Source organism: Callithrix jacchus, chromosome 22 (genome assembly GCF_049354715.1).
Source record: "Callithrix jacchus isolate 240 chromosome 22, calJac240_pri, whole genome shotgun sequence".
Classification (NCBI taxonomy): domain Eukaryota; kingdom Metazoa; phylum Chordata; class Mammalia; order Primates; family Cebidae; genus Callithrix; species Callithrix jacchus.
The window spans coordinates 1,271,917-1,404,888 of NC_133523.1; the positions used below are offsets into that span (position 1 = coordinate 1,271,917).

A 132,972-nucleotide genomic window follows, 5' to 3' on the forward strand; every position below is an offset into this window, starting at 1 on the left:
TGTTTTCGACCTCTGCTCTCAACACCGTCATCACGCCGCATATTTTCATTAAGGAATAAAAGGTGGATCGAAAATACCTAAGACAGGGATCGTTAGAAAGTGTGGATTTCTCGGCCGGGCGTGCTGGCTCACACCCGCAATCCCAGCGCTTTGGGAGGCCGAGGCGGGAGGATCACAAGGTCAGGAGTTTGAGACCAGCCTGGCCAATATCGTGAAACCCCATTTCTACTAAAAATAGAAAATCAGCTGGGCATGGTGGCGCGTGCCTGTAATCCCTAAAATCACCTGTAATCCCAGCTACTCTGAGGCTGAGGCAGGAGAATCTCTTGAACCCAGGAGGCAGAGGTTGCAGTGAGCCAAGATTGCGCCACTGCACTCCAGCCTGGGTGACAGAGCCAGTCTCTGTCTCAAAAATAAAATAAAATAAAACCAAACCATCAGATCTCGTGACACTTATTCGCTATCAAGAGAAAGACCAGCTCCCATGACTCCGTCGCCTCCCTTCCACCAGGTCCCTCCCACATCATGTGGGAATTATGGGAGCCACAAGAGGAGCTTTGGCTGCGGACACGGACACGGAGCCAGACCATGTTAATGTTAAGGGTCTTTTTTTTTTTTTGAGACGGAGTTTCGCTCTTGTCACCCAGGCTGGAGTGCAATGGCGCGATCTCGGCTCACCGCAACCTCCACCTCCTGGGTTCAGGCAATTCTCCTGCCTCAGCCTCCCGAGTAGCTGGGATTACAGGAACGCGCCACCATGCCCAGCTAATTTTTTGTATTTTTAGTAGACACGGGGTTTCACCATGTTGACCAGGATGGTCTCCATCTCTTGACCTCGTGATCCACCTGCCTCTGCCTCCCAAAGTGCTGGGCTTATAGGTGTGAGCCACCGCGCCTGGTCTTTTTTTTGGTTTTTTTTTTGAGACAGAGGTTTGCTCTTGTTGCCCAGGCTGGAGTGCAATGGTGGGATCTCGGCTCACTGCAACCTCCACCACCCAGGTTCAAAGATGATTCTTCTGCCTCAGCCTTCTGAGTTGCCCGCCATCAAGGGCAGCTGATTTTTGTATTTTTAGTAGTGATGGGGTTTCCCCATGTTGGCCAGGCCGGTCTCGAACTTCTGACCTCAGGCGATCACCCGCCGTGGCCTCCCAAAGTGCTGGGATTACATGCGTGAGCCACCGCACCTGGCCTCAATTTTCTTTGAGTCAGGGTCTCCCTCTGTCACCCAGGCTGGCGTGCGGTGGTGCAATCGTAGCTCACTGCAGCCTCGAACTCCCGGACTCAAATGATCCTCATGCCAGCCTCCTGAGTAGCCGGGACCACAGGCGCGTGCACCACCACACCTGGCTAATTTTGTTATTTCTTGCAGACGTGGGAGTCTCACCGTGTTGCCCAGGTTGCTTTCAAACTCCTGAGCTCAAGGGATCTGCCTGCCTCCGCCTGCTGAGTAGCTGGAGATGCATTTCCATCTTCTTCTGTTTTAGCTGGGAGAGGGCAGCTCACGAAATCGCTTGCCCTTCCCGCAATGCTGGGAGACACGCTGACCCCTCCATTTGTCCTTCCCGTGTCTCTCTGGTGGCCTCTCTGTGCCTTCACCTCTCTGGGTCCCCACCGCCCACAGGCCACCCCAGACTGCAGCTGTTTTCTCCCACAGAGGCGCTGGGGGGGGCCCCTTGGTGGTTCCTTTTCATCTCATGCCCTCAGGCCTCCCTCACGCGCCCCTGCCTCCTAATTAAGGTATTCTCCTAAACAAGCCTCGTTGTGTCTCTAAGATGAACTCTGGTGCCAGCTGGTAAAATTAATTTTTTTCTCATTCTCTACAATTCAGGACTGAATGACACACGGTCGCTTATCCGCAGGAGGCTGGCGTCCAGCGGAAGGACAGCGTGGAGACCAGTAATTACGTTACGGTGTGGAAAGTGCCCGCATCAGTGGGGCGGAGCAGTGAGCAGCATCCCCACGGTGCCCCCCCCCGCTGGCCCCACACGGCTACGGTTTCCTTCACACTCGCCCTCGCTGGACCGGACCGGGTGGGACAGTGTCACCCCAAAATATTCGTCTCCCCAGAACCTCAGAATGTGACCTTCCTTGGAAGTACGGTCTCCACAGACATAATTAGTTAAGATGAAGCTGTGGCTGGGCTCCGTGGCTCACGCCTGTAATCCCAACGCTTGTACTTTTACGAGAGACGGGGTTTCTCCCGCCTCAGCCTCCGGAGTAGCTGGGACTAGAGGCATGTACCACCACGCCCAGCTAATTTTGTATTTCTAGTAGAGATGGGATTTGACCATGTTGGTCAGGCTGGTCTTGAACTCCCAACCTCAGGTGATCCATCCACGTCTGCCTCCCAAAGAGCTGGAATCACAGATGTGGGCCACCTCGCCTGCCTTCTACATTTTTTTTTTTTTTTTCGAGATGGAGTTTTGTTCCTATGGCCCAGGCTGGAATGCGATGGCATGATCTCAGCTCACCCCAACCTCTGCCTCCTGGGTTCAAGCAATTCTCCTGCCTCAGCCTCTTGAGTAGCTGGGAGTACAGGCACCTGCCACCATGTCCAGCTAATGGTTTGTATTTTCAGTAGAAAAAGGGTTTCCCCATGTTAGCCAGGCTGGTCTCAAACTCCTGACCTCGGGTGATCTGCCCGCCTGAGCCTCACTGTGCCCGGACGATTTCTGCAATTTTTCTTTTCTTTCATTGAGACAGAGCCTCACTCTGTTGCCCAGGTTGGAGTGCAGTGGTCTGAACTCAGCTCACTGCAACCTCCGCCTCCTGGGTTCTAGCAATTCTCCTGTCTCAGCTTTCTGAATAGGACTACAGGTGCACACCACCATGCCTGGCGGGGTTTCACCATATTGGTGAGGGTTAGGGTCAAGGGTTTCACCATATTGGTGAGGGTTAAGATCAAGGGTTTCACCATATTGGTCAGGATGGCCTCGAACTCCTGACCTCAGGTGGTTCACCCACGTCAGCCTCCCAAAGTGCTAGGGTTACAGATATCAGCCACTGCACCCAGCCACGTTTCTTCCTTTTTTGAGCTGAGGTCTCACTCTGTTGCCAAGGCTGGAGTACAGTGGTGCAATCCTAGCTCACGGTAGCCTTGATCTCCTGGGCTCAAGTGATCCTCCTGCCTCAGCCTCCCAAGTAGCTGGGACTGCTGGTGTGTGCTACCACACCCTGATACATTTTTTTTTTTTTTGTAGAGACAGGGGTCTTGTTACGTTGCCCAGGCTGGTCTCGAACTCTTGTATCACTGAAGGGATCCTCCTGCCTCAGCCTCCATAAGTGCCGGGGTTACTGTTGTGAGCCACTGCGGCCGGACTACAGTTTGTCGGGTAAGACTCTCCAACTTCAGTGAACTGGAATGGTATGAAGCAAACCCTCGAACAAGGGGGGACTACTGTAAGCCAGTTGTCTGTAACTCAGAGAGGGTGTCGGCACCCGAGACGGGCGGACTGCAGGGCTGCGTGACCTGGGCCTTCACGCCCGTCTCGTGCTGTGGCAGGCGTCTCCTTGACGTTTGGACAGGGAGTCTGTTTTCGCTTTTTCCAAATTCCAAGAACCTGTGAAGGAGTCTGTTTTTCTTTTTGTCGTTTTTATTTTATGTATTTTTGTATGTATGTGTGTATTTATTCTGAGACAGAGTCTCGCTCTGATGCCCAGGCAGGAGTGCAGTGGCACCGTCTTGGCTCACTGCAGCCTCCACCTCTTGGATTTAAGCAATTCTCCTGCCTCAGCCTCCCAGGTAGCTGGGATTACAGGCATGCACCACCACGCCCGGCTAATTTTTGAATTTTTAGTAGAGACGGGGTTTTGCCATGTTGGCCAGGCTGGTCTTGAACTCCTGACCTCAGGTCTCCAAAAGTGGGATTGCAGGTTTGAGCCACCGCTCCTGGCCCCGTTTTCTTTTTAGCAGCAGGGTCTCCCTGTACCACCCGTGCTGGAGTGCAGCAATCTCAGCTCACCGTAGCCTTGACCTCCTGGGCTTAAGCCATCCTGGTCTCCCCGGGACACTCCTGACTTCCGGGAAGGCCCCGGGTCTCCAGAAATGCCAGTTTCTCTCTCGTGTTCCGTATTCCCTGTGTTACCCTGGCTTGTGTGAAGGGGGCTGGTAATGGGACATCTGCAAAGCTCCTTGGCGATGGGGCCCGGTCTAAGCTGGCGGTCGGGGCTCCGTGTTGCCAAGGTCAGGGTATGGTCAGGGTTTCCGGTGTGGTCCCCTTATGGCCTAATTAGGGACTTGAATGGGCGGGAACACTGGTCGAGTTTCAGTTCAGAGGCTATTTTGATGTCACGGATCAACCGCTTCAGAAAACATAGATCCAGTTCTGGCCCAGGCTGGCTCACTAGGTGTGCGTCTGCACGTTCTGATCTTTGATTCAGTTCATGGCTCCGTAACAAACTTCATACATTTTTCACCCATCATCAAATTAACGAAGATGAGAGGGATCAGCACGCCTGGCCCTCGAGAGGGGCGTCGGATGGGCCGTGGTAACGTGGGGCCGCCGCAGACGTGAATCGGTACCTTCTGAAAAGCAACGTGGCGGGACCTGCCAGATGCCTTGAGGACGTCCAGACCCCGGGACCCAGCAGTTGCCACCCCCAGGGATTTATCATAACGATATAGTCAGATGTGCACCAGGATTTACATAGGAGAGTTGCTTTCTGCGGCCCTTCTTTTACGTCATGGAAAAATCAGGACTGGCTGAAACGCCCCACAGCAGAGGTCTGGTGAAGGAAAATACGGTAGCGACCGTTGTTTTACGGTGTCTTGAGGCAGGAGAGGGAACCGTGTGTGATAGGTTTCCAGCAGAAGGGAAACGTTTTTAATTAGAGCCGTAACTGGCTCGGGAGCCGGAAGGAGCCTGTGAAAGGGGGTTCTGGCGGCGACCTGCCAGGCCTTTGTGCTGCCTTAGAGGCAGGCCCTTTACTGCAACCGCGAATCTCTCTGGTCTAGGATAGAAATTCATTCTTTAAATAAAATTTGAGTGAGTGCTCGGTGACAGGGGCTGGGCCTACGATGGGGAGGAAAATAGGACTCGGGGAAGCCACAGATGAATGGAGAAGACATTTAATAAAATAAGACCTAACATAGCAGTGGCACAAGAAATTTAAAAGCACTGATTTATTTTAATACAAGAGCCAGAGGCCGGGCGCGGCGGCTCACGCCTGTAATCCCAGCACTTTGGGAGGCCGAGGTGGGTGGATCACGAGGTCAAGAGATCGAGACCATCCTGGTCAACATGGTGAAACCCCGACTCTACTAAAAATACAAAAATTAGCTGGACACGGTGGCGCGTGCCTGTAATCCCAGCTACTCGGGAGGCTGAGGCAGGAGAATTGCCTGAACCCAGGAGGCGGAGGTTGCGGTGAGCCGAGATCGCGCCATTGCACTCTAGCCTGGGTAACAAGAGCAAAACTCCATCTCAATAACATAAATAAATAAATAAAATAAGACCTAACATAGCAGTGGCACAAGAAATTTAAAAGCATTAATTTATTTAATACAAGAGCCAGTAATCCCAGCTACTCTGGAGGCTGAGGTAGGAAAATCACTTGAACCCGGGAGGCGGAGCTTGCAGTGAGCTGAGATGGTGCCACTGACTCCAGCCTGGGTGACAGAGCAAGGCTCTGTCTCAAAAACAAACTCATTTGAGCTCATAGCAGCTTTTTTTTTTTTTTTTTTTTTTTTTGAGACAGAGTTTCGCTCTTGTTGCCCAGGCTGGAGTGCAATGGCGCAATCTCGGCTCACTGCAACCTCCGCCTCCTGGGTTCAGGCAATTCTCCTGCCTCAGCCTCCCGAGTAGCTGGGATTACAGGCACGTGCCACCACGCCCAGCTAATTTTTTTTTTTTTTTTTTTTTTGTATTTTTAGTAGAGACGGGGTTTCACCATGTTGACCAGGATGGTCTCGATCTCTTGACCTCGTGATCCACCCGCCTCGGCCTCCCTAAGTGTTGGGATTACAGGCGTGAGCCACCGCGCCCGGCCCAGTCTTTTGATCTTTTGAGACAGAGTCTCGATCTGTCACCCAGGCTGGAGAGCAGTGGTGCAACCACCCCTCACCGCAACCTCTGCCTCCCGGGATCAAGTGAATCTCCTGCCTCAGCCTCCCGATTAGCTGGGATTACAGGCGCCATTCACCACTTCCGGCTAATTTTGTGTTTTTAGTAGAGACGAGGTTTCACCATGTTGGCCAGGCCGGTCTCGAACTCCTGACCTCAGCTGATCCGCCCGCCTTGGCCTCCCAAAGTTCTGGGATTACAGACACGAGCCACCATCCCGGCCTTTTTTGTATTATGATTATTTTTTAATAGAGATGGTGGGGGCGGGCGCGGTGGCTCACGCCTGTAATCCAAGCACTTTGGAGGCCAAGGCAGGCAGCTCACCTGAGGTCGGGAGTTCAAGACCTGCCTGACCAACATGGTGAAACCCCGTCTTAAAAAAAAAAAAAAAAAAAAAAAAGAGAGAGATGGGGTCTCACTATGTTGCCCAGGCTAGTCTCAAATGCTTGATCCGCCTGCCTCAGCCTCCCTTTGCTTTTTAAACACCCTGTCGGGGTCTCCACCGTGGCTCACGCCTGGTGATCCCAGCACTTTGGGAGGCCGAGGAGGTTGGATCACCTGAGGTCGGGAGTTCGAGACCAGCCTGGCCAACATGGTGAAACCCCCCCATCTCTACTAAAAATACAAGAATTAGCCAGGAGTGGTGGCGTGTGCCTGAAATCCCAGCTACTCGGGAGGCGGAGGCCGCTGTGAGCCGACATCGCGCCATTGCACTCCAGCCTGGGCGACAGGGCAAGACTCCGTCTCAAAAAAAAAAAAAAAAACAAAACGAGAACAGCCCAGGGAGAGGCCTGACTCCCGCCATCGGCGGCTGCTTCCGGTGTCCCCTGGGCTCTCCGGACCCTCCCGAGGTGGGGTCTGCTCTAGTTCAGAAGCTCATGACGCCTTTGTGAGGTGCCCGGGCCCCCCGGCTTTGGGATCCGTCGGAATCGGGTCCGTGGCGCACAGCTCCCCGGGCCGGGAGGTGCCTCAGAACCTGGAAGGTTCTCGAAAGTTCTGGAAGGTTCTCTCAGGGGTCGTCGCGAGCGACGACGCCTGTTTTCCCACCGAGATCGGCATCTGGGGTCTGAATGGAGGACAAAAGACCGAGAGCGCGGGAGGACAGCGCCCGTGGAGGCCACACGCGCCCCGCCGCCCGCTCTCCTAAGTAGGGAACTCGCGGGAAAACGGCGGAGGCGGTCGGCGGAAGGGGCGGAGCCGACTCGCGGCCGTGGACGCTGGAGGGGGCGGGGCCTGCGCGCGTTGGGAGAGCGCGCGTTCCATTGGGCGGCGGGAGGCAGGGGGCGGAGCTTGGCGGCGCCGCGAGGCAAGCCCCGCCTCCGACCCCGCGGGGAGCGGCGGCGGCGGCGGCGGCGGCGGAGGCGGTGAGCGCGGGCGGCGCGGACGGCGGCGGTTGGCGGGCGGGTCCTCCGCAGTTGGGCCGCCGCGGCCTCCTTGCCCTGATTCGGGGTCCCGCTCTAGGGAACGCCTGGGGCCGGGTGAGCCCGGCGGGATGCGTTTCTCTCTTCCGCCGGGCGGGGGCTGAGGCGAGGAGGCCGGGCCTGGGGGGAGGGGCGGCGCCGGCCTAGAGACTCCTCGGGGGCGCCTGGTCCCCGCCGCCGCGCGTACCCCCAGTCTGCCCGGACCCCCTTTCCCGTCCCTGCCGCCGTGGGCCCCCCAGTCTTCCCGGACCCCGTTTCCCGTCCCTGCCGCCGTGGGCCCCCCAGTTTGCCTGAACCCCCTTTCCCGTCCCTGCCGCCGTGGGCCCCCCAGTTTGCCTGAACCCCCTTTCCCGTCCCTGCCGCCGTGGGCCCCCCAGTTTGCCTGAACCCCCTTTCCCGTCCCTGCCGCCGTGGGCCCCCCAGTTTGCCTGAACCCCCTTTCCCGTCCCTGCCGCCGTGGGCCCCCCAGTTTGCCTGAACCCCCTTTCCCGTCCCTGCCGCCGTGGGCCCCCCAGTTTGCCTGAACCCCCTTTCCCGTCCCTGCCGCCGTGGGCCCCCCAGTTTGCCTGAACCCCCTTTCCCGTCCCTGCCGCCGTGGGCTCCCCAGTCTGCCCGGACCCCCTTTCCCGTCCCTGCCGCCGTGGGCCCCCCAGTTTGCCCGAACCCCCTTTCCCGTCCCTGCCGCCGTGGGCCCCCCAGTTTGCCTGAACCCCCTTTCCCGTCCCTGCCGCCGTGGGCTCCCCAGTCTGCCCGGACCCCCTTTCCCGTCCCTGCCGCCGTGGGCCCCCCAGTTTGCCCGAACCCCCTTTCCCGTCCCTGCCGCCGTGGGCCCCCCAGTTTGCCTGAACCCCCTTTCCCGTCCCTGCCGCCGTGGGCCCCCCAGTCTGCCCGGACCCCCTTTCCCGTCCCTGCCGCCGTGGGCCCTCCCTTTACCTGAACCCCCTTTCCCGTCCCTGCCGCCGTGGGCCCCCTCCTGCCTTGGACCCCATCTCCGGGGACCCTCTGCCCCATACTTGTTGCCTGGACCCACGTCTCCTTCCCTGGATCCTCCGCCCCAACCGTGAAACCTCCCATCCCTGCCGCCTGGACCTTCCGCTGCAGCTCCTCCGTGAGCCCTCCTCCTTGCTCCCCGAGCCCCCCCACTTCTGCTGTGAACCCCCCTCCTCTGTTGCCCGACTCCCCGTTTCCTGCAGGCCGCAACCCTCCCTCCACCGTGAAATCCCTTTCCCCGCTGTCTGTCTGGACCCCGACTTCTGCTGCTGTGCCCGAAACGCCACCCCCACCTCTGCCGGGAACCCCCTCTTGCCTGCTGCGGGGACGCCCCCCTGCGTTGCTAATTCCACCCCCACCCCCAAACCTCCTTTTCATTTCTGTCAACAGCCAGGCCAGTCCTTCCCCCTGGCGCTCTGGACGGTCTGCAGCTGTCCTGCTCTTTTCAGGGACATGGCAGGCCCGAGAACAGTCGTTTTTCGGCTATTTGTGTGTGTGTGTGTGTGTGCGCGCGCGCGTGTGTGTGTGTGCGCGCGCGCCCGCCGTGGACCGCTGTTAACTCCCCAAATTGGGGAGGGTTGCGCGCTCTGATTGTGTAAAAGGCCTCTCCTGCCGAGTTGGGAGGCGGGCCTGGGCAAAATGATTTATTCAGGAGCGTTTTTTTTTTTTTTTTTTTTTTTGAGACGGAGTTTCGCTCTTGTTACCCAGGCTGGAGTGCAATGGCGCGATCTCGGCTCACCGCAACCTCCGCCTCCTGGGTTCAGGCAATTCTCCTGCCTCAGCCTCCCGAGTAGCTGGGATTACAGGCACGCGCCACCATGCCCAGCTAATTTTTGTATTTTTAGTAGAGACGGGGTTTCACCATGTTGACCAGGATGGTCTCGATCTCTTAACCTCGTGATCCACCCGCCTCGGCCTCCCAAAGTGCTGGGATGACAGGCTTGAGCCACCGCGCCCGGCCAGGAGCCTTTTAAAAATAAGCCAGAGAGAACCTTCGGGAGGAACTGTGCTCTATTTTATTTATGAAAACACGCAGGCGCCCTCCCTGGGTGCCCAGCCCCATCCGTTCTGTTTGTCCGTCTGCTTTTGGCATTGAGCGTCTCAGTGCGGGATTGTGGAATTGAACCTTCTGCTTGAGGCTGAGCCGAGCTCACCTCTGCGGCTGAGGGCTGTGTGTCTGGTTCACATCACAGGCAAACGGCCTGATAAACCTCCGTGCGTGTTCCGTTGCAGGGCACACGCCGTCAGACCTTGGAGTACTTTGTGCCAAAGCATTGCCGCGTGCCACACGCGTGTAAATGATGGCGGATGCCAAGTATGTCCTCTGCCGATGGGAAAAGCGATTATGGCCTGCAAAGGTGACAGCCATTATTCTGCAGTTTGAGGAATTAGAAGTGACTTTCGGGTGACAAGTAAAATCTTGATCAGAAGATACCTAGGAGCTGCTTCAGGGGAGTAATGGAGCCAAGACGGTTGGCACTGATCCTCGTTCCCCCTTTAATGGGGTTTTGGTCTAGTGCTTCCAAGGTTGCGCTTCCAGAAATGTCTTTTTTTCCACACTAAAAAAAAAAAAAAAAAAGAATCAGCTATAAAAAGGCACGTGAGTCTGTAACTCAAGGAAAGATCTGGCGGCGGCTGCGATAGTACACGGCGGTCTGCTCGTGTTCAGGGCTGCTTTCCAGCACTTCGGTAGACAGTGCTCGCGCCAGTGCGAAAGCCCGGGGCCTTTTTGTCTGCCACTGACCTCTTGAGCCTCAGTTTCCCCATCTGTGAAACAGTGGGGATGGGACCAAGCACCTGAAGTCCCGTGGTTGCAGACCTTCAGGATGACCTGCTGCGTTTGTACGAAATGTTGCCACTGTTTCTTACTAGGTCAGCTGTCTTAATAACGAGCATCTCCTTTTTTTTTAAATGTAGGTTTTGGCCCGAACCAAGACTTCAACAAAAAATAGGAGAAAAAAGGAATATTTTCTTGACGTTCAAATCCTCTCCCTAGAGGAAAAGTTAAGTGTCGTGTTTTTTCTCATGCTGCTTTTTCCTGTGCAGATTTCTGATATTTCCATTCCCTACCCCCACGGAGCAGTTGAAGTCCACTCTCAATGGGCTTGTTCACCATTTCCTTGTTGTAATTCATTAATGCTCGTAATAACCTCATGAGAAAGCAACTCGTTGGATTTAATGTCAGTTTGGAAGGTGTACACGAGGCGTCGGTCAGATCCGTGGGGAGACTGGTGCAAACACCGAACACTCGTAAATTATGTTCAGTTTCTGGTTAAAACAGGGTTTGTTTTTTTTGTGACTGTTTCTTAATCACTGCCATGCCGTAAAAATAGGGATATTTCCTTCCTAGAGATCTGTGTGTCTTTTCTTCAGAAACCTCCGTGACAGGCCCATCAGTTTTGAAATATTTGGTTTTTGAGCCTGTCACTCTAAACTAGTCTTCAGCATTCAAAAGGCAAATAGCAGAGCTGCACGTTGTTCCGCTCTGCGAGTGTCTGGCATTGGGGAGGTGTGGGTCGTCTGGAGCGATGGCAGTTCAGATGCCCAGTCCTGTGTGATTGTGGCGGGGGTGCTTCTGCCGGGAGAATTCCCAGTTCTAGAGAGAGCAAGGAGACTGATCCCTCGCAGTCACTGGCTCCCCTGTCGCTCTTCCTTGCGGAGCTCCCCTGCCCCACTCCTTCCTGCCTGCATCTTCAGAGAGGCCTTGGAAGGACGCTTGGTCCCCAGCTCACACTTTCCCTGCGGCTGGGAAGGTAATTGAATACTCCAGTTTAAAAGGAAAGCACATCCTTTTAAACTAAAGCACACCTGCTGGGCTGTAAACAGCTCTTAGTGACATTACCATCTATTCTGAAAATCTAACAAAGGCGTTATTTGTGCAGTTGAAAGTAGGATTTGCCTCATGAAAGTCACAATTTGAATTCACTTTTACTCTTAAATCCAGCCAACCTTTTCTATCTTAAAAGGGAAAAAAATATTCACCAGGGTTCTTGCTGCCTCTAACCTCAGGCAGATGAATTCCTCGTTGGCTGTGACTTTTGGTTTCAGTGGAAGGTTGAGGAGAAAAATGTAATGAATTCTTTTGTTATCTACAGGAAAACATGTTTGAAAATGTCTGGGTGGCGGTGGCTGGGGGTGTCTAATGTCGACTCTGTCTCTGCAGAATTCAGGTGAAAAGCACGGAAGTTGAGATCCTAGAGAAGTCTCACATCGAAGCCATTGCCTGCTCCTTAGGTAAGAGTATTTCTAAGTGGTCACTGGCTTTTAAGAAAATAAGAGATCGTTTGGGAGAACGTGAAGGCTCAGCTTTCTGGGTAAAAATTCAACCCTGTTCATCGTGTTTTTCTTGATACAAAGGCACGTGAATTCCCTGAGCTGCAGGAGAAGGGAGCATGGGTCTGCTTTCTTAAACCTTTCCAGGATGTGCCCTGGAATTACTCCCATTCTTGACGCCCAGAGTGGTCAGTGCTGAGCATCAGGGTTGTCTCGTTACTCCTGGCCTCCGGTATATAGGCCGTGGATGACTTTGCTTCCACGACGGGGCGGTTTTCCTTTCTCCTTTCTCTTCCTGCAGTAAGACGCCCTGTGCTTCTGTCTGCCTGGCCAGTCTGGTCCCAGTCCCAGGTTTGAGAAGCAGTTGCTTGTGTGTGTAAAATTCCAGAGCGGAGCCCAGTGGAGGGAACGGGTGGCCTGGCACTGGAGTTGGTGGCGCCCTGTTGTTTGAGGTGCTGTCATGGTGGGCATGAGGCAGGTTAGAAGTGGAGATGTCAGCTTCCTGTCCGCCCCGGTGCGCTTTCTCCCAGGCCCTCAGTTCGGCACCCACCTCCTTGGCAGGCAGTGGGTGAGAAAGGCTTTGCCTGAGCCCAGCCAGGGTCGTGTCACGCACACACACAAGTGAGGAGCATCATTGAGTGCGTGCTCCCTGGCCACATTTCTGAAACCCACACATGCTGTCTTTCTCCCCAAAGTGGCACTGTTTATCCTATTTGCAAAGAATTGTTTCTCTTGTGAAAACATGGACCAGAATTGTTTCCAGTGAGGTTTATAAAATCAAGTCTGTTTTCCTGTGTCTTCCAAAAAGTGGCTCTTGTTTAAAGCAGGGTCTCTCTCTTTTTTTTTTTTTTTTTTTTTTTAAGATGGGGTTTCACCATGTTGGCCAGCCTGGTCTTGAACTCCTGACCTCAGGTGATCCGCCCACCTCAGCCTCCCAAAGTGCTAGGATTACAGGCGTGAGCCACCGCGCCCGGCCCACCTCAGGGGTTTGATTCTCCTGCCTCAGCCTCCCAAGTAGCTGGGATTATAGGCACCCACTACCACCCCCAGCTAATTTTGTATTTTTAGTAGAGACAGGGTTTCTCCATGTTGGCCAGCCTGGTCTTGAACTCCTGACCTCAGGTGATCCACCCACCTCGGCCTCCCAAAGTGCTGGGATTACAGGCGTGAGCCACAGCGCCCGGCAGCAGGGTCTGTCTTTGTAACTTAGGGCTGACCGTCACCTCAGATGCTGGCGCAGGTTGTGTTGGGGGCCGGTTGTCTGTGGGGGCCTTAAATATTCAGCTGGGAAATACTGTCTGGATGGAGGCATTTTGCCCGCTGAGCTGTGCTGCATCATCATCTCGTTCAGAGAAACAGCGCCGTATCTCCCTGTGGGAATGAATAAATAAACGGCCTGCAGCAGGGAGGTTGGGCTGGAAACCAGAGGCCCGCGATGCTCTCTGCTGGCTTTGAAACGCCCTTGCAAAGAAGTATTGAAAACTTACCAGCCCACAATGAGCCTTTGAAATCTCCTGTTCCTTGCTGCCACCAACCCCGACCAGCGTGGCCAGCAGAGTTCTTTATGTCGTTGGCATTGGTTTTTATGGACCCGGATTGAATTTGAAATTGTAAGGCTGAGAGAGGATTTGCAAAACATTTGAATACATTTTGCTCACGGGATTGTTTTGTTACTCGGAGGAATTTATCTTTTTAGCCAATCAGGTTAAGGTCAGTAAATTTGGTTTTTAAAAACTTGAAGCCTGGAAGCCCGGAATGAATAGCCGTTGTGCGGGAGCCTCACCCCTCTTTGGGAAAACGTAGGTGAGAAATGTGGGTCCTCCCAGTCAGCGACTGAGGCATGCAGCTCGCCTTCAGAGTTAGACAAGTGTGCTTTGAAAGCGATGCCCGAGCGCCGCGCCCGGGCAGGCAGCGTGACCAGCATTGTGTGTGTTCCGTCCTTGCAGCCTCACAGAATGAGGTTCCCGCGGCACCCCTGGAAGAGCTGGCCTACAGACGGTCACTTCGCGTGGCTCTGGATGTTCTGAGCGAGGGGCTTGTGTGGAGTCGGGAAAGCTCCACAGACACGGGTAGAGCTGAGCGGTCTCCGAGAGCGAAGCCCATGGAACCCGCCTCCTCGCCTTGTGATTCCAGCTCCTCATCTCCTCCCGGCGGAGGTGCGCTGGGCAGTTCCGGACCTCACAGAAGGAGGGAATGTGTGCAGCAAAGCCTGTCAAGGACTTGTGAAAAGGACTCCAAGTGCAAAGTGGACCACAAGAAAGGACTCAGGAAAAGTGACAACCCTAGAGGCCCATCGGTCCTCTCAGCTGGAGGTGGTTCCCAGGATGGGAGCCAGTCCAGAATCCACCACAAAAGTTGGACTCTCACAAGTAAGAGGGGAAGAAACTCAGCACAGAAGTCCAGCTTGTGCCCCAGTGGATCTGCCCTTTCAGAGAGTGATGCGGAGGAAGACAGCGGGAGCAAGGCAGGCCTCTGGGCAGCTCCGTCCTCGCCCTCCTGGGTCAGGGGAGACGATCCCTGTGCCAGTGCCGACGGACGCAACCCGGTTCTGCCGTCGGGCAGCCTCACTGTGTCCCCTGCCTGCTTGGGGCCTGGCGGATGCCCTGCGAAGAAGAGGCTGCGCTTGGATGGCAGCCAGAAGCTGCCTGCCGTGCAGCTGGAGCCCAGGGCCGCGGGGGCTGCACCGTCCCCTGGGCCAGAGGTGGGGCCCAGGGAGTCCATGACCCTGCGAAGCACTGCCAGTCTACGCTCGCCTCCCTCCCACGCCCCTGTGGATGAAACCAGACGTCCTCGGCCGGATTCCCAGAAGCAGGAGGAAGGTAAAAGTTTCTCGTGGAGGAGGGCAGCATGGAGGGTGGAGTCCTGCTCCTCCGGCAGCCAGACTGGGGAGCCAGGCACGCACACGTTTTCAAGCTGATCTTAATGACATCGTTACTGAAACAGACTTAGAGCAGAGACCTCCTTCCTCTTTGTCTCTCCCCACTGGGCTATGGTTACTTCACCTTCTCCCAAATATTGGTATTCTTATTTTTGTTCAGAAGCGCAGGGAGTCAAGCGCGTGGGGAGCCCGTGGAGGGGCGGACGGGCCACGATTGTCTGCAGCGGGGCTGAGGCCGAGGCTGCGCCCGCGCCCCGAGGATTAACCGTTTGATTAACCGTTGCAGAAGCAGGAATCTCAGCAGCGGTGCGCTCACTCGGCCTCCTGACCTTCGGAATCACGTGCAGATGCATTTTGTGTGCTTGTCACTGGTGTCCTTTTAACCTTGTAGCACCCCTTAAGTTTGACATGCGAGTTCTGAAATCATCAAATGTCTGGAAATCTGCGTGCTGCTCACTGCGTAGATTTCAGGCTTGATTCCGAACTTCTCTGCTGAGGCCGTCATCTCCTCAGCATGGTGGAGCGGCCGGGAGCTGAGGTTGCCTGTCCGCCATGCTCCGGAAATGACAAAGTGTCTGAAGGCGATGTGGCCGCACCCTGCCCTTCTCCACAGTCAGCTCCTGTCCCAGCCATCCCTGCACACCCACTGAGCGCCTCAGGTGTGAATGGGTAGCCGGCCAGGACAAAAGGGGATTCCCACCCAGAGGGGGCACAGCTTCTGTGACTGAGGCAGCTGCTGCTTACCGCCCGCCTCCCTTCACCTTCGCCTCAGGCCCCCCTCCCTCCCTCCCTCTCCTGTTTTTCTTGGAGATGTAGTTTGCTGGAAGCGGACTATTTGGATCTGGCAGCGTGGACGTGTGTGTGGCACGGAGCCTTTTCCTGATGTGTCGATAGTCATGTGTCATGAAATGTTTTCTTGGGGTAAGTCATCAAGACAATGCAGTGACAATGAAAGTCTAATACCACGTTGTTGGCAGACTGCCAGTCTTCCGAAGAGTCGGTGAGGTCCAGTTCCATGCCCTGTATACTGGAGGAAGACGAGGAAGACGAGGAGCCGCCGAGAATCCTTTTATACCACGGTAAGCAGTGACCAGGGAGCAGGCCTGCATCCTGACGGTGCACTCAAAGGCAGTGGGGGCTGCGGTTCTGAGACCGCGCCGTCCTCCACCAAAGGGCCCCTGCTAGTTCATTTCTCTCCCACTGAACCGAGACCTGGCAGGGACCTTCAGAAGTGCCACGTTGTCAGTCCTCTACCGTAAGCATAGCCTCCACAAAGGGGAGAGGGACTCCTGGGAAGAGACGGCCCAGCCCTCCCTGTTAGAGCGCTACTCCTGCCACTTACCTCAAGCCCTCGTCCTCCTGTCCCTTTGCTGGGAACGAAGGACGCCCGGTGAGCCGAGGGGTGTCGCCATCGCTTGGGTGTGGCCATGGCGCTGTCTCGAGGCCTTCGTTGGTGATGGCATTTGGGGGGCCGTCCAGGGAGGCAGGTTCCTCAGCCCAAGGGAGAGGTGCTCCCGGCCTCTCCTATAAGTAGCTGCTTGCATGGGAGGGAAAGCTTCTACTGGGTGCCGCTGAGCAGTGACATGGAAGGGACTAGAAATGAGAGCCCCAAAGATCTGAACCAGCCGTGAACAGAAAGTCAGCTTTGCAAACAAAGTCAGGAGATCCAGCCCCGCTTCCAACCCGCCATGAAACATTCACCTCAACTAATCTTTTCTTTAACCTTCTAGTTTCAAAATAATTGTAGATTTGCGAAACAATTATGGATAGTACAGGGAGGTCTGCGGGCCCCTCACCTGGGCTCCCCAGCCGGCAACATCCCGGAAGACGTAGGATGCCTCCTGGCCAGGAAGCTGGTGTGGGTGCAGCCGCGGGCACCGGTTCCCCACACAGTGTGCCTGTGGTCTCGTTACATCGTTTCTTTTCTTTGTCCAGGCCATTGGAGTGCTTTTCCGGCATTTAATGAGCTTAACTAGAGTTTCACATGCTCCTTTTTTTTTGACTAATGCTAATGGTCAGACTTTTGAACAGTTTTTCACAAGCTCTTTGGATCCTGTTCCTTTGATGAGGAGTCGCCAGTCACCAAACCCTGCACCACCCATTGGGCACCTGCCTGGGTGCTGCGGGGCACTCACTGGGGCTTCCGGGAAACCATCTCTGCAGGATCCGTTCACACACGGGAGAGCACAGTGCCCTCGGGAAGGCCCTTTCCCACCACGCCACCCCGCAGAGCCCGGTGCTGGCTGGCTGGCTTCTGGCCGCGGCGGGAACGGGGCCTTCCTCCTGTTTGGTCTCGCTGCCTCGTGTTGGCCGCAGGCTCCCTCCCCAGTTGCCTCCCTTCCCCTGCGCTCACGTTGGTTTACCTGCGCCCGCGTCCGGCACTTCCCTCCCTCCGCTGTGCCGTTGGCCGCACACAGGCTTTGTGTGTCTAAGGAGAGCCACTTGCTGGTAGTTTTTGTAATACTTGAGTTTTAAAATTGTCAATCATTCCCTCAGTTTTTGGCATTGAAAATATTCATAACTAATTTTCCAGTTTTGATTTAAATAATTGTCTTATTTTCGACCCTAGTTTCTCGGAATCCCCTTTAGAAATTCAGTCCTTGTACTGGGCTCTTTTCCGCGCGCCGTTGCCTCACTTCTGATGCGTGCCACTCTGTTTAAAAGTTGTCCTCCTGCGGAGTGACTTTAGAGTTAGAGAAATCGCACACTCAGGACAGAGCCGCTGCCACCCCTCACGGCACCCTCAGCCCCAGGGTGCCTTTGTCACCGCTGAGGAGCCAGCGCAGCACGCTCGGAACTGCTGAGGTTTTGTTCTGCGGTCTCGTCGTTGGCAGTGAGACTCGGGTCCTGTGGGTTATGAATCTGCCTCCTTGTCAGTGAGTTACGTTCAAGTCAGGTTTAGACACTGTCTTGGTGACTGTTTTCTCGGCCCGTTATACTCTGTGTTTGATGTGGATTTGACTTGTCTCGTCTTTTTTTTTGTTTTTCTTTTTTCTTTCTTTAATTCTAGAACCACGGTCGTTTGAAGTGGGAATGCTAGTCTGGCTTAAGTATCAGAAATACCCCTTCTGGCCAGCAGTGGTAAGAGCAGCTTCCTCTGTCTTCTAAGATGCGGTCGGTCAGATTTCACGAGTTCTTACTCCACTCACACTTGGGTCTTGATGATTTGTCCTGAACAAATGTTTTCATTATTTTGTTTTTCCCGGGAGAAGTTGGTGGGTTTATACCAAAGACTTCTGGAGATGTTTGACCTAAATAAAGGCCAGTGGTGGTGTGTTTATAGGCCACGTTTTTAGCTAAGCCGGCTTAGAAAGACCTGCTCGAAAAAAATATTTGTGGCCGGGTACAGTGGCTCATGCCTGCGATGCCAGCACTTTGGGAGGCCGAGGCGGGTGGATCCCCAAGGTCAGGAGTTCGAGAGCAGCCTGGCCAACATGGTGAAACCCCATCTCTAACTAAAAATACAAAAAATTAGCCTGGCATGGTGGTGGGCGCCTGCAATCCCAGCCACTGGGGAGGCTGAGGCAGGAGAATTGCTTGAACCCGGGAGGTGGAGGTCGCAGTGAGCCAAGATCGCACTGCTGCACTTAGCTGGGCAATAGACCAAGACTGTTTGGGGATGGGGGAAGGAAAAAGATTATTTTCAGTACTGTGAGTTTCACCCAGTGCGACCCCATTAGAGATCATCCATTCGGACGTTGTGGGGTTGGCTGCATGCATCGGGGTAGGTGTGTGAAATCCTGCCCAGGTCCCCAGCGTGGGTAATGTGGGAGCAGGGGCGGATTCTCCACTCCCGTCTCGCAGGCCCGGAAGTTGTGGTCGTTGGTCTGAGTGCTGTCCTGGCCCTCACCTCCGCTTCCTGTTTGACCCTTTATTCTCCTGGGAGGCAATAATGTTGAACTCCAAAAGGCGTTTGCTCTGCAGTGATCCGGAGACGCTTTTGTTGCTCACCCAGGCTCCTTGCTTGTGACTGATTATGGTTTCGGACACGTTAGGGTTCAGTCTGTGCCGTGTTTGCTGGGGAGGTTAAGCACGTTTATGGCTGAGCTGGCCCCGTGTCGCCTGCTGGCTGGCGGTGCTGGAGGCCAGGCCTCGGGGCCCTCTGCCCTTCCTCGGCGCTGGCTTCCCCTCCCGCCCCTTGCTAATCTTCCCTTGTTTTCATCAGTCTCCGGGGTCCCTGCTGGTGAACAGGTCACTGGTGTGGCAGTTCCTGGGGCAGAAGTGCGGAGCGGAAGGGCCGTCTGAGGCGCTCATTGCCAGCGCTTCTTGCTGCCTTCTCGGTGCCCCCAGGAGGCCAGGACGGGGGAGGCTGGGGGGAGGCTGGGGGGAGGCGGCAGTGCCATCCAGTCCCCCACCCCTCCCCGTGTGGCCTGGACTTGTTCCTGAGCCTTTCTGCGCTCACTCCACTCACCCAGAGCTTGGAGGGTAAACCTGCCCTGCTGAGCCACTGGGGGAAGCGGTCGGGACGCTTATTTAGGGGCAGCTGGCAGTGGTCGTGTGGTTCTTTTTATTCAAAAACCCCAACAAAACTGGCTGGTTCCGCTCAGAAGGGAAAGCATTTAAGTGACGTGTGCGGCCGCGTCTCAGCGCCTCCTTTCGGGAGACTTCGCCAGGTTCTCCCCCAGAGCTGGGGCAACACCTGTTAACATGTAGCATGTCAGAAAAAGTGTTTAAGATCCACAATCTCTTTTCTGTTGTGACATTTTATTTTCTTGGATTTGCAAACAGGTCAAAAGCGTCCGGCGGAGAGATAAGAAAGCGAGCGTCCTGTTCATCGAAGGGGACATGAACCCGAAGGGGAAAGGGTAGCGCTGCTCCGGGTGTCTGAGAACGGGCCGGGTGGCAGGCTGGCTGCGCTTAGAGCGGGTGTGGGGACGGAGGGGCAGATGGGAGTCCCCAGCGTGAGTCCAGGCCCGGGCAGGCTGGCAGGGTGTCATTGGAGGTGCGCCCTTCCTGTGACCTCTCACCGGCTGGGAGGTGTGAGTCAAAGGCCGTGTGGGAAGCATGTGGTCAGACACTCCAGTTTTCACAGCGTGATTTGCTGGCTTTGAAAGAGCCCAACCAGATGCTCTCCGAGGCCCTGTTTCCCACCAGCTAGCAAAATGTGGTCCAGGCAGGTGTGCAGGCAGCCTCCCAGCCTCCACCTGAGTTTGCCCCAGGCTACCTAGTCGGCCTTCAGTCATGGGGTGAGAACACACGTAGCTGGACCAGCCGGCTAAACACAGCCTTCAGACCGTCTCAGTACATGCTCCAAATCTGAATGCGCAGAACCAGTGTCTTCTGACTCATGGTACTTCTGATCTGCCCCCGAGGGGTGGGAGGTGTGCCGTGGAGACCAGGCCTGCCTGACCGGCGGGGCCCGGTGAGTGTCACTGAAGTCACTGGACCCACCGTGATGCGTTCAGGACTCCAGGGGCCTCTTGGCAGCTGGGGAAGCGGTCGCCTCCCTTAAGTGAGCCGGGGCTGGCGGGGCCTGCGGCGGCCTCCGCTGATCTTTATCCGAGACCGGGAAAGACTTGGTTTATTCCAGGAAGTTCACTCGGGTTAACTTTTCTGTCTCTGCTTCAAGGATCACAGTGTCCCTTCGAAGATTAAAGCACTTTGACTGTAAAGACAAGCAGGCGCTTCTGGTAGGTGCTTCCGTGAATGTGTCCTGCGTGTAGCTCTGGAGATCATGGCTGTGGTGCGAGTGTGTGAGTGATGCTGGGAGTAGCAGAGCCAGGCTGTGCTCTGGCTGCTAGAGTTAGATTGTGGGCTCAGTCCCTGCCCTGAATTCCTCACAGCTGCCCTGGGAAGCGGCGGGGACAGTTTGTCCAGGGCCACCGGGCAAGGCTGCAGTGGAGAGCCCTGCACAAGGCCACCGCCGTCCCTGGATGACTGTTCTCAGTCCACCCCAGGGCACATGTGCCTGGCAGCCAGCCCCTTGAGGCTGGAGGCGTCCCTAGTTCAGCATGCCCTCAAGTGCCACGGTGAGCCTGGCCTATGCCCTCAAGAGACACGGTGAGCCTGGCCTATGCCCTCAAGAGACACGGTGAGCCTGGCCTATGCCCTCAAGAGACACGGTGAGCCTGGCCTATGCCCTCAAGAGACACGGTGAGCCTGGCCTATGCCCTCAAGTGCCACGGTGAGCCTGGCGTGTCAACTTGCTGCAGAGTGGCTTCTCGTGCCCTGGACCTGCAGCCAGCTTTCATCACGCGCTGTCCGTGAACTGCACGGGGTTAGTCTAACTCAAAAATGTCTTCCCCTCTGGAAATACCCATTTTGTTGTAGCGGCCTTGAACACCACTGTGTCAACTCAGTGCAATTATTTTTACTTCTCTGGAATCCGGTGTTCAGCCTTCCCTAGATTTTGCCGTTACAGCTGAGCCCAAAATGAACATCTTCCTGTCTGTTCCCACATTCTCTCCTGAGGCCACAGGCAGGGCCGAGGCCATCCAGGCGGGCTCTCTTGACGCTGTGCTGTTTTCTGGTGTCTTGACAGTGTGATGGCGAGCGCATGCTTTGTGCATGGATGGCTTTTTCTTTCCCTGACCTTGTGAGATTGGCAGTGTCTGTCCTGAGCTTTTCCTTGTACGTCAGTAACCTGCGTTTCTCTGAGGCAGTGACCCTCGCTCCCTGCCTGTCACCGATTTGGGTTTGTTCACTGCAGCCCGAAGGTGCTGGGGGAGGGCACAGAGCAAGCAGGAGCCGGGCCTCCCTGACCTGAGCCTGCTCCACGCTCCTTGCACCAGGTGCCGGCTCACACCTGTGATCTCAGCATTTTGGGAGGCCCAGACAGAAAGATCACTTGATCTCGGGAGCTCAGGACAAGCCTGGGCAACATACAGAGACCCTGTCTGCAAAAAATAACAGAAATCAGCAGGCTTGATGCTACTCAGGAGGCTGAGGTGGGAAGACGGTTTGAGCCGAGGAGCTGCCACTGCACTTCAGCCTGGGCGACAGCAAGACCCTTTCTCTAAAAATTAAACATGGCGTCTTTTCCACTCTCAAGGATCTGAATTACTTTCTAAAATGGAGGAAAGTGTGGGGTGAGGAGGACAGTAGGAAGCTCCGGGCCTTAGAAAGACTGCAGTTGATAACACAAAGCCTGTGTTCTGAGAGCACAGGGCGCCGGCTCCCTTCTCCTGAGCGCGCTCACGTCCGCCTGTGCGGTCAGCTGTGCTGGGCCTGAAGCCCACTTTATTCAGGGGTGGTCAGTGTGGCTTCTGAGGAAGGACGCTGGGGAAGCCGCGCGTTAGGAAGGTGCGGGGGCTGCTGGGGCGGCGGAGAGGGGCGTCCGCCGGCCTCGGGATACGATGGTGTGTTCCCAGCGGCCCTCAGCGCTGTTCCCTGGGTCATTGTGTGGTGGTCATGGCTTTGTGGCATCTGTGGGGCTGCTGTGTCCCTTTCTTAGGACCCACCCAGCTGCCAGCTCAGGTGCTGGCCTAGCCTGGCCACAGTCAGCTCCCAACAGAAACGTCTCAGAGCAGCTTATTTCCCAGACTTGACACCCTCTCGTGGCACAGTGGCCGCACAGGAGTGTTTCCGCCGGGTCCCCTGTGACCCGGATTTGAGCAGCTCTGGGCCCAGACCCGTGTCTGGCGTGTGTCCTGCTGACCAGGGTGTTCCTGCGCGAGGCATCTGCCAGCCCCTTTGTCAGGGAGGATCAGAGGTGTGGGCTGGAGGGTTGGGCGGCCTGGACACATGGCTGGTCCCTGGGCCTGCGTGGCTTCTGATCCCAGGTGCTGGGCGCTGCCTTCCACTGACGCCTGCTGCCCGGCTCTCCTTGTAGAACCAAGCCAGGGAGGACTTCGACCAGGCCATCGGCTGGTGCGTCTCCCTCATCACCGACTACAGGGTCCGCTTAGGTACGCGGGGCGCTGCAGGGCTGGAGCTGCCTGGGGGCGAAGCATGTCTCTCTGGCCCTGGGGCGTGCCCTGTGGGTGGGCTGGGGTTCTGGCCTGGCCTGATCATTTCCTAAACAGAGACGCCGGCGCGGCCCCTGGAACGTGCGTCCCGGGACTCCTCTTAGGTCTACACACTGCTGTCTCCCCTGCACTCCCTGCAGGCTGCGGGTCTTTTGCCGGCTCTTTCCTGGAATACTATGCAGCTGATATAAGTAAGTCTACAGGCACATCTTGGGAAGTGTGGTCTGCCTTTTAGCCCTTCAGAAAAGAGCAGTATTTTGTGTCTAAAGCTGTGGAAGGGGACGTTGGGGTCAAGGCACTGTCCACAGCCACCTGGCATTGTGCAACCCTACCAGGTTTTGATGTGACCCCTGAGGCTCCCTGGGACCTGGGGCTGCGGGTGTCCTGGGCGCAGCTTCTCAAGCCTGCCCTGGGGCCCTCATCCCATTGGCCACAGCCACCCTGTCCCGGCTGTGGCTGGTGGCTGTGTACCTCAGATACTGTTCAGAATGTAGGCCAGGTGTAGAGGCTTACACCTGTCATCCCAGCGCTTTGGGAGGCTGACGTAGAAGGATTGCTTGAGGCCAGGAGTTCCAGACTAGCCTGGGCAACACAGAGAGACCCCATGTCTACAAAATGTAATAGTAATATTAAAAATAGAAAAAAGTGATCTGGGCGGCGGCACGCACGCCTGTAGCCTCAGTTGCTTGGGAGGCAGAGGTGGGAGGATGGCCTCGTGACCTGTGTGACTGCCACTGCTCTCCAGCCTGGGGGACAGAGGGAGACCTTGTCTCAGAAAGAAAGAACGTGCCACGAACACCAGAACGTTTGGCCAGTGTGTCATTGTCGGTCCAGCATTTTCCGTTCTGGTCGGCAACAGGGTTTCTATTCCTCCCAGCTGGTGGAGGAGTGGACGTGGCTGAATTGCTTCTTCTTCAGCAGTGCTGCACGGGCAGGCGCTTCGCTCTGCTCTAAGGGCCCAGTGAGGGGACAAAGGCCAGGGGTCCCAGCAGAGCGAGGGTCTTGAGTCTGAACGCGCCTCTCCCGCGCTGACATGGAGCTTGAGCGCTGGGGTCTGCCCCCACCCCTGCCGTGTTGCAGCCTCGCTTCAGCCTTGACCCGCGACACGTGGGAAGGAGCCCGTGCGCTGGTCCCACCACGTGTGCTTCCTTTCCAGGCTATCCTGTCCGAAAATCCATCCAGCAGGACGTCCTAGGGACCAGGTTTCCTCAGCTGAGCAAGGGGAGCCCCGAGGAGCCGGTGCGGGGAAGCCCACTGGGGCAGAGGCAGCCCTGCCGGAAAGTGCTCCCTGACCGCTCTCGGGCTGCCCGGGACCGGGCCAACCAGAAGCTGGTGGAGTACATCGTGAAGGCCAAGGGCGCAGAGAGCCACCTGCGGGCCATCCTGAAGAGCAGGAAGCCATCGCGCTGGCTGCAGACCTTCCTGAGCTCCAGCCAGTACGTGACCTGCGTGGAGACCTACCTGGAGGACGAGGGACAGCTGGACCTGGTGGTGAAGTACCTGCAGGGCGTCTACCAGGAGGTGGGCGCCAAGGTGCTCCGGCGCAGCAACGGCGACCGGATCCGCTTCATTCTGGACGTGCTTCTGCCCGAGGTAAGCCACGGACCGGACCGCCATCGTGTGTGCACAAAGGGGCCTGTGCCAGGACCTTCCAAAACCATGCCCAAGGAGGCTGCCACGGTGCACGCCCCTGCCCCCTGGCTGTGCGGTGGCCGATGGAGTGTGGGGCCTTGTGTGTTTACATCCGGTTGGCGCTGGGAAGTGGGAGGCCTGTGCACACACGGAACTGCATAGACGCTGCTGGGGCCAGGGAGTGCGAAGCTTCCTCCCCACCATGGGCACACAGATGCCCTCCAGCCTCCCTGGGTCAGTCCTGGTGAACGCATGGGGAGTGGGAAATTCAGAATCGCATTTAGTCCCCAGGGAGACCCATCGTAATCTGAAGAATTGAATGTCTATAATACATTTAATACTCTGATAAACCCCGGTAATAAAAATATCAGGAATTGGATTGTCTGATCTTGAACTCCTGGGGATCTGGGGCTTGGTGTGGAGCAAATACACATTGTTTCTGAAGTTTGTATCTGAAGTTTCAGAAGACACTGCTGGGTATATGTGTACATTGTGGGAAACAATACTCAAAACTGTTTAATGTTTTAACTATGGGGATTTTCAAATAGAGAGAAAAAGAAAATAGCACACTGAGCTCTGGACGTTCCCTGACCTGCCTGGGTGAGGTTCTGGATCATTGAAGACCTCAAGCATTGTGAACCCATAAGTACTTCAGTGTGTGTCTCCAAAAAAGGGTGACTGCCCCCTGGGGACACCGGCAGCGTCTGGGCACATTCGTGCTTGTCACAGCCTGGGGTGCTTATGGCAGGGAGCGGGTCGGGCAGGGACCAGGACGGCCCAGCCCAGAGAACAACCCCGCCTCAGTGTCCACAGGGCCGAGCAGGAAGAGCCCTGCTCTCAGCCAGCCGGACTGTGTGGAAGTGGGTTTACCACAATCACAGTTCCAAAAAATAGGACTGACTCAACATCTGCTAGTGTGGACTTGGGATACTCCTTTTTTTTTCTTATACAATAACCTTAAAAGTTTTTAGAAATACACTTGTGGGTTTGGGTTTTACCTTTTATTCTCGGCATTCAGTGACCTGAGCTGCTGTTTCTAGTCCAAAAGGGACTACTGAGTTATTTAAGAGACAGCGTTACGGGCCGGGCACGGGGTCTCACCCTGTCATCCCAGCACTTCGGGAGGCCGAGGCCGAGAGATCGAGACCAGCCTGGCCAACATGGCGAAACCCTGTCTCTACTAAAAACACAAAGATTAGCTGGGCACGGTGGCGCGTGCCTGTAGTCCCAGCTACTAGGGAGGCTGAGGCAGGAGAATTGCCTGAACCCAGGAGGCGGAGGTTGTGGGGAGCCGAGATCGCGCCATTGCACTCCAGCCTGGGTAACAGAGCAAGACCCCGTCTCAAAAATAAACAAAATATCATTAGAAGCAGGTTCGTGGATGAGGTTCGCACCTTCTGAACCATGAGCTAGACCGTGTGTGGAGGCCAGAACCTGGTGGAAGGCTCACTGCAGCCTTCTTAGCCACGTGCTGACCCCCGTGCCCTCTCACAGGCCATCATCTGTGCGATCTCTGCGGTGGACGAGGTGGACTACAAGACGGCCGAGGAGAAGTACATCAAGGGGCCTTCCCTGAGCCACAGGTAGGCCGCTCCCGGCGCTGTCTGCAGCCGCTTGTCTCTGCCTGACAGGTTCTGCTTCCACATCCACGGGCAGCTTGACTCGAGGCTGCTGCAGCCCCTCCCGCGTGTGGTGGCCCAGGTGCTGGGTGGTGAGCTGATCACACACGCTGAACATGCCACGGCCCGGGTCTCCCAGCCAGTCGCTGCGGGCAGCACGGGGCCACAGGCGCGTGCCTCGGCCGTGTTCTTAATCTGTCTTTGCAGGGGGCTGATGTTTGCGTTTGGAACTTCCCTCCCCAGTGTCCGCAGCGCCGTGGTTGTGTGAGAAACAGGCGAGATTAAGCAGCAGCCAGAGGGACGCTGTGATCAAGATGTTTCTCTCACGTCCGTGTGCTCAGCCACCCTTGGGTATTTGGCCCTCAGAGAGCCTAATCCTGTCTCTGGGCACGCGGCCAGGCCTTGCTGGGAGCCAGGCGGGGCCCACGGGGCGGTGACAAGCTGAAGACTCAACTAGAGTCAAGGGTGGAGTGTCCAGCCAGGGCAGCTCGCCAGCCACCACCGTCTCCGGCCACGGTCACAGGGCACTCGTGGCGAAGACACTGAGCTCCCTCACCAGCCCCGTGTCCTCCCTAGGCAGGGCAGGAGGGGCCCCTGGGGAGGTCAGGGAGAAGGAGGCATGGGGCCTCGGTGGCGCTGGCAGGCACCCCTACAAAGCTCTCCATAGGTGGAATTTGGCTTCGTTTAGGGGGTGTTGGCCCAGCTGGCTTACCGAAACAGAAAAGGCCTTTGGAAACAAACAGGTGTTTGCCTGCTGGATCTCATGGTCCCACTGTCAGGCTTGAAGTGAGGTCCAGGACACCCGTACCCGGCCTGAGGGTTTGTCCTCCCTCCATTTCAGAAGCCTCGTAACCACTGCACTCCCGTCCGTGGCGATCCTCCTGCTTGCCACATCTTCCTGATTTTTTTTTTTCAGTCTGGGCTGGCAAAATCAAAATCCATTAGGAGTGAGTTCTTCATGGCTTACGGTTACCATAAAAACCTCAGCGAACTGGGAGAAATGGTGTTTGGTGCCGTGATGAAGTTAATTTGGTTGAATACACAGGCCATGATTTTTTTTTTTTTAATAGAGACGGGGTTTCACCATGTTGACCAGGATGGTCTCGATCTCTTGACCTGGTGATCCACCCAACTCGGCCTCCCAAAGTGCTGGGATTACAGGCGTGAGCCACCACGCCCCAGGCCATGATTTTATCATACCAGGGACGAGGTTGAAATAACAGGACCAGTGAGTGGTAACGCATCTGATTTTTGGCCTCAGTGACACCTCGGGTCACATGTCGGGTGTCCTGGGACCCAGTCCCCAGCCCCTGTGATGCCTGCCTGGCGTTTCCCAGGCCCTCCTGTTGTTCCTTGAGAGTTGCACCGTGAGCCAGTCTACTCCTCCCGAGGCCGTCCTCGGGGCTGCCCTTCTCTGCCGTTTCTGGCTCAGCTGGGGTTCACATCAGAGCCAGCAGCCCCCGTTTCTCTCTCTCCATCCAGGGCAGCCCTGTTCCTGAGGGGGTGCTAGCTAAGTAGTTGTTAATTTAATTTTCCTTTATAGGAGGTCACTTAATAAGGACAGTTTGGCCTCTCATACTCTTTCATAAAAGATGGTTTTTAAGGAGGCACAACGGCTCATGTGTGGAATCCCAGCACTTTAAGAGGCTAAGGTGGGAGGATTGCTTGAGCCCAGGAGTTTGAGGCTCCAGTGAACTGTCATTGCACCACTGCACCCTAGCCTGGGTGACAGAGCAACACCCTGTCTCTAAAAATATTATTTTAAAACATTGTTAAATAGGCGTATCATAAAAGTTACCATCTTAACCTTTTTAAGTGTATGCTTCCGTGGCGGTCAGCATACCTGTACAGCAGGCACGGTGGCCCATCTGTTTCTCATCTCCCCAAACTGAAGCTCCGGCCGCGTCAACTGCCCTCTCTCGTGTACACGTGCGTGCGTGCGTGCACACACACACTGGCCCCGTCAAACAGCTGCCCTCTCATGTACACACGCACATGCATGTGCACACACACACATTGGCCCCGTCAAACAGCTGCCCTCATCTACACACGCGTGCGTGCACACACACCCCAGCCCTGTCAAACAGCTGCCCTCATGTACACACGTGCATGCACACACACACCGGCCCCGTCAACTGCCTTCTCGTGTACACATGCATGCACACACACCCGCCCCGTCAAACAGCTGCCCTCTTGTGTACACACGTGCATGCACACACACCCACCCCGTCAAACAGCTGCTCTCGTACACACGTGCATGCACACACACACACCCGCCCCGTCAAACAGCTGCTCTCGTACACACGTGCATGCACACACACACCCCGGCCCCGTCAAACAGCTGCCCTCTTGTGTACACGTGCATGCACACACACACCCCGGCCCCGTCAAACAGCTGCCCTCATGTACACACGTGCATTCACACACATACACCGGCCCCGTCAAACTGCCCTCATGTACACATGCTCACACACACCGGCCCGTCAACTGCCTTCTCGTGTACACATGCATGCACACACCCCGGCCCCGTCAAACAGCTGCCCTCTTGTGTACACACGTGCATGCACATACACACACCCGCCCCGTCAAACAGCTGCTCTCGTACACACGTGCATGCACACACACACACACCCCGGCCCCGTCAAACAGCTGCCCTCTTGTGTACACGTGCATGCACACACACACACCCCGGCCCCGTCAAACAGCTGCCCTCTTGTGTACACACGTGCATGCACACACACACACACACACACCCCGGCCCCGTCAAACAGCTGCCCTCTTGTGCACACACGCACGCGCACACACACACCAGCCCGGTCAAACAGCTGTCCTCTTATGTACATGCACACGGACACACACATACACTCTGGCCCCGTCAACTGCCCTCTCTCTGTGTGTACACACAGAGAGAGAGAGAGAGAGAGATGGAGTCTTGCTCTGTTGCCCAGGCTGGAGTGCAGTGGCGTGATCTGTACTCACTGCAGCCTCTGTCTCCCGGGTTCAAATGGTTCTCCTGCTTCACCCTCCCCGAGTAGCTGGGACTGCAGGTGTGCACCACCACACCTAGGTAGTTTTTGTATTTGTAGAGATGGGGTCTTGCTGTGTTCAGGCCAGTCTCAAACTCAGGCCTCCAGCGATCCTCCTGCCTCAGCCTCTCAGGATTAAAGGTGTGAGCCACTGCACCTGCCCCTCATAGTTTTTTTTTTCTTTTGAGATGGAGTCTAGCTGTGTCACTAAGGCTGGAGTGCAGTGGCGCTATCTTGGCTCACTTCAGCCTCTGCCTCCTGGGTTCAAGTGAGGCTCCTGCCTCAGCCTCCTGAGTAGCTGGGATTATAGGCGCCCACCACCACGCTTGGCTAAGTTTTGTATTTTTAGTAGAGAAGAGGGTTCAATGTGTTGGGCAGGCTGGTCTCGAACTCTTGACCTTGTGACCCACCCGCCTTGGCCTCCCATAGAGCTAGGATTACAGGCGTGAGCCGTTGCAGCTGGCCTCTTTCTCATCATTAACACAATGATTAACTGCTAACATGAAGTATCTTGTTTTCTGAAGGGAAAAAGAAATATTTGACAACCAGCTCCTTGAACAGCGGAGCCGGCGATGATGGAGCAGCTGGCTGCGCGGCAGCGGGAGCCTGGTGGAGGGAGCGCCTCTGAAGATGGGGGACTCGGGGGGCATGTTCGCTTTTGGAGCCGTCCGTGTTCCTCTGCGAGGCAGGCCTGATTTCCACACTTCCAGAGACTCCGTTTCGTCAACATGGAAAGCTGGTTTTCTCTGGCAACTTTTTTCATTGTATTTTTGGCCTTTTTTTTCCAAGATACAGTTCCGGAAAGGTTTGGAGAGGACGGAAGCGTGTTCACTGTGCGTCAGTGCCTGTGGCTGTGCGGCAGGTCCCCTGACGTGCCTGTCTGTGTCTTGTGTGCTGTATCATATTAAACGGAAGGTTTTCAGCTGTGCCTGCTGTGAACACGGAGCTTCGCAGGCGGGAGTGGTTTCCCCGGGTTTGCCGCTGTGTCTGTCCCCCCCGAGTGGTTTCCCCGGGTTTGCCGCTGTGTCTGTCCCCCCGAGTGGTTTCCCCGGGTTTGCCGCTGTGTCTGTCCCCCCGAGTGGTTTCCCCGGGTTTGCCGCTGTGTCTGTCCCCCCGAGTGGTTTCCCCGGGTTTGCCGCTGTGTCTGTCCCCCCGAGTGGTTTCCCCGGGTTTGCCGCTGTGTCTGTCCCCCCGAGTGGTTTCCCCGGGTTTGCCGCTGTGTCTGTCCCCCCGTGTGGTTTCCCAGGGTTTGCCGCTGTGTCTGTCCCCCCGTGTGGTTTCCCCGGGTTTGCCGCTGTGTCTGTCCCCCCGAGTGGTTTCCCCGGGTTTGCCGCTGTGTCTGTCCCCCCGAGTGGTTTCCCCGGGTTTGCCGCTGTGTCTGTCCCCCCGTGTGGTTTCCCCGGGTTTGCCGCTGTGTCTGTCCCCCCGAGTGGTTTCCCCGGGTTTGCCGCTGTGTCTGTCCCCCCGTGTGGTTTTCCCGGGTTTGCTGCTGTGTCCCCCGTGTGGTTCCCACCTGCACCAGTTTTGAATTTGCTCTGCTGCTCAGCGTGCTCTGTGGCTCTGAGGAATTGGCCTTCGTTAGAGGTGGGAGTGCGGACGGGCCGCTGCTCTGTGTTGTGTCTGCTGTGGCCTTGGGAGGCGGAGCAGGACGCGCACCTTTGCAGGGGCCTCTGCACTCTGCACCGTGGGTGAGTGCACTGCAGCGTGCGGCCGTGTGTCCTGGCTGCGGAGGCTGACCACCTCCACCTCCCCTGCTTGCCTGGCCTCCTCTCGTGAGTGAATTTCCCCGCACTGTGTCGTCACCGTGTGGCCAGTCACCGAGGTCTTGCTCGTCGGCCTGGATGGTTGTGCTGGGATCCCAGGGTGGCCGGCATCAGGATCACCATGGGAGCCCTGCGTGGTCCTGTGACCGGCCATCACAGAAGCACAGCCTTTATAGGGAAGCCCGGCTGGGCTCCCGTCTGGAGAATGGCTTCCAGGATGTGGCTGCCGGGAGGGTTCTGCTCCACAGCACGGAGCCGGGGCTGCGGGTTGTTGCCATGACTTCGTGGGGATGAGCCAGGCTCCGGCAGGGTCAGAGATGCTGAATTTCGTTCTCAGCAGCTGCTCAAGGCTGCACCTGGACCACAGTGCTGGCGAAGCTTCCAGGGTGCCAGGGCCCGCAGCCTGGGGGCTGTTTCTCCCCGATCACTGGACTGCGCCTGACCCTGGCCGGAGGCCTGGCTTTGAGGGGCTGTGGGCCCTCCTCCCTCAGGCCCTGCCCAGCTCCTACAGCCACCAGCGAGCAGATGGGAACACAATTGTCTCTGGGACATGCAAGGCGCTGAGCAAGATGAAGCTGCAAGGACACTCATTTCGGGTCCTCGGAACTCGGGAGGTGGCAGAGACGGCCGCTGCTCGGGAAGCGTGTCCACTGCCTTCGTTTCGCTTGATTCTGCTCCGGTGCACGGGCAGGGAAGCTGGCCCTCACCTGACCGTCGTGCTCCACGTGCCTGCACGCGGGAATTCGTCTTTTCTTAAGCAGAGGGGCAGACCCCTGAGAAGGCAGGGGTCAGGGGCATCGGCCCTGGCCCTGTGCTGGTCACTCTTTCGGGGACACAGGGCAGCCGGTGCCACCGCCCGTAGAGGGGGCTCAGCAGCATTGCATGTACGGGCCTCGGGCCTCCTTGTGGAAAATCCCCACAGCCGCCCTCTGCGGTGGGTCCCCAGGGGAGGAGGCGTCCCACGGTTTTGTGGGAAGCCACGGTTTTGTGGGAAGTGTGGCCTGTGCTGAAGTACTTTGACGCATTTGTTTGCTCACCTTGCCCTGTTGTTTGAGGTGGAATTAAACACCTCCCAGACCTCTGGCTTGTCTTTTCTGAGCCCCAAACGCCCCACAGCGTGGGCTGTACAAGCTTGGAAAATGAGAGCGCGACTCTGCCGTCCCCAGGGACACGGCTTTGACCCCGAGGTGGATTCTCGCCTCACTAACGTTCCCAGGGGTGCTGCCGGGCGCGGTGGCTCACCCTGTAGTTCCCGCACTGGGAGGCCGGGGTGGGCGGATCACCTGAGGTCAAGTTGAGCAGCCCAGCCCACATTGTGAAACCCAGTCTACTAAAAATGCAAAAATTAGCCGGGCGTGGTGGCAAGCGCCAATAAGCCAGCTACTCGGGCGGCCGAGGCAGGAGGACCGCTTGAACCCGGAAGGCGGAGGTTGCGGTGAGCTGAGATGGCATTACTGCACTCCAGCCTGGGTAATAGAGTGAGGCTCCGTCTTAGGAAATTAAACGGCAGCCAAGGGCCTCACTGGGCTTCACACCTGTGGCTCCAGCTACTTGGGAGGATTAGGTAGGAGGGTCACTGACTCCTGACTCCGAGGTCAAGGCTGCAGTGAGCTGAGGTCACCCCACTGCACTCCTGCCTGGGTGACAGCACCTGTCGGGGAAGGGATCCTGGCAGCAAAGCCCCGCCCAGCGGGTGGGACCAGAACGTTGCCATCCCCGCCCACCCATGCGCTCTGCCCTTGCTGTCCTTTGGGATCTGAGGGTGACAAGGCCACTGGGGCAGGCCCTGCCTGGGCGCTTCCCTCAGTAATGAGTCGTGGGCGATCTGGGTTGTCACCCAGGCAGTCGGGTGGGAGTTGGGGGGGCTGACCTGACAAGCTTGGCCGGTGAGGAGCACTCCAGGGCCCTGAGGATGCTAGTGTGGGAGGTCCTTGGTGTCCTGGGGCTCTCAGGACGCCAGAGTCCCAGGAAGGCATGTGCACACGAGGGGAGACGCCAGGACCCCTGCTTGCAGGAGCCTGCACGTTCTGCCCTTCTGACAGCTCGCTGACCCTGTGGCCCCCACCTGGGCCTTTCCCCAGGCACGGAGGACACTGGACCTGGGTCCTGCTGGGTGCTGAGCAGTGTCCCTGGCCTCCCACTCCATGCTAGGAGCTCCCGCCTCGACCGTTGTGATGGCCTCAGATGTCCGCAGGCATGGCCTGGTGCCCCCTGGAAAACTGCTGCACACACCGTGGGGCCCTTCCCCTGACCCCCACCTCTTCCCTCTCTGGCTTGGTCTCAGAGTCATGGGCGCTTCTGCCAGATGCCTCCGTGCCCAGCCCACACTCCCCAACCTGCTTCACGGAGCTGCAGAGACCCCTGCGTCCCTGCCGATGCTTTTCCCGAAGCAGGTCTCGCTTGTCCCTGCCCCGGCAGTGTGAGGGAATCGGGGTCTCCCTTGCCACACCTGTCTGACCACTTCCAGCAAGGCCTTGGTGTCCCCGCGTGGTGCACCTAGTCTATGTGTCAGGAATTCCAAACCACAGAAACCTCACTCTCACGGCCCCAATGCCCGGCGCATTTTCTGTTTTGCTGTTTTTTTTTTTTTTTTTGAGACACGGTCTGGCCCTGTCGCCCAGGCTGGAGTGCCATGGTGTAAACGTGGCTCACTGCAGCCTTGACTTCCCAGCCTCAAGCAATCCTCCCACCTCAGCCTCCCAGAGAGCTGGGAGCACAGGTGTGCACCACCACACATGGCTAATTTTTCTGCTTTTTATAGAAATGGGGCCTTGCTGGCCGGGCGCGGTGGCTCACGCCTATAATCCCAGCACTTTGGGAGGCCGAGGCAGGTGGATCATGAGGTCAAGAGATCAAGACCATCCTGGCCAACATGGTGAAACCCCGTCTCTACTTTACAAAAATTAGTTCGGCATGGTTGCGCGTGCCTGTAATCTCAGCTACTCAGGAGGCTGAGGCAGAAGAATCGCTTGAACCCGGGAGGCGGAGGCTGAGATTGCACCATTGCATTCCACCCTGTGGGACAGAGGGAGACTCCGTCTCAAAAACACCACCACCCATAGGAAGGCAAGAGCCTGAACAGCAGAGACAAGCGTAGGGGCCCTGTCCTCCCAGCAGCCCCAGGAACATACCCCTCGGCCCCCACCGAGCTCAGCTGCAGTCCCCGTCCCATCCCCCACCACCAGCACTAAAGCAAACAGCCACCAGAATCCCTCCGGCTGGCTTCACTGTTCCTCCCGGGAGGAGTCCAGGGCAGCTAACACGTGACCCAGGCTGGCGCGTGGGACAAGAGGCATTCTGCTGTCCCTGACTCTATAAACCAATCCACAAGCGGCCGGGCACGGGGCTCACGCCTGTAATCCCAGCACTCTGGGAGGCCGAGGCCGGTGGATCACGAGGTCAAGAGATCGAGACCATCCTGGTGAACGTGGTGAAACCCCATCTCTACTAAAATACAAAAATTAGCTGGGCATGGTGGCGCACGCCTGTAATCCCAGCTACTCGGGAGGCTGAGGCAGGAGAATTGCCTGAACCCGGGAGGTGGAGGTTGCGGTGAGCCGAGATGGCGCCATTGCACTCCAGCCTGGGTGACAAGAGCGAGACCCCGTCTCAAAAAAAAAAACAAGAAAAACAATCGGCAAGCAAAACCCCTAATGCGCAATGTCCCACAGTAAGTCCTGCCTCAGAACTCAGGGCGTCAGAAACAGGACCACGTGAGAATCAGCCACAGTCCCAGGAGCCAAGGAAATGCCACGCCTGATGCCACACTCGTGGACTGGGCAATGGGGTTTTCAGACAATCTAAATTATTCTAAAAATATTTATATACATTTAAAATCCAAACCATGGCCAGGCGTGGTGCCTCACATCTGTACTCCCAGCACTTTGGGAGGCTGAGGCAGGCAGGTGGATCACCTGAGATCAGGAGTTCGAGACCAGCTTGGCTAACATGGTGAAACACCTCCTCTACTGAAAATGCAAAAATCGGCCGGGCGCGGTGGCTCACGCCTGTAATCCCAACACTTTGGGAGGCCGAGGCGGGTGGATCATGAGGTCAAGAGATCGAGACCATCCTGGTCAACATAGTGAAACCCCCTCGCTACTAAAAATTCAAAACATTAGCTGGGCACGGTGGCGCGTGCCTGTAATCCCAGCTACTGGGGAGGCTGAGGCAGGAGAATTGCCTGAATCCGGGAGGCGGAGGTTGCGGTGAGCCGAGATCACGCCATTGCACTCCAGCCTGGGTAACAAGAGCGAGACTCCGTCTCCAGTAAATAAGGCGGGGCTCAGTGGCTCACGCCTGTAATTCAAGCACTTAGGAGGCCAAGGTGGGTGGATCACCTGAGATTGGCAGTTCAAGGCCAGCCTGACCAACATGGTGAAACCCCGTCCTAAATTTAAAATAAATAACCAAAACCCTACAGCATTGGCAGCTGTGAGAACCGCAGAAGGAAGAGGGTTTTGTGCACCTGCCAGCCTCTTAGTTTCCTGTCAGCTTTTCTCCAAGTCTTTATTTATTTATTTGCTTATTTATTTACAGAGTTGGGGGTCTTGCTATGTTGCGCAGACTGGTCTCAAACTCCTGGCCTCAAGTGCTTCTCCTGTCTCGGCCTCCTAAAGTGCTGGAGTTACAGGGGTGAGCCGCCATGCTGGACCCCTCCAAGTCTTTTGAGCTGCCCAAGAACAGAGACTGAGTGTGGGTTCACTCAGCCGGGAGCCCCCAGCCCGTGGCATGAATTCAGTAAACACCCACCGCGAGGGGCTTTACTCACGCCCCTCAGTTCTTGAGGGGCTGCCAGCCTCACTACTGTCCTGCGTTCCCCCAGTTTGTACCTCTATTTTCTCTTCTTTATTTATTTACTTTTTGAGACGGAGTTTCGCGCTTGTTACCCAGGCTGGAGTGCAATGGCGCGATCTCGGCTCACCGCAACCTCCGCCTCCTGGGTTCAGGCGATTCTACCGCCTCAGGCTCCTGAGTAGCTGAGACTACAGGCACGCGCCACCATGCCCAGCTAATTTTTTGTATTTTTAGTAGAGACGGGGTTTCACCATGTTGACCGGGATGGTCTCGATCTCTTGACCTCGTGATCCACCCGCTTCGGCCTCCCAGAGTGCTGGGATGACAGGCGTGAGCCACTGCGCCCGGCCCTTTTTTTTTTGAGACAGAGTCTTGCTCTGTTGCCCAGGCTGTAGTGCAATGGTGCCATCTCAGCCCCCTGCAGCTTCTGCCTCCCAGGTTCAAGCAGTTCTCTCTGCCTCAGCCTCCTGAGGAGCTGAGATTAAAGGCACCCGGCACCACGTGCAGCTAATTCTGACACTTTTAGTACAGCTGGGGTTTTGCCTTGTTGGCCAGGCTGGTCTTGAACTCCTGACGGCAGGCGATCCACACACCTGGTCTACCAAAGGGCTGGGATTAGAGGCGTGAGCCACCGAGCCCGGCCATGCCTCTCTTTCCTTGATCATAAAATGGGCAGAACAAACGTCCAGTGGAATTGTGAAAATCAAATGATGTGTTGCAGACAGCATTCTGCAAACTATGTTTTGCGACTTCGGGTGTTTAGTGTTTTTATAATTGGTACTTTTTCTAAACTTACTAATTTAAACAAGATGGAAAATCGAGGGAGTGTCGGGGCAAGTTTGGGCTGGAATCATAACGTCTTCAGGGTGGGGAAGAGGAGGGTTTGGGGTTTGGGGTTCTTAGGTCTGAGTCCTCCTTCCTTGGGATGAGCTCATGTCCTGTCGGTTCCTCTGCAGAATGGAGTGATGTTCCGGAAAGGGGTTCAGGAGAGGGGCGAGGCAGCCGGATTAGTCCTGAACAAAAGCCACCAGTGATTGCCAGGATCGCTAAAACCTCTGCTGACCTGCCGAAACCCGGGGTCGAACCAGGGACCTTTAGATCTTCAGTCTAACGCTCTCCCAACTGAGCTATTTCGGCTGGGCAGCGGGGGTCGCTCTCTCCGGGACTCCGGTCCGCGACGCGCCTTCTCCGCGCAGGCGCAGTTCGTTTCGCGTCAGCAGGGCCCATATGCTTCATAAGGTCTTCCCGGGAACTCGGGCGCAGCGCCGTCTCTGTGGCGCAATCGGTTAGCGCGTTCGGCTGTTAACCGAAAGGTTGGTGGTTCGAGCCCACCCAGGGACGCGCCAGGGTCCTTTTTTTTTTTTTTTTTTTTCCTCTAGGAATAATAACAAAATGAATGTCGTTGATAAGAGTTTTGAGTCAGAAAATAAAGGCGAAAGGGGAAAACGGATGTCGCCTCTGTTTCTGTCGGCCCGCGGCCGGCACCCGCGAGTTCAGCCTTCCTTCCGCCTGGGGTGATCCGCACGGCCACCGAGGCCGAAAGCGCGGCGGAACCACCGTGCTCCTGGTTCCGGTTTCCGCCCCGAGCCTCTTTGGGCGACGGCCCCGGGCATCCGGAGCGCTAAAGAGGACGGACCGCAGAGGTTGTCTGAAGGCCGAGGCCAAGATGGCGGCGCGGGCAGGTGAGCGTGGCACCGGCGGCGGGTCTAGGCCGTCGGGGGCCTCAGGGAAGGTGATGGCGTCGGGGGTCGGGGGTCGGGGCCGGCGTCGCGGTCGCGGTCCGCTCTGGGCTTCTTCGAGCCGGCCGCTCCTCGGGCTCCAGGCCGGCTTGCGATGAACGGTCTCCGTTATTGCGTCCAGGGGGGCAGTCGGGTGCAGTCGGGGAAACTGAGGCTAGGCAGGTAACGACGCAGCCGTCCAGCCTCAGGAGGGCTCTCGGGGCGGACGCTGGAGGGGCCCCGCGGCCGCGCCGGTGACCAGGGCACCGCCCAAGAGGCTGCCCTTGAGATGCCCCGGAGTGAGCGGGGCCTGACAGGTTTGGAAACTGAGGCCCGTTGAGTGTCCGAGACTCCTGGAGGTCACACGGCCGGGCCGGGCCTGGGCAGGGACAGGACCCGGGGCATCCACGCACCCTGCCCGACCCTCTGCCTCCCTCCCTTTCCCTGGGTCTCAGCCTGGGAGCAGCTGAAGCCCACGGACCCCTGCCCGGATAAAGTTATTAAATGCGTGGAATAGGCCGGGCGCGGGGGCCCACGCCTGTCATCCCAGCACTTTGGGAGGCCGTGGCGGGCGGATCACGAGGTCAAGAGATCGAGACCATCCTGGTCAACAAGATGAAACCCCGTCGCTACTAAAAACACAAAAAATTAGCCGGGCGCGGGGGCTCATGCCTGTAATCCCAGCACTTTGGGAGGCCGAGGCGGGCGGATCACGAGGTCAGGAGTTCGAGACCATCCTGGTCAACATGGTGAAACCCCGTCTCTACTAAAAATACAAAAAATTAGCCGGGCGCGGGGGCTCAAGCCTGTAATCCCAGCACTTTGGGAGGCCGAGGCGGGCGGATCACGAGGTCAAGAGATCGAGACCATCCTGGTTAAGATGGTGAAACCCCGTCTCTACTAAAAATACAAAAAATTAGCTGGGCATGGTGGCGCGTGCCTGTAATCCCAGCTACTGGGGAGGCTGAGGCAGGAGAATTGCCTGAACCCAGGAGGCGGAGGTTGCGGTGAGCCGAGATCGCGCCATTGCACTCCAGCCTGGGCGACAAGAGCGAAACTCCGTCTCAATAAATGAATGAATGAATGAATGAATGAATGAATGGAATAAAATCCGAAGAATTGCAAGGAAATCAGTTACACCGAGAGGCAGTTACCAAAAGATCGTCTTGAATCCTGATTGGCGACTGAGTCACCTGAGTGCTTCCCTTATGAACGCGATCTAGCAGGAGGTCTGATTATGACCGCGGTTTTGAAGGCATGGGGGTTGGAAACGAGCCTTTGATATAGGAAGGGTCTGCAGCCCCTGTACCATGGCTAGGAAACGCCCGTGGTTTGTCCCGGTGAACAGTTACAGGTCCTGGTAATACTGCGGTATTTTGTTGTCTATGCTAAGAATTATTTATTTATTTGTTTTTTTTGAGACGGAGTTTCGCTCTTGTTGCCCAGGCTGGAGTGCAATGGCGCGATCTCGGCTCACTGCAACCTCCGCCTCCTGGGTTCAGGCAATTCTCCTGCCTCAGCCTCCTGAGTAGCTGGGATTACAGGCGGTGCCACCGTGCCCGGCTAATTTTTTGTATTTTTAGTAGAGACGGGGTTTCACCATGTTGACCAGGATGGTCTCGATCTCTTGACCTCGTGATCCACCCGCCTCGGCCTCCCAAAGTGCTGGGATTACAGGCATGAGCCGCCACGCCCGGCCTATGCTAAGAATTTTTTATTTTATTTATGTTTGTTTATGGAGAGAAGGTCGGCTTCTGTCACTCGGGCTGGAGTGCTGTGGTGTGACCTTGGCTCATCCCTGCAACCTCTGTCTCCCAGGCCCAAGGGATCCTGGCGTGTCAGTCTCCTGTGTAGCTGGCACCACCACGCCTGGCTGAGTTTTGTATTTTTAGTAGACATGGGGGCCTTGCTATGTGACTCAGGCTGGTCTCAAACTTTCGAACTCGGGCAATCCTCCTGCGTCAGAGCCTCCCAGAGTGCTGGGATTACAGGCGCGAGTGTGAGCCACGGCACCTGGCCAACGCTAAGAATTGAACGAAGGGCTAATTTTCCATAAGATGCCGGTGATGACCAAGACGTTGTTGTTTTAATCCTTGCAGGCTCATGGTTCTGAATCCTCACTAGGCCCCTTGTTAAGATTGCCTGGCCCAGGACGGGCGCGGTGGCTCACACCTGTAATCGCAACACTTTGGGAGGCCGAGGCAGGTGGATCAGGAGGTCAGGAGATTGAGACCATCCTGGCTAACACAACGGAACCCCATCTCTACTAAAAATAGAATTAAGTGTTACAGCTGTTTAGAATTCGTCTAGCAGGCTTTTGTTTTTTTGCCGGAAAGCCCCTAAAATAAAAAAATTTAAAAAATATCACGAGGTCAAGAGATCGAGACCATCCTGGTCAACATGGTGAAACCCCGTCTCTACTAAAAATATAAAAATTAGCTGGGCGTGGTGGCGCGCGCCTGTAGTCCCAGCTACTCGGGAGGCTGAGGCAGGAGAATTGCCTGAACCCAGGAGGCGGAGGTTGCAGTGAGCCGAGATTGTGCCATTGCACTAACAACAGCGAAACTCCGTCTCAAAAATAAATAAATAAAATACAAAATAAAAAAAATAAAAAAGAATTATCTGGACATGGACACCTGTAGTCGCAGCTATTCCGAAGGTTGAGGCAACAGAGTGAGATTCCGTCTCAAAAAAATAAAATAAAATAAAAAATAAAGAGTGCCTGGCCCAGGGGCCTAGAATCCCATCACCTCAGAGCTGCTCGGAAGAGCATTTCCTCTGCTAGGAGCTTATCCTAAGTTCTAAGTCTGCAGCTTGGGAAACTGACGCCCAGAAGAGGGGCAGCTCCTGCCAGAGCCTGGGGCTGGGCAGTTAGCCTGTATGCTGTGCCCAGCCTCACGCATGCCAAGAAGTAGGTTCACAGGCTCATGTCCTTCAGAGAGTTGTGACCTGCACAGGGCCACGGGAAACAGCAACCCTGGGTGAGACCAAGGCTGGGGCGAAGGACGGGCCCAGAGGCGGGAGAAGGCCCCATGGACCGCGGCGTTCAGGGGCGTCAAACCCTGGCCCTGGCCCCTGGAGGCTGCCCACAGCCTCTTCCTAGGGCCTCAGCCCACATCTGCCGGGACCACAGCAACAAAGTGTTGTCAGCTGGTCAGCTTTAACTCAGCAGATGTTTTCACCATTCTGGGGGCTGGGAGGCCAAGACCGCAGCGCAGCACGCTTGGCTCCTGCCGAGGCCTCGGTCCTTGGCCTCCACGTGGCCATCTTCTCCCTACGTGTTTGTGTTCTTACAAGGACATGAGTCATACTGGATGGGGCCCCCCGATGACCTCATTGTACCTTAATGACTGCGATATGTTGTTATTTGAGATCCAGTCTCCCGCTGTCGCCCCGGCTCGAGTACAGTGATGGGAGCTCGCCTCACTGCAACCTCTACCTCCCTTGTTCAAGCGATTCTCCTGCCTCGGCCTTCCGAGTACCTGGGATTACAGGCACTCGCCAGCACACCCAGCTAATTTTTGTATTATAAGTAGAGATGGGGTTTCACTATGTTGGCCAGGCTGGTCTTGAACTCCCGACTTGAGGTGATCCGCCTGCCTCAGCCACCCAAAGTGTGGGGATTACAGGCATGAGCCACTGCGCCCGGCCATTAATTACCCCTTTAAAAGACCCCATCTCCAAAAATAGTCACATTCTAAGGTCCTAGGGTTAGGGCTTCAGATGTCAGTGGGGTGGAGGGACACAGTTGGGCTGTCACCAGCACTGAGCCTACACCTCTGGCTTCTTCCTCACGAGCCAGGATTCCTCGCACCTGCAGGCATTTCCTCCCGCTGAGTACCCCTGGGTCTGGCCAGGCCCTGCTCAGGCCTCAGCCTTCGCCCTGGAAGGTTCTCCCAGGCGCGTTCCCTCCTCTGCTTCCTTGGCGGTTGACTCCTCTGGGGCGCTCTGCTGTGTAGGTTCACGTGGACAGCGCCTTCCCTGCTCAGCCCACTGCAGGTTCCTGGAGGAGGGGCCTGTGCGCAACTGCGTGGGAAATCCCCGAGCACCAGCCAGGGCCTGGAGCACCCAGCACGGGCTCGTCAGGCACAGCTGAGGCCAGGACGAGCACTGGGTGCCCAGGTAGGCCCTGGCGTCGCTGGGGTGGCAGGCACTTCACAAATACACAGAGATGGAGATAGAACTGGGAACCAGAGGGCCTGGGGTGCTGGTGTAGTCGGGATGCCCCGTGCAGCTGAGCTGAAACCTGCCTCGTGAGAAGGGGCCAGTACTGTGCAAGTGTGGGGCAGGGTGCCCCCTGCAGGGGAGCAGCCAGTGCGGAGGCCTTGGGGTGGGAAAGCAGCAAGCACGGGGCAAGATTGCTGGGGCGGGGAGGTGGGGCAAAGTTTGGGTTCCCTTCTGGGGCCATGGGGACTTAAGTAGGGGAGCAAGACTCGCTCATATTCTGAAAACCCCTCGTTACCTAACATTTCTTAAGTGGCCCTTGAGGCGGGTCAGAGCCGGGCCGTGCGGGCAGGAGCCCGATGGGGAAGCGCCTGGAGGCTGGCCCCTGCGGCCCATCCAGGGCCCTGAGTTGGTGACCGCTAGTGCTTCCCCACGGCTCACTGTCCCCACCCCTGTGGTCCTCTCTGCAGCTCCTGGCCTGCGCGGCTTCTGGACCCTTGGTCTGCGGTGAGTGCCTGAGTCTGCAGCCCTGAGCTGGGGGGGCCTTCAGCAGCACCAGATGAGGGGAGCCCCTTGTGGAAGGTCATGTGGCGTGTTGCGGACAGGATGTGGCGGTTTGTGCACTGTGCGTGACATGCCGGGGTCCTCCCTGGGACAGTTCGTGAAGTGGTAAAGGCTGGACAGTCAGGAGCAACCCTGTGGGCCCAGCTCCGTGCCATCAGAGACCCCCGCTGCCTGTGGCAGGAAGGCATTCCGTGAGCCCTGTGCAGATGGCAGCTGTGGGCAGGCTGGTGGGGGCACACGTGCAGGTATCTGACCTTGGTCACACCTGGATGACACCTTGGTCACACCTGGAGAGCCTAGTCCCACTCTCCTGCGGATGCTCTGAGAACCGTCCTTGCCTGGACACGGTCACTGAGCAGCCTCTTGACCTGCTGGGTACATCTCAAAAGAAACTCCATTGAAGTCGGGGCCATCGGCCGGGCGTGGGGGCTCACACCTGCAATCCCAGCACTTTGGGAGGTCAAAGCGGGCGGATCACGAGGTCAGGAGTTCGAGACCAGCGTGGCCAATATGGTGAAACCCCAGCTCTACTAAACATACAAAAATTAACTGGGCATGGTAGCGTGCGCCTGTAGTCCCAGCTACTCAGGAGGCCGAGGCAGGAGAATTGCTTGAACCTGGGAGGTGGAGGTTGCGGTGAGCCGAGACAGCGCCATTGCACTCCAACCTGGGTGACAGAGTGAGAATTTGTCTCAAAAAAAAAGTCTGGGCCATCATCGGTGGTTTTGGTGATGGCCACGTGGCCCTAAGGTTCTGACCAGTGGCCCAAGTGCTGGCAGGCAGAGGTGAGGACAGTCCCACAGCAGGGAGGGGACAGGAAGGACAGCAGCAAGTGTGACTGGGCCGGCCACTGACCCACACTCCATCTCCTGGCAGCTCCAGCGTGGGCGCAGCTGTGCAGGCACGAGGTGTCCATCAGACCGTGGCTACCAATGGCCCGAGCAGGTGAGGCTGACTTTCTGGGGGAGGCTGTACTCCCTGGCCCACCCCCACCTTTCCCTCCTTTTCTGCATTTGTGCTGCAGCCCCCAGTGTTTCCAGGGACCTCCTGGGCCTGGGCAGGGTGGGAAGGGGGTCACATATCCCAGTCCCTGACCTTTTGTGGGTCCAGGCCTCTGGTGGTGGCTGTGGGGGCCAGCATCTGCCACTGGGAAGTGCCTGTGTGGCTGACACTCCTGTGCCCATGTGTCTCTGTGCCAGCACCCAGCCCGCCCTGCCGAAGGCCAGAGCCGTGGTTCCCAAACCCAGCAGCCGGGGGGAGTATGTGGTGGCCAAGCTGGATGACCTCATCAACTGGGCCCGCAGGGTGAGTCTCCTATGAGCTGCAGGCCCTCCTCGAGTGCCAGGGCCTCTCTGCATACACTCAACATGCACACACAAACAGCACAATCACACACGTGCACACGCACACACATATGTACAGACGTACATGTGGAGCAATGTGTGCATGCACATGCATGCACACAAGCTCACGTGTGTGCAAGGCATTTGTACATGCACACGTACACATGCACACAGCACACGCACACATGGGCATGCACACATTCATACCCATGCACACATACATGCACACATATGCACAGTGCCTGATACGCACACACACACATGCACACACGCACACATGCACATGCACGGTACACACAGGTACGTACACACATATTCATGCACATGCTACACACACGGACATGTACACACATACTCATGCACACACATGCACAGTACACGTACACACATTCATACTGATGCACACACCATACTCATGCACACACATGCACAGTACACGTACACACATTCATACTGATGCACACACACATGCACATGCACAGTACACACAGGGACATGTACACACATACTCATGCACACATGCACAGTACTCGCACACATGGACATACATACTCATGCACACATGCACGCATGCACATGCACAGTACACACGGGTACGTACACACATTCATATTCATGCACATGCACACACTACACACACGGACATGTACACACATACTCATGCACACACATGCACAGTACACGTACACACATTCATACTGATGCATGCACATGCACAGTACACACAGGGACATGTACACACATACTCATGCACACGCACAGTACTCGCACACATGGACATACTCATGCACACACAAGCACGCATGCACATGCACGGTACACACGGGTATGTACACATTCATATGCACATGCACACACTACACACACAGACATGTACACACATACTCATGCACACACAAGCACGCATGCACATGCACGGTACACACGGGTATGTACACATTCATATGCACATGCACACACTACACACACGGACATGTACACACATACTCATGCACACACAAGCACGAATGCACATGCACGGTACACACGGGTATGTACACATTCATATGCACATGCACACACTACACACACGGACATGTACACACATACTCATGCACACACAACCACGCATGCACATGCACGGTACACACGGATATGTACACATTCATGTGCACATGCACACACTACACACACGGACATGTACACACATACTCATGCACATGGGCACACAGTGCACAGGGACACGTACACACATTCATACTCATGCACACATGCACACGCACAGTACACACAGGGACACGTACATTCATATGCACACACACGTACATGCACACATGCATGTTCACAGGTGCACACATCGACGCACACACAGGCACACTCGCCCCTCTAACCGTGGAGCAGGCTGGACCCTCCCAGAGGGCCCCCGTGCTGGCCTGGTGTCCTGTGGCTCCTCCTGAGGATTCGCCCCAACCCTGGCCCTGGTGGCTGTCCCGGAGTCCCGCTCACTGGCTCTGTCCCTGGTGCCACCTTGGGCCCTGCTTGAGGTGACCCCATCCCTTTTGTCATTCTCCATCTGGCTTCTCTGTGTTCCTGTTTCTCTTTTAAGGAGAAAGCAGTGTTTTAAGTTAAAAGAAGCACATGTGAAGGCAGTAGGTCCTTCTCAGTACTGATCTGAAGCCTGGCCTGTGGCGCCAGCCCTCGCCAGCCCCACCCAGCATGCGCACGTGTCACTCCCTCCAGCACCTGCAGCTCTCGGCCACGTCGGCCCGGGTTCAACAGTCCCCCATTGACAGACGAGCACTGCTTTCTTCTGTTTCTTGTTTCCTAAACAATGCCACGGTGAATGTCCTGCAGGCCACGGGCTGCCACAGTGGCCGAGACAGAGATGCCCGCTGGAGGATAGTTTCTAATGGAGGAAACCTGAGAAACGGCCAGGGGCTGGCCCAGCACAGGCTCCGGGCAGGCAGGTGGGGTTGGCCATTTCTGCCCAGGCAGCCCTGCCTTGCTCTATAGCCCGGCCCTGTCACCCAACAACACATCTGTGGGGGCAGCAGGGGCCCCTGCCCGGTGTTGGAGCCATGTGCAGGGGGAGCAGGAACCATGGGGAAAATGAGAAGCCACGTGGATGCAGCAGAGGGGAGGGAGTGGCCAAGGAGATCTGGGAGGGCTTCCTAGAGGCGTGGGCACTTGGTGTGCGGACCCAGATCTAGTTAACCCAGGGAGTCTGGGGTTAGACCTGCACGACTACGTGCTCAGAGAGTGCTTAGCCCGTGTTGAAGTGGTGGGACTTGGGGTACGCTGGGTTCGGAGAGCTGCGTGATGAGGACAGATCTCACCTACTTCTCTATTTTATGTAAGCGTGGCTGGTGGGGCCCGATTTACGCCTCTCTTGGGACCTGGTGGCCGTCTGCAGGGGCTGCTGTGCCTCTAGCCTCTGCCCGGGACATGAGCCTGGGTGCTCCACGTGGGGCGCCGTCGGCAGGGTCTGACCTGCTCTTGGCCTCTGCAGAGCTCGCTGTGGCCCATGACGTTCGGCCTGGCCTGCTGCGCTGTGGAGATGATGCACATGGCCGCACCCCGGTACGACATGGACCGCTTTGGAGTGGTCTTCCGCGCCAGCCCGCGCCAGTCTGACGTGATGATCGTGGCCGGCACACTCACCAACAAGATGGCTCCCGCGCTCCGCAAGGTAAGCCCAGCCCCCACCGCCCCCAGTGAGCTGTGCACAGACCCCCGCCTCTCTCCCATTTCTACCCGGTCCCCACCGCCCCCAGTGAGCTGTGCACAGACCCCGCCTCTCTTCCAGGTCTACGACCAGATGCCTGAGCCACGCTACGTGGTGTCCATGGGGAGGTGAGTGCAGGACGGGACGACTCGGGTGGACATGGTGTGGGTGCCGGCCGGGCTGTGCCATTCATATTCAGCGAAATCCCATGTGGTCCAGGTGCTGCCCTTCAGCCTTCTTGGTGCCTCCACCCCACACAGATGCGCTGGTGGTCCTCTCCCCACCAGATTCCTTCCATCCACCCCCAGCAGCAGACCCCACATTCTGCCTGGTTCTCTGCTTTCCCCACAGAATAATCTCAGCTTTCTAACTTGTCAGCATTGTAAAAACAATTTCTTTTGAGACAGAGTCTCGCTCTTGTTACCCAGGCTGGAGTGCAGTGGTGCGATCTTGGCTCACCGCAACCTCCGCCTCCCGGGTTCAAGCAATTCTCCTTCCTCAGCCTCCCAAGTAGCTGGCATTACAGGCCCCCGCCACAACACCCGGCTAATTTTTGTATTTTTAGTAGAGAACGGGGTTTCACCATGTTGGCCAGGCTGGTCTGGAACTCCACACCTCAGGTGATCTGCCCGCCTCCACCTCCCAAAGTGCTGGGATTAAAGATTGAGCCACCAGCCTGGCCTTGCCATCACTTTTAGTCATTTCCCATAACATTAAAAGGTATTTAGTCTCTTGACATTTTAAAATATTTATCATTTTTATTTTTATTTTTTTATTTTTTATTTTTTTATGTTTTTGAGACGGAGTTTCGCTCTTGTTACCCAGGCTGGAGTGCAATGGCGCCATCTCGGCTCACTGCAACCTCCGCCTCCTGGGTTCAGGCAATTCTCCTGCCTCAGCCTCCCGAGTAGCTGGGATTACAGGCACGCACCACCATGCCCAGCTAATTTTTGTATTTTTGGTAGAGACGGGGTTTCACCATGTTGACCAGGATGGTCTCGATCTCTTGAGCTCGTGATCCACCCGCCTCGGCCTCCCACAGTGCTGGGATTACAGGCGTGAGCCACCGGGCCCGGCCAATTCCAGAACATTCTTATCACCCCCAAAGGAAACCCTGTCCCCATCAGCAGTCACTCTGCATCCCCTTCCCAGCCCTGGCGCCCGCGCATACTCCGCATACCTCTGTGGGTGGGCCTGTCCCGGACATTTCATAGAAACAGGATCACACTCTGCGTGGCCTTCTGTGTCTGGCGTCTGTCACTGAGACACCCTCAAGGTGCATGCATGCAAGGTGGCCTGTGTCTGAGCCTCACCCTTTTCTTGGCTGAATACTATCCCCCTGAGTGAACACATTACTAACCTAATTCTAAAGAGAATTAGAATATTCCAGAGTTAGGCCGGGCGCGGTGGCTCACACCTGTAATCCCAGCACTCTGGGAGGGCGAGTGGGCAGATCACGGGGTCAGGAGATCGAGACCAACCTGACCAACATGGTAAAACCCCGTCTCTACTAAAAATACAAAAACCAGCCGGGTGTGGTGGTGACTGCCTGTAATCCCAACTACTCAGGAGGCTGAGGCAGGAGACTCGCTTAACCCCGGGATGCAGTGGTTGCAGTGAGCCGAGATGGCACCACTGCACTCCAGGCTGGGCGACGGCCCAGAATATTCCGGAGTTTTCATAACCATCCCCCACTGCTGGGCACTCAGTCTGTGTCCATTCTTACGGCTGTGAGAAGCAGTGCTGGGAGTGGAGGCCGTGAGGTCACCTGGGCTTTCCGGTTACCTGCCCCAGGTGGACCCCAGCACCTCACTGACACAGTCGGGACTGGGCGAGGCCTAGCGTGGGACACAGTCGGGACTGGGCGAGGCCTAGCGTGGGACACAGTCAGGACTGGGCGAGGCCTAGCGTGGGGCCCAGTCGCCCTGTAGACAGGTGCCAAGTGTTGGCAGCGTGGCCGTTTGAAGGGGCTTTTTGTTGACACATGTGATCCGACGGTTCCCAGCCCGGGAACCCGTGGTCAGGAGCCCCTTGGGAGGGAGCACGTTTTCCCAAGTTGTCGGCCACGCATGTGCTCGGCTCCACAGGCCCACAGAGGCTCCAGGAGCCTGTGCGTGTTTGCTCCCTGCTTCTCCGTGACACGTTCAGCCTCGTTGGTAGCCGGGCCTGGCCTGCAGTGGAAGGCGGGTGGGGATGGGGCAGGCCCTCGAGGAGGGAGGGTGGGCAGGGTGGGTCCTTGGCCCCCACTCCCCTCACGGCGTCTCCCCCACAGCTGTGCCAACGGAGGCGGTTACTACCACTACTCCTACTCGGTTGTGAGGGGCTGCGACCGCATCGTGCCCGTGGACATCTACGTCCCAGGTAGGGCTGGGGCCGCGCCGCCCATGAGGGAGTGGGGGATGGGGCCGGTGCCATGCAGAACCCGGCTGCCCCTGTGAGGGAGGCCCACACGCCAGCACACGGCGGGCTCCCCTCCCGACAGCTGAGCCAACCCGGGGCTCCCTACCCAACAGCTGAGCCAACCCGGGGCTCTCCCTCTTAGCGGAGCGCGTCCCCGATGAGAAGTCTGCGGTGTGTTCAGGCATCAGAGGAAGCCATCGAAATTCCTGACACTCGCCTGGTTTAAAGCACAGTTTCTTCCCTTTTTTTTTTTTGAGACGGAGTTTTGCTCTTGTTGCCCAGGCTGGAGTGCAATGGCACCATCTCGGCTCACTGCAACCTCTACCTCCCGGGTTCAAGCTATTGTCCTGCCTTAGACTCCCACGTAACTGGGATTACAGGCATGCGCCACCACACCCAGCTAATTTTGAATTTTCTTTTTTTTTTTCTGTAGGGAGAGGGTTCCTCCATGTTGGTCAGGCTGGTCTCAAACTCCTGACCTCAGGTGATCCGCCCGTCTCAACCTCCCAAAGTGCTGGGATTACAGGCGTGAGCCACCTCGCCCAGCCTAAAGCACAGTTTTACGTGGTCCTGCCTGACAGAGACCACGTTGGTTGAAAGAGAAGGTTCCTGGAGCCAAGGACACCATCCCGCACCCGCACCCGCACCCGCACCCTCAGAGAAGGGCACACGAGACTCCCTGAGACCCAAGGTTGCCAGGGTGGCCGGATTTGGCAAATGAAAATGCGGGAGGTGCCGGGCGCAGTGGCTCATGCCTGTAATCCCAGCACTTTGGGAGGCCAAGGCGGGCGGATCACGGGGTCAGGAGATCGAGACCATCCCATCCTGGCCAATGTGGTGCTAACCCCATCTCTAAAAGAAAATGCAGGAGGCTCAGTTTGACTGTGAGGTTAGGGTGAGCTGGACCATCAGGAAGACAATGAGTAGTAATGGTTCAGTTCGAATACGTCCCAGCAACACTTGGGATGTACTTATGCTAACACAGAGCATTGGCTGCACACCTGAAATTCACATTGGACGGCCCTTCTTTGTATCTGGTGGCCCCGAGGGACTCCCGTGCCTCCTGTGGTTCCGTGAGGGTCGCCCCTGGGGTGTTCGCCCTGACGGTGGTCTGTGGTGGCAGGCCGGGAGGTGTAGCTCATGTGGGACAGGCGACAGAGGTCACGTTCTTGGTCCCGCGGTGTTAGCGCAGGTGCAGAGTCCAGCCATGAGTCCTGAGTCTGGAGGGTTGGGCAGGCTGGCGGCACGTCCTGGTGCCTTCGGAAGTGGAGGAACAGGCTCTGACATTGGCTTCAGCTTCCCTGGAAAGGGCGTTGATCCGCTCAGCGTTCTGCACAGCTCCGTGACTGCCTGGGCCGGGACATGATGCTGGGGAGCCCCCAGGCTAGGGATGCAGAGCCCAACACAGACACGCCCGGCCCTGTCTGCTGTGTCGGGGTGGGCGCTGTGGACTGAGGCTGTGGGAGGCACACCTGTTCCTCCCTGGCTCCTTTCCCAGCCCCTGGCCTTGGGGACCTCTCACCCACCCCAGCCGCTCTGCTGCCTCCAGCCTCCTTGCCCCCGACTCCTTTCCAAGGGTCTTCACGAGCAGCCAGTGTAGCTGGGGCAAGGAGCAGCCCTAGCATGTTCTCCCTGAGGTCCTGAGCCAGGTCACCTGGGGGCATTGTACAGGGCAGCCTGGGCCTCCCTGTGACCCTCAGCACAGAGAGGTCCGTCCTGGGGTCCGGAGCTCAGGGGCCCAGCCCATGCCCCTGTTGTCTTCCCCTGACCCTCAGCACAGAGAGGTCTGTCCTGGGGTACAGAGCTCAGGGGCCCAGCCCATGCCCCTGGTGTCTTCCCCTGCAGTGCAGACCAAAGGGGTGGGGTATGAGCACGGCCTGCGCCCCTCCCTCCCTGGCAGCGGCCTGGACTTGCCAGAGCTCTGCCAGGTGTGGCCCGGCCACCCTTTCACAGGCCCTGTGGCAACTGCCATGTCTCCTCCCTCTGCCCAGCCTCCTCGCCTCCACCTCCGTCCAGGGCAGCCCTGGGCCCTGGTCCCCCTGCCAAGTGAGTTTGTTCGCTGGTCCCCATGGAGCCCCGAGGGCCGGGGCTGGGTTGGTGAGGTCAGCCTCTTGTCCAGGAGGCTCCCGTGACAGCCCCGGACAAGCCACAGGTGGAGGGCAGTGGGGCTTTGCACGGCGGAGACCCCACTCTTCCTGCAGGGGCATCCCCCGAGCCGGCTGCCAGCCCCGGCCTCCACGCCCACCCAGGGCTGCCAGTCTCCACCCTCGGAGGCCGGCACGGGAGGGCCCTCACAAGCTGAGCCGGCTGCGCGGTGCCCGGTTGCGGGCTCCGGTTGCTGGAAGGGAGACTGAAGCGAGGTCCCCGCAGGCTGCCCGCCCACGGCCGAGGCCCTGCTCTACGGCATCCTGCAGCTGCAGAGGAAGATCAAGCGGGAGCGGAGGCTGCAGATCTGGTACCGCAGGTAGCGCCGCCACTGCCACCGGAGCCTCGCCTGGAGCCGTCCTGTCCCCCTTCTGTCCCGTGAGTTTGTCAATAAACCCGCCCTCGGGCCTCTGCCTCCCAGTGTGGTGTGTAGGCGGGGGGACCTTCGGGTTGGGGCAGGGACGGGCACTGTGCCTGCCAGCAGGGTGCTTTCCCACTGCTTGTGAAGACGCTGGGGTGAACGTCCTGGCCCAAAGTCACCAGCATGGAGGGCCCCAGACTACCCCTCCTGGGAGGGCCCTGACTGTCTCCCTCTGTGCCCTGAGGCAAGTTGAGCAAAGCCTGTCTGACCCTGCCCTGGGGTTCAGAGGGTAGCCCGTGGCCTGAGTGGGCTTAGGCAGCTCACCGCTGCCCTCTGGGCCGGTTAGGCCAGGAACGGGGCTGGGAGGATGGGGAGATGGCACCTGGTCCCCTTCCAAACCGGAGGCTGCAGGGCTCACAGGCTGTCTGACCCGGGGCCTCCAGAGGCCAGATGAGGCCCTTCGGGGACCCTCTACACCCAGGACTTTGGGGGAACCCTGGGTCCGCCCCGCCAGCCCCTTTATCCATTGGAGTCTGTGTCCTCATCAGGGATGTGTATTCATTCAGCAGACGTCCCATCTTCCCGTGTTCAGGGCCAGACGCCACCGCCGCTGCTGGAGCCCCTGCTCTGCAGTCCCACCCTACCTGTCTGCTGCGCTGGGGCATTTCTGGGGACGCGGTTATGAGAGACCAGGCTGGGATGGGGACTGGGAGGCTGGGGAGTGTGGGACTGGGAGGCTGGGGAGTGTGGGGAGCAGGAGGAGCCCAGCCAGCCAGGAAAGTACCCTGGAGGCAGGAGGTGCTGAGGGGGGACGTCCTGGGGTGGGGACAGGGCTGTAGCCTCGGAAGGGCAGCCTGGGCCAGGGTGCAGAGCCCAGGAGCCGGCCTTCTCTCCGGACGAGGGGAGGTGGGTGCGGGGGATGGGCAGGATGGCCCCAGGAAGATGGGCGGCCTGCTCGCATGTGGACGCCAGGGGCATGGGGTGACCAGCTGGGCATGGGGGCACGGACAGGCAGAAGCGGGATGTTCCAGGGTCTGGACAGGTGGGGCTGCCCCTGCACTGGGCCTCCAGAGAGGAAACGACATCCAGAAATGGGGGGCTCCTGGCAGTGACGCCCCTCCTGCAGCACGGGGAGGGGAGCTCAGGTGGTGCCGGGGCCGGTAGAGAAGCCGGCTCTGGTGGCAGGTGGGCAGGGGTCCTTGTCTTACCCACACCTCTGCCCCGGTGCTCCCCACCGTCTGAGACCCTGGCCTAGTTACACCCCTCTCTGACCCCGCTGCAGAGCATCAAGTGGCTCTGGTCTGATGAGGGGGCATCAGGCATCGGCTGGAGATGTCTGCCACGGGCAAGAGGCCTGCAGGGGAGGCACCCGCCTCCTGTGTCCGTGGGATGGCGGGAGGTGAGGACGCAGCACTGCACTGAGTCGCTCACTCACTGGGGACCGACAGCCCAGCACCAGCGTTTACTTCACCTCAGGGACCCCTCACAGACAAGCGGGAAAGCTGGGGTCAGACGGGGCTGGCAGGAGAGCCTGGGCTCCCAGCCAGGAAGGCACGGAGGAGGGCACGGTTGTGGCCAGGCTGGGGCGAGGGCTCAGCCCTTGGTGACCAGGGGCGTGATCATCTGCGGGAAGGCGTAGTAGCGGCAGTCGGCCGGCGGGACCAGCGCCATCACCTTGGTGCGGATGTCCTCCCTCCGGAAGCCGGCCTCCAGCAGCGAGGGCACCTGCGTCTCCTGGGCGGGGGTGGCGCAGGTCACCTCTGAGGGCTGTCGAGGTCACGTGCGCCTCGGTGCCCACCCTACATTGAAGAGTGTTTACAGATGCCAAGGCCTGGGTGGGTGGCTGCAGCCACTGTGGGCCCATGGAGGGCAGCCCTGAACCCCAGCCCCACACCAGCATCATGGGGCTCCAGCCACCTACTCCGTGGTTCTCCAGACCTTGCCCGTGCGGCCGGTGGAGCCAAACAATCATGACAGAAAAAGAACGCAGGCTGCCGAGGGCCAGAGGCACCCAGCAGGTTCTTGGAACAGCGGCCCAGGATGACCACACAGAGCCCTCAGACAGAGGGAACAGCCAGAGACAAGTACTGCTGAACCCACGAAGGCAGCTGGGTGGAGGCGGCCAGAGGGAGGGGAACCCTCGGGGCTCAGGCTGATCCACAGGGCACTGGGGAGCCAGGGGAGGCTGCTGAGCTGGCGAGGGACTTTGGTTTCTATTCTCTTGTTTTGAGACGGAGTCCCGCTCTGTCACCAGGCTGGAGTGCAACGGCGCGATCTCGGCTCACAGCAACCTCCATTTTCTGGGTTCAGGCAATTCTCCTGCCTCAGCCTTCCAAGCAGCTGGGACCACAGGCTCATACCACCACGCCCAGCTAATTTTTTTATTTTTAGTAGAGACGGGATTTCGCCATGTTGGCCAGGCTGGTCTCAAACTCCTGACCTCGTGATCCACCGCCTGGGCCTCCCAAAGTGCTGGGATTACAGGCGTGAGCCACCATGCCCAGCTTTTTTGTATTTTTTTAGTAAAAACGAGGTCTTGCTATGTTGCCCAGGCTGGTCTGAAACTCCTAGGCTCAAGCGATATGCCCACCTCGGCCTCCCACAGTGCTGGGATTACAGGCAGGAGCCACCGCTCCTGGCAAAGGACTTTGATTTTCAAATGAACCAGCACAGTCCAGCCCCCCCAGGGAGTCAGGAAGGGACCCTCCCCAGACAGCAAGGTGACCCCAGCAGCCCAGCCCCACCCAGGTCAATGCCTGCCGGCCCGAGGGGAACCCCAGGTGAGCCCACCTCAAACATGGTGGTGATGTTCGAGTACTTGGTCTTCATCAGCTCCCCCCAGGAGGTGAGGTTGCAGTAGGTGAGGACGCCCCCCGGCTTCAGCAGGCGAAAGGCGTGGTTCTGTGGCAGGGAAGTGGCCAGTGGTCAGGATGGAGGTGGGGTGTGGGCAGAGGGGCTCCTGCATCCCAGCAAGTCAGACAGCGCTACCTTGATGAAGTTGAACTGGTGTGTGTGCCAGGTGTCCTCCGAGAGCGGGTACGTGTCATACAGGATCCCTGCACAGGGAACGGAAACCCAGGAGGTCAGGGCTGGGCTCAGTGCTCCCGGCTCACCCCAGCGGGTGGAGGGTAAGTGAGACCGGGCAGAGGCCTCCAGGGCTCCTCTGTGCCCTGCCAGCCCGCATAGCCAGGCCTGCACCCACAGGGGCTCTGTCCCCCAGTGCACACCAGAGGGGCCCCCACAAGCAAAGGAGGGGCTCGATTGGAGCTGGGAGCCCACCCTGTGATACGTCCCTGTCACCCCTCACCATCAAAGTGTCCGTCAGGCAGAGTGGGCGCCACATCCTCCCACAGGCCTTTCAAGGGCACGACCTTGGAGAAGGGAAAATAAGACAGGGTCAGAGAGGTCGCCAAGATCTCCCCACCTGCAGAAAGGGAGCGGCCAGAGGGACTCCCGAGGGAAAAGACCACCTCCTCCACCTCTGGTGGCCTAGGCCCCCAACCCCCCAAGAGGCAGTGCCCTCACCCCACGGAGTGGGGCTCCCGGAGGGCCTGCAGGCGGAGGGGCACCTTGTGAGTCTGCCGCGGGGCCCAGTCCTGGAGCCGCTGGAAGACGCCGTCATTGCACTCGATGATCCAGTGCTCGTCAATGGGTGCCTCCTGCACCTTTGCTGCTGCGATGGCCATGCCAAAGCCCACCTCCAGGACCCGGCCCCCTGCACACAGGGCACCTGGCATTACTCGGTGGGCCTGGAGGAGAGGCAAAGGGCAGGGCAGGGCTGGGGAGGCTGCCTGGAGCGGGGATGCAGGGCTGGGGAGGCTGCCTGGATGAGGGGTGCAGGGCTGGGGAGGCTGCCTGGAGCGGGAGATGCAGGGCTGGGGAGGCTGCCTGGAGGGGGGATGCAGGGCTGGGGAGGCTGCCTGGAGCGGGAGATGCAGGGCTGGGGAGGCTGCCTGGAGGGGGGATGCAGGGCTGGGGAGGCTGCCTGGAGGGGGGATGCAGGGCTGGGGAGGCTGCCTGGATGAGGGGTGCAGGGCTGGGGAGGCTGCCTGGAGCGGGAGATGCAGGGCTGGGGAGGCTGCCTGGAGGGGGGATGCAGGGCTGGGGAGGCTGCCTGGAGGGGGGATGCAGGGCTGGGGAGGCTGCCTGGATGAGGGGTGCAGGGCTGGGGAGGCTGCCTGGAGCGGGAGATGCAGGGCTGGGGAGGCTGCCTGGAGTGGGGATGCAGGGCTGGGGAGGCTGCCTGGATGAGGGGTGCAGGGCTGGGGAGGCTGCCTGGAGGGGGGATGCAGGGCTGGGGAGGCTGCCTGGATGAGGGGTGCAGGGCTGGGGAGGCTGCCTGGAGGGGGGATGCAGGGCTGGGGAGGCTGCCTGGAGCGGGAGATGCAGGGCTGGGGAGGCTGCCTGGAGGGGGGATGCAGGGCTGGGGAGGCTGCCTGGATGAGGGGTGCGGGGCTGGGGAGGCTGCCTGGAGAGGGGGTGCGGGGCTGGGGAGGCTGCCTGGAGGGGGGGGTGAAGGGTAGGGCAGGGCTGTGCTGGGGGCCTGCCTGGAGGAGGGAGTGCAGGGCTAGGCTGGGGATCTGCTTGGAGGAGAGGATGCAGGGCAGGCTGCGCTGTGAGTGACATTTGCCACAGGACGGGAGGGGAAGCCTGGGCCAGTGTGGGCAGAGGCGGGCAGAATACAAGCGTTGAGCAGAACAGTGTGGGCCCTGGCCAGTGGCCAGAGAGAGGCTGGCCAGCCAGCAAGGCCAAATATGACCGCTTTTGGGCCCAGCCCGGGGGGAGGCGAGAACCTTGGACTTTGAGCCCCAGCCCACACTGTTTGTGCCGGGTCCCTTATCTCGGGTTGGTTACTTTTCTCTCCCCCTCTCTCCACCCAAAAATCGGGTATGCAAGAGTGGCCAGGCAAGACTATCTGGGAGGGGAAGGGCCGGTCCCCGGTGGGCCACACGTGCGGCCCCCTCCATCCAGATTGGCACTGACACTGGGCGTGCCCATTTTCAGGGTGGGAACACTGAGGCTGGACTCCTGGAACGGCCTGTGCAGGGCCGGGGCGTCCGAAGCAGCCCTCAGGCTCTGACGCCAGGCAGGCCAGGGCCACCCCGGGGACAGCTGTCTCCCTGAGCTCAGCTTTCTAGGTGCTATTCTTAGCTGGGCGAGGCGGGGCTGCCCTCCGGGGCAGGCAAACGGGAAGCCTCCCTGCGGCGCGACCCCTGGGTCTGGACCTCAGACAGGGAGTCAGGGACCCAGTTCCACCCAGGCCTCGCGGCCGAAGTCCCCATCTGGAGAGGGGTCCTCACTCCCCCTGGAGAGGAAGTTCCCGGTACTCAGGCGGCGCCTACTGTGTGCGGGCCCCACGCCTGCAGCGCACCCCGTGAACGACTCCGTGTGCCCCCACCTGCAGCCCCACTTCCCAGGCGAGGAGACAGAGGCGCCCCGGGGGAGGGTGGGCTGCAGAGCCCGGGCTCGGGGCAGCCCCGGCCTCAGTTTCCCCTGCGGCCCCGGGGGCGGTGCGGGCCGGGCGGGGGCTACCTTTGGAGGTGGCGGCGGCGGCCAGCGAGTGCATGTAGGGGGTCTCCCAGCGCTCCATCACCGGCTTGCCCAGGATGCGCAGGTGCGTGTCCGCCGCGTCGTAGGCCGCGGGCGCCGCCCCCCACGCGGGGCTGCAGTTCTCGCCGGGCGCGAAGATGGGGGTCGCGCTGGGGGCGCTCATGCTGCGGGCTGGACGGCTACCCGACCTCGATCGCTGCACGTCCGGGCCCGCTCCCTGCAGGGCCTTGTGGGCCGGGGGCGGGTCCTGGGGGCGGGTCCGGCAGGCCCGGGGGGCGGACCCGTGAGAGGACGCGCGCGGCTCCAGGAGCGGCCTCTAGCGGCGGCCACGCGAGGGGTGGCGGGAGTGGGGTCGGGGCCCGGGCCGCCCCCTCTTCCAGCAGGTTCGGTGCCCTCTCCGCGGAGCGAGCACCGGAGCACCGCGCCCGGGTACGCGAACCTGCAGGCCCGAGGCCGCTTCCGTGCCTCAGTTTCCTTATCTGTCAGCATTCAGCCCTCCTCTCTGGGATGTCAGAATCTCAGGACCTTCCAGGCACTGTTGGAAGTGCTTTCAGTGTTTAATCTTCAGAAGATGCTACACTGAGTTCTTTTTTTTTTTTTTTCCTAACAGAGACAGGGTCTTGTTAGGTTGCCCAGGCTGGTCTCAAACTCCTGGACTCAAGCGATCCTCCCGCTTCAGCCTCCCAAAGTGCTGAGATTACAGGCACGAGCCACCATGCCCACCAGGTTCTATGATGACTGCCGTTTTACAGATGGGGAAAGGGAGGCCCTGGGAGGCAAAGCCAGTGATCTTGTGGCCATGAGGTTGGGGACCCAGGATTAGAGCTCTCATGCCCCCGAGTTGACCCTGAGCTGCCTTCCCGCTTTCATGAGCCCACGTCACAGCTCCAGAAGCTGGGGGTCACCTGAGACCCCGGGACCCTGATGGAGGGCTCTGCCCAAAGACGCCTCCAGCAGAGGTTGCAGTGAGCACTCCAGCCTGGGAGACAGAGCAACACCCCATCTCAAAAATAAAAATAGCAGACGCGGTGGCTCACGCCTATAATCCCAGCACTTTTGGGATTATTTAAAAAAAAAAAAAAAAAAGGACATAGAGTCTTGCTCTGTTACCCACCTGGAGTGCAGTGGCACAATCTCGGCTCATTGCAACCTCTGCCACCCAGGGTTCAAGTGATTCCCCTGCCTCAGCCTCTCGAGTACCTGGGACTACAGGCATGTGACACCACGCCCAGCTAATTTTTGTATTTTCTTTTTTTTTTTTTGAGACGGAGTTTCGCTCTTGTTACCCAGGCTGGAGTGCAATGGCGCGATCTCGGCTCACCGCAACCTCCGCCTCCCGGGTTCAGGCAATTCTCCTGCCTCAGCCTCCCGAGTAGCTGGGATTACTGGCACGCGCCACCACGCCCGGCTAATTTTTTGTATTTTTAGTAGAGACGGGGTTTCACCATGTTGACCAGGATGGTCTCGATTTCTTGACCTCGTGATCCACCCGCCTCGGCCTCCCAGCCTGTAGTTTTAAAAATATACAACTTGGGCTGGTGGCTCACGCCTGTAATCCCACCACTTTGGGAGGCCAAGGCAGGTGGATCACAAGGTTAGGAGTTTGAGACCGGCCTGACCAATACGGTGAAACCCTGTCTCTACTGAAAAAAAAATAAAAATTAGCTGGGTGCGGTGGTACACGCCTGTGGTCCCAGCTACTTGGGAGGCTGAGGCAGGAGAATCACTTGAACCTGGGACGTGGAAGTTGCAGTGAGTCGCGATCGTGCCACTGTACTCCAGCCTGGGCGACAAAGAGATCCGTCTAAAAATATAGGCCGGGCGCAGTGGCTCACGCATGTAATCCCAGCACTTTGGGAGGCCGAGGCGGGAGGATCACAAGGTCATGAGATCGAGACCATCCTGGTCAACATGGTGAAACCCCGTCTCTACTAAAAATACAAAAAATTAGCCGGGCATGGTGGTGCGTGCCTGTAGTCCCAGCTACTCGGGAGGCTGAGGCAGGAGAATTGCCTGAACCCGGGAGGCGGAGGTTGCGGTGAGCCGAGATCGCACCATTGCACTCCAGCCTGGGTAACAAGAGCGAAACTCCATCTCAAAAAAAAAAAAATATATATATATATATATATATATATATATATATACACACGTATAAAATAAACATGTAGTATATATACATACACATACATATATAAAACGTGTCGGTGTCTTGCGCCCGCCCTCCTCCTTCGTCCACATCCTGCCAGTTTCATCCGCCCTGCTTCATTGTTGATGTATCCAGTCACCAGTGGATGGCTGTATGTTTGTTTCAAATGTTCTAGTCTTGTTTCGTTTGCGTTTGGGTTTTTGGGGTAGAGACAGGGTCTTGCTGTGAAGCCCAGGTTGGTCTCAAGCTCCTGGGCTCTCAAGCAGTCTTCCTGCCTTGGCCTCCCAAAGTGCCACTGTCCCCAGGTTTATTCATTTCTTTTTTCTTGGCAGGGTTTGGCTCTTCGGCCCAGGCCAGAGTGCAGTCAACTCGGTGAACCTTCCAACTCCTGGGCTCAAGTGATCCTCCTGCCTCAGCCTCCAAGAAACTAGGACTACAGGCACATGCCACCAAGCCGGGCTGATTATTTTATTTTATTTTTTTGAGACGGAGTTTCGCTCTTGTTACCCAGGCTGGAGTGCAATGGTGCGATCTCGGCTCACCGCAACCTCCGCCTCCTGGGTTCAGGCAATTCTCCTGCCTCAGCCACCCGAGTAGCTGGGATTACAGGCACGCGCCACCGTGCCCGGCTAATTTTTTGTATTTTTAGTAGAGACGGGGTTTCACCATGTTGACCAGGATGGTCTCGATCTCTTGACGTCGTGATCCACCCGCCTCGGCCTCCCAAAGTGCTGGGATTACAGGCGTGAGCCACCGGGCCCGGCGTATTTTATTTTTTGTAGAGACAGGGTTTTGTCACGCTGCCCAGGCTTGTGTTGAACTCCTGGGCTCACACGATCCTCTCACCTCGGCCTTCCAAAGTGCTAGGATTCCAGGCCACAAGCCCCTGCATCCAGCCAGATGTATTTCATTTGTTTATTTATTTATTTTTATTTTTTCTTTTTTTAAATTTTAAATGAGGTTTTAGGCCGGGCAAAATGGCTCATGCAGTGAGCTGAGATCATGCCACTGCACTCCAGCCTGAGTGACAGAGTGAGACTGTCTCAAAAACAAAAAAGCAAAAAACCGGGCAGGCCTGGTGGCTCACCCCTGTAATCCCAGCACTTTGGGAGGCCAAGGTGGGCGGATCACAAGGTTAGGAGATGGTGAAACCCCATCTCTACTAAAAATACAAAAATTGGGCTGGGTGCAGTGGCTCCCGCCTGTAATCCCAGAATTTAGGGAGGCTCAGGCATTTGGATCACGAGGTCAGGAGATTGAGACCATCCTGGGTAAGACAGTGAAACCCCCAACTCTACTAAAAATACAAAAAATTAGCCGGGCGTGGTGGCTCACGCCTGTAATCCCAGCACTTTGGGAGGCCGAGGTGGGTGAATCACAAGGTCAAGAGATCGAGACCATCCTGGCCAACATGGTGAAACCTCATCTCTACTAAAAAGTAAAAAAATTAGCTGGGTGCGGTGGTACACACCTGTAGCCCCAGCTACTTGGGAGGCTGAGGCAGGAGAATCGCTTGAACCTGGGACGTGGAAGTTGCAGTGAGCCGAGATCGTGCCACTGCACTCCAGCCTAGGTGACAAAGAAATCCGTCTAAAAATATAGTCCGGGCGCAGTGGTTCACACCTGTAATCCCAGCACTTTGGGAGGCCGAGGCGGGTGGATCACGAGGTCAAGAGATCAAGACCATCCTGGTCAACATGGTGAAACCCCGTCTCTACTAAAAATAAAAAAATCAGCTGGGCACGGTGGTGCGTGCCTGTAATCCCAGCTACTCGGGAGGCTGAGGCAGGGGAATTGCCTGAACCCAGGAGGCGGAGGTCGCGGTGAGCCGAGATGGCGCCATTGCACTCCAGCCTGGGTAACAAGAGCGAAACTCCATCTCAAAAAAAAGAGAAAGTTTTTTTTTTTTTTTGGTACTATTTGCCTGTGATCTTGTTCCTTTTTTTTTTTTTTAAGATGGGACTCTCGCTCTGTCACCCAGGCTGGAGTGCAGTGGCTGGATCTCGACCCTCTGCAACTTCTACTTCCTGGGTTCCAGAGATTCTCCTGCCTTGGCTCCCCATGTAGTTGGGATTACAGGTGTCCACCACCCTCCCGCCCCCGGCTAATTTTTTTGTGTGTATTTTTAGTAAAGACAGGGTTTCACTATATGTTGGCCAGGGTGGTCTCGAACTCCTGACCTCAAGTGATCCACACCCCTCAGCCTCCCAAAGTGCTGAAGACGACACGCGTGAGCCACCTAACCCAGCCTTGCTCCTTGTATTCATTTAATTTTGTGATGATGAATAAATCAGCTGATCAGGGCGGTGACACTGAGAAGAAAAGCAGTAGGCGACACATACCCGGTGGGTCATCTGTTTCCTACCGGTGGGGAGCCGTCGCCAAACCACTCCCTGCCAGCAGTACCCCCAGACCCCAAGTTGAGACAACGAAAACCACCTTTTCAGCCGTAGTCACGTTATCCCCTGGGGGGCAAAGTCACGCAGAAGAGCCACCGATGTATGCAATGGACAGATTCAATTAAAACAGTATTTGGTTATTAATAGTACTAGCATTTGGGGGGGTCAATCATATTCTTTCATAGCCATTGAATTCAGTTAATTGTTTTGATTTGATTCCAGTTTGGCCCGAACTGGGTGACCTTGGGCAAGTGACTCAGCCTCTCGGACCCTCGGGATCCTCTTCTGTGAAATGGGGACACCGGAAGGAGCTTCGCGCGGGATGCCCACGTGCCGCTTGCCCTCGGTCCGCCCGGATGGGGTGCGGGCGGGGACATTCCTACTCCGCTGACCCCACCCACCCCCGGCCCCAGCGCCTCCACCACTTCCGAATGCGGAGTTAAAGAGGAAGCGGCAGCCGCGCCTGCGCCCGCAGTGCCTAGCCCGGAGCTCCGGACGGACGCGCGCGCGCACGCACGCACGCACGCACGTGTCTCGGCCCGCGCGCTTCCTCCTCGTAGGGGCGGGGCCAGGGCCGAGACTCCATTTCCCAGAATGCCCCACGGGCAAGTCCGGAGCCCCCGAGGTGGAAATGAGTCGCTCAGTGTCCTCTACTGCGGCGGCGCAAAACCCGCTGCAGGGACGCACGCACGTACGGAGCACCCCTGGCCCCGCCCCCGGAGGCCCCGTGCGAGAGCGCGCCCGGGCGTGCGCAGGGGCGGCGGGGCGGCGGCGCGGGGACGCGCGGTGACCGTTGGCGCTGAGGGGAGGAGGCAGCCGCCGCCGCCGCCGCCGCCGTTGCGCAGATCCGGGCCGCGGCTGTGGGGAGGGCGACGGAGCTGGTGACCTTCCGGAGGCGGGAGCGAGCGAGGAGGCCCGGGAGCGCCGAGCGCCGCCGCCGCCGCCATGAACAACTCGGGCGCGGACGAGATCGGGTGAGGACTGGCGGCGCGGGCCTGCGTGTCTGCCCTGGGCCCGGCCTCAGACGCCGCCCCCCGGGGCCGCCCCGTCAAGGTCACGCCGGCCGGGGGCGAACTCGGGACCGTGACTCGCCGCGGCTTCGCGCCGGGGGCTCTGGACGGGAGAGCGGGGTCCGGGGGGTCTGGGGGGTCCGGGCGCCCCCACCGCCCCTTCCCGGCTTTTCGTCGTAGGGGACCGTGAATGGGGACCTGAGGGGTCGGGGGCTCCCCGAACGGCCACCTGGGGGAGTCCTGGGGCGCCCCCGCCGCCGCTTCCCCACTGCGCGTTCTGGGGGCCCTGGAATGGGAGCCCGAGGGTTTCGGGGGGCCCCGGCCGCTGCATCCCGGCTTCCCGACCGTGGTGACCCGGAACGGGAACCGGGGGGATCTGGGGCGCCCCCGCCGCTGCCTGCAGACTCCCTGGTTTGGGGGACCCCGAATGGGAACCGGAGGGAGCCTGCGGGGACTCCAGGGCGTCCTCGCTGCCGCTCCCCGGCTTCCGGGCCAGGGGCACCCCGAACCGTGGCCTGGGGGGGCGGGCAGGGGGCGCCCCCAGTGCGCGCCCAAACTTGGCGGGCGGCGCACGTGGCGAGCCGAGCCGAGGGTTCCGGTTCTGGCGCCGCCCAGCTTCTCCCACTCGGGGCTCCGGGCCCCCCGCTCCCATCGCAGCCCCGGGGCCCGCGGGGCTCGCAGTGTTTACGTTCTCCCGGCGCCTCCCCGCCCGGGGTGGGCTCGAGCCGCGGAAGGGAGCGGGAGCGCGTCCCCTGCGATCGCAGCCTGGCGGGACCCCACGGGGCCGGGAAGCGTCGTTCCGCGGGGTCCCTTTGGCGAGCGCGGCTCCTGCAGCACTGACGTCCTTTCCGAGGTGTGTTCTTCCGGCAGGACGGTCTGGGCTGGGGTTTCCTCGTGGTCTGGTGTGAATTTCTCGGGGTGTTCTCAGGGCCGGGATTGGCCCGTGCTGCAGCGGTGGCTGCTAGAGGGTGGCCTGGGCAGGCCCCTCCCGCACGCGCCGCAGGTCACGCCTGTGGACGGGGATGCTTTTTGTGGCTTCTCCCCCGTCCGCAGACAAAGCAAAAGAGCCCCTTCCTCTGGAGAACGGGGTTGCTCGCACGGAGCCCCCGCCTCGCCCATGCTGAGGCCTCTCCAGGCACTTTGGCTTGCCAGGGGCCGTGTGCCTGTGGGGAGGCATGACCTGGAGGGGGCCCCAGCGGGATTGGCCCGAGCAGGGGCTCCACGGCCACGGGGAATGGAGCCCTCGACTCTGGGAGGATGGGGGGAGGGGCTCCCAGGTGGGGTGCCTGGGTTAGGTCAGTTCTAGCCACAGGTGAGCGTGGTCCCGCTCCATCCCAGCCTGGCTGCAAGGAAGCTGGAGAGAGGTGAGGGCTACTCCCCTTCCCACCCTGCACAGACACCCTTGGGAAGTGGGGAGGCTGCGTGGAGGGGACAGGAGTACATGGACCCTGCTCTCCTCCTCAGCTGCCAGCTCTGTCCACATCACCGGCCTTTAGAGCTGGAAGGCCCGGCTGCCCAGGAGTGTCCACTGCTTTCTGAGTCAGACTCGGTGGCCAAGAAGTGTTGACACAGCTACATTTTGCGTGGGAAACAGGCTTCCATTCTGTGTGGGAGTCTGTGGTCTACTCTGAGCGCCTTGCTGTGGCGACTTGTGTGGACAAACGCTTGTGCCCCTGTGAAACGCCCTCCTGGCAGGTTCCCTGCAGTTTCCTGGGAGGCCACAGGGTCAGCCCTCTGGGGGATGCCACTCGGAAGGGTGCTGAGCTTGGATGGAAGCGGGTCCTCTGTGACGGACGGACGGCAGCTTTTGGGATGCCATGGGTCTGTGATTTCCCACGGTGGGGGGCCTTGGCACCTCCTCAGTCTGCCCTTCTTCCTCACCCGCATCCCTCACTACTCACTGCCGTGGAGGCGGCGAGAGATCCCTCTGGCTCCCACCAAGTCCTGCACCTGTCGCCACAATCCCTGCTTGGCCTGGAGAGCACCTGGTGCGGGGTCAACGCCTCAGGACAGTTGGAGCCCTGCAGCCGCTGTTCTGGGACACTTGTGGCCACCCAGCCGCTGCCATGGGGAGGTGGGTTAGGGAGCGTCCCTCGGGGAAAGCTCTGCTTTTGAGTTTGAGTCCAAGAAGCCTTTCTGAGTGTTGAGAGTACCGACGCTGGCTTAGAAGTCTGGGTAAAGCCTGACGGGGGCGAAAGTCAGCTGGGCCTGTGGGGATAACAAGTGCCTTCCGCACCCTGACTTGTAGTCAGCCCAAGGAGGGGGCTGCACGCAGGAGGAAGCGCACAGGAAAGGTGGCGTGTGGGGAGCCGCTGTCAACCTTGCTGGGTTTGGCACGCGGACCCCCTGTACTGGAGGTGATGGGCGATGTCCTCATTTGGGATTGGGGCCCATCCTGGTCCTCTTGTGAAGGGTGGGGGACAGGCACTGAGCTGTCTGGAAGGTTAGAGGGACAGTGCCTGCTGGTGGCCTGCAGTGCTCAGGGCACAGGCGATCAGGAAGGCCCTCCCTGGCCTTGTGAAGTCACCTTCAAGTCTCTGGGTTGAGTGCCTTGAACTGGATTCTGGGAAGCTGACACAGTGCAGCCGGGGTCACTGAGTCCTGTGGGTAGCTGCTGGGTGCTGGGCACCTGTGTGATACGCCAGGTGTCAGGAATAGGACCCAATGCCTAGCTTACTGGGAAGGGGCAGAGGCTCGGAGGGGTCACCTCGAGCGCTCAGGCCATTGTATTCTGCTGACCTCCAAGGCGGAGGGTGTCGTGGAACTGGAGAGGGAGGTTTGTGGAAGATTCTATCTGGTAGGTACACCGGGGAATGGTGAGACAGGGACACCTGCACATATTTAGGGAAGTCACAGGAGGAGGAGGGACTCAGCGGAGAGAGGAGAAAGCAGCTTCAGGGTAACGCAGGACTGTGATGGGGCCGTGGGGCTTAGAGCCAGAAAGGCCCATGGCGGGTTCCTAGGGTTATTGGGTGGCTGTGGATGCAGATACCGTGTGGCCTGGAGAGCCTGTGACCGCCTGTGCGGTGCACCTGGGAGGAGGGACTGCTGGTCAGTTCAGAGGGCCGTCATCTTGGGGAGGCTGTTGCAATGTAGGGAGTGATGGGAAACGTCATGGGGCCTTTCTGGGGCTCTTGTGGTGCATTTGGGTTATTTTGAGGTGGATGCCCGGGCTCTGTCAGCACTCTGGCCTGGATCACTCTGAGGCAGGGCATCCTGGGCACTGCAGGCTGCTGGGCAGCATCTTTGGCCCCACTTGCTCTGTGCCAGGAACAGCCCCACTCATGACAACCACAAATGCCCCCAGACATCAGCCTATGTCCTGTGGGGCAGGGGAGACTCGCCAGGGTGAGAGTTGCCGTCTGGGAGCATCTGTGCTCAGCCTGGTTCCCACCACGTTGGGGGTAGCAGCTCCTTGTGGTTTATGACTTGTCCTGTGTTGGCTCCTTTGGTTCCTGTGAATGGGCCGTGAGGTCAGGGTGCTCCTGACTGGGTGCTCCTTGGCTCTGATGGTCTGGAGCAGGCAGGTGTCTAGAAAGGCAGCAGCACCGCCCTGGCATGTGCCCTTCACTCAGCAGCTCCCCAGTAGCCCAGAGCCAGCAGCAGCATGCAGCGTGCCCAGCTGGTGCTTGTTCCCTTGACTAACCCTTGGCTTTTCCAGAGAGTCAGAGGGACAGAGGAGTTGAGGGATTCGTCCAGGGTCCTCCCAGCGAGTGGAAGAGCCTGAGCTGGGAATCCACACTCCTCTGCTGCCCGCCCCACGCAGAGAGCCCTCCTGGTCAGGCTGCTGTGTGCATGGTGCGGTCTGTGAATCTGAGGTTGTGTTGTTTTCTGTGGACTGAGGCCTGATCCCCGTGACACTGTGCTGTGATGTCGGAATCCCTGAGAGCCATTACAGAACCTTAGGCAGAGGCCACTCACTTGACAGACGCTTATGGGCTGAGGTTCCAGCTTGAATCCAGGCGTTGTGAAGGACGACACTGGTTGCCTGGGAGGGTGGGGCTGGCAGGGAGAGGAAGAGGACGACCACAGTTAGCGCCCAGGATGTGGGCATTCAGTGCCCCCTTCAGCACATAGCAGTGCATTACAGTGCACAGACTGCTGATGTGTTCTGTGGACCCCGCACCCTGCCAGCGTTGGGGTGGGGAGGGCACCTGCCCTGCTGGTGAGGGGAACCTGGCTGTGGGGGGCGGGGCTCTGCTCACTGGCCTGAGGCAGGCAGTGGGTGGAGCAGTCCCTGTTGGCCTTAGGGGCAGGAAGGTTCATAGACTCCCCACACAGCAGCCGCCACTGGGCCTGGGCTTCTGCCTCTCGAGATTGTGCCCAGAGCTGAGTGTGACTGGCAGAGCTCGAAGCTAGGTGGGGCCTCTGGGGAGGCAGGTTCCTCCTGGCTTGGTCCCTCAGCCCAGCAGGAAGGGAAAGGTCCCCTGCTGACTGCCCTCGGTGAGGCTGCTGGCCCTGAGTGGCCAGGCCGGCAGCCACTTTTTGAAGTCCTCTCTGCTACTGCCAGGAGGCCAGGGCTGTCTGTGGTCAGCCTAGGCCAGGGGAAGCCTCTGCAGATGGACCTTCTGCTTTCATACCTCACCGCCCAGCTGCCCTAAGGGCGCACAGCAAGCGAGCCTGCCACCCCAAACAGCTTTTGCTTTAACAGGCGGAAGAGAGCGGCTGCTCCGGCTGCTGTGGGTTCAGCCCCTGCCGGGTGTGGAGCTACGGGGCTTGGGCACCAGGCTTGCAGATGCTGGGAGGTGTGACCTTTGGTAGTCAGACTGCACACCAGACTCCAGGTTGCCAGGGAAGAAGGGGAGCTCGCCCCACACCTCCCCCACTGACGAGAACAGCCCGTTTGGGTTTGTGGGGTGTAAGGTCTATAGGAGCGTGACTTCCAGTGTCGGAGAGGCCATCAGCTGGGTGATGGCTCTCCCACCATTGGGCTCCTCAGAGGCAGAGCGTGGGGGGGTTACATTTGTAGCTGACCCCTTAATCTGTATAGGCCAGTGTTTAACTGCCCAGTTAACGTCCTCGGTCCACACGGCGCCAGCCCAGGTGCAGGCTGAGCCAGCCTGGAGCTGAGGACAAGCAGACTGCCAGCCCCAGAGCCAGCCCCGAGAGTCAGCAGCACCTCCTGTGCTGGCCACGGCCCATGTGGCTCCCTGGACTCCGGCATTTACTTGTGTGAGAGTTGAGAGTTGGTTTTGCTTCCTGGGCAGTTCATGGGCAGTGTCTGGGAGGTGTCTGCCCAGGACCCCGTGTGTTTCTGGGGTGCTGGCCTCTTACTCATCACCTGGTGAGGTTGGCAGCCAACAGCTTTCTTTTATTCACTAAAAAATCCTCAGCCTCAGAAGTAGGGACTTTGTGCCAGGGCCCTGGAAGCAGTCCCTGCTACTGAGGAGGTGACCCTGCCTCCTGGGGCTTTCTGGAGCCTTCTGTCTAGACCGTGGAGAAGGTGCCAGTCTTAGCCGGCAGCCTCTGAGCAGTAGCAAGAGAAACACACATGAGACGCTTTAGCACAGCACCAGCCCGGAGTTGCCTTCCCTTCGAAGCAGACACGCCGTGTAAAACAAAAGCTATCAGGGGCAGTCTCAGATTTCATGAGTAACAAGACTTGTTTCAAATTTAAGAAACTTAAATTCTGTCACGTTCTCAGTACTGAAAGGTTTTTATGCCATAATCGTATATGTAATTTCTGACTTACGGGAAAAATTACAAAAGGAGTAACAAACATCCCTATATTCTCTTGACTCTGCAAGACTCAAGACTCACCGCTGGCAGACATTTTGCCGTCCGCCACCCGGCACCTCTTGCCGCTCCACCAGTGAACTCTGGTTTTTTTTTTTTTGGCCAGAGTCTCACTCCCCACCCTGTCCCCCAGGCTGGAGTGCAGTGGCGTGATCTTGGCCCAGTGCAGCCTCTGTCTCCTGGGTTCAGGTGACTCCTGTAATCCCAGCCTCCTGAGTAGCCCCTGCCCACAGTGTGTGGCTGAGTTTTGTATTTTTAGTAGAGATGGGATTTTGCCATGTTGGCCAGGCTGGTCTTGAACTTCTGACCTTAGGTGTCCACCCGCCTTGGCCTCCCAGAGTTCTGGGATTCAGGTGTGAGCCGCCGCGCCCACTGTGTGTTTTCTCTTGAAATATTTGAGAGTAGCTGGAGGCGGGGGAGTGGCGTCCCTTTATGTGGACACTGAGCTATCCATTGTTTCCCAAGAACAACGACATTCTCTTACATGAACACAGCTCAGTGACCAGAATCTCGAAAGCAGCCGGGCGGGTGCGGGGCTCATGCCTGTCATCCCAGCACTTTGGGAGGCTGAGGTGGGCGGATCACAAGGCCAAGAGATTGAGACCATCCCGGCCAACATCGTGAAATCTTGTCTCTGTTGAAAATACAAAAATTAGCTGGGCGTGGTGGTGCACACCTATCAATTCAGCTACTCGGGTGGCCGGCAGGAGAGTCTCTTGAACCTGGGAGGCAGAGGTTGCCGGGATTGCACTCCAGCCTGGGCAACAGAGCGTGACTCTGTCTCAAAAAAAAAAAAAAATTGAAAAAAAATTTATATTTTTTTATTTTTTAAAGTTTTGTTTAAGAGACAAGGTCTTTGTCACCCCAGCCGGAGTGCAGTGACATGATCATGGCTCACTGCAGCCTCGACCTAGGCTAAAACGATCCTTCTGCCCCAGCCTCCCAAGTAGGCAGGACTACAGGCACCACCACGGCTCCTTATGTTGTCCGGGCTGGTCTTGAACTCCTGGCCTCCCAGAATGCTGCGGTGACAGGCAGGATCTGCTGCATCCCGTTAGAAAGACAGTGTTGGGACCGGGCCACTAACCCACCCACCCTGTTCTGACTTTCCCAGACCTCCCCCTAATACCCAACTTTTGAAATTTCAATGAGGACCGAAACTGGACTGGTCTGACGAGTTCCTGCCACCTGCCGCCGGGTAGCTGAGGTGGGCGGGCGGGGATTCGGTTTCTTGGAGGACACCTGCCTATTACCTGGCTGTTTGGTGGGTGCAGTGCTAACTAGCAGCTGGTATTTCTTCATGTGACTTGGGGGTGTGTGTATGTGTGTGTGTGAATGTGAATGCTTGAACTTTTATTCCAAAGGCTTGTGTAAATGGACATTTTTCTGGCAGTTTCTGCTAGTCTCGGGGGCCCTACCTTCATGGGGTGGGGACTGCTGCTGGCCCTCCTGCTGGGTGCCCGGCCCTGCTGGCAGGGATGTGGGCGGGGCCGGGCCTGACTCCGCACAGGCACAGCCTATGGGGAGTGAGGCACACGGAGCCTTGCTCCTCCCACGGTGGCTAGTTCTGACCTCAGTGCTCCCTGGCCTGATTGCGAAGGGTGCGTGGGAGTCGCAGGATTTTAAGTGAATGAGGCTTAAGCCTGCTGCTGTTGCGGATCAGCGTGTTTTTCTCTGAAATTGGTCTTTTCAGGTCTCCTCTCTAGTGGTCAGGAAACACAGGGCCACTGGCACAGTCCACCTGGGGGGGGGGTTGCTTGTTGACATTGTGAAGACGGCAGCGGGTGCCTTTCCTGTAGTGGGACCACGCTTTGTTTTTCACACACTATATTTAAACGAGCCTTTCTTAGGGAAAAAGAAGGAGCAGGAACAAGCCCCTGGCAGTTGGCTGTGGCAGACCCTTCACCAGGGGCTGAGTCTGGGAGCTGGAGTTCACAGGCCCCAGGCGGTCATCGATGAGAGGTGCCGAACGTGCCAGCCACCTTGCATGGGTCTTTCCTGGCGAGCTGGCAGGAGCTGGAGGAGCAGGGTTGCGTTCCAGCCCGTCCCATCGCTCCTGACCGCTGGTGGGGCAGTGATGTGTTCAACCTGCCAGGGACCTTTCTGCAAAAGCACAAGCAGGTGTGGCGTGGTCGGCCATCAGGAACCTGGGGACCCTTGTGTGCCTGCTGTTTTCAGTGATGCTGGCAGCGTTCTTGGGTGGAGCTTCGAGGGTGCTCTGCTCTCTGGAGACCAAGGGTGTTGATGGTGCTGGCACTGAGTCACAGCCAAAATTCAGCTCAGGGACTTCATTTCTGAATACGTGTCCCCTTTTCCAGGGAAAGTGGGCAGGACTGGAGAGCCGCAGATAGAACCATCTCTTCCCTGCCTCCTGGGTTTGGGGGAAGCTTGAGTGACATCTAAGGCCCTGCGCCTGGGTAAGCCTTGTGGCCCGTGTGTCTCAGACAGGCCCAGTGGGTGCCATGGCTGATGCATGGTGGCACAGCCCTTGTTGGGAGTTGGAATAGCCAAGGCCCCTGGGTGCACTCAGAGCTACAGGGGGTGATAAGATGGGCCCTTGGGTGTCGCCGCAGGGTGGATGGCAGACGCCTTGGGAGTCCTCCAGCTCATTTGCCCAGAAGAGACAGCCCCAGGGTGAGGGCGAGGGCTTGTGAGGATGGGCAGGGGGTGCCAGTGCTGAGCCTGGAGCTCCACGGCCTTCCCGGCCATCTGTGGGCCTCATTCTCTTGTGAGTGCAGGTTCATCTGGAGGCTTCTGTGTCTCCCCACCGCGCTTGGGGCTGTAATCCACAGGCCTCGTGGCTTAGGTGTCTAGTTTATGTGCACATTTCAAATCTAGACTTCTAAATTCTTTTTCCTGGTTATAAAATATTTGCAAAGGCTGTAGGAAAGTGAGCCTGTGTCCCGCTCGGCAGCAGCACGGGTCTGTGCGGTCACCACCGGTCTGTCACAGGAACTCTGCCCATTGCGCGGGAGGTCTGCATGTGGCTCTGTGGCCAGTCCTCTCCCCATGGTGCTGGCAAGGCTTGGGATCATCTTTCGTGTCTGCAGACAGCATGGGAGAAGCTGACCTGCCGTTGCTGTGAGCTTCTCGCCGTCACGTGTGCATAAGCTGCTTCCGTGTTTTGAATTGAGACCTCAGTTTGGCTCAGATGGGGGCATTTCTCAGGCGACAGCTTGTCTTGATGGTGAATGTTTTCTCATTGAATTGCAGGAAGCTCTTCGTGGGCGGTCTGGACTGGAGCACGACCCAAGGTAGGTGGCGAAGGGGTGTCAGGTGGGTGCTGCAGGCAGGCTCTAGGACCTTGGCCTTCAGCTTGTGTCGGCAGCCTCTTGCTGCTGTCTTGGATGTTTCAAAGCGCTGTTGATACTGTTTTGATTTCTGGGCAGGGGACATTGGAGTTGGCTGGGGCAGAGTAAGTGTGTATTACTTTGAGACTGTTAATTTGGCCCTGGTATTTCCCATCCCAAATTACAGGGAAGACTTGAGTCTGCAGGTTCGTAGCTCAGGGCTGAGGTGGGTGGTGGAGGCAGAGGGCGAGGGCCTGGCCAAGCTCCCAAGTTGAGAGTAGAGGAGGAGAAAGTGTGCAGCGCATTCGGTGCTCCGTGCTCACCGTCAGCATCCGGAGGTGTTGCGTTTGCCTTCCCGGACTCCCACAAAGGCAGGTGGTGACTGCCGGCCGCTGCTGTGCTCACTGGCAGCCCCTCTGGTTTACACGAGGGCCTTAAGTGTGTACTTCCTGGACACCACCCCCTCACCCCCAGTCCAGCATTGCCGTACGCGCGGCCGGTGGACTCGAAGAGCGCGTGCCTGCAGCCACCGCCTGGCGCGTGCCTAATGCCCTGGTCCTGTGTGTTTGTGTTGTGTTCCCAATTTCTGAGCAGAGACTCTGCGCAGCTACTTTTCCCAATATGGAGAAGTCGTAGACTGTGTTATCATGAAAGATAAAACCACCAACCAGTCTCGAGGGTTTGGGTTTGTCAAATTTAAAGACCCGAACTGTGTGGGGACAGTGCTGGCCAGCAGACCGCACACGCTAGACGGCCGAAACGTAAGTGTTCTTCCGGGAGCTCTCTCCCGCTCTGCCTCCCCTGTCGTGGCTTTGCTTCATTCTGTCCTGGACTCCGATGGATGTTTGTATTAGAGCATGTTTGCAAGTGGGTTGATGTGGAGGCCGAAGCCGTGGTGCCAAGGCTGGATAGTGCAGTAGGACGCAGGGTGGACGGAGCCGGCGGGTGGGGCGGGGCTGCTGTGCTGTGGCTGCTCTTGTGCTGACGCCTTCTTTCCTAGAGAAACAGCCTCTTACTCACCACCGGCTGATTTGAAATTTCTTACAGATCGACCCCAAGCCATGCACACCCCGGGGGATGCAGCCAGAGAGAACACGGCCAAAGGAAGGATGGGTAAGGGGCGGGGCCAGGTGGCCTCCTCGTGCATTCTTCTCTCGGGATGGAGACGCGTGCCTTGGATCTGCTGTTTTCGCTCACTAAGATCGAGAGCGACAGAGGTCTTCTAGGTTGACACTCGAGCAGTCGAGCCTCACCCAGGCTTATCAGTGCTGTGTTTTATCCTACAGCCAGGAAAATTCTTACTAGTCTATCTTAAGAAAAAACAAGGACAGCTCACACTATTTCTTGGCAGGAGCCCTTCATCTTACTCTGTGTGCTGTGTGCCCACTGTGCTGGGCCAGGCCATGTCAACTCGTGCCGGCCACCTTGCCACTCCTCTTGAGGTCCCCTGACATGGCAACTTGGGTTCTCTGACCCACGGCCCTGGTGCTTGCCTGGCTGACAGGGCACCGTCCCGGCATGGGGTTTCCCTGGTCTACTTAACTTCCTCCAGCCGTGCGGTTCTCACACGGGCACCAGGAGCCCGGTGGGGCGGTGCAGATGGAGAAGCTCCCACCCCCACGGAGCGCGCTGGACAGTGCAGACCTGGAGGCCTGCTGAGGCACCGAGTGCCAGCCTCTCCGCAGTGTGGGCAGCAGGCTTCAGAACCCTTGGAACAGTTTTTTTTCTTTTTTTTTTTTTTTAACTTTATTAGGAAACCTTAAAAAAAATTTTTTTTTTAAAAAAGACAGGGTTTCACCATGTTGGTCAGGCTGGTCTTGAACTCCAGACCTCAGGTGATCTGTCCACCTTGGCCTCCAAAGTGCTTGGATTACAGGCGTGAGCCACCACGCCCGGCAGGAAACTTTTTAACTACAAAAAAAATAGAAGAATAGCACAAAGAATACCTAAATACACCATGTAGGTTTATACATCATTAATATTTTGCTAGATATATCTATCTCTGTCCACATGTACCACTCCTAAGGACTGGAGGGTGCGTCCCCTAAAATTCCGTCCTCCCCACACGCACCGTCGGTCAGCACGCCGGAGAATGGCTGCAGGGAGTCCTGTGTGGTCTGTGCAGGCCACGCTCCCGCTGCGGAATTGCCCCACAAGTTCTCATAGCTGTTTTCTGCAGACTGGAATCCAGTCGCGGTTCGTGCTCTGCCTGGTTACTCACTCACTAGCGTCTCTGGTTTACTAAGATGTAACGGGCACCTGGTAACTGCACAACTTGGTGGGTTCTGACCCACGCGGCCACTCGTGAAACCACCCTTACAGTCATGGCAGTGGGCGCCCGCCCCCAAAGCTTTAGTCTCTTAATTCAAAGCAGTTGGGACCACTTAAAGTGTGGTAGCCTTGGATAGGAGAAGAAGAGGACTCTGGGTGGGGTGGGGGCAGGAGAGCAGCCACAGCTGAGGGGCGAGTGACAAGGCCCGGGCAGTGGCGTCCAGGAGCAGGCTCACTGGGCAGTGGGAGGCAGCGGCAGCAGGGGCTGTGTGGTTCGGGCCATGTGTCACATGGCTCTGGAGCTGCTAGAGGTTTCCGTAGTCATCGCTGTCGCCTGCTGAAGAAGGGCAGCCTGAAATGCAGCTTATCTCTGCTCGCTGCCATGCCATCGTCAGCGCTCCCGTTCCCCAGCACTCGGAAGTCCCTGCCTTCACAGTGGGCGCCGGCTGTAATGCCGAGTAGCTGAAGGCGAGCACACCCCATGCGGTTTCCGTTTAGCTGAAATTCAGCCCTGCAAAAATGCTAATCCCTGTCTCCTTGAGTCTCTAGAAAAATGCAAAAGCGTCTCAGAAGAGCCCGGTGTTTCTGGTCGCTCCTCAGACCTAGCAGGCCCGTGGGACGCTGTTGCCCGGCTTTCAGCCGGCTCTTACAGCCAGTGCAGCTCACGGAGGGTGTGGAGGGTCCGTCGTGAGCTAACCGTTCTTCCCTTCTTCAAACAGCAGAAAGGACCCCGGAGTGATAACAGTAAATCCAATAAGATATTTGTCGGTGGAATTCCTCACAACTGTGGTGAGACAGAGCTCAGGGAATACTTCAAGAAGTTCGGAGTGGTAAGTTTCTCCTACCCGGCGGGGCTGTTGGGCAGAGCTGCTTCTGCTCGTCCTCCGCCTTCTCGGGGTGCAGTGGCGGAGCCGCAGGTGCACAGACCGTTCAGGCCGGGAGCTCGTGCTCTCATCTTCTGCCGATGCCTGAACCCCCCACCGAAAAGATGGAAAACCCAGCCTTGGCCTTCATGGCCACTTAATGTCCCAGTCGGGTAGTTCTGCAGTCTGCTAGCCTGACAGCCTTCAGGGCGTCCGCCTGATTCCACTGTGAAAACACCATGGGGTAAAGAGTCAGAGAACGGCGGTCACACAGAAATGGGGCTCAGCGTGACCTGGACGAGCTGACTTCCACCGGGCAAGTGGGAGAATACCCAGTCTCAGCTGAGCCTGGTGCCAGAGGGAGTTGGGACAGCCGGGTGGCGGCCGGCAGGGAGTCCTCCCAGTCACCTGACGCAGGTGCGTGTTCTCACCCTGAGGTCCTGCTGGGGCTCATCCCGTGCCCCGCAGGCCACATTCCTAGCCCCTCCAGCAGGACAGTCCTGTGGGCCTGGGTCCAACATATGTTTATAAGGTGTAACTCAGGGGGCCGCGGGCCTAGGCCGGGAATGAGGGGCCCTGAGCGGAGGCCAGGGAAGGAGCACAGGGTCCGCAGAGGAGCTGTGTGTGGCTGTCCTGCCGCTCTGAGTGAGGGCTGAGCTTCCCTTCGCTTCCCTTGTTTGGGTAGGAAGGGCTTCTGTGGGGTCTTCTGGCTCCCACGACCTCTGCTAGGACGTGTGGCCAGCGTCCTTGGCCCTTCGTGTCCCTCAGCATACACGTGAGCGGGGCCATGGGCGGCTCGGAGATGGATGCCCATGCGCCTGCCCTGGAGCTGCTTCTCTGCGCCTTCATCTGGCCCCAGAGTGTGGGGGCTCCTGCCTTTCCCAGGGAGCAGCGCTTGGCCTGTGCACCTCCCACGCTGAAGGAGGGTGCGCCCCATGAGGATGCCTCGGAAAAGCCCCCTCGGCGCTGGCGCTGGCGCTGGCACTGGGCTCATGCCATTCTCTGCTTCCAGGTCACGGAGGTGGTCATGATCTATGATGCCGAGAAGCAGAGGCCCCGAGGTAAGGGCAGATCCAGTTTGTCCTTGGCCTTCTCTCCCTGCTCCCCCCTCAGATGGCAAACTATCTCACCCGCCAGGCACACATAGGTGGTGGCTGTAGCAACCAGCCTCAGGACAGGACGATTTGGAGACAAATGACTAAAACGTGGGTCCCTCCCGTGCACCCCATTCAGCCTGTCTGTGCTTCCCGAGGTCAGACGTCACACGTTGTTTTTTGCTTTGCTCTTTTGGCGTTTTTATGACTCGACATGGGTGTCAGCCTGGTTTCTGTTTTTCACCGCGTCCCGGAAGAGTGTGCTGCTTCTGCATCTGACCTTCCTTCGCCCCCTCGTCGAGTCCTCCCAGTGTGGCCGGTCTCATTTCGTGTCGTGGGCCGGCCGGCCCGGCGTGGAGTGTGCACTCCCGTCATCCATCCCGTGCTTCTTTCTTTGTTTTTTGTCCCCCCTCTGAAGTCAGTGGGGCAGGTGGGAGGAGGGGTGAGGAGTCACCTCAGGGCCTCCCTCATCATTTCCCTCAGCTCCCCGCACGCCTGTCCGCATTGGTTTGTGGAGCTGGGGCCATGGGCGCCCCGTTTCTGTGCCCCTTTTCTGTGGCTGCCGCTGTCTGTCCCGCCCGCATGGTTTTGGTTCATCAGCCGCTTTTGGCCAGCCACGCGAGCAGATCCGCAGCCTGGGTCTGCCCGAGGCGTCTGTGCCGCCCCGCATCACCCGCCAGGTCAGTCCAGGCAGCCCCGAGCGCCACGCGGCGCCACAGCATGGCCGCCATGCTGGAGCATAGTTTGCCATTTGAACCTCCCTCCCCACGGTTAGGGGTGTTCCTCCTCCATGTTGGTTACGCTGTTAAGTCTTAGTGGTAACTTAATTTAGACATAGACGTACATGCTAAGTGACGTGCTTAAGTGTCTGGTAGTAAAGTACAGTAATGTTAAGTAAGTTGTTTTTCCTTCTCTCTGTGAATTGTTTGTGATTAACGATTATCTCTTTAGATTTCTCTTCTCCAGGTGCTAAATTATGTCACACAGGTACAGGCCAGTCCCGCAGTCAGAGGACGGAGCGGCTTCGCTCCAGTGGGGTGTAAACGAAGTTTCAGGTGTTTCTGTCCCGCTTCCTCAGTGGTGATGTCGCCTCTTGACAGCCGCATTCCTAGACAGCGCTCAGGGCGCCTCCCCCAGGACCCAGCGCCTCTTGCACTGTGCCCGGACCAGGCGAACCCTGTGGTTTCAGACACTCCTGCAGTTTGAGAAAATGTCTACTTCTAAATATGTTGTCTCATCACCGATGCCGCGCTCCAATACTGCCTCTGATCTCGGGAAACTTGAGTGCGTGGGAATCCGAGGGTGCCTTCTAGATCCTCCCGCTTCCCTCCGGCTGCCCAGAGCTGGCGCCCCTTCTCCTTGCATCCTGTCCCATGTGGACGGGACGTGGCTGGCGAGTGTCGCTGAGTCCACGCTGGCGTACAGACCACTTCGGGGCCAGCATGTGGCCACACGTCCTTAGCCGTCGGGCTTTGAAAGTGTCCCTTGGGTGTCAGGCGAGTGGAGGGCAGGAGAGACGCCGTGGTGCTTCTTAGCGAGTCCTCCCAGAGAGTGCGTTCTCTTCCTTGGCCTTTCTTCCTCTTCTGAGATGGGTCTGTGTTCCCCTTCCTGCCACCTCCCTCTTCCTCTCCATTGACTGAAGGTTGTGGCCATGTCCCTGTCGGGGACCCCGCATGTGTCTCGGGCACACAGTGTCTGCGTGGGTCCCTGCACAGCCCTCCCTCGTCTGCCCTCAGCTCGCCCGCTGCAGCCGCTGCCTCCTTCGCCTCCGGCCCCACCTTCCCTCGGGTCTTCCTCCCGCCTCCTCGCTGTGTGCCTTGCCCTCCTGGTCCCTCTTCCTCCTCTCCCGTCAGGTTGCAGACGCCACGTGCAGTAATGCTGAGGTGCATGCGTGTGCTCAGGACGGCGGGAGGCTCCTAAAGTGCGGGCGACCTTTGTCCTCTCACAGTCTGAGCTGCCCTTTCTGCCCCATTTCCATCTTTTCTCACCCAGTTTTGCTTGTCATGTTTCTGCCTGGTCCCAGCTACAGCAGCCCCAGCCCGTTTCTTGAGCTTGGGTGGCCCCATGGTGGGCCGCTCCTTCCGGGGGCCCTTGCCTGCTCCCACCCCCATGGCCTTCCTCTGCCGCGCTCACGCCCGTGTCGCACTGTGCCCCACTGTGTGGTGCTTTGTCACACACCCTGTGCCTCTGGCGCGCGGCCCATCTTCAGCCCCATCTCCACTTTTCCCTCGTCCGTCTTTGTTCTGTGAGGTCTTGGGCAGCTGTCTGCCGCGCACTTCCTTCTGTCCAGCACACAGGCCATCTGGGGAGGTGCTAGCGTGGCCGGGGTCCCTCGGGAGGACAGTGTGCTCTGCGGTGTCGCACTCCACCCAGCCGGGGAAGCCTGGGGAGCCCAGCGCACTCCTGCGTAGAGGACGAGACCCACTCCGTTAGCGGGGGCCGCGCTCGCCCCAGACCGACTAAACTTCGTTTATACTGCCACTCTTGTGTTTGGAAAGTGCTAAATTTTTTTTGCCTTTAAAATTTTCTGTTTTGATCCCATGGTGCACCTCGCTCTTGCTGCTGACAGCAGAGTCTGACCTGCTGGCACCCGTTGTGGCCTGTATCTTTGTGCACTGTTAGTCTACTGTGTGTATATGCATATATGCCTATGGTAGGACTCTCCTAGGACTCCTCGGGCTTTCCCAACGGTGTTGGGTAAGCCTGGCGAGGCACCCGCTGTGACGGACACTGTACTGTTAACGTTTAGAACGATACATGGCTGCTGCCAGCACTAGCTGCAAAACAATTTGCAGGCCGAGGGGGAGAGTCCTGGGTTTCAGAGAAGCACACACATCCACGGTGCACACCCCTGACAGAGGTGGAGACGTAGACTCCACGCAGGCTCCCGGCCTGCAGGCTTCCCTGGCTGTCTGTCCACGGGCGAGAGCCAGAGTATTGCAGCGAGGACCTCTGAGCCTCCCCTGGGGCCGGTGTGTCTGCCCGTAGCAGCGGAGGCCCTCTCCGTGTGCTGCCTTGGCCGCTGCGTTCTAGGATGTGCTCAATGTGCTCCTGACACAGAGCCCCAGCCTGGGAGTCTGGGTGTCAGCGGAGCCGTCCTCACCGTCTGTGCACTCTGGCAGCTCCTGGGGGGAGGCAGCGCCCACACACGGCTGAGCTGAAACCCGGGGTCGATCCCTCGGCCGCCCCGATACTGTTCCTCGCCCTGATCACCCTGTTTGTGTCACACGCCCTGCTACCTTGATTCACTCTTCGTCGTTGGCTAGGTTTTGGATTTATTACTTTCGAGGACGAGCAATCAGTGGACCAGGCTGTCAACATGCATTTTCACGACATCATGGGCAAAAAAGTGTGTAGTTGTAGTTTTACTTTACCTTAAGACCACGCCGAGGCTTAGGCAACCCGGGCTCACTGGAAGGGAGCCGTCCTTTCCTTCCTTCACACGGGGGTCGGGCCGCTTCCTCCCTCGAGCCTTCGCTGCGTGAGGCGTGCGGCCTGCGGTGGAGCTGGGTGTGTGGACCGTGGGTGGGTGGGTGTCTCCCAGCCTTGCTCCCGGAGCCCCTCCCTCTGGGTGGCCTGGGACCGGGCGGGTGGGGGCCCGGCCAGGCTGTGGCGGTGTTGGGGCTGACTCCAGTGAGACCGCAGCGTTGCCTCAGGCTTGGTTTCCATGACCACTCCTTCAGATGTCTGCAAATCCCACTGTCTGACACTGACCTGTAATGTGATCAGCAAGGGACCTCGGAGAGCCGAGGTTCCGCTTAAAACCGAAAGGAAAACGAAAACATCATGAAGGATTGGTTGTTTTAATTGGGTCACTTACTGTGGAACTCCGGCACCAGCCACATGCTCTCGGTAGTACTCAGCCACCATGCAGTCAAGTGACCTCTGGTTGTGTCATCTTCATACTGTGTTACCCCCGGAGGTGAGAGGGACAGGAGGCCACCCCCCGCCCCCAGGCCAGCCCTTGGTAGGTGTGTGTCAGAAAGGGCTTCCTACGTCCTTGTTTTCCCTGGACCCTCGGAGGGTCTTGAGGAGTGGACTCTGAAATAAGTAACTGGTAGAAATTCTGCAGTTAGCGAAAGCCTAGGGGTCCAAGTTTTTGCAGGATTCCTGTCTTGGTTCTTTGAAAGCAAGGAGCTCTGCTGTCTGTGCCAGGCTGCCTCGCACACCGAGGGGGATTCGACCCCGCCTCCATGGTGTGGCAGCGTCACCTGTTAACAGAAGAAGATGCTCAGCCTTTTGGACAAAGCCTCGGTTATTTTTTCAGCTAAAATGTCCTGGAGGGAGCCAGCCTCCTGCTCATGGTCTCCTGCCCCCACCCTCTACCCCAGCCCCGAGCATTTCAGGACGGTAGCACGTGTAGTTACTTTTGTATACAGGTGCCTTAGATTTGGCCGAAGACTTCATGAATTCCATTTGAACCCAACTAAAACAGGACACACCATCCTTGTTCCAACCCTCTCGGTGCAGGTTTCGCTGTAGAGTTAGCATGTGGGCTGCACGGGTGCCCGGCAGCACCAGCGCAGGTTCAGAGGAGTCTGCGCTCACAATTTTAAGGTACTAGGCCATGGACAGTGAGGGACCGCCCTGTGCAGTGCACACACCTGCTCTTGTCCCTGGGCAGCCCCCCGGGTACCCCCAGCCATGACTGTCCACGTGAGCCTCTGAGCTCGGCGGCTCAGTGTGCGTCTCGCCTCCCAAGGAGGACAGTCATTGGAGTCCAGCTTGCCCGGCACTGACCTTCACTGGTCGGCCGGACACGGCGGCACTTGGCGTCGCTGCCGGCCCCTCGTGGGGATTTTCCGTAGAGGTTTGGTCTTGGGTGATAGTTCACCTCCATGCCAGGCAACTCTGCGTTGCTGTGTTAACATAGGAAAGGGTAAAAGAATTTTTTTTTCCCCACGTACAAGGACTGCTCTGCTTTGTCAGCAGGAGCCACCGTCCTCTGAGGAGAGTGTGTGAAGACTCGTTAACTTGAATTCTTTGAAACTGGTCCCTTGGTCCTGCTGTCGCATTGCCTTGAGCTAAAGGGGATTCTGTTCCCATCATAGGCTGTCCTTGGGGCATTGGTCAGGCACGTGGGGGCTTTGTACCTCTGTGGCCACCGCTGTCTGTTCTCTCATGGAGAGAACAGGACGCATCTTGCGTAGAGCTCAGAAAGACCCCAAGGCTGACTCTAGGTGGATTCATTGTCTCTTTATTCTCATTAAAATTTACCATAAAAATAAGACAAATTCAGCAATCTCAAATGCTGAGGCAGCCCGCCCATGCTTTAAAGGAAGGCCGGCCCCTGCGCCTGGAAGAGGTAGGTCAGGCCCCGCGCCCGCCTCCTGAGAAGGCTGTGGCTCCTGAGTGTCTAGGGAGGGAAGGAAGGCCCCGGCTGCGGAGCAGACACAGTATGAAGATTGCTTACTGATCCAAATGTCCATTTTATTGCATGTCTGTTTCCTTTTTTTTGTTAGATGTAATGTAAGATTCTCTTACCACATCCATTCCCTCTGACATTATTTTTGAGTTAATTGAGATTCTTTAAGCGTTAGCCTGGGGAAGGTAAGTCTTTATCTTCCATTAGACATTTTAAATTAAACAATCTAAGTAAAACACCAGCCGTGTTTCTCAGGTATGCGTGAAAAGCACAGGCGGGTGGGCTCCGAGCGGCCCAGAGGGCAATGAGGATGCTGACGATGGCTGGGAAGACCCCGGTCCCGTTGTGTCCCCGTGTTTCCGAGAGGAAGGAGGGTGCTGACGTTTTACTTGAGTGAAAGACCCTTCGTCATGCACGAAACTCCCCTGAGGGCTGTTGGCCCTGTCCCTGCTGCCCCGCAGCGGGTGGGCTCTGCTTGTCTTACAGTTGTATCTATTGTACCTGAGAAACATTTTTTAAACAAAAAAAATTCAACAAAAAAATTTTTTTTAAGAAAAAAATGCTACTGGCCTAAATAAGGTTTATAGTTAAGTCTTTAGTCTTAAGTCGTAAGTTGCTAAGTGTAGTCATAAGTTACCCACGGGTGTGTCTGAAGGGAAGGGGTGCTGGGCCCGCAGCCCCGTCCTGAACCAGAGCTTGGTTTGTTTAGGTGGAAGTTAAACGGGCTGAGCCTCGGGACAGCAAGAGCCAGCCGCCGGGACAGCCAGGTGCCAGCCAGTGGGGGAGCCGCGTTGTTCCCAGCGCTGCCAATGGCTGGGCAGGCCAGCCCCCGCCCACGTGGCAGCAAGGATATGGCCCGCAAGGTAAGGCTGAGGCAGAGGTGCTCTCGGGACCCCCCCGTGTCTCAGACTCGCCCCGACCTACCCTGCTCGGCTGTTGCTGTGGCCTCCCCACTTCTGCTGCGCCTGCCAGTGCAACACGGTGGCCTTGAGTCCCGACCGGGAGCTGGCAGAGAGCCAGCTTCCAGGCGGCACTACAGCCTCCTCAGTAGCGGGGCAGCCACGGCTCAGGTGCCTGTCCTTGCCTGGGCCTCGCCGTCACCTGGAAGAGCTGCAGTGAGCGTCTGCACCTCGCTGCTGTGTGCCACAGCGGGTCTGAGCAAGAAACCCTGAGTTCTGCCGTTGCCGAGTTGAGCTTGGAATTGGGGTGCTGACCCCAGGGGGCCGCTGAGGACTGGGCAGGCTTTGGAGCTTTGCCACCTGCTGTCCCCTCTGCAGTGCCGTGGGCGCTCTGTGGCTAGACCTGTGCGGGGTGGCCCTGCCCCTACTCAAGAGCTTTCAGCAGCCACGGAACCCCTGGGCCTGGCCGCACAGCCTGACCCGAGTTCCAGGTCAGGGTTCCAGATGTCCCTTGTCCAGGCTCCGAGACTGTGGCTTCCCTGTGCCTTGTCTCAAACCTTTCTCTTTGGAGCTTCCCCTATTGGAAGCTGGGAGGTCCTGTGGGGACTGTCTGTGCCTTCTTGAGGCTTAGAAGTCTCAGGTTTCTCTGGGGTCCTCAGGTGGAGCTTGGAGGTCGCCCGAGCCCCAGTCAGCAGACAGTGCCTGCCATCTGGCAGGGGACAGAGGAGAGTGGCTTTAAGGCCTGTTTGACAGTGGGTGGGGAGTGCTTCTCTGCTCAGGGTTTGCGGGGGGCAGGGGGGGCTCTACCCTCAGGACCAGCAGGCTCTGAGCATAGAGGGCCCCTGGGTGGGCCCCAGCCCCGGATGCTCATGCTCCGCGGCTCCTCGTCCTCATCTGCGTCGGGCACCTGGGCGGACACGGCTCCAACCTCCTCTTCTGTTCTCTCATCCAGGAATGTGGGTGCCGGCAGGACAGGCGATCGGTAAGTCCTTGTTGATAGAGCAGAGGTGGGGACGGAAGCCACATGGCAAGCTGACTCAGCAGGCGCCCGAGGACAGCGGGCACAGCCTGGTTCCTGTGTCCTGAATGCTGGAGAGGAAGAGAGGGTGAGGGGCCTGCTGGGAGCCCCTGGCAGGCCCAGGTCTGGCTGTGGCCGGGCTGTGTCACCCAGCGCACTCCGCCCATCACTCCTGCACTGTGTTCCAGGTGGCTACGGACCGCCCCCTGCGGGAAGAGGAGCGCCCCCGCCACCCCCACCATTCACCTCCTACATCGTGTCCACCCCTCCCGGAGGCTTCCCCCCTCCCCAGGGTTTCCCTCAGGGCTACGGTGCCCCGCCACAGTTCAGTAAGTCGAGGGGGCCTTGGGGGGGGGGCCTCCCGCCTGCTCTGGAGACTCCAGCCAGCCAGGTGGTGGGTGGGAGCGATGGGGGTTCCTGTGTTACATGTCTGGTCTCAGCCTCAGGGAGAGCTGCAGGTGGGGTGTGGCTGCTCAGCATGTCACCTGCCAACAGGCCCTTCACCTGCAGGTGGGCTCCGTTGCCTGTGGCTTTGCTGGTCAGGCTGAAGGGCAGCCCAGGCTCTTGCAGGCCGGAGAGCTCACGGCAGGAACGTCTGTACCCGGCCACTTCCTCTCACGAGCCCCTCAGGAGACGGTGCCAGGACTTCGTGTCTCAGCCTCGTACTTCAGAATTGGGGGGACATTTGTTTGAGGGTGCACAAGTTCTCATTATTGACTGATTTTCTGGTATGCTTCAGTTGTAATTGAAGAGCTAAGTATAAGAGTAGAAGTACACCCAGAATTTCATCTTACTGTAATTTTTTGAGACAGAGTTTCACTCTTGTTGCCCAGGCTGGAGTGCAGTGGGCCGATCTCGGCTCACTGCAGCCTCCGCCTCCTGGGTTCAAGTGATTCTCCTGCCTCAGCCTCCCGAGTAGCTGGGATTACAGGTGCATGCCACCATACCCGGCCAATTTTGTATTTTTAGTAGAGATGGGGTTTATCCATGTTGGCCAGGCTGGTCTTGAACTCGTGACCTCAGCACACCCAGAATTTTTGATGGGCTCCCAGGGTGGGGCCACTGGCGCCCTTCAGTAGAGGAGAAGAGATGCAGGCCTTCCAGGGGTGTGGCTTTCTAGGATCTTGTGGTCCCTTTACCGCCCAGCCAGTGGTTACTCCTCAGAGCACGCCGTCGGCACGGGGCTCTATCAGGATCTGATTTTCACTTGCCGTCCTTGGGACCCGGGGGTCTTTTACAGTTGGGGAACATCCCAGTGTGCGCTGGGGGCTTGGAGGCTCCATGTGGCTGTGGCACAGGAGTGGGCGGTTGCATGCTCTGGTCTGGATCAGGCTCTGCACATGGAGGCCCTTGGGCCAGATGACTGACAGGAGGGAGCTGGGTGGGACCTCGGCCCGCCTGACATCCAGCAGCAGAGGGCAGGGTGGCAGTGTCTCTGGCACGGCAGTCCCTTCCGAGCTCGTCAGGACACGCCCTCACCTGTGCTGGCAGCTTCGTAAACACGGGCACTGGGCATGGTGGCGAGCTTTTGTTCTGAAATGGATTTTGCTTTTGCTGTGGGGTTACTTGCTCCTTGAGGTTTTTTTTTTTTTTTTTTTTTTTTTTTTTTTTTTGAGACGGAGTTTCCACTCTTGTTACCCAGGCTGGAGTGCAATGGCGCGATCTTGGCTCACCACAACCCCTGGGTTCAGGCAATTCTCCTGCCTCAGCCTCCTGAGTAGCTGGGATTACAGGCACGCGCCACCATGCCCAGCTAATTTTTTGTATTTTTAGTAGAGACGGGGTTTCACCATGTTGACCAGGATGGTCTCGATCTGTTGACCTCATGATCCACCCTCTTCGGCCTCCCAAAGTGCTGGGATTACAGGCGTGAGCCACCGCGCCTGGCCTCCTTGAGTTCTTGTCTGACGCCCGCCCTACTGCAGCTCAGCGAACTGCCGCCATCCCAGGGGCGTGTGTTTCCCGGGGGTACAGCCTGGGTCTGTGGCTCTGTGATCCATTCTGTGGACGTCCATGAGGCCAGGGCATTGTGTGGGTTAGGGTGGCAGTCCCATCTGGGCAGCTCCTGCCTGGCTGGGGGTGGGTCTCCTGCTGGTCCGCCCCCAGCTGCACCACGTGGCCGTGCCTTGCCTTCCTGTGCGTCTGCAGGTTTTGGCTACGGGCCTCCACCTCCACCACCGGATCAGTTTGCCCCTCCTGGGGTTCCTCCTCCACCGGCCACTCCCGGGGCAGCGCCTCTGGCCTTCCCTCCACCTCCGTCTCAGGCCGCCCCGGACATGAGCAAGCCCCCGACAGCTCAGCCAGACTTCCCCTACGGTCAGTATGGTAAGTGGTCTCCTGCTGGCCCCGAGACCCCAGGCACAGCTTGCCTTCTGCTTCCTCCCCCTTTACCTGGCAGGAAAGGATAGAGGGAGGGGGCAGACGTGCAGCGTTTGTTGGAGAGCGCTCTTGCCCCGGCAGAAGGGAGCGCGGGAGTGTGGGTCGCAGCAGAGCGTTCGTCCACTCAGCAGGTGTTGCAGGGCCTGCGTGTGTGCGAAGCTGAGTGGTGACTGGGTCAAGGGAAGTGGGTCCCAGGAGGCTGTGATCACTGTCGCAAGGTCAAGGCCCTTGATGTGGGTCCCGGGTGCACCGACCCCTCGGCGTTTGCAGTTTCTGAGGTCATCATTCTCCTGCTGGGTTACAGACCCTGCCTGGGGTAGAGGCCTGGGTCTGCAGCAGGCCATGGCCTGGACGTGGGATTTGCCTTGGCCTTGATGGCTTTCGTGACTTGGGTGCTGTCTGGAGGTGACCTGTGGGAGGCGCATGTGCTTCAGGGCTCAGAGCTTGGTGAGGGGTGGGGCTAGGAGCTTGGTGGGGGCGGGTCTAGGGGCTTGGTGGGGGACAGGGCCAGGATGGGTCAAGGTTTTGCATGTCTGTAGTTCTTGACCTGCACTGAGCCTAGTGTCACGGCAGCCTGGCTCCAGACCAATGCGGTGTCCTAAGTGGGTAGGGCTCCAACCACGGGCAGCTCCTCCAGCACCAGGGGATGCTCACAGGCAGGGGGTGAGAACATGGGGCGCCTGTGAACACGCTTCCTTTAGGCCTGGTGGGTGCTGGGAGTGGGAGCTGTGTGTGGCGCAGGTTCCCACCTGCCTTGCATGGCTCTGGTTCCCTTGCCCTCATGACCAGGCCTTGGGCCCAGGTTGCTGCATATGTGGGTCTTCACCTGCCACCAAGCCCCGAGTGTCTACGGCTGGCAGGGGGGCATGAGGCGCCCAGTTGGGCCGTGGAGTGTGTGTCAGCCACTGCTCTCGGTGGCGGCTGCCTGGGTTGGTCACCCCGGTCTCGTCTCTTGCCAGGCCTGGGTTCCTATTCTCCAGACCCGCCGGGCTGCGGCCCACACTTTGTTTACACTCTTATGGTCAGGCTGAGCAGTGATGTGGCTTAGGTAGGTGCCTCCTCCAGGTTCCTCCCACCTGCCTGCACCGGGAAGTGGACGTGGCTTCCCCTGCCGCCCGGGCGGGGGTGGACGTTGGCGATGCCCTCTGGGGAGGGGCCCTTGCCAGTGCTAAGATGTTGGCTGGTTATAAGCCTTCACCAGATCCAGGATCTCCCGGAGCCCACGCCTGCCTGTGCCCTGTGCACCTGACTGGGAACCCAGAGGGTGCGGGAGGGGCTTCCTGAAGGTGTGTAGTCGGGTGGGGAACAGCCCGGTGTCTGTTCTTGTTCAGGACACCACTGTCCACGCCCCTGAGGTCGGCTGTGTGGCTGGACCGGCCACAGGGTGTGCTGGACCCTCCGTCATGGTATCACTGGGGCAGTCAGGTTGGGCCCAGGACCCTTCCCTGACACGTGCCACCAACGGACGTGCCCTGGCAGGGGGACGACGTGGGGTCTGGGTAGGCCCTGCATTGGTGCAAGGGCGCATTGGGGGTTTTCTGAAACTGAGAGCCAGCTTTCTAGAAGCCCTGTCCATGATGGCGCCTCGGGCCGTCTGTGTCTCCACCCACCCCCAGCCATCTCCAGCCTGCCCCCGACCAACCCACGGTGTCTTCCGGATTGAACGGGGAAGCGGCAAGGCCATGTGGGCCACGGAGGGCTCTGGAAGCTGATGTTCCCTGTGTGTGCCCTGCTCACACTGGTTTTGAGGGAGAGAACACGCCACCCGTGGCTCCTCTCGGTGGCTTATGTGCTGGCCTGAGAAGGGCTGCATCCCACCCTGTGGGGCCTGTGGTCTCCAGGTGGCTCCGTGGAACTGCGTCCAGGCAGCCTCGCTTGACGGCAGTGCCCAGTGCCCGGGGACCGCCCCGAGCTCACAGGCCTCTCTCCCCCAGCAGGTTACGGGCAGGACTTGAGTGGCTTTGGACAGGGCTTCTCGGACCCCAGCCAGCAGCCCCCCTCCTACGGGGGCCCCTCCGTGCCAGGGTCAGGGGGCCCCCCCGCCGGTGGCAGCGGCTTTGGACGAGGGCAGAACCACAACGTGCAAGGGTTCCACCCCTACCGACGCTAGCCGCGGTGGCGACTTCTACACGGCCCAGACCCGGATTCCAAGCTTGTGAACTCGTGACAATCACAAACGTGGCGGCAACGTAGCAACTCAGCCTTGGGGGGCGGGGGGGGCGAGGCTTTTGGAGCGGCTGTGGGTGTCTTTTGGACTGAGGTTTTTAAGTATTTCTTTCTCTAACCCATCAGCACAATAAAAAAAAGTCACTGGTTCAACAACAGGGTTAAAAAAAATGTCTTCAGCTTTAATTCAAAAGTTCAGGTTTCTTTTTCTTCTTTTCTTTGGAAATTATTTTCCTGAGCCTTTTGTTTTATGGTATATTGTAAACTTTTATGTTAAAGAAAAAATATACATTTACAAATTGTGAGATTTTTAAGAGAAATTTTCTACGATGTATACTGGCTTATTTTTTAATTTAAAACAGGGTTTCCGTCAGCACTGGTGGAGGGGGTGCGTTTCTAGTCCCCTTGCTTTGGGGGTTGGGACTCCTTGGTCCAGAAACTCTGGGAGCTTCAAGAAGAAATCTACTGAGTGTGTTTCTGTTTTTCATTTAATTCCTTGCTTTTGTCGACTGACCTGCCTGGTAGTCTCTGAGGTGCGCTGTGGGGGCTGCGCGCAGCCAGCCGCGTGGACACTGGCGGTCTGGATCCCACGGCTGGGTGGGCCGAGTTGGAGGCCATCTCCCCAGGCACGTGGCTTCAGGGTGTTTCCCACTGACCAGTTTGACCCTGGTTTGAATAAAGAGAAGTGCGTTTGGATTAGAAACCACTGTGTCTGTTTCTTCCCTCCTTGGTCTCGGCCTGGGCCCACCCCTCAGTGGGTGTTGGGGTGCTGGGAGTTTTACGGTGTGGCCACCAGTAGATTGCTCTGGGAGTGTGGGCTCCAGCCTTCTCCCATCCCGTGACCTTGATTAAACATCTCGTGCCATGGAAGGTGACACGTGCCCAGGTTCTGGGGATTAGGACAGGGGCATCTTTTGGAAGCAATACTGTCACTCTGGCAGGGAAAGCGAGACTTAAAAAGACCAGGTGCGGTGGCTCCCGCCTGTCATCCCAGCACTTTGGGAGGCTGAGGCCGGCAGATCCCCTGAGGTCTGGAGTTGGAGACCAGCCTGCCCAACGTGGTGAAACCCCATCTTTACTAAAAACACAAAATTAGCGGGGCGTGGTGGCGCGTGCCTGTAATCCCAACTCCTTGGGAGGCTGAGCGGGGAGAATTGCTTGAACCCGGGAGGTGGAGGTTGCAGTGATCCGAGATCACACCATTGCACTCCAGCCTGGGTCACAGGGGGAGGAGGCCCTGTCTCTAAATATATAAATAAATGGGTCCGCCAAGTTTCCGATTGGAAGCCTACAGCATTCCAAGTGTGAGAGCCTGCAAACAACAGCTAGAACCTCTTGCCCTGGTTCCTATCTGGGGGGGCAGGGAAGGTTTGGCTTAGTTTAGAGAGAGCCAAGAAAAGGAGTATCCCCCCACACCCCTGTGCAGTGCAGTTTTCTCACTGAGACACTATCCCCCAATGCCTCTGCCCGGGAAGCCAGCCCTGTTCCCTCTCTCAGAGCTTTCTCCCGTATCCTCAGGAGCTGGCGGAAGGCCGGGGCCAGGCGGGAGCAGCCTTCTCCACTGGTGTTTTGTGTCAGCCCCTCGAGTCTGATCAGCTCCCCCAGCCAAGGAGTAGCACGCACAAAATCGGCGGGCGAGCCAGCCAGGATGGCGTCTGCTGCGGGAAAATGGGCAACTTGGGTGGGCCCCACACACAGGTGCTGTGCTCCTCAGGGAGAGGGAGAGGCAGCCCCTCCTGGGCACTGTCATTGGCTTTTCTTGGGACTGTGGGGAAGGCTCGGGAGAGCTGAGCTCCCTGGACGGCGCCACAGCTAAGCTTGGGTTCCCAGAGGTTTTGGGGGTCTGTTTTTTAGGAGGGAGTTTTGCTCGTTGCCCAGGCTAGAGTGCAATAGCACGATCTCAGCTCATTGCAACCTCTACCTCCCGGGTCCAAGCGATTCTCCTGCCTCAGCCTCCTGAGTAGCTGGGATTGCAGGCGTGAGCCACCCCGCCTGGCTAATTTTTGTTATTTTTAATAGAGATGGAGTTTCACCATGTTGGCCAGGATGGTCTTGATCTCTTGACCTCATGATCCGCCCATCTTGGCCTCCCAAAGTGCTGGGATTACAGGCGTTAGCCACCGTGCCTGGCCAATTTTTTGTAACTTTAGGAGAGATGGAGTTTCACCATGTTGGCCAGATATGCCAGGTGAATGCCCGCCTCAGCCTACCCAAGTGCTAGGATTCAGGCGTGAGCCTCTCCACCCAGCTGGGTGCCAAGTTATTGTAGTAATCGTCACCTTCAACTTTATCCTTAATTCCAGTAAGATACAGGCTGGGCACAGTGGCTCACGCCTGTAATCCCAGCACTTTGGGAGGCCAAAATGAGTGAATCACCTGAGGTCGGGAGTTCGAGACCAGCCTGGGCAACATGATGAAACCCCATCTCCACTAAAAATACAAAATCAGCCAGGTGTGCTGGTGGGCTCCTGTAATCCCAGCTACCTGGGAGGCGGAGGTATAAGAATTCCTTGAACCTCGGAGGTGGAGGTTGCAGTGAGCCAAGATTGTGCCATTGTACTCCATCCTGGACAAGAGCAAAACTCCGTCTCAAAAAAAAAAAAAGCAGCATTCCTATGTAGTTCTGGTTTCTCTTTCTTTTTGAGCTGTCATCATTCATGCTACGTTTGCATGTCTTACAAACCCAGGGATGCTCCTGAGTTCATTGTCGAGACAGGGTCTTGCTCTTGTCGCCCAGGCTCGAGCGCCGTTGGCGTTATCACGGCTCGCTGCAGCCTTGACCTCCTGGGCTCAAGGCTCAGAGTAGCTGGGATCATGAGCACGCCACCATGTCGGCTGACTTTCGTATTTTTTATTCTGTTCTGTCCGTGTGTACACACGTTTTTGCATTTTTTTTTTTTTTGTAGCGAGGCAGTCTCACTGCCCCAACTTTCTATACAAAATTTTTCGTTAACGCCTGAATGGTTCTTGTCATCGTGGCCCTGTCCCTGCTCCGGTATCTGCAATAACCTCGTCTTCCTCCCGCACTAGGACCTAAACCCCCAAACCGCACCTACGAGCCAACAGTAGGCGCTCCATGAATACTCGAGGTGGGTGTCACCCTTTAGATAACGGAGCACGTGCCCGAGTCCCACTGGAGGAAGCGGTTCTGCAGAGCTCCGCCCCGTTAGTCCCCGCAGCCTGTGTGTCGCCCTCCGGCCGGCAGAGGGCGCGCGTTGGCCGCCGGGAAAGCGGAAGCGCGTGTGCTTTCACGGCCGAGGGGGCGGGACACGCTGGCGGTCTCGCGATAACTGCGCAGGCGCGGACAAGAACGGTCTTTTCCGAGGATCCGGCAAGATGGTGAGTGTTGCGATTTGGCGCGTCTACCCCGGGCCTATCCGGCTCCATCCGACCTCTGACCGTCCGCGGGAGCCTCAGGACGGCCCCGCGACTACGGCGGTCGGCTCCGGACCTTGGAGGTGGCCACATGTCGGGGCGTGGGGCGGGCCCGGTGGGTGTCGGGACGACGCGGGGCGGGGAAGGCCCGTCCGGGATCCCGTAACCCGGAGCCGCGCGTGACCCCGGGGAGGGGGGGGGGTCCAGTCGGTGTGTCGCCGTCGGGTTTCCGTCCGCGGCGTCCTCGTGCCCGGTGGCCCCGGGTGGAGGGTGTCGGGATCCCGCTGACGCCCGGCCCGCGCCCGCGCAGGCAGAGGTCGAGCAGAAGAAGAAGCGGACCTTCCGCAAGTTCACCTACCGCGGCGTGGACCTGGACCAGCTGCTGGACATGTCCTAGTGAGGCCGGCGGGGCTGGGGCGGGGCTGGGGCGGGGGTCGCGGGCGGGGCCGGACCGGGGTCCCAGCGCCTCCCCCGCCGAAGGACTGAGCGCGGTTGTGCGCCCAGAAAACCGTCCAGAGACGTTGAAGGTTTTGCTTTTCAACCCGCCCCGTCTGTTCCCTTCTCCGCGGATTAGGCGGAGGGCGCAGCCCACGTGGGTGAGGATACCGGGCAGCGTCAGAGCCCTGAGGTTCCCAGGCCGGGGGTGGGCGCCGGTCGCTCCTTTCCGAGCAGGGCGAAGGCACGTGGCGGGCAAGTTAGTGCTTCTGTTGTCTTTGCTGGGGATGGAGTCTCGCTGTGTCGCCCAGGCTGGAGCGCAGTGGCGCGATCGCGGCTCTCTGCAGCCTCCGCCTCCCGGGTTCAAGCGATTCTCCTGCCTCCGCCTCCCGAGGAGCCGGGACCGCAGGCGCGCGGTGCCACCCCCCGGCCAAGTTTTGGATCTTTAGTAGAGACGGGGTTTCGCCATGTTGGCCAGACTGGTCTCGACCTACTGACCTCGTGATCCACCCGCCTCGGCCTCCCAAAGCGCGGGATGCCCGGGGGAGCCGTGCGTGACCGCACCTTGTCCGAGGCTGTAGCTTCGGGGCCGATTGTCCCCTCTGAGTGGCTCTGCAGTCACTCGGTAGCTCTTGCATCTGCGGTGCGTCGCGCTTACCCGGCGGGGGTGCCGGAGGGACTCTGCGTGTTGCTTTTAAGTCACTGCAACGGTCGGTGACAGATGAGCGCAGCCGTGTCCCCCGGAGTGGGTGGGGTCGCCCCGGGCGGGGCCCTCAGACCGGTCTGCCCCGTGCGTCCTCAGCGAGCAGCTGATGCAGCTGTACAGTGCGCGCCAGCGGCGGCGGCTGAACCGGGGCCTTCGGCGGAAGCAGCACTCGCTGCTCAAGCGCCTGCGCAAGGCCAAGAAGGAGGCGCCGCCCATGGAGAAGCCGGAAGTGGTGAAGACGCACCTGCGGGACATGATCATCCTGCCCGAGATGGTGGGCAGCATGGTGGGCGTCTACAACGGCAAGACTTTCAACCAGGTGGAGATCAAGGTGCGTGGGCCGTCCGTGCGGGCTGGGATGCGGCGGGGGTGGGGAGGTCAAGGTGCGTGGGCCGTCCGTGCGGGCTGGGATGCGGCGGGGGTGGGGAGGTCAAGGTGCGTGGGCCGTCCGTGCGGGCTGGGATGCGGCGGGGGTGGGGAGGTCAAGGTGCGTGGGCCGTCCGTGCGGGCTGGGATGCGGCGGGGGTGGGGAGGTCAAGGTGCGTGGGCCGTCCCTGCGGGCTGGGATTCGGGGATGGGGGTGGCAGGTCAAGGTGCGTGGGCCGTCCCTGCGGGCTGGGCCTTCCCTGCGGGCCAGGAAGGTCGCCTGACGCCCAGCTCTCCTCTTCGCCTCCCGCAGCCCGAGATGATCGGCCACTACCTGGGCGAGTTCTCCATCACCTACAAGCCCGTGAAGCACGGCCGGCCGGGCATCGGGGCCACTCACTCGTCCCGCTTCATCCCCCTCAAGTAGCGGCTCTGCGAATAAAGGCACCCAGATCTCCAGCCCTGCGCGAGGCCTGTCCTTCCGCGTCTGGGCCCCGGGATCGGCCGGGGGCCGGCTCCGCTTCTTGCTGTGAGGGGGTTCAGGTTGGAAATTCCGGGCCGTGACGGAGTGCTGCGCGAGGGCCTCTTGGTGTCCGAGGCTGACAGCTGTGCGCCCAAGCCCAGGGGTAGCCCTGTCCCTTCGGCCGTCAGCGTTCTCTGCCTGGGGGCAGCTGGCTGGCCTCCTGCTGTCTTCTGGGTGCCCCATGCAGAGGGACCACTCCTGGGCTCAGGGCAGCCCCTCCTCAGGCCCCCACCTCCCCTAGGTCTCCCTTCTGGCCTCTCGTCTCTTGGAGGAGGGTCCCCTCAGGAAGCAAAGCAGCAGCAGGAACTTTTGGGCAACCTGAGCCTCTCCCATCGTCGGCCCACGCAGCTCCTCACAAGCTCCTGACCCATTCTCCGGGCTCTGCCCTCCCACCAGGCTCCATGGCTGCCGCCAGCCTTGTCCTTCCAGCCTGGGGTCTCATGTCCCAGGACAGAGCAGCATGTCCCGTGGCTTCGGCTGCACCATCCATAGTCTGACCAGCCCAGTCACCTTCGCACGGGATGCTTGAAAGAACAGGACGCGGTGGCCGCCGTGTGTCTGGGCTTGGGGCACCTTCCAGCCCTTGTTGGCCTCCCTGATGGCTGAATGGGGGTGGGAGAACATGGCGAGAACTGACTTGGGTTCGATGCTGGAGTCACCCTCAGTCGAGGTGGGAGGTGGCAACTGCCCACGCAGTGTCCAGCAGAGCAGTGGGGGATGGGGTCTCCCCTTGAGCAGTGGATTAGAGGGTGAGAGGTCAGCCAGGCCCGTGGGTTCAGGGGAGATGTGAGGAGCCCCCCTTGGTTCACCCTCAAGCGCCCCACAACAATGTCCTGTAGGCCCTGCTCTAGCGTCTCCACCTTTTTGTCTTTACCTGTTGCCAGGCTGTGATCGCGGCTCACCGCAGCCTCAACATCATGGGCTCCAGTGACCTTCCCTCGGCCTCCCCGCGCTGGGATCGGGGGTGTCCAGTGACCTTCCCTCGACCTCCCCGCGCTGGGATCGGGGGGTGTCCAGTGACCTTCCCTCGGCCTCCCCGCGCTGGGATGGGGGTGTCAGACACTGCACTTGGTTCTGTCTTCAAATGTAACATCATCTGCAGCTGGGTGCGGTGGGCAGATCACCTGAGTCAGGAGTTCAAGACAACCCTGGACAACACGCTGAGACCCGATCTGTACTTTTAAAGACCCAAAAATTACCCTAGTTGGGCATGATTGGGTGCGCCTACGATTCCAGTTGTTTGAGAGGCTGAGGCAGGAGAGTCACTTGAACCCAGGAGGCAGAGATTACACTGCCTGGGTGACAAGAGTGAGACTGTCTCAGGAAAAAAAAGGATCATCTGCAGCTGGGCACTTGTATTCCCAGCACTTTGGGAGGCCACGGTGGGCGGATCCCCCGAGGTCAGGAGTTAGGGGAGACTAGCCTGGCCGACGTGATGAAACCCCATCTTTTAAAAAAACAATATGCTGATGTTTTACCTCAATTTGGAATCAACTTATGCTACGTAGAATGCGTGCGTGGGTCACTGTTGTGATCTGATTGGGAAAGAGGTGGGTGGGACAGCTTAAAAGCATGGGTCCACTGCAGCTGGAGACCCTCACCCGGTATCCAGAGTTGGGGGATACTGGGAGCATCTGTCACCTACCTGGCTGGTGCAGAGGGGCCTGCCGCTGTGGGGCACTGTGCTGTGCGTGGCCATGTCTCTCAAGTCCCGCGTTGGCAGACCCTGCCAGGAAGTACGGAGGCCGGGGAGGTGGCTTGAGGACCTGGACCTGCTGGGTAGTCAGAAGTGGGGGCGAGTCTCGCTGGCAGTGCCTGAGATAAGTGGAATATTGAAAATTCGTCTGTGGGCTGCCCTGAACCCACCTGGGCTTCAGATGAACCCTCAAGGCTTTGGAGGGTGGTTTAGCTGCTTGGTGCAGCCTTAGGCAGGGCAGTGGGAAAAGCCCCTCAGGGTTAGGACTGTCCAGAGGGCCCCGGGCAGGCTGCCCAGGTTCACTTCAGCTTCATAGGCCTGCCCAGCCCCAGCCTCCGGAGACGGAGGGAACGCATGTGCAGGGAGGGCTCATTGTGGTGTTTTCAGTTTTTCAGACCAGGTGCCACTTCTCCCAGGCTGGAGTGCAGTGGCACCATCTCAGCTCACTACAACCTCCGCCTCCCAGGTTAAAGTGATTCTTGTGCCTCAGCCTCCTGAGTAGTTGGGATTACCGGCATGTGCCACCACACCTGGCTAATTTTTATATTTTTAGTAGAGACAGGATTTCACCGTGTTGGTCAGGCAGGTCTCCAACTCCGAACTCAGATGATCCACCCACCTCAGACTTAGAAAGTGCTGGGGTTACAGGCCTGAGCCACTGTGCCTGGCCCAGAATTATTTTTAAAAATGAAATTGTTAGGCCGGGCGCGGTGGCTCACGCCTATAATCCCAGCACTTTGGGAGGCCGAGGCAGATGGATCACGAGGTCACGAGATTGAGACCATCCTGGTCAACATGGTGAAACCCCGTCTCTACTAAAAATACAAAAATTAGCCGGGCACGGTGGCGCGTGTCTGTAATCCCAGCTACTCGGGAGGCTGAGGCAGGAGAATTGCCTGAACCCAGGAGGCGGGGGTTGTGGTGAGCCGAGATCGCGCCATTGCACTCCAGCCCGGGTAACGAGAGCGAAACTCCGTCTCAAAAAAAAAAAAAAAAGAAAATGAAATTGTGGAGGTGTCAAAACAGGTGTTTAAGCCTCAGATGAATGGGTGCCATGCTGAAACCCAGCTTTATCTGCAGGGTGGTGTTCAGCCCTGAGCATTGGAAGGCACAAGGGGTGGTGGTTTACCGCGGTCATTGAGGCCCCGCCTAAAAAACCATGGAAATGCTAAGAGCTTTTGAACTACCAGGCTCTGTAGGTGAGATTTGGAGCCACGCCCATTGTCATCCGGAGGCAGCCAGCTGGCAACAGGCCCCAGGCCCCTCCCTGAAAAGCCGAGGGGGACCCGGTTCAGGGTTTCATCTTGCTTTTGCGGAGCTTACTGGCATCCAGCTGTGTGCCCATTCACGCCTACATTCTACTGGGCAGATGCTGAGCATCGACTGTCTGACCCTTTAAAGGAAGTTTCCTGTCCATAAATGCCCTCCCTGCACGTGGCGCGGCCGGGACAGCACGGGTGGTTTTCTGCAGCCGGAATCAGGGAAAATACATTTTCACATTTAAAGGAAGTTTCCTGTCCATAAATGCCCTCCCTGCACGTGGCGCGGCCGGGCCAGCACGGGTGGTTTTCTGCAGCTGGAATCACGGAAAATACATTTTCATATTTAAAGCAAAAAGATACTCTGCCATCTCAGATACAGGCACACTTTGGCAGCCAGGTGGTGCTCTAGGTCCATGGAATTTGGGGGGCATCCAGGAGTTGGGGTGGGAGCCTGGATGCCACTGCTGGGCACCGTTCCGAACACAAGGCCCAGGCTCTGTCCTTAGGTCTCTCTCACATCTACGGTTTGTTTGTTTTGTCTTGCTCTGTGGCCCAGGCTGGAGTGCAGTGGCACCATCTTGGCTCACTGCGATGTCTGCCTTCTGGGTTTAAGTGATTGTCCTGCCTCAGTCTCCCTAGTATCAGGGACTGCAGGCGCGTGCCAAGACGACCCCTAATTTTTTGTAATTTTAGTAGAGACAGGGTTTCAGGATGTTTCCTCTGATCCCACGCCCTGCCCCAGAACCTGTGTGGATTCTCCCAGACCTGCCGGGTCTCATGACGTCCCAGGCAGCTCCGTCCTCTGGGCACCGGTCTGGCCCTGGCGCTGCAGGTCCGCTGCCTTCAGTCCCTGTCCTGGTTCCCGCCGCTTGGCACATGCCCGCGCCCTCCCTTGACTTCTCAAGCAGGAGCCCTGCGTGACCCGAAGCCTGCGGGCCCCACCAGGAGCATGGCTCCCTCCCAGCTCTCCGGGTTTCAGCAGAGGCACCTGCTGGAGGCGGCCCGCCCCGCCGTCCTGCTGAAGCAGCGCCCTTTCTCCTTCGGCCGCTCGATCTCTGGTTTCCCGGGACTCAATTCATAACACGCCTCAGCCCCCAAACTGGCTGGGCCCCATCTTCCGACTCTGGACCCGCGCAGCGGCTCTGCCTGCCCTCCCGGCGCCGCCCACGGCCCGTTCTCCCCGCAGCCGCCAGTGGGCGCCCGTGAGCCTGGAGTCGGGCGCGGCCCTGCTCTGCCCACAGCCCATCGTGGCTCCCACTTTCCGCAGGGCCTGCGCGACCTGCCCGGGACCCTCCCTCCGTGCCCTCTCCCCTCACACCACCCAGGGCTCCCCAGGTGCTCCCCATGCCCCTGTTCCGCCTCCCCAGCAGCTCCCCATGCCCGTGTTCGGCCTCCCCAGCAGCTCCCCATGCCCCTGTTCGGCCTCCCCAGCAGCTCCCCATGCCCCTGTTCGGCCTCCCCAGCAGCTCCCCATGCCCCTGTTCGGCCTCCCCAGCAGCTCCCCATGCCCCTGTTCGGCCTCCCCAGCAGCTCCCTATGCCCTGCCGGCCCCGCTGGCTTCTCTCCCCAGCCCGCTGCAGTCCTCGTTCAAGTCCGCTTCCCAAGGGCAGGGGTTTTGACTTTTGTTCATTGCAGGGATCCCAGCACACAGCAGGTGCTTCATAAATGCTTGTTAAATGAATGTCTGCGTGCGGTGTCGCCCCCTTACGGCGGCCCCCCTTCGCCCAGCTCCGCTCTCGGCAAGCGAAGTTTGCGCAGGTGATTGCTGAATGACTAATGAACCTCAGCGCGCCAGGCCGTGCTGATTCAGGGGAGGTCACGAGGTTCCGCAGGTCACGAGTGCCCGTGGGCAGCAGACCCCATTCCCCGTGGGACCCCGTGTCCCTCTCCCACCAAGCCCCCGCCCGTCTCCTTCCGCATTCGAACTCCCCTGCGCGGCTGGACCCGTTCCTCGCGCCGCTCGGCCCACGTGAGTCCCCTCCCCTCTCTCCCTGGATCTTCCGCAGCCTCGGTCCCGCGAGACTCCCCAGCCCCCGAGCGCCTCCAGACCCCACGGGAAGCCCGCGCCCCTTTCGGGAGGAGCCCCGCCCCAGACGCGCGCAGTGACCCCTCCCGCCCCCCTCTCCGCGCAGGCGCAGGGCACACGGGGCCGCGGCCCGCACCCCCACCCTGGCGGCCGAGAGGCGGGGCGCGGCTGGTCCGGGGCGGCCGCGGCTCCATGGGGCTCCTGGGGCTCCTGAGCCTGCTGCACTCGGCCTTCTTCGGGGACCAGGTAGGGCGCGGGGGTCGGGCCGCTGGGGAGGGCTCCAGGCGGCGCGGGCACGGGGCGGGGTCCACACCGCGGGGACGCCGGGCGCGGCGGCGGGGGGCGCACGAGGGAGCGAGCGGAGGCTGCAGAGTCGGGGGTCTGGTGCGGTCGCCGTGGAGACGGTTGCCGGGGAAACAGCCTGGGGGGTTGGCGGGGCCGGGAGCCCCTCTCCTGCGCCGCAGCGACCCCCCCACACACACCCCGGGTCTGCGCAAGCGCAGGGCGCGCCCGGCCCAGCCCCCGGCCTCAGCGGGAGACCCTCGGACCCCTCCTCACTGCGGCGACGCCGAGGCTGCGCCCGCTGGGTTTGCGGGGAGGCTGCGGGGGCATCCTGCGGAGGCTCGGCCCTGCGCAGGGTGGGGGCCTGGGCCACGCCCTGCGCCTTTGGGCCTCAGTTTCCCCTTCTGGGTGCGAGCGTAAGGGCTGCTTTGACGTTCGCCGCGGCTGCTGTTCGTATCCGTCGGTTCCCGACCCCAGCGCGTCTCCAGCCTCCGGAATCGTTCCGAATCTCGCGGCCGTGACATGCCCCGTTGACGGGGAAACTGAGGCTGGGAGTGCAGCGGGGAGCCCAAGGTCACGCCTCGAGCAGGGCTGGAGCCTCGTTGCGGAGCGGAGGCGCCCGCAGAGGACGCGGCGGAGGGGCCGGGGAGCTGTCCGCGGTGCTGACGGAGACTCACGTCTGCCGGCTCGCCGCCGGGGAAACTGAGGCCCACAGTGGCGATCAGGTTTCGAGGCGCGGCTTGAACCGGCCTGTCCCACCCCTCCCCCACTTCCAGTGGCCTCCTCACCGGTCAGGGCCCTGCCCGGCCACCCAGCCCGCGACGGGCCTGTCTCTGTCCTCCCGCCATGACCTGCTGCCTTCAGGCCCCTTTCGGTCCCCACCCGGCTCCCGATGGGGGCCGTTCCTATTTCTGCCCCCAGCCCCTGGCACAGAGGAGACATCAGGGGACGGGGACAGCTCGAGGTCAGACTCAGAGGAGTCAAAGACAGTCCAAGAGTGAGCCAGGCTGAGGGCTTGCGGGGAGGCTTCACAGGCCGGGCGTGGGGAGTGAGTGGCCATTTGATGGAACTTCCCCCTTAACCCAGCAGTAGTGGGGGGCGTGGAGGACCCCAGGGAGGAGCCTGGGAAGGGGTGTGGGGCTAGGCCGCCCGTTCCACAATGGGAGACAGGGGAGGCCTCTCTCAGCCTTCTAAGGCCTGGGGGGCCATGGGGGGTTCTTTTGACAGTAAAATGTCTAATGTCTGAGTGTGGCTGTGGTTCAGGGATTTACAGGGTCTGGGATTTTAGTGCATTGTGGGTTTGTTCAGAGGCGTAATGTTCTGGAGATTTGGGGCCAAGGGCGCCCTGTCTTGGGGTCTCAGCCCTCCAGGTCCTGGGCACCTCCACAGGGATAAGGAGGGAGGCTCAGAGCCACTCCGGAGGCCTGGTTGGCATTCACGGGTGAACCCAGGCAACATGTTACCCAGACTAGGCCTCAGTTTCCCCATGTATACAAGGACAGGGCTGACCTTGGATCCCCCAAACCCCTGCCTGAGAGGGGCCTGGGGTGCTGAGACATCTGAAACTAAACAGGGAGGTGCAGTTCCACTCGGGGGAGAGGCAGGGGTTATCCAACCCACCCGCCCATTTAACAAGACTGGAAACTGAGGCCAGAGAGAGACATGCCTAGGGTTACACAGGGACGGCAAGGCTGAGCTGAAGCCAGGGCCCCGGGCTCTGCATCCCCCACCCCATTCCAGCCTCGCCCTGCCCTGCCCCGACTTGCCCTCGCCAAGCCCCACCGCGGGCCGTACCCCATGGCTCCAGCAGACACCCCCTGTGTCCCAAGCATGCACTGATCTTCCCTCAGCCTGGTACTACTCTCCCCTGACCACCGCTGTTCGCTTCTCTGGAGTCTCCAGCCTCCAGAAAACATCCCCTGTGTCTGCCTAATGCATTCCCTCTGCAGACCCAACCACCGGGGTCAGCTGCCTGCAGCTCTGGGGACTCCCACACAGCCAGGCCTAAGTGTTCTCGGCCCCTGGTAGTGCCGGCCCAGGCCGGGGCCTTCAGGTCGTCAGCTCAAGGCCCAGCAGGAAACAGCACAGGTCCTCCCATGCCGTGCCTGGGGGGCCTGGAACGCTCAGACCTTCACACTCTCCTGTCATTCCTGCAGCAGCCTTTGCAGAATCTTCTGCCTCCTCCCCATTTTACAGAGGAGGACACTGAGGGTTCAGCCGTGAATGCTTTGCCCGGGCTGCTCAGCCCAGGAAAAAAAAAATCACGCCTTCTGTTCCCCCCGGCCGCCTCCTCTTCTGTGCTGTGAGCCTGTTTCCAGAGCTTTAGAAAAGGCTGCTCCAAGCTGTAGGTTTGGGCTCTGGGTGTTACACCCTCAGGTAGCCTCCAGGGACCCATGGAGGATCCGGGACCCTGGAGAAGGGGGCTCCTGGGATCCCTGGCCCTTCCCTCCTCTGGCCTTTGGCCCATGAGGGTGAATCATGTGTGTGACTGACCAGGGGCAGAGACACATGGGGACAGAGATGGAGAGACAGACTGAGGGAGAGAGACAAACAGAGAGAGGAATGGGGGGGAGGAACAGAGTTACAGGAGGACCTGACCCTCTTCTGGGAAAACAGGGAGAGATGTGGGGTCCCAGGTGCTCCCCAGTGGGCTGCCTCTCCTCCCCTCCCCCCTGCCCACCAGGCAGGACCCTCAGGGAGCTCCAGCCTGGACCCGAGCCCTGACCCACCCTGACGCATCTGCACCAGGCCAGGCTGGACCTGTGGGGAGGGGGCAGGCCCTGCCCCAGCCCAGCCACTGCCCTGGGAACCCCTCCCCCGCCAAGATGCTGATGTAACATCCAGGATTTGATATTTTACTCTTACATTCTGCAAATCCAGACGCAGAAGATTTTAAGAGGCTGTTGCACCCTGTAATAAAGTGGGGGACACAGATCTTGGTCCTCGGGCGCCCCCTTCCCTTGGGGGGTTTCGGTCCCCCCCCACACACACACAGTCCCTTAGCCCGCGAGGAGGCCTGACGCCCTGCGGCCGCCGCCGGTCCCCGCCCCGGGCCGCCATTGGCTGTTGCCATGGCACCAGCCCGTCTTCCCGCGCCCTCATTGGCCGTCTCGCCCGCATCCCGCATCCCGCATCCTCCCCCCGCTCGCGGTGGTCTCGCCCAGCGGTAGGAGCGGCGGCGCTGCCTGCCCAGGCCCCGAGCGGGCTTTGTCCGCCCCGGAGCCCCTGCCCGTGCCACGGAGACCCCGGAGCCTGTGCTCCGAGGCCACCGGGCCGGGATTTCCGGTGGGGTCCGCGGAGCTGCGCAGAGGGAGGAGGCCCCACACCCGGGCACCCCGCCACCCCAGCTGCAAGTAAGCGGGTGTGGGTCCTCGGGGTGGAGGGCAGGGGGCGCGAGCTCCGCCTCGCGTCGAGGTTTTCCATTGCCCGTCAGCACAGACTCTGGGCCCTCCATTTCCCCAGGGTGGGAGCTGGAGGGGAAACTGAGTCCCAGTGAGTTGGGCCTCAGCATCTCTGCATCCGGTCCTGCGCACACACCCACTCGTGGGCTTCAACATCCGGACCTCCTGGAGGTGATCGGAGGGAGGGATGGACAGGCCTGCTGTGTGTCTAAGGGGGTGTTGCTGCACCTCTCTGGGCATCAGTTTCCCCCTCTGGAAAGACGGGGTTTGGATTAAAGGAAGGAGAAGGGCCCCTTTGGGTCTGGCTTCCCACCCGTGGGCTTCCCTCCCCTCCCCTCTCAATACGACCAGCCCCCAGCCATGGTGCCTTCAGGGAGTGAGCTCTCAGGAAGGCCCCCGGGAGGCTACAGTATGCAACCTGGGGCTGAAAGGCAGGCAGGAGGGCTTCGTGGAAGAAGGTGTACTGTGTGGGGTGGCAGGAGTTAGAAAAGGTGACCTGGCCAGGGCAACTGCGCATGCAAAGGCCTGAGAGAAGAGAGCCTCCAGTTTCCCAGGGCCTCGTGGTTACGTGGAGGAGTTGGAGCTTATCCTGAGGGCACTGGGGAGCCATGGGAGGTGTTTGAGCAGGGGAGTAATGAGATCTGACTTGTGACATTTCAAGCTCCCTCTGGCTGTGCATGAGGGATGGTGGGAGGCCAGGAAGAGACTGATCAGAATGTCCTGACAGAGAGGGGGTCAGGAGCTGGGGGAGGCACGATTCGCTGGGCAGAGCTTGGAGGGACCAGCTCAGTCTAATGAGGACCCAGAAGTGAGCACCGAGTGTGGGGAGAGGGAAGGTGTCTGGGGCTTGACTTGGGCCAGCTGAGAAGAGCCATGTAGGGGAGGCCTGTGTCTGGGGAGCAGGAGGGAGATGCGTGTTGTTTTCCACTTCATCTGCTCTTTCTGCCTGGCTGGGTATGGCATGGTGACCTCGGGTGGAACGCAGGGCCCCAGTCAGACCCCAGGGTCTCCCTGCATATGGCCCCCAACCCCAGGCCTGATCCCTGGTGGAGACCCCAACAGCCATGGACATCATCGAATCAGGATGGGAGGTGACGGCTGTGGTCCTCAGGCCGCCTGATTTCCAGTCCCCGTGCCCCTCCCACCCTGGCCTTGCCCACTTCTGCCCTGCAGAGGGGCAGCCCGAGGCGAGAGGGGGGCGGGTGTTGGGCCTCCAGCCTGAACTTCCAGCGCCTCCCAGGCAGGGTCTGGGTGCCAGTGATGTCGTGTTCCCTTCCTTACTGGGTCAGTTTCCCAGGGCCTCGGTCTCTCCCTCTGGGAACAGCTGACTGGTGGTCCCTAAGACTCAGGACAGACCAGGAATGAGCCACATGACACGGTGAGGCACATACTGGGTCCCCTGAGCAGGCGGGGACAGCCTGACCCCATCCTCCCACCTGGGACTGAGCTCCCTCCCCTACTCCTGTTCCAGCTGTGTCCCTGGTGACATCCAGGTGGGAGGGGAGGGGGTGGGGGGTCAGAGAATGAATAACAGGTGAATACATGTGTGTGGCCAGGTGGAGGAGGGAGGGGAGAAGCAGGTGGGCCGGACAGGGCCGGTGTGAGGAGGGGGCTCAGGCTGGCAGGGGGAGGTGGCGGAGCATGGGCTGCCATTGGTGCATCTGAGACAAAGGCGGAGGGAGGAGGCGAGCGCTGATGGGAAGGGAACAAAGAGGGAAGGGGGCGTGAGGGGGGCTCAGGCGGGAGGGCTGAGCCAAGGGAGGAGGCACCGGCCAGCTGGACAGAGGGAGGAGGCCAGGCTGGAGCCAGAAGGCAGCCAGAGGCACAAAGAAGCTAGTGGCACTGGCATAGCCAAGGGATGGGGCAGCCAGCCGGGACCAGCTGAAGGCTGCACGGAGGGTTCGGGCCACGCAGGTAGCCACCCTGAGCCGAGCCGGCGATGGGGGTGTGGGGCTGCTGGGGTGATGGTGGTGGGCTGGGGTTCGTCCGTCCAGCCGTTTCTGCACATCTTGGGTGTCACCCACTGACCTTCATGGTGTTTTTAGTGTCCATCAGCAGGGCCCACTGGTGGTCTGTCTGCCCAGCGTGCCTGGCTGTCAGCCTCTAGGCAGGCTGTGCTTTTGTGGGGGAGGGTCCTGTCTTTCTCTCTGTCTGTCGCCCTCTCTGGCTGTGAGCCTGGGGGTGCTGGGCTGGCCAGTCGGCCCACTAGGTTAGGCGGTCCCAGCTGTCAGGATGTGTCCTAGAGGCTGGGAAGGAGAGGCCGTCTGTCTGTCGGTTACCTGGTCAGTTGGACGTTCAGGTGTCTGTCCGTGGCCCCTCTGCCTCCCGTCGGGGCCACCTGTCTCATTTCACCTGCCCCTCTGCGCCCCGGATTCCCTGGACAGCACCTCCTGGGCCTGTACTGGTCCACACCAGTGACAACTGCCTGGGAATCCCAACCCAGGATCAGGCAGGAGGGCTGGGCCTTAGGTCAGGGGCCATCCGGAAGGCATCATGGCACCCTCCCCAGACCCACAGCTGAACCTTCTGACCCTGTGATTCCAGACGCTGCAGGAGCTGAAGATGACGAGCTCCGTGGCGTCCTACGAGCAGCTGGTGCGGCAGGTGGAGGCCTTGAAGGCCGAGAACAGCCACCTGAGGCAGGAGCTCCGGGATAACTCCAGCCACCTGTCCAAGCTGCAGACAGAGACGTCGGGCATGAAGGTGGGGGCCTGCATGGAGGAGGTGGCTAAGGTCCCAGGGGGTGGCCTCTGGCAGCCCAGTGCAGTGGCCAATGCCTCCCCACCCTTTTTCCCGTCCCTGCAGGAGGTGTTGAAGCATCTGCAGGGGAAGCTGGAGCAGGAGGCCCGAGTGCTGGTGTCCTCGGGACAGACGGAGGTGCTAGAGCAGCTGAAAGGTGAGCATTGGGGCCACGCGCGGAGGGAGCGAGGGAGGCTGAGGGGAGAGGCAGGCAGGGCCGCTGACCTCCGCCATCTCTGCCCATCCAGCCCTGCAGATGGACATCGCCAGCCTGTACAACCTCAAATTCCAGCCGCCTGCCCTGGGCCCGGAACCTGCTGCCCGGACCCCCGAGGGCAGCCCGGTACATGGCTCCGGGCCCTCTAAGGACAGCCTTGGGGAGCTGAGCCGGGCCACCATCCGGCTGCTGGAGGAACTGGACCGGGAACGGTGAGCGCACGTGGGACCCAGGCCTTGGGCAGCCAGGACGTGACTCCGCCCCCGACGGGCTCTGCCCTCGAATTCGTCCATCCGCATGTGGCCCCGCCCCCACACTCCCCACCCACTCGCATACGGCACCGCCCACCGAACAAACCCCGCCCACCTCAGCCTCTTCCCCACGTGGCTCTCCGCCCCCTCTACGGCCTGGCTGACAAAGATGGGGGAGGTTCCTGGCTGAGAGAAAGGCTCCTTGGCGACGTCCCCAGGGGTCCGGGACACGCAGGCGTCGCTAGGGACCAGGCTGTGTCCAGGGGCAGGGTTCAGCCAGGCCTGGAGCCAGAGGGGCTCAAAGCAATGTTTGTAGAGAGCGAGCCGTGACCCAGGAAACGTGGGCTCAGGGCCAGCAGAGGGAGGTAGGGTCCGCGCACTCTGTGCTGCTCAGCCCGGTCGTGTGGGGTCGGACGGGGCCATTGCGAGAGCAGCATGGAGTTGTCTGTGCTCTGCTGTGGGATCTCACTCAGCTCCCCTAAACCCTCCCAGCCTGACTCCTGCCCGGTAAAGTGGGAGTGGCCGTGTCTCCCACACGGGGTTAAGGGACATCTCTGTGGCATCTGGGGCACTTTGAGCCTGAAGCTGCCTTATAAGCTGAGAAGTGTTAGAGGCAGAACAGTCTCCCTCAGTCTCTCTTCAAGGATGAGAATTTCCAAAGGAAGTGCTTTTTTTTTTTTTTCTTTTCTTTTTTTTTGAGACGGAGTTTCATTCTTGTTGCCCAGACTGGAGTGCAATGGTGTGATCTTGGCTCACTACAACTCCCATCTCCCGTGTTCAAGCAATTCTCCTCCCGCAGCCTCCCGAGTAGCTGGGATTACAGATGTGAACGACCATGCCCGTCTAATTTTGTATTTTTTAGTAGAGATGGAGTTTCGCCATCTTGGCTGGTCTCGAACTCCTGACCTCAGGTGATGTGCCCACCTTGACCTCCCAAAGTGCTGGGATTACAGGCGTGAGCCACCGAGCCAGGCTGACTGGCTATTTAAAAAAAATTTTTTTTTCTTTTCATAGAGGGGTCTGGCTATGTCGCCCAGCATCCCCCAGTTAATTTCAGCACCCCCCGCTTACCCTGGCGTGGGGAGCGCCACGGAAAGACATTGTCTTGCTGCCTGCTAGACTTGGCATACAGTGAGCCCCAGCAAGTGACACGAACATCAAAATAAACGCCACATGTACACGGGGCCGCCCTCCCTGACCTTCTCCCCCAGGTGTTTCCTGCTGAATGAGATTGAGAAGGAGGAGAAGGAGAAGCTCTGGTACTACTCTCAGCTGCAGGGCCTGTCCAAGCGCCTGGAAGAGCTGCCGCACGTGGAGACGGTGAGCGAGCTGGGGAGCCAGGGGGCAGCGCGCCCGCCCCACCTCGAGTTGGGAAGCGGCTTGGGGAGGAATGGGACACAGCCCCGGCGCCCCTCACCGTGGCCGGCCCGCTGCGTGGGGAGGAAAGGAACCCAGCCCCGGCGCCCCTCACAGTGGCCCACCTGCAGCGTGGGGAGGAAAGGGACCCAGCCCAGGCGCCCCTCACCGTGGCCCACCTGCAGCGTGGGGAGGAAAGGGACCCAGCCCCGGCGCCCCTCACCGTGGCCCACCTGCAGCGTGGGGAGGAAAGGGACCCAGCCCAGGCGCCCCTCACCGTGGCCGGCCCGCTGCGTGGGGAGGAAAGGAACCCAGCCCCGGCGCCCCTCACAGTGGCCCACCTGCAGCGTGGGGAGGAAAGGGACCCAGCCCAGGCGCCCCTCACCGTGGCCCACCTGCAGCGTGGGGAGGAAAGGGACCCAGCCCCGGCGCCCCTCACCGTGGCCCACCTGCAGCGTGGGGAGGAAAGGGACCCAGCCCAGGCGCCCCTCACCGTGGCCGGCCCGCTGCGTGGGGAGGAAAGGAACCCAGCCCCGGCGCCCCTCACAGTGGCCCACCTGCAGCGTGGGGAGGAAAGGGACCCAGCCCAGGCGCCCCTCACCGTGGCCGGCCCGCTGCGTGGGGAGGAAAGGGACCCAGCCCCGGCGCCCCTCACTGTGGCCCTCCCCCTGCGTGGGGAGGAAAGGGACCCAGCCCTGGCGCCCCTCACCGTGGCCCTCCCGCTCTCCCCAGCAGTTTTCGATGCAGATGGACCTGATACGGCAGCAGCTGGAGTTCGAGGCCCAGCACATCCGCTCACTGATGGAGGAGCGCTTTGGCACCTCGGACGAGATGGTGCAGCGGGCGCAGGTGCGGCGGTAGGCGGGATCCTGTGCCAATGGGCGACTCGGAGTGCAGAGATTGTCATGGGCGGGGGCTGGGGTAATGCGAGGAGTTTTAGGTCTCCTGGGTTGGAGGGGTCTGGTTCAGGAGGCGGGGCCAGAAGCTGGAGGTGGTGGTGGGTGGTCAGAGGCGGCTTAGGGCAGCCTGAGCACAAGAGTGGTGCGAGGGGACAGTGGCTGGTGGCGTGGCCTGTGGGCCAGATCGGGGGTGGGTGGGGCCTAGAAGGACGAGGTCTAGGTTCTGGGTGGAGCCCAAGTGAGAAGTGGGAGGAGTCGGAGCCGGGGATGGGCTACATAGGGTGGGGGGCTAGAAGGATAAAGCAGGAGACAGTGGGTGGGGTCTTAGGGTACAGGCAGGGCTGGATCAGGGAGAAGGCAGAGTCAGTGTCCAGGTCATCCCCGGAAGAGGCAGGGTCAGAGCCCAGGATGCAGTTATTCCAGGTGGGGTCATCCAAGGGAGAAGCAGGGTTGGGGCCCAGGGCAAGGTCATTCCAGGGAGGTGGGGTCAGAGCTCAGGGTGGGGTCATCCCAGGCAGAAGGCGGGGTCAGAGCCCAGAGTGGGGATGGGGTGGGGGCGTCATCCCAGGGAGAGGCAAGATTAGAGCCTAGGACGGGGTCGGAGCCAGGGGCTGGGGTCATCCGAGGCAGAAGGCGGGGTCGGAGCCGGGGGCGGGACCATTCGAGGCCAAAGGTGGGGTTGGGGGCGGGGCCATCCAAGGCATAAGGCGGGGTCGGAGCCAGGGGCGGGTTCAGTCCCAGCACTAGCCCTGATGTTCTCCTGAGCAGATCCGCGCCTCGCGCCTGGAACAGATTGACAAGGAGTTGCTGGAGGCACAGGACCGAGTGCAGCAGACGGAGCCCCAGGTACTGGGTGGGGCGGAGCCAAGGCCCAGGCAGAACGGGACTCCTAGGGTCCCACTTGCCCCCACCCACATCATGGGCGAGCAGCTGGCATTAGCAGATTCGGTGCTTTTTGGGGTGCTCTTGGACTGTACCCCTGAGCCTGGTGCTCTCCGGCAGGCCTTGCTGGCGGTGAAGTCGATGCCGGTGGACGAGGACCACGAGACAGAGGTCCCCACACACCCAGAGGATGGCACCCCTCAGCCAGGCAACAGCAAGGTGAGGGGCAGGGTCCAACGTGAGTGGGAGTCGGTTGTCTGGGTTGGGGAGGATCGGACCTGCATCCCTGCCAGTTGTGGTGCCTTCCCACGCCTCCATCCAGCACCCCCTCGGGTGTAGGAAGCCCCCCCCCCCGGAGTTCAGCTCATGGAGAAGCTGGGGGCCCGGCGAGGTGGATGGGGAAATGCGTCCCGTAGCTGGGGCCAGGGGTACCGTAGACATCCCTGTAGAGCCCCGACTGTGTACGGCCACCCTAGGAATGCCGGGTGAGGGGGTTTAGCCTCCCAGACCCCCAATCTGTCCCCCAGGTGTGCATGGGGCTGCTCTTGGGATGGGGCAGGGACAGGGCTCCGACCAGGTTTCCAGGTGTCCGGCGGCAGGTGAGGGACCCCCCACCCTGACCCTGATCCTTCCCTGCCCCCAGGTGGAGGTGGTCTTCTGGCTGTTGTCCATGTTGGCGACGCGTGACCAGGAGGATACTGCGCGCACGCTGCTGGCCATGTCCAGCTCGCCGGAGAGCTGCGTGGCCATGCGCCGCTCGGGCTGCCTGCCGCTGCTGCTGCAGATCCTCCACGGCACCGGCACTGAGGCCGGGGGTCGCGCCGGGGCTCCAGGGGCGCCGGGGGCCAAGGACGCGCGCATGCGTGCCAACGCGGCTCTGCACAACATCGTCTTCTCGCAGCCGGACCAGGGCCTGGCGCGCAAGGAGATGCGCGTCCTGCACGTGCTGGAGCAGATCCGCGCCTACTGCGAGACGTGCTGGGACTGGCTGCAGGCCCGGGAGGGCGGACCCGACGGAGGCGGAGCCAGTGGCGGTGAGTGCTGGGCCTTGGGGTGGGGGCGCCTGTGCAGTTAACGGGCAGCCAGGACTTCCTGTGGGGATGGGCGACTAAACCCTGCTGCCTTCTGGAGCTGGAGGCAGTTGACCTCAAAGGTAATCCAGGGGCTGGGCACGGTGACTCTCACTCCAGTAATTCCAGCACTTTGGGAGGCTGAAGCAGGAGAATTGCTTGAGCCCAAGGATCTGAGGCCGCAGTGATCTGAGGTCGCACCACTGCACTCCAGCCTGGGCAACTGAGGGAGACCTTGTCTCATAATTTTGATTTTTTTTTCGAGACGGAGTTTCGCTCTTGTTACCCAGGCTGGAGTGCAATGGCGCGATCTCGGCTCACCGCAGCCTCCGCCTCCTGGGTTCAGGCGATTCTCCTGCCTCAGCTCCCGAGTAGCTGGGATTACAGGCGCGCACCACCATGCCCAGCTAATTTTTGTATTTTTAGTAGAGACGGGGTTTCACCATGTTGATCAGGATGGTCTTGATCTCCTGACCTTGTGATCCACCCGCCTTGGCCTCCCAAAGTGCCGGGATTACAGGTGTGAGCCACCGCGCCTGGCCAATTTTTATTTTTTTAAAAAGGACAGGGGCACAGCTAACCCCAGGAACTACCTCACATCCCTTCCCAAGCTGAGTGAGGGAGGCCACCCCTTCATCCTGTCTTAAAGAGGTTGGGAAAAGAAGTCTCAGCTCTGCAGCCGTTTGCAAAGCTCCTGGGATTCTTCAGGCTTGGGGGGTGGGGACCTTTGGGAGTCGACTGGGACAGTTCTCAGGAACGAGGGGTCTGATCTGGTCCCTTTCCCACAGCCCCGGTCCCCATCGAGCCGCAGATCTGCCAGGCCACCTGTGCGGTGATGAAGCTGTCCTTTGATGAGGAATACCGCCGTGCCATGAACGAGTTAGGTGAGTGCCCCAGCTCCTCTGGGGAACCATCCTCCAGCCCCCCAGCAGGTGGTGTCTCCTCAGCTGCCAAGGGACAGAGGCTGGGCCATTTGAGCTTCTGGAGTCAGGGACATACTCCCTGGAGTCACCCAGCACCTGCTATGAGTGGACCGTCATTCTGGGTCCCCTCTCCCCATGAGCTGCCTGTGGCCTCCCAGTTTGGTTCAAGGCCTCTGGGGGTGGCTTTTCAGCCACAGTTTCCCTGGGGCTCAGAACACGAAACAGCAAAGATACAAGATATGCACAGAATCGGAGCTGTGGGTGGCGTTCTGTTTGGGGACATAACATCTTCTCTTTGTCAGTGTAACAGTAATTGAGGCAGGATAAGGCTGCTCAGAACTGTAATCCCAGCACTCGGGGAGGCTGAGGCAGGAGGATCGCTTTAGCCCAGGAGTTTGAGACCAGGCTGGGCAACATAGTAAGACCTCACGACTATTAAAAAAAAAAAAAAAAAAAAACTAGTGCTAGCTATGAGGCTGAGGTGGGATGATTGCTTGAGCTCAGGTGGTCAAAGGTACCGTGAGCCATGATCGTGCCCCTGCACTCCAGCCTGGGCAAGAGGCAGACCCCATCTAAAAAACAAAAATCTTCAGAGCCATAACTTTTTTTAATTTTATAGAGATGGGGTTTCACCAAGTTGGCTAGGCTGTGCTCGAACTCCTGACCTCAGGTGATCCACCTGCCTTGGCCTCCCAAAACTGCCAGGATCACAGGCGTGAGCCACTGCGCCCGGCCAACTTTTTCTTTTCAAGACAGAGTCTCGCTCTGTCGCCCAGGCCGGAGTGCAGTGGCGCGGTCTCGGCTCACTGTAACCTGTGCCTCCTGGGTCAGGCGATTCTCCTGCTTCAGCCGCTGCACCAGCCGAAGCCCGGCTCCTTCCTGAGGCTGCAGGATGGGCTGCGCTGACTGACACATTGTGCTCCTATTGACACTCCAGTGGCTCCCAATCCTGGCTGCTGGGACTCGTGCTGTGTCAACATGGTGTACCCATTTCACTCTGACACAGCCCCTAACTCACTTCCCCTAAGGGCGTCTCCACTGACCCACCCCTGGCCTGAGAACACATTTGCCTCCGTCTTCTCTGAAGGGGAGAGAAGTCACAGCTCTGTGCTGGGGACACAGCTCTCCATCTGATGGTCTTGTGTGACTCGGGGGCCTTCCCTAAGGCACCTATCACACAGGGCAGGGAAGAGCATTCCGGGCAGGGGGAGCAGGTGCAGCGGCCCAGCGGCTGGAGGAAGTGTGAGCCAGGCTGAGGGCTGCAGGAGGCAGGGGTGGCAGTCACAGGGCAATGGCGGTACCCCCCGTGGGTTTGGCAGCAGGGTGAGGCCGTACCAGCTGCTGGAGGAGGGCTCAGAGTTGAGCCTGGAAGGGGGCTTAAGAGGGGAGGTATGGGGGTAGGAAGGGCATCTGGGCAGGAGCAGTAGGTGGGCACAGGCTGGGGGAAGCAAGGCAGGGTTGTCCCGCCGTCTGCCAACCTCACCGGGTCCCCACAGGTGGGCTGCAGGCCGTGGCGGAGCTGCTGCAGGTTGACTACGAGATGCACAAGATGACCCGGGACCCGCTGAACCTGGCGCTGCGCCGCTACTCGGGCATGACCCTCACCAACCTCACCTTCGGGGACGTGGCCAACAAGGTGCCTGGGGCAGCCGGTTGGTGGGGCTGGCACGCTCCTCATCCAGGCTTGCAGGGGCAAGCTGAGCCTCCTTCCAGTCTTCATCCTGGCCTTGAAACAGCCTGGGAGCTGGGGCCAGTTGTCCCCAATTTACAGACGGGTAGACTGAGGCCCAGAGCGAGGTTGGTGGGGCGGTGGGAGCCCATGCTGAACTTCCTCCGCCCAGCCATGTCCTCACAGCTGCCTGCAGAACACGCGCCTCATCTTAGAGGGGGCCTCTGGGACCCAGAGGCCGTGTGTCCGCCCTGGTCAGGGCCTCAGTTTCCTGACCTGAGCATGGGCTAACCCTCCCCTGTGGCGCTCAGGACCAGCAGGGTTCCAGGTTTGCAGCTGTAGCACACAGCCAGGGCTGGAAGGTGACAGGCATGGTCTCCTTGCTCCACCCAATGACCCTGGCTATGTCACCCCGTCACAGGCCACCCTGTGTGCACGCCGGGGCTGCATGGAGGCCATCGTGGCCCAGCTGGCCTCAGACAGCGAGGAGCTCCACCAGGTACAGGGCGCTGGGCAGCCTTCCATGGCATCCCTGTTGGGCAGGGGCCCCTCCCCAGGGTGTGATGGGCTGGAGGGGGGTTCCCGCCCGACTCTGTGCAGCGTGACACTTGCTGTAGGGCCTGGACCCTAGTCCCACCACACCTGCCCCTCACCCTGCCCAGGTGGTGTCCAGCATCCTCCGCAACCTCTCCTGGCGGGCCGACATCAACAGCAAGAAGGTGCTGAGGGAGGCGGGCAGTGTGGCCGCCCTGGTGCAGTGCGTCCTGCGGGCCACCAAGGTGGGCACTTTGTGGGTCACAGGGGTTGAGGTAGGGGAGCAGCCATGGTTCTTCAGTCACTGGGTAGGGAGACGACGGCGGCAGGGGGTGAGCTCTCCGACTTGGGAAGAAACCAAGTTGAACAACTCACTGCTTAGCAGGTTGTTCAGCCTCAGGCGGGCGGCATCTCCCTCTTCCTGTCACTGCTCTTTGAGAGTGAGTGTAAGCTGGGCGCGGTGGCTCACTTCACATCAGGAGTTCTAGACCATTTGGCCAACATGGTCAAATCCTGTCTCTACGAGAGAAAAAAAAAAATCAGCCAGGCATGGTGGCGCGTGCCTGTAATCCCAGTTACTCAGGAGGGTGAGGAAGGAGAATCCCTTGAACCTGGGAGGCTGAGGTTGCAGTGAGCTGAGACTGCACCACTGCACTCCAGTCTGGGTGACAGCAAGACTGCATCTCAAAAAAAAAACACCTCACTGATGGACGAGCTCGGTGGCTCATGCCTGTAGTCCCACCTCCTTGGGAGGCCAAGGCAGGAGGATCACCTGAGGTCAGGAGTTCAAGACCAGCCTGGTAAAACTCCCCCCATCTCTACAAAAAATACAAAAAAATTAGCCGGTGGTGGTGGTGGCGCGTGCCTGTAATCCCAGCTGCTTGGGAGGCTGAGGCAGGAGAATCACTTGAACCCGGGAGGCAGAGGTTGCAGTGAGCTGAGATTGCACCATTGTACTCCACAGCCTGGGCAACAAGAGCGAAAGTCCGTCTCAAAAAAAAAAAAAAAAATTCACAGAAAAGCTGGTGTGGGAGCCTTTCCTCCCGCCCCACTCAGGCCCTGATCTGCCCCTCCCGCCCCCACCCAGGAGTCCACCCTGAAGAGCGTGCTCAGCGCCCTGTGGAACCTGTCTGCGCACAGCACGGAGAACAAGGCGGCCATCTGCCAGGTGGACGGCGCCCTGGGCTTCCTGGTGAGCACCCTGACCTACAGGTGCCAGAGCAACTCGCTGGCCATCATCGAGAGCGGCGGCGGCATCCTGCGCAACGTGTCCAGCCTGATCGCCACGCGGGAGGACTACAGGTCAGCCCCCACCCAGGCAGTGGCCCTTGGGGCAGGTGGGCAGGCAGGGAGGGGTCTGGACTGGGCACTGTCCTCCCATGAACGGACGGTCCCAAGGCTTCCCAGGGACTGCTATTATCAGCATAAGTACCTCCCAAACCCTGCCTGAGATACACCAAAATGCAGATTACATTAAAAATGCCTTCAGGCCGGGCACGTTGGCTCACGCCTGTAATCCCAGCACTTTGGGAGGCCGAGGCGGGTGGATCACGAGGTCAAGAGATCGAGACCATCCTGGTCAACATGGTGAAACCCCGTCTCTACTAAAAATACAAAAAATTAGCTGGGCATGGTGGCGCGTGCCTGTTAATCCCAGCTACTCGGGAGGCTGAGGCGGGAGAATTGCCTGAACCCAGGAGGCGGAGGTTGCGGTGAGCCGAGATCGCGCCATTGCACTCCAGCCTGGGTAACAAGAGCGGAACTCCGTCTAAAAAATAAAAATAAAAAATGCCTTCAAGCTGGGCGGGATGCCTCAGACCTGAAATGCCAGCACTTGGGAGGCAGGAGGATCACCTGAGCCCAGGAATTTGAGACCAGCCTGGCCAACATAATGAGACCCCTGTCTCTACTTGAAATACACACCAGGCGCGGTGGCTCATGCCGGTAATCCCAGCCAGCTGGGACACTGAGGGAGGACAGTCCCTTGAACTTGGGAGGTGGAGGTTTTATAGAGCTGAGATCACACCTAGCACTCCAGCCTGAGCAAGGAGTGAAACTCCATGCCCCCCCCGGCCCCCACACAAAAAAATTGCCCGGCACGATGGTTCACGCCTGTAATCCCAGCACTCTGGGAGGCTGAGACGGCTGGATGACCTGAGGTTGGGAGTTTGAGACCAGCCTGACCAACACGGAGAAACTCATCTCTACTAAAAATACAAAATTATCGGGGTATGGTGGCACATACCTGTCATCCCAGCTACTCGGGAGGCTTAGGCTTGAACCTGGGAGGCGGAGGTTCCGGTGAGCTGAGATCTCGCCACTGCACTCCAGCCCGGGCGACAAGAGTGAAACTATCTCAAGGAAGAAAGAAAAGAAAAAAAGCAATGAGCTGGGCTTGGTGTGCGCCTGTAGTTCCAGCTACTTGAGAGGCTGAGGTAGAAGGATGGCTGGAGCACAGGAGGCTGAGGCTGCAGTGAGCCGTGATGGCCTCCAGCCTGGCGACAGGATGAGACCCCGTCTCAAGTTTATTTTAAAATCGATACGTCTTCCTTAAAACATTTATTAATGAGGAACATCTATGAAAATAAACATACGGCCGGGCGCGGTGGCTCACGCCTGTAATCCCAGCACTTTGGGAGGCCGAGACGGGTGGATCACAAGGTCAAGAGATCGAGACCATCCCGGTCAACATGGTGAAACCCCGTCTCTACTAAAAATACAAAAATTAGCTGGGCACGGTGGCGCGTGCCTGTAATCCCAGCTACTCGGGAGGCTGAGGCAGGAGAATTGCCTGAACCCAGGAGGCGGAAGTTGCAGTGAGCCGAGATCGCGCCATTGCACTCCAGCCTGGGCAACAAGAGCGGAACTCCGTCTCAAAAAAAAAAAAAAAAAAGAAAAGAAACATACTTTTAATTGAAGTGCATTCCACATATTACCCGGCTTCGCTTCTGCTAAAACTAACTTACTGGCCGGGCGCGGCGGCTCACGCCTGTCATCCCAGCACTGTGGGAAGCTGAGGTGGGTGGGTCACTGGAGGTCAGGAGTTCAAGACCAGCCCGGCCAACGTGGAGAAGCCCCATCTCTACTAAAAATACAAACTTTAGCCGGGGCGGGGGGTGGCACCTGTAATCCCAGCTACTTGGGAGGCTGAGGCCAGAGAATCGCTTGAACCCAGGAGGAAGAGGCTGCAGTGAGCCAAGACGGCGCCACTGCACTCCAGCCTGGGTGACAAGAGCAAGACTCTGTCTTAAAAAATAACAAAAACAAACAAAATACAGAAATCAGCCGGGCATGGTGGCACACACCTGTAATCCCAGCTACTTAGAAGGCTGAGGCAGGAGAATCCCTTGAACCCGGGACATGGAGGTTACAGTGAGTCAAGATCACGCCATTGCACTCCAGCCCGGGCAACACGAGTGAAACTCCGTCTCAGGAAAATAAAATCATTAAAATTAAACAGTTAAGTAATATTTTATTAAAAATATGTAGATATTTATAAAAACACAAAATAGTATTTTTAGCTGGTCATCGTGGCTGATGCCTGTAATCCCAGCACTTTGGGAGGCTGAGGTGGGAGGATCATCTCAGCCAAGGAGTTGGAGGCTGCCGTGAGCCATGAGCCCTGCAGTGCACTCCACGCTGTATGACAGAGGGAGCCTCTGTCTCAGAAAAATAGATACAGGCAGAATCCATCTAACTATATCCCCAGTATCACAGAGAATATATTCTTCATGCTGTTTTTTACTTACTTTTTTTTTTTTTTTTTTTGAGACGGAGTCTTGCTCTGTCCCCAGGCTGGAGTGCAGGGGCTCGAACTCAGCTCACAGCAGCCTCCACTCCTGGGTTCAAGTGGTTTTTCTGCCTCAGCCTCCTGAGTAGCTGGGACTACAGGCAGGCACTACCATGCCCGGCTAGTTTTTGTTATTTTTAGTAGAGGCGGAGTTTCACCACATTGGTCAGGCTGGTCTTGAACTCTTGCCCTCAGGTGAGATCCGCTTACCTCGGCCTCCCAAAGTGCTGGGATTACAGGTGTGAGCCAATGCGTCTGGACTTTTAATGCCATCTCAAAAAATAAAAATAAATACAATTTGGCGGGGCGCGGTGTAATCCCAGCACTTTGGGAGGCCGAGGCGGGTGGATCACGGGGTCAAGAGATCAAGACCATCCTGGTCAAAAAGGTGAAACCCCGTCTCTACTAAAAATACAAAAAATTAGCTGGGCATGGTGGCGCGTGCCTGTAATCCCAGCTACTCGGGAGGCTGAGGCAGGAGAATTGCCTGAACCCAGGAGGCGGAGGCTGTGGTGAGCCGAGATCGCGCCATTGCACTCCAGCCTGGGTAATGAGAGCGAAACTCCGTCTCAAAAAAAATAATAATAATAAAATAAAATAAACAAATACAATTTATTTTTAGTGTCTCTCATGCAAATCGTTAGGATACACTTATACCAAAAATCAGTCTTTCCGCAATCCAAACCTAACAAGTCGCGTTCACTTTTCCCTGGCACGTCCGGCCTCCCACCCCTGGGTGGGCAGGGGGTGGCCCAGGCTGACGCTCCCTGTGCCCGCAGGCAGGTGCTCCGGGATCACAGCTGTCTGCAGACGCTGCTGCAGCACCTGACCTCGCACAGCCTGACCATCGTGAGCAACGCGTGCGGCACGCTCTGGAACCTGTCAGCCCGCAGCGCGCGCGACCAGGAGCTGCTGTGGGACCTGGGCGCCGTGGGCATGCTGCGGAACCTGGTACACTCCAAACACAAGATGATCGCCATGGGCAGCGCCGCCGCCCTGCGCAACCTGCTGGCCCACAGGCCCGCCAAGCACCAGGCGGCCGCCACCGCCGTGTCCCCGGGCAGCTGCGTGCCCAGCCTGTACGTGCGCAAGCAGCGGGCGCTGGAGGCCGAGCTGGACGCGCGGCACCTGGCGCAGGCGCTGGAGCACCTGGAGAAGCAGGGCCCACCCGCCGCCGACGCCGCTGCTAAGAAGCCGCTGCCACCCCTGCGACACCTGGACGGCCTGGCTCAAGACTACGCTTCCGACTCAGGGTGCTTTGACGACGACGATGCGCCGTCATCCCTAGCCGCGGCTGCGGCCACTGGGGAGCCGGCCAGCCCCGCAGCACTGTCACTGTTCCTGGGCAGCCCCTTCCTGCAAGGGCAGGCGCTGGCCCGCACCCCGCCCACGCGCCGCGGTGGCATGGAGGCGGAGAAGGAGGCCAATGGGGAGGCCGCCGTGGCGGCCAAGGCCAAGGCCAAGCTGGCGCTTGCAGTGGCGCGCATCGACCAGTTGGTGGAGGACATCTCCGCCCTGCACACCTCCTCCGACGACAGCTTCAGCCTCAGCTCTGGGGACCCCGGGCAGGAGGCGCCACGGGAGGGCCGTGCCCAGTCCTGCTCACCATGCCGTGGCCCCGAGGGCGGGCGGCGAGACGCAGGCAACCGGGGACACCCACTGCTGCGGCTCAAGGCGGCCCACGCCAGCCTCTCCAATGACAGCCTCAACAGCGGCAGTGCCAGTGATGGGTACTGCCCACGCGAGCACATGCAGCCCTGCCCGCTGGCCGCACTAGCTTCGCGCCGCGAGGACCCCAGGTGTGGGCAGCCTCGGCCCAGCCGGCTTGACCTTGACCTGCCAGGCAGCCAGGCTGAGGCCCCCGCCAGGGAGGCCGCATCCGCCGACGCCCGTGTGCGCACCATCAAGCTGTCGCCCACCTACCAGCACGTGCCGTTGCTCGAGGGTGCCACGAGGGCGGGTGCAGAGCCCCTCGCGGGGACTGGGTCCCGAAAGCAGGCCTGGCTGCCGGCAGACCATCTGAGCAAGGTTCCCGAGAAGCTGGCGGCGGCCCCACTGTCCGCGGCCAGTAAGGCGCTGCAGAAGCTGGTAGCGCAGGAGGCGCCGCTCTCGCTGTCCCGATGCAGCTCCCTCTCCTCGCTGTCCTCCGCAGGCCGCCCAGGCCCCAGCGAGGGCGGTGACCTGGATGACAGTGACTCCTCCCTGGAGGGACTGGAGGAGGCAGGCCCTGGCGAGGCTGAGTTGGACAGCGCGTGGACAGCGCCCGGGGCCGCCTCCCTGCCCGTAGCCATCCCGGCTCCCCGGCGTAGCCGAGGCCGGGGCCTGGGGGTGGAGGACGCCACGCCGTCCAGCTCCTCAGAGAACTACGTGCAGGAGACGCCGCTGGTGCTGAGCCGCTGCAGCTCCGTGAGCTCGCTGGGCAGCTTCGAGAGCCCGTCCATCGCCAGCTCCATCCCCAGTGACCCCTGCAGCGGGCAGGGCAGCGGCACCATCAGCCCTAGCGAGCTGCCCGACAGCCCTGGGCAGACCATGCCGCCCAGCCGGAGCAAGACGCCGCCGCTGGCGCCCGTGCCAGCAGGTGCCCCCGAGGCCAGCCAGTTCAGCCTGCAGTGGGAGAGCTACGTGAAGCGCTTCCTGGACATCGCGGACTGCCGCGAGCGCTGCCGGCTCCCATCGGAGCTGGACGCGGGCAGCGTGCGCTTCACCGCGGAGAAGCCGGATGAGAACTTCTCGTGCGCCTCCAGCCTCAGCGCGCTGGCCCTGCACGAGCACTACGTCCAGCAGGACGTGGAGCTGCGGCTGCTGCCCTCGGCCTGCCCGGAACGCGGCGGGGGTGCGGGGGCCGCCGGCCTCCACTTCGCAGGGCACCGCCGGCGGGAAGAGGGGCCCGCGCCCACCGGCTCTCGACCCCGTGGGGCCGCGGACCAGGAGCTGGAGCTGCTGCGGGAGTGCCTGGGGGCCGCCGTGCCTGCCCGGCTGCGCAAGGTGGCCTCAGCGCTGGTGCCAGGTCGCCGCGCGCTGCCCGTGCCCGTCTACATGTTGGTGCCCGCTCCGGCCCCGGCCCGGAACCAGGAGGACTCCTGTACCGACTCCGCGGAGGGCACGCCGGTCAACTTCTCCAGCGCCGCCTCCCTCAGCGACGAAACGCTGCAGGGACCCCCCAGAGACCAGCCTGGGAAACCAGCGGGCAGGCAGAGACCCACCGGCCGCCCCACCTCGGCCAAGCAGTCCGTCGGGCACCGGCGCAAGGCGGGAGGCGCCGGCCGCAGCGCGGAGCAGGCCCAGGGTGCAGGCAAGAACCGAGCGGGGCTGGAGCTGCCCCTGGGCCGGCCCCCGAGCGCCCCCGCAGACAAGGACGTCTCAAAGCCCGGCCGGACCCGCGGGGACGGGGCGCTCCAGTCGCTGTGCCTCACGACACCCACTGAGGAGGCCGTGTACTGCTTTTACGGCAATGACTCCGACGAGGAGCCCCCTGCGGCCGCACCGACGCCCACCCACCGGCGCACGTCTGCCATTCCCCGCGCGCTCACGCGGGAGCGCCCGCACGGCCGGAAGGAGGCCCATGCCCCGTCCAAGGCAGCGCAGTCTGCCCTCCCGCCCGCCCGGGCCCAGCCCAGCCTCATCGCAGACGAGACCCCGCCCTGCTACTCCCTGAGCTCCTCGGCCAGCTCCCTGAGTGAGCCGGAGCCCCCAGAGACACCGGCACCGCCGTCCGTCCGTCCACGAGGACGGGAGCCTTCGATCACCAAGGACCCAGGCCCGGGGGGCAGCCTTGACAGCTCGCCCAGCCCTCGGGCCGCGGAGGAGCTGCTGCAGCGCTGCATCAGCTCGGCCCTGCCCAGACGCCGGCCCCCCGTGTCCGGCCTGCGGCGCCGCAAGCCCCGTGCCACGCGGCTGGATGAACGGCCGGCAGACGGATCCCGGGAGCGCGGCGAGGAGGCAGCGGGTTCGGACCGGGCCTCAGACCTGGACAGCGTGGAGTGGCGAGCCATCCAGGAGGGCGCCAACTCCATCGTCACGTGGCTGCACCAGGCGGCGGCTGCCACGCGCGAGGCATCATCTGAGTCTGACTCCATCCTGTCCTTCGTATCTGGGCTGTCGGTGGGCTCCACCCTACAGCCCCCCAAGCACAGGAAGGGACGACAGGCGGGAGGCGAAACCGCCAATGCCCGGCGGCCAGAGAAACGGGGCACAGCCTCAGCCAAGACCGGAGGGAGCTCCCGTTCCCCTGCGGGCCCTGAGAAGTCACGTGGCACACAGAAGACCACGCCCGGGGTGCCCGCTGTGCTCCGGGGACGAACGGTCATCTACGTGCCCAGCCCAGCACCCCGGGCCCAGCCCAAAGGGACTCCCGGCCCCCGCACCACACCGCGGAAGGTGGCGCCCCCTTGCCTGGCACAGCCCGCGGCTCCAGCCAAAGTCCCCAGCCCCGGACAGCAGCGGTCAAGGAGCCTACACCGGCCCGGCAAGACCTCGGAGCTGGCGACGCTGAGCCAACCCCCTAGGAGCGCCACACCACCCGCCCGCCTCGCCAAGACCCCCTCCTCCAGCTCCTCTCAGACCTCGCCCGCCTCCCAGCCCCTGCCCAGAAAGCGCCCCCAAGTTACCCAGGCTGCTGGGTCCCTGCCCGGCCCCGGGGCCTCCCCGGTGCCCAAGACGCCGGCGCGCACCCTCTTGGCGAAGCAGCACAAGACACAGAGGTCGCCCGTGCGGATCCCGTTCATGCAGAGACCAGCCCGGCGGGGGCCGCCAGCGCTGGCTCGGGCAGTCCCGGAGCCGGGCCCCAGGGGCGGGGCGGGGGCCGAGGTGGGCCCGGGAACGCGCGGGGGCCGCCTGGGCCTCGTGCGCGTGGCCTCGGCCCTCTCCAGCGGCAGCGAGTCCTCCGACCGCTCGGGCTTCCGGCGACAACTGACCTTCATCAAGGAGTCGCCCGGCTTGCGGCGCCGCCGCTCGGAGCTGTCCTCGGCCGAGTCCGCGGCCTCTGCCCCCCAGGGCGCCTCGCCCCGCCGCGGCCGACCCGCGCTGCCCGCGGTCTTCCTCTGCTCCTCGCGCTGCGAAGAGCTCCGAACGGCGCCCCGGCAGGCCGCGTCCCCGCAGCGGCCCCCCGCGACCCGACCCGGCCCCGGCGAGCGCCCGGCCCGGCGCACCAGCTCCGAGAGCCCGTCCCGCCTGCCCGTGCGCGCGCCCGCCGCCCGGCCCGAGACGGTCAAGCGCTACGCGTCGCTGCCCCACATCAGCGTGGCCCGCAGGCCGGACAGCGCCGCCCCCCCAGCCCCCGCCCCCACCGACGCCGCGCGCCGCAGCAGCGACGGGGAGCCCCGGCCGCTCCCCAGAGTGGCCGCGCCAGGCACGACGTGGCGGCGCATCCGAGACGAGGACGTGCCCCACATCCTTCGCAGCACGCTGCCCGCCACGGCCCTGCCACTGCGAAGCTCCACGCCCGAAGACGCCCCGGCTGCGCCCCCGCTGCGCAAGACCAGCGATGCCGTCGTCCAGACAGAGGAGGTCGCTGCCCCCAAGACCAACTCCAGCACGTCCCCGAGCCTGGAGAGCAGGGAGCCCCCCGGAGTCCCCGCCGGCGCCCCGCTCTCCCTCCTCGGCAGCGACGTGGACGGGCCCGGCCTCACCAAGGCTCCCATCTCCGCACCCTTCGTGCACGAGGGCCTGGGGGTTGCCGTAGGGGGCTTCCCCGCCAGTCGGCACGGCTCCCCCAGCCGCTCGGCCCGAGTACCCCCCTTCAATTATGTGCCCAGCCCCATGGTGGCTGCAGCCACCACCGACTCAGCCGCGGAGAAAGCCCCGGCCACCGCCTCGGCCAGTCTCCTGGAATAGTGGCCTAGGCCGGCCTTCTGGAACGTTCTCTCCCGGCCCTGCGGCCCGGTCTGGCTGCCCCGTGGGCCTGCGCTGTAGATGCCCCCCCGTAGGTCGCCCCAGGGCCTCTGCCCAGCTGAGCCCCACCACCCTCTGAGCCCCCGCCCAGCGCAAGGGGGCTTCGTGCCTCACCAGAAGACCTTGGCTCTGTGCCGCGGCGTCGAATCCCGGCCGTGAGGCGCTGGCAAGGGCGCCCTGGCCCAGCTGTGACGCGCGGCCCTTCCCCTGTCGGGAGCCGCTGCCTGACCCCGGGCGAGGAAGGGGACAGCCTCTGTGTCTGGGTCCAGGTCCGCTGCTTCCGAGGGGGCGGCACTGGGGAGAGGGCGGCGCTAAGCGGGCCCGCCAGCTGGGGGCCCCGCGGCGCGCAGGGGCGAAGCCTGTAATTACGGCAGCCGCGGCTAATGCGCTAATGAGGGCTTTGCAGGCTTTGTTTTCATCTTGAGCCCCAGCTGTGGAGTGCGGGGTGGGGTGGCCGAGCCCCGCCCAGATGGTGTTCAGGGAGCCCGGAGCCAAGCTCCCCTATGGAGCCGAGAGGGCAGGGTGGGAGGGGCAGCAGCCAACAGATCCCCAGGCCTGCTGCACCCCTTGGCGGAAGACTGGAAGGCAGGGGGATGCGCACGATGGGAGAGGACCCTGGTGCAGACGGCGGGACGGCTGACACTTAGACCCCAGAGATGCTGGCTGCCAGCTGGGGCGACCCCAGGGGTCGCTGGGGTCAGATCGTCCCGGCCTAGCCCAGCCCCGGCGGGTGAGACCAATGGTAAGGAGACTGAGGCCCTGGGTCCTGGGTCCCGCGCTGGACTCTACCCAGCGGAGGCTGCACTTACGGAGATCACCATATGTGGGCGCGGTCAGTGCCCAGGACTGCGCCTTTGCTGACCTCGTCCCTGTTCTGTTCCCTTGTGGTTCATGATGCATAAATCGTAAGCCCTAGGCCTCGGGACAGCACGGCGGGGGCCCTGGGGACCACCCTCGCCCTGCACTCGGGACTCTGGGACGAGGCGGGAGGTCCGGGGGCCGCAGACGAACACAGGGCTGGGGAGTATCTGGTGCCAAATGAGGCGAAAGCTGGCAGAGGGGCCTGCGGGCTCAGGTGCTTCAGCCCCTGGCCGGGAGCCGGGCGTTGTGCATGGGGCGGGGCTCCGGGACTGGGGCAACGCCTCGTCCTGCAGAGGGAGCCAACGACCTCTCTTCTGCAGAATCCCAGCCTGGGCAGGCGCTGCCTTCACGCGCGGATCTGCCCGGGCCGAGGGCACACGCTCACTGCCCCACGGGCCTTCTCCGGGAGGAGGGAAGCAGAGTTTGAGGGCTGGGTGGATGGAAACTGCGGCCCGGCCACGGATACCACCATCCCTCCTGACCCGTCCCCAGCATGCACGGGGCCAGCCTTCTGGCAGGAGCTGTCCTCAACCCAGGACTGCTGAGTGAAGCTGACCCTGGCCTGTACCCCCACTTAATGCTGCTGCTCCTCTGTCACGCTGCATCCTCTGTTCTGGGCCCGAGCCCTGCCTGAGTCACCGAGGAGGCACCACCACCAGGGGCTAGAGGTGCCAAACACTCCCTCCTAAAACCCCGCGGCCAGGCGAGGCTGCGCACGTCGGGTGGTTCTGAGTGAGGAGGCCGCAGGTGGCTGAACAGAAAGCGGAGAGAATGCAGGCGAGTGGGGCGACCTCCCGCCCCCTCTTCAGGACATGGGCGGTTGGGGGGATCTCAAACTTGCTGTCCCCACCCACGGCTTGAGGGGGACCCGGGTGTTCTCTTCCGAGCTTTTGGAGTTCAGGATGTCAAATGTGCTCACCCTCACCCCAGTGAGCCGCGTCCCACATGGCCAGGGTGTAGGGAAACCAGACAGCGGCAGGTTGCTGGTGGCAGGGCCAGGCTGTGAGGGACGAGGTGCAGCAGCCTCCCACGCACTGTGAGACCCTGGGTGGTGCTCTCCTGGCTCCGTGCCTGTTTCCCCACGTGGGCCGTGGGGAACTCCTAGAGCTACCTCTTGGGCAGGCATGGTGGCAGCGATGATGGGGAGACGCCCGGTGCTCACAGAACTTGAGTCTGGCCGGACCCTGCCCATGCTGCCTCTTCTCTGACCAGCCCTGGGCACTTACTCCCTCCAAGGCTGAGCCAGAGGACCCGACCCGCCTTGTCCAGCAGCAGGGTGCCCAGCACGGCTGCTGGCCCCGTCTCCCACCGTCACCCCGAGTCCTGAGCTCACTTCTGCCTTCTGCACCCCCTGCCTCTGGGGCCACAGACACACCTCAAGGCCCAGTCTTGGCTGTCTCCAGGAGGACACAGGCAGCCAGCAGTCTCTGGACAATCAGATCCAGGTGGGACGCCCACCTTAAGGCTTCCATCCCACTTCGGCCCCTGCCTGCCACCCGGCTTCCCTGCACCAGGGTGACAAGGGGTCTGCCTGCCCCCTGACTCCGGGGCCAGTCCTAAGAAATGGAGGGTGTCAGGCTTCGGGGCCAGGATGCAGGGAGGGCGGAGGCGTCCTGAGGATGACAGTGACCAGCACTGGCCCCCCCAACACCGCCACATGTGGGTGCTGAACTTGGGACACCATGCCCACCGGCATGGGCCACCCGAGCTCTGACAGCATTACCTCACCCCGCCCCACCTGTTGCCCCAGCCCAGCCCCCATGACACGCCTGGTCTGTCTGCGAGTCCTCCAGCTGCTGCCCCTTGTTTCTGTACCGGGTCTCTGCAGTGTTAAACGCACATGTAAATAGGGACAGCCTGTCCTCCCCTAAATGTAAAGCCGTCTGTCCAGTGTAAGGGTGACACCGGTCAGCCGTCTGCACACCTTTAATAAACTGAGCTGTGCAACTGCCCGGCGCCATCGCTGCTGTTCCTCAGATGGGCTGCAGGTGGGGTGGGGGGTGGGGGGTGGGTTCATCACAGTCTACATGGTGCCCCAGAATCCCTGAGAAGACCCCACCCCAGGTCAGGTCCCTGGAAGCAGAGCCTGCGAGCAGAGGGTTTACTTGGGGGCACCCCCAGATGGGCAGGGGAGGCACTGGGTGAGGCCAGGAGTCTCCCCCTGGTCCCGAGGGAGGGTGGGCTCCGGGGGTGCACACACCCCAGCCAGGCGATCCCACCTACGTCCAATACCTGGGCAGTTATTACAGCAGGGCCCAGCGTGGGGAAGCGGGCACCCGAGAGCCACCAGGAGCTGCGGCAGCTGCAACAGCTGGGAGGGAGCCACACGTACACAGGCTGGGGGAGGAGGGACGGCCCCACGTCAAAGCCACTGTCAGGGAGCACAGCCCTGGCCCAGCGGGGGACAAGGAAGGCTTTGACTGGCAGCAGCACAGGGCTACAAGGCGGGAAGGGCTGACAGGAGCCGCTCCCCTGCCCACCGTCCACCCTGGGACCCCACCGGGACCTCCCCTGGCCAGGTGAGCAGCTCACAGGAGGGACCAGTGAGAGGCCGCCAGGGCCCGGGCTGGGTTAGGCGCCTCCCAGGCTGTGTGGCAGGCCCCCTGCCTTCAGGGAACAGGCGGCATCCTCTGTGTTCCAGAAACAAAGCCGGCTGTGGATCTGGCGAGGGCCAGGCAGCCCCAGGTCTCTGGGTCCGGTGGACGGTCCCTACACGCAGCGCTAGGCTGGGCTGGGCAGCATTCCTGGGGTCGCCGGCACGTGTCCCTCCCCAGCTTCCAGAGCCCCAGGATGGCGCTGCCCACAGAGGCGCCGTTCAGACAGCCGCACACACAGGAAGGCGTTTATGTGCAGGGCCGGCCTCGGGGGCGCCTCGTCCAGGTTTCCACTCCAGCTGACATACAGGATGAAAGGCCCTTGGCGAGACTTCCATCTTAGCGCCCCTTCCCCTGGGAGGGCCAGAACCCGCGGGGAGCAGGCCCGGGACCTGCTCTAGCCAACAGGGTGGCTGTGAGGCCCAGGGCTCCCTGGGTTCCTGGCCGGTGACTGAGCCGCCCCAGCAACAGCAGGGGCTGGGGAGCCGGGGAGCCGGGGAGCCGGGGAGCGGGGCCAGGCCTCAGCGCTGCTGCTCTGGGTGACCCCAGCAGCCCAGGGTGGTTGTGAAGACTGACGTGGCTGAGTCTGGAACCGGGAAGCGACATCGGGCTGGTGCTGGCCCTCGGGCTGCTCCTACACCGGCTGGGCACCCGCTGGACAGAATCACAGTTAACACCTTGGTCCCGACACCCGGACTCAGAAGTGGACAGGCAAGTGCCTGCCCTGGGAGGAAGGAGAGGCCTGCTCCCAGAGGCCCCACCTCAGATCACGGCCACCGAAGCCGAGGGCAGAATGCCAGCAGGACGGTGACGTCCCCATCCTGTCAGGAACCCCAGTGGGCCCTGAGGTCACAGCCAGCTGGGTGGGTCCCACCAACAGGGCATGAACAGGACGACAGATGAACCGCAGCCACAGCGCCAGGAGGGCAGCCCGCGTCCGCTGCCCACGCCAGCTGGGGCCTGGTGAACGCCAGTCTGGGGCTGATGGACCCACAGGGAAGGCCTGGGCGCCAGCCACCTCACACACTGCCCAGGCCTGCGGGACCCGACACGTCAGCCTCAAGAGGCAGCCTCGGCGCCCGGCAGTGCCGCCTGCTTCATCTGGGCGACCTCCCGCTCCAGGTCCTCGCCAGCTCGCCGCAGCTGCTCACACCTCTGCCTCAGCGTGGCGCCCGCCTGCCGCAGCCGCTGGTTGTCAGCCACGTAGGCCCGGCTCTGCCGGTACAGCTGCTCCCCCGGGGCCTCCATGTCCTCCATCATCCTGAAGGGGACCGGGGGGTCTGGGACAGGACAAAGAAGCGTCACTACCCGCTGACCAGGGGACCCCAGAGGGCAGCCCCCTGGGTACGCCTCACTGCGGCCCCCAAAGGACACGGATCCCCACATTCCCTGAGCCAGCTGCTGGCCGGAGTCTTTAAAAAGACGGAACAGGCCAGGTGTGGTGGCTGTCACTTAGCCCAGCACTCTGGGAGGTGGAGGCTGGAGGATCACTTGGGCCCAGAAGTTAGATACCAGCCTGGGCAACATGGTGAGACCCCATCTCTACCAAAAAATACAAAAATTAACCGGGCATGGTAGCGCACACCTATAATCCCAACTTCTCTGGAGGCACAGAGGCGGGAGGATCACTTGAGCCTGGGAGGTCGAGGCCGCAGTGAGCTATGACCGTGCCATGCACCCCAGCCTGGGTGACGAGACTTTGTCTCAAAATAAATAAATAAATAAAAACCAAATAACAGAAGCTTCCTGGCCCATGAGCTGGGAGAGGCACAGCAGCTGGGTGGCAAGAGGGGCCAGGGTCTGACGGGGGTGCCAGGCTTCCAGCTCTAGGCTACCCGCCTTAGCAAAGCATGTGACCAGGGGGATCAGGTCACAGAGCTCAAGCCTAGCCAGCGGTGGCCCTGTGGGCGGTGTTCCAATCCGAAAACCTCTCCAGGGCCTGCAGCCTCAAGTAACCCACACCTGGGGAGGCGGGGCCAGCGAAGGTGGAGGCGGGGCCGGAGGTGGAGGCGGGCCGGAGAAGGTGGAGGCGGGGCCGGAGGTGGAGGCGGGCCGGAGAAGGTGGAGGCGGGGCCGGAGGTGGAGGCGGGGCCGGAGGTGGAGGCGGGCCGGAGAAGGTGGAGGCGGGGCCGGAGGTGGAGGCGGGCCGGAGAAGGTGGAGGCGGGGCCGGAGGTGGAGGCGGGCCGGAGAAGGTGGAGGCGGGGCCGGAGGTGGAGGCGGGGCCGGAGGTGGAGGCGGGCCGGAGAAGGTGGAGGCGGGGCCGGAGAAGGTGGAGGCGGGGCCGGAGGTGGAGGCGGGGCCGGAGGTGGAGGCGGGCCGGAGAAGGTGGAGGCGGGGCCAGCGAAGGTGGAGGCGGGGCCGGAGGTGGAGGCGGGCCGGAGAAGGTGGAGGCGGGGCCAGCGAAGGTGAAGGCGGGGCCGGAGGTGGAGGCGGGCCGGAGAAGGTGGAGGCGGGGCCAGAGAAGGTGGAGGCGGGGCCGGAGGTGGAGGCGGGGCCGGAGGTGGAGGCGGGCCGGAGAAGGTGGAGGCGGGGCCAGCGAAGGTGGAGGCGGGGCACCCACTCCCTGCCAACGCTCACATATAGGGGAAACCACGTGAGGCGCCCTGCTCCCCAAAGCGTGCAAGCCCACTGCAGCGGGTGGAAGCAGCACAGACTCGGGGTCATGCAGAGAGGCGACAGGGTCCGCTCGGCTCTGGCCTGGCCCTTGGCCTCCCACTAAGGAAGGCTGCACGTGCCGTGCAGGCCGGGGCTGATGGCATCACCTGACACCTCCTGCTTTAGGAACAGGGTGGGAAAGGCCCGACGGTGCTCACGGATGAAGGCAGGCCCGCCACGAGGCCCCTCTACCTTCTGTGAGCCCCTGCACAGCTGTGCCTCAGTTTCTCCAAACAGCCATGGCCCCGGGCCCATGACGCTGAAACCACGGCTCCAGCACCCTCAGACGACCGAACTGCATGCTGTGAATAAACCCAACTCGTGCGCTTTGACCGGTACTGGCCGACAGAACCTTCCAGATGATGTGCACACCTCCCACCTGTGCTGGCCACACGGCAGCCGCCAGCCACAAGCGGCTCCCTCTTTGTTTTAGAGACAGGGTCTCACTCTCTCACTCAGGCTGGAGCCTCCAACTCCTGGGTATAAGCAATCCTCCTGCCTCAGCCTCCCAAAGTGCTACAATGACAAGCATGAGCCACTGCACCTGGCCCCAGAATTTTCTAGCATTAACTTCTTAAAAACGTTTCCATAGAAATTCAGTTTCTGTCATCCACGACTGTTTCTTTCTCTTTTTTTTTTTTTGAGACGGAGTTTCGCTCTTGTTACCCAGGCTGGAGTGCAATGGCGCGATCTCGGCTCACTGTAACCTCCGCCTCCCGGGTTCAAGTGATTCTCCTGCCTCAGCCTCCTTAGAAGCTGAGGAATTACAGGCACGCGCCACCACGCCCAGCTAATTTTTGTATTTTTAGTAGAGACGTGGTTTCACCATGTTGGTCAGGCTGGTCTTGGACTCCTGGCCTTGTGATCCACCTGCCTCGGCCTCCCAAAGTGCTGGGATTACAGGTGTGAGAAATGTTCCTTCTCACCTGCCCCCGTTTACAAATGAGAAGTGTATTCACGGCTCCTGGGCCTTACAAAAACGGGCAGCAGCAGGGCTTGTCCGGGCCCTACTTTACCACCCCTTTTACATTCATTCATTCATTTTGAAACGGAGTCTCACTCTGTTGTCCAGGCTGGAGTGCAGTGGCGCGATCTCGGCTCACTGCAACCTCCCCCTACCGGGTTCAAGTGCTTCTCCTGCCCGAGCCCCGGGTGGCTGGGATTCCAGGCACCTGCCACCACTCCTGGCTAATTGTATTTTTATTAGAGACGGTTCCACCACGTTGGCCACGCTGATGTCAAACTCCTGACCTCAAGTGATCCACCCACCTCAGCCTCCCAAAATTCAGGGATTACAGGTGTGAGCCACCACGCCAGGCCTTTTTTTTTTTTTTTCCCCCCCCCACTGTTTCTGAGACGGAGTCTTGCACTGTCTGAAGGGCTGGAGTGCAATGGCACGATCTCGGCTCACCGCAACCTCTGCCTCCTGGGTTCAAGCTATTCTCCTGCCTCAGCCTCCCGAGTATCCGGGATTACAGGCGTCTGCCGCCATGCCCAGCTAATGTTTGCATTTTCTTTCTTTTTTTTTTGGGGGGGGGTTGCATTTTTAGCAGAGACGGGGGTTTCCGCATGTTGGCAAGGCTGGTCTCGAACTCCTGGGCTCAAGCGATCCTCCCGCCTCATCCTCTCAAAGTGCTGGGCTTACAGGCCTCGGCCACTGCGCCCCGCCTCCTCCCCGTCGGAAGGACCCTCTGAAAACGGGCCCCACTCGACAGAGGAGGAGGGGGAGGCTCGGAGAGCACAAGGCCCGTGCCCTCGTCCCTGGGGTGCCCGGGGCGTGGACGGCCAGGCGTTAGGGCTTCTCTCCCTTCCCCGTTGCTGCCGGGGTCTCAGGTCCGCCCTTCCCCGGGACCGGGCTCCCCTACCTTCCGGGGCCAGGGCGGTGAACACGGGGTCCTCTGCCGGGGCCCCCCGCACGTCCTCCAGGATCTGCTCCACCGTGGGGGGCGCTGGGCGGGTGGGCAGCAGCACGCGCTTCTTGGCCTTGGAGCCCATCTCTGCAGGCGGGGAAGGGAGCGCTGACCCGGGCGTTCACCTCTCCGCCTTTGCCCGCACCGCTCCTCCCGCCCAGCGAACTCCTACACACCCGCCGCGGCCCCGCTCCGGGGGAAGCCCGCCCTGTCCCGCCCCTCCGGCCTCGCCCCAGGCCCTGACCCTCCCTCCCTCCCCCCAACAACACGGTGGCCAAGGCTTCACCGTCTGGCTCAACCTCTAACTCAGTTTCCCAGCGGTCAGCCCAGCCGCCGGCCTCTCCTCACCTGGACGCAGAAACCCGGACGCCAGCGTCAGCGAGGCAGCCACTTCCGCTTCCGGTCGGACAACCGCCCCGTCCCCGAACGAGAGAGGCGCGCTTCCGGCCTCCTCTGGCGCCGGCCCCGCCCCTTCTTAAAGGGACCGTGTCCTTGAAAACCGGATGCCAGCCTGGACGAGCGAGGGATGAGAGCCAGTTCGAGACCAGGCTCCGCTGGCTGGGTTGAAAAGCATCCGAGGCTCATCTTTCTGAAAAGGCGGACATGCAACCCACGTGCTGTCGGGAGGACAAAGCCACTGTCCACCTAAAGGGGCCTGGTGGTGCAAGACCCCTCGGTGGCGTTGGCTGCGGGAATGGTCACCGAGGCCGCAGGGATGCAGGGCGGGCGGCCGCAGCGCCCCCGCCTCCGGTCGAGGAGGACCCTGTCACCTCGGGGGCGGGTGCCGGAGGTCGCTCCCCCCCTCCCCGGAAGCCTAGGAAGGTAGAAAGCGGAAGGCGCTTTTCCTGTGTTTCAAGAGCTTTATCGAGATGCCCTTTATGTACCATAAAGTTCGCCTGTTCTGTTGTGTTTAGAGGCCTCCAGGCGCCACCACGCCCAGCTAATTTTCCTTTTTTTATGTTTTTTTTTTTTTGAGACGGAGTTTCGCTCTTGTCGCCCAGGCTGGAGTGCAATGGCGCGACCTCGGCTCACCGCAACCTCCGCCTCCCGGGTTCAGGCAATTCTCCTGCCTCAGCCTCCCGAGTAGCTGGGACTACAGGCACGCACCACCATGCCCAGCTAATTTTTTTTGTATTTTTAGTAGAGACGGGGTTTCACCATGTTGACCGGGATGGTCTCGATCTCTTGACCTCGTGATCCACCCGCCTCGGCCTCCCAGAGTGCTGGGGTTCCAGGTGTGACCTACGCGCCCGGCCGAGTTCACCTGTTTAAACTGTAAGTTCAGCCCAGGCTCAGTGGCTCCTGCCTTTAATCCCAGCACTTTGGGAGGCCCAGGTGGGCAACATCACTTGAGGCCAGTTCCAGGCCAGCCCGGCCAACATGGTGAATCCCTGTCTCAACTAAAAATAGAAAAGTTAGCCGAGTGTGGTGGGGCGCGCCTGCAGTCCCAGCTACTCGGGAGGCTGAGGCAGGAGAATCGCTTTAACCCGGGCGGTGGAGGTTGCGGTGAGCTGAGACTGTGCCCCTGCACTCCAGCCTGGGCGACCGGGCGAGACTCCGTCTCAAAAAAGAAACAAAAAACAACAAAGTGCAGGTTCAATAGCTGAGGGTTTGTTGTTGTGTGTATTTACAGGGCTGTGCAACCATCACCTCTGATTCCAGAGCCCCCATCAACCGCCAGTCCCCACCTCCTCTCTTCCCAGCCCCTGGCACCCACGCATCCCCTTCCCATGTTGGTGGACTGGTCTGTCCTGGACATTTCGGAGAAACGGGGGTCACACCGTGGCGGGTGGGGTGAGGGGGACTGCTTGAGCTCAGGAATTTGAGACCAGCCTGGGCAACATAGTGAGACCTTGTCTGTATGATTTAAGATAAATGAAAATGATAAAAACGTTCTGGCGCAGCGGTGGCTCCCACAGACAGGGCTTAACTCGTCTGAAGCCAAGGAAACTGGTGAGGGAAGGAAGGGAGGGAGGGAGGGAGGAAGGAGAAAGGAGAGAAAGGAAGAAAGGAAAGAAATGAAGGTAGGAAAGAAGGAAGGAAGGAGAAAGAGAAAGAAAAGAAAGAAAGGGAAAAGGAAGGGAGGGAGGGAGGGCGGAAAGAAGGAATGGGAGGGAGAGAGGGAGGGAAGGACCAGGTGCTCCAGCACTTTGGGAGGCCAGGGAGGGAAGACTGCCTGAGGCCAGAGTCCAGGGCTGCAGTGAGCTCCAGTCACGCCTCTGTACTCTAGACTGGGCAACGTAGGGAGACCCTGTCTCAAACATACAAAAATGGAAGCCACCATGTGGGGAGGGGAGTCTGGGCCATGGTGACCCACGTTCTGGGCTTGGATGCTCCTGCCGACCCGTGGCCACTCCCCAGTGCTCCCACTGCCTGGGGTCCCCGGGCCTGGGCGGACTCCCTTCTCCACGACCGGCTGCATTCTCCATGGGCTGATGTCCGGGGACCCCCAAGCAGAAACCACCTGAGCCCTGGGACCTCGGGCCCGCCCTGCTCCAGAGGAGGCCACTGACTAAGCACCTTCTATGCAACCTTTATTTGCAAACTCTGAGGTTGGACACGGGCCTGAGACGGACGGCGTCCAGTTCCTGTCCCTCCACTTTCCCGTGGCTTCTGGGGCTGGGAAAGGACAGTGATCACGGTCCAGCCTCTGCCGCAGCCTGCTCCCGCCCAAAACCAAAAGGCATAGGAGACTTCTGTCTCTCTTCCCCCCAGCCTGCGGGGTCCCTGGCAAGCTGGGCGTCAGGGGCTGGGGCCCGCTCCTCTGGGGCCAGCCTGTGGAGGCAGCAGGGCAGCAGTGCCTGCCAGGGACCCAGGCCAGGGAAATGTCAGTTTCCAAGCTGATAACTTCAGATTCCAGCTGGCAGCCAGATCTGGGGGTTGGTGGGAGGGGCCCTGGCACGAGCCGGGCCTATGGTGGGCGGTCCCTGGACATGCCGCAGAGGACAGGGCCCCCGAGGGTCACGGCCAGGAGGCCCAGCACCATGGCCGACGCTCCGCAGCGGTGGTAGGGGCAGGCGGCAGCTCTAAGCTGGCGGTGGCTGTCGGGGGTGCTGGGCCCCAAGCAGGAGCCCTGCTGCTGGTCCAGCGTGTAAGACGGGGGACAGGAGGTGCAGTCCCTCAGGGAGCTGCCACGGCAGGTGTAGCAGGAGGCGTGGCAGCTGGAACAGACCCTCAGTGCGGGCGCCGCCGGATGACCAGGCCTGGCGGTCACCAGCCTTGTGTGGTTGAAGAAGCGTGGGGGGCAGTGGGCCAGACAGAGCTGTCCCAGGAGGTAGGCGGGGTCGCCACATGCTGCTTGGGGATACAGACATGGAAGCCGTGAGCTCGCCACCCAAGGCCTGTTGCCCACCATCTGCCCTCTGGGGCCACAGGCACGGTGCCCGCAGTAGCCGCCTCTACCTCCCAGCCGTGGGCCCTGCCGTGTCGGCACTCACCCTGGCACAGCCCCTCCGTGTCCCGCCGCACACACAAGCTGCCGGTCACCTGGGGGCCTGGAGGCCTCGCTGCCATGTCCTCCGCCGTCCCGTAGAGCAGCAGTGTGTAGCGGTACAGCATCCCTGGGCAGGGGTCACAGGTGCACACAGGAGGAGGAAGAGGCTCTTGGCAGCCTGGACCTGGCTGTCCCTGGGATCCCTCCCCTGCAGCTCCCACCCAGGGCCCCAGACTGGTCCACGTCTCCCAGGGAATTGCACACCTGCTGTGCG

The 132,972-nt window shown here is 59.9% G+C and overlaps 8 protein-coding genes, 1 long non-coding RNA gene, 3 other non-coding genes and 1 pseudogene across 59 annotated transcripts in view; 9 read left to right on the top strand and 4 right to left on the bottom strand.

Moving 5' to 3' along the window:
* LOC118150258 (uncharacterized) overlaps nt 1-1,945 on the top strand; it is a 5,328-nt gene extending 3,383 nt beyond the window's left edge. Inside the window, exon 2 of the long non-coding RNA XR_004738304.3 lies at nt 1,829-1,945. This is a non-coding gene — a long non-coding RNA (uncharacterized LOC118150258). The remainder of the gene's footprint in view (nt 1-1,828) is intronic.
* Nucleotides 1,946-7,391: 5,446 nt separating this feature from the next.
* Nucleotides 7,392-31,650, top strand: PWWP3A (PWWP domain containing 3A, DNA repair factor). 11 transcript variants are annotated; one of them, XM_035283817.3, is made up of 14 exons: nt 7,392-7,540; nt 9,707-9,831; nt 10,391-10,476; nt 11,637-11,707; nt 13,693-14,565; nt 15,602-15,703; nt 17,635-17,705; nt 19,353-19,429; nt 20,194-20,254; nt 22,396-22,471; nt 22,636-22,722; nt 23,688-24,124; nt 25,658-25,746; nt 29,333-31,650. In XM_035283817.3, the coding sequence occupies exons 2-14, from the start codon at nt 9,772-9,774 to the stop codon at nt 29,382-29,384; spliced, it is 2,142 nt and encodes a 713-aa protein (XP_035139708.2). In that variant the 5' UTR covers nt 7,392-7,540; nt 9,707-9,771; the 3' UTR covers nt 29,385-31,650. The 11 variants fall into 11 exon arrangements, with proteins under 11 accessions (XP_035139708.2, XP_035139710.2, XP_035139707.2 ...); XM_035283819.3 differs by having other exon boundaries at nt 22,672-22,722; XM_035283816.3 differs by having other exon boundaries at nt 7,392-7,426.
* Nucleotides 30,896-31,650, top strand: LOC100895467 (uncharacterized; annotated as a pseudogene).
* Nucleotides 31,651-36,432: 4,782 nt separating this feature from the next.
* On the bottom strand, nt 36,433-36,505 carry TRNAI-GAU (transfer RNA isoleucine (anticodon GAU)). Its single transcript has one exon. It is a non-coding gene; the product is annotated as a tRNA-Phe (tRNA).
* Nucleotides 36,506-36,635: 130 nt separating this feature from the next.
* On the top strand, nt 36,636-36,709 carry TRNAN-GUU (transfer RNA asparagine (anticodon GUU)). Its single transcript has one exon. It is a non-coding gene; the product is annotated as a tRNA-Asn (tRNA).
* Nucleotides 36,710-37,018: 309 nt separating this feature from the next.
* On the top strand, nt 37,019-50,820 carry NDUFS7 (NADH:ubiquinone oxidoreductase core subunit S7). 2 transcript variants are annotated; one of them, XM_035284235.3, is made up of 8 exons: nt 37,019-37,050; nt 41,721-41,757; nt 42,691-42,759; nt 43,014-43,119; nt 45,646-45,825; nt 45,943-45,989; nt 48,134-48,222; nt 50,632-50,820. In XM_035284235.3, the coding sequence occupies exons 1-8, from the start codon at nt 37,035-37,037 to the stop codon at nt 50,727-50,729; spliced, it is 642 nt and encodes a 213-aa protein (XP_035140126.1). In that variant the 5' UTR covers nt 37,019-37,034; the 3' UTR covers nt 50,730-50,820. The 2 variants fall into 2 exon arrangements, with proteins under 2 accessions (XP_035140126.1, XP_078217508.1); XM_078361382.1 differs by lacking the exons at nt 37,019-37,050; nt 43,014-43,119 and having other exon boundaries at nt 41,717-41,875.
* On the top strand, nt 39,367-39,427 carry LOC118150362 (U7 small nuclear RNA). Its single transcript, XR_004738469.1, has one exon. It is a non-coding gene; the product is annotated as a U7 small nuclear RNA (small nuclear RNA).
* Nucleotides 50,821-52,193: 1,373 nt separating the features above from the next.
* On the bottom strand, nt 52,194-56,546 carry GAMT (guanidinoacetate N-methyltransferase). Of its 3 annotated transcripts, none has more exons than XM_002761531.6 (6): nt 56,300-56,546; nt 54,337-54,482; nt 54,075-54,138; nt 53,756-53,823; nt 53,558-53,668; nt 52,194-52,501 (listed from the first exon to the last, which is right to left on the bottom strand). In XM_002761531.6, the coding sequence occupies exons 1-6, from the start codon at nt 56,478-56,480 to the stop codon at nt 52,361-52,363; spliced, it is 711 nt and encodes a 236-aa protein (XP_002761577.1). In that variant the 5' UTR covers nt 56,481-56,546; the 3' UTR covers nt 52,194-52,360. The 3 variants fall into 3 exon arrangements, with proteins under 3 accessions (XP_002761577.1, XP_008985153.1, XP_078217509.1); XM_008986905.5 differs by having other exon boundaries at nt 52,194-52,566; XM_078361383.1 differs by having other exon boundaries at nt 52,194-53,139.
* A 5,047-nt stretch (nt 56,547-61,593) lies between these two features.
* On the top strand, nt 61,594-87,656 carry DAZAP1 (DAZ associated protein 1). Of its 23 annotated transcripts, XM_078361375.1 has the most exons (14): nt 61,594-61,836; nt 69,927-70,025; nt 70,822-70,862; nt 71,493-71,659; nt 71,946-72,011; nt 73,889-73,999; nt 75,045-75,093; nt 78,393-78,475; nt 81,201-81,354; nt 82,343-82,372; nt 82,597-82,737; nt 84,557-84,733; nt 85,747-85,835; nt 86,725-87,656. In XM_078361375.1, exons 4-13 carry the CDS (start codon nt 71,546-71,548, stop codon nt 85,833-85,835), a joined length of 1,014 nt encoding a protein of 337 aa, XP_078217501.1. In that variant the 5' UTR covers nt 61,594-61,836; nt 69,927-70,025; nt 70,822-70,862; nt 71,493-71,545; the 3' UTR covers nt 86,725-87,656. The 23 variants fall into 23 exon arrangements, with proteins under 23 accessions (XP_078217501.1, XP_035141568.1, XP_078217496.1 ...); XM_035285677.3 differs by lacking the exon at nt 85,747-85,835 and having other exon boundaries at nt 86,722-87,656; XM_078361370.1 differs by lacking the exon at nt 85,747-85,835.
* A 2,609-nt stretch (nt 87,657-90,265) lies between these two features.
* Nucleotides 90,266-92,294, top strand: RPS15 (ribosomal protein S15). Of its 2 annotated transcripts, none has more exons than XM_078361384.1 (4): nt 90,266-90,292; nt 90,639-90,724; nt 91,566-91,800; nt 92,149-92,294. In XM_078361384.1, exons 1-4 carry the CDS (start codon nt 90,290-90,292, stop codon nt 92,260-92,262), a joined length of 438 nt encoding a protein of 145 aa, XP_078217510.1. In that variant the 5' UTR covers nt 90,266-90,289; the 3' UTR covers nt 92,263-92,294. The 2 variants fall into 2 exon arrangements, with proteins under 2 accessions (XP_078217510.1, XP_078217511.1); XM_078361385.1 differs by having other exon boundaries at nt 90,269-90,411.
* Nucleotides 92,295-97,494: 5,200 nt separating this feature from the next.
* APC2 (APC regulator of Wnt signaling pathway 2) lies at nt 97,495-124,056 on the top strand. Of its 7 annotated transcripts, none has more exons than XM_035285670.3 (15): nt 97,495-97,588; nt 103,570-103,728; nt 103,831-103,921; nt 104,013-104,193; nt 105,444-105,552; nt 106,321-106,437; nt 107,256-107,333; nt 107,490-107,588; nt 108,013-108,403; nt 109,228-109,323; nt 110,859-110,998; nt 111,453-111,530; nt 111,694-111,810; nt 112,653-112,867; nt 116,135-124,056. In XM_035285670.3, the coding sequence occupies exons 1-15, from the start codon at nt 97,535-97,537 to the stop codon at nt 121,185-121,187; spliced, it is 6,978 nt and encodes a 2,325-aa protein (XP_035141561.3). In that variant the 5' UTR covers nt 97,495-97,534; the 3' UTR covers nt 121,188-124,056. The 7 variants fall into 7 exon arrangements, with proteins under 7 accessions (XP_035141561.3, XP_035141562.3, XP_035141563.3 ...); XM_035285671.3 differs by having other exon boundaries at nt 106,324-106,437; XM_035285672.3 differs by lacking the exon at nt 97,495-97,588 and adding an exon at nt 100,772-100,977.
* On the bottom strand, nt 124,016-129,666 carry C22H19orf25 (chromosome 22 C19orf25 homolog). Of its 2 annotated transcripts, none has more exons than XM_035285683.2 (3): nt 129,614-129,666; nt 129,221-129,352; nt 124,016-125,979 (listed from the first exon to the last, which is right to left on the bottom strand). In XM_035285683.2, exons 2-3 carry the CDS (start codon nt 129,348-129,350, stop codon nt 125,759-125,761), a joined length of 351 nt encoding a protein of 116 aa, XP_035141574.1. In that variant the 5' UTR covers nt 129,351-129,352; nt 129,614-129,666; the 3' UTR covers nt 124,016-125,758. The 2 variants fall into 2 exon arrangements, with proteins under 2 accessions (XP_035141574.1, XP_035141575.1); XM_035285684.2 differs by having other exon boundaries at nt 129,565-129,666.
* Nucleotides 129,667-131,782: 2,116 nt separating this feature from the next.
* The window catches only part of PCSK4 (proprotein convertase subtilisin/kexin type 4), a 9,769-nt gene continuing 8,579 nt past the window's right edge, over nt 131,783-132,972 (bottom strand). The window contains exons 14-15 of one of the 5 annotated variants that reach the window (XM_035285085.3): nt 132,752-132,825; nt 131,783-132,559 (exon numbers count right to left, since the gene is read on the bottom strand). In XM_035285085.3, the coding sequence (XP_035140976.2) occupies nt 132,476-132,559; nt 132,752-132,825 (158 nt within the window). In that variant the 3' untranslated portion in view covers nt 131,783-132,475. Of the gene's footprint in view, nt 132,563-132,698; nt 132,826-132,972 lie in introns of those variants that run through there. The other 4 variants (XM_035285084.3, XM_035285081.3, XM_035285080.3 and 1 more) reach the window with 4 other exon arrangements.

Coding starts and splice junctions, on each gene's coding strand:
- PWWP3A (XM_035283817.3), top strand. CDS start 9,772: ATGATGGCGGATGCCAAGTATGTCCTCTGCCGATGGGAAAAGCGATTA. Junction 20,255..22,395: donor AAGACAAGCAGGCGCTTCTG/GTAGGTGCTTCC, acceptor CTCTCCTTGTAG/AACCAAGCCAGGGAGGACTT. Junction 24,125..25,657: donor TGGACGTGCTTCTGCCCGAG/GTAAGCCACGGA, acceptor GCCCTCTCACAG/GCCATCATCTGTGCGATCTC.
- C22H19orf25 (XM_035285683.2), bottom strand. CDS start 129,350: ATGGGCTCCAAGGCCAAGAAGCGCGTGCTGCTGCCCACCCGCCCAGCG. Junction 125,980..129,220: donor CACCGCCCTGGCCCCGGAAG/GTAGGGGAGCCC, acceptor GTCCTGTCCCAG/ACCCCCCGGTCCCCTTCAGG.
- GAMT (XM_002761531.6), bottom strand. CDS start 56,480: ATGAGCGCCCCCAGCGCGACCCCCATCTTCGCGCCCGGCGAGAACTGC. Junction 54,483..56,299: donor CGCCGCCGCCACCTCCAAAG/GTAGCCCCCGCC, acceptor CCCTGTGTGCAG/GGGGCCGGGTCCTGGAGGTG. Junction 53,669..53,755: donor ACCAGTTCAACTTCATCAAG/GTAGCGCTGTCT, acceptor TCCCTGCCACAG/AACCACGCCTTTCGCCTGCT.
- RPS15 (XM_078361384.1), top strand. Junction 90,725..91,565: donor CAGCTGCTGGACATGTCCTA/GTGAGGCCGGCG, acceptor GTGCGTCCTCAG/CGAGCAGCTGATGCAGCTGT. Junction 91,801..92,148: donor TCAACCAGGTGGAGATCAAG/GTGCGTGGGCCG, acceptor CGCCTCCCGCAG/CCCGAGATGATCGGCCACTA.
- DAZAP1 (XM_008986906.4), top strand. CDS start 61,808: ATGAACAACTCGGGCGCGGACGAGATCGG. Junction 74,000..75,044: donor ACTTCAAGAAGTTCGGAGTG/GTAAGTTTCTCC, acceptor CTCTGCTTCCAG/GTCACGGAGGTGGTCATGAT. Junction 75,094..78,392: donor CGAGAAGCAGAGGCCCCGAG/GTAAGGGCAGAT, acceptor GTCGTTGGCTAG/GTTTTGGATTTATTACTTTC.
- NDUFS7 (XM_035284235.3), top strand. Junction 42,760..43,013: donor GCTACCAATGGCCCGAGCAG/GTGAGGCTGACT, acceptor TCTCTGTGCCAG/CACCCAGCCCGCCCTGCCGA. Junction 45,826..45,942: donor TGGCTCCCGCGCTCCGCAAG/GTAAGCCCAGCC, acceptor CCTCTCTTCCAG/GTCTACGACCAGATGCCTGA.
- APC2 (XM_035285670.3), top strand. CDS start 97,535: ATGGGGCTCCTGGGGCTCCTGAGCCTGCTGCACTCGGCCTTCTTCGGG. Junction 111,531..111,693: donor ACAGCGAGGAGCTCCACCAG/GTACAGGGCGCT, acceptor CACCCTGCCCAG/GTGGTGTCCAGCATCCTCCG. Junction 111,811..112,652: donor GCGTCCTGCGGGCCACCAAG/GTGGGCACTTTG, acceptor GCCCCCACCCAG/GAGTCCACCCTGAAGAGCGT.